Source organism: Phodopus roborovskii, unplaced genomic scaffold, assembly GCF_943737965.1.
Source record: "Phodopus roborovskii unplaced genomic scaffold, PHOROB, whole genome shotgun sequence".
NCBI lineage: Eukaryota > Metazoa > Chordata > Mammalia > Rodentia > Cricetidae > Phodopus > Phodopus roborovskii.
The window spans coordinates 3,300,552-3,444,730 of record NW_026126585.1 but is presented as its reverse complement, the minus strand read 5'-3'; positions in this window follow the sequence as shown (position 1 = coordinate 3,444,730).

The window sequence follows — 144,179 nt, the reverse complement described above, 5'->3', positions numbered from 1 at the left end:
ATCCATTGGTGAAGGCAGAGTTGTCAAACTCCCATCACTTCCCAGAGTTCCCAGGTCTGAACGTTGCTGCCTAGGGTGCTGAGCTTTTATATGTGAGCCTCTGGGGTTGCTTCATACACACAAAGGCAGAGTTAAGTCTTCTACATTTCATAAAAGCTGTAAGGGAAAGTTAAGAAAAAACTAAAAGCGATAAGATTTGAAGCCCATTTGGGTATGAGCAAGCAGGGACAGGAAAGAAGGGACAATCAGTCTGGATCGTCCTAATTTGAGACAGGCACTCATGAGTCATCTGGTGAAGTTGCATTGGCAGCTGGCGACAGGAACTAATTATGAGTGCTGTGTTTATGGGTTTCAGGGATACACACTGCAGATAGTTCCTCTCAGCTGCAGGGATCCCATTTAGCCTCATAAGCCTCATAAGCATCACTGTCTTCATGTCATGGGTCTGGTGTTAAAGGAAAGTTTGCTTATCTAATTGGAAGTTATTCTCCTGAAGTACAGTCACTATGGATACATGGCTAAGGAGAATTTTCTCCTGACAGCCTACTATGAAGTGGAAATTTCCACAGAGACCTGGGAAATAGGAAGACATTGACAGAGCACATTGACAGCTTTACCAAGTCTTCTGGCTTGAGTGAATTTATTTCCAATGAAAATATGCTCTATTCTTAGTGCCGTGACATAAAAATTGCTCTGTGGTATTTGGCTAGCAAACACAGACACCATGATTTTCAAAAAGTGGAAAACAAAACTTGACCACCTTGTGAATGGAAAGATTTTTGCTTGTTCTTTAAAATATGGTGTCAGGTAGCCCATGCTAGCATAGAACACTCCAGGTAGTTGAGGATGACCTTCTGATATTTCTACGTGTGTCCTCTGAGAGTACAGGCATGTGCCCCCTGTGCCATAATCCCTCTCTCTGAAAATCATAATTTAAAATAGCTTAAGAATATCACCTTAAATCAGAATGGGAACTACATATGGTTCATTAATTTCTTTTCAATTTTGAACAAGAGAATGTCTCATTAAAAATTTGGTCACTTGGTTATGCTAAGAAATTGTTTACTTCCTTTTCTGTAGGCACTGAGCTGTGAAAGTCCTTCTACATTGGCATGTTTGGAAAACAATGATGATTGCGGTCTTGGAAATACTTCAGAGCTTGTTTTATGGCCATGTACTTACTCAGAAGAAGGACACACAAATGCAGGTTTTTGAATATCCAATCACAAGGCAGAGTCTTCAATATGCTTTCCCTAGGCAAACAACTGTAAATTTTTGAATTATGTTGCATTTTCTCGATCACTGGTAAATTGACTATTTAGGAACACAATGTGGAACTACTGTGTAGTGGTATGTTTTGTGTTCAAAAGACTGGGCCAGTTTTCTCTGGGTGAGGGTTGAAAAATCAGAAGGGAACGGATAACACTAGTATTAATCATTGTATGTAGATATTATTTCTTGGAGTGAAGTAGGGGGAAGATGTTAGATTGAGCACAGGTAAGGGTTAATGTAGGTAGACCTATTCATATATCCCACCCATACTCAGGTGGTTGTTAGCTCCTTTGATAGTCATGATAACATCATGTTGTTGAGTGTTGTGTGATGCCTTTCCTGGGGTAACATGACAAACATCTGTGAAAGGCCAAAGTAAAGATACTGCTAAAATCTAGCTCAACAAACCAATGATTCTATTGGAGTTTCTCATAGGAATATGTATGAGGGTTTACTTGCAGAAGCAGGAATGACTCAAAAACAGCTGTACTGTCAAAGCTCACCCCAGAATGTGTGATAACTCACAAAATCTCAAATCTTGGAGCTCTCTATGTCACTTGCAAGTAGATCAAGAAGTTGGAAAGTCTCTTCTCAGTAACCTCTACTGCTTACATAAGCTTGTGGAATAGCTTGTGCATATAGTCAGCTTCAGGAACTTCCTGAGATCTATGAGTTGCTTATTTCTTGAGTCTTAAGGATCTTCCTTTAAAAACTTCATGGGCTTTTTTTTTTTTCCAATTTTTTAAAATTTTGATTTTATTTTACATTCCAACCATAGTTCTCCCTCCTACCCCCATTACCTCCTCCTACTCTCCCTCACCTACCTCCTAGTCCACCTCCAGTTGACTACTTAAGGGCTCCCATGAGGGTTCAGTATAGTCTGGCACAGTAAGTTGGTGCAGGGCCTGGCCCCTCTCTCGTGTACGAAGACTGAGCATGGCATGCCAAGTTAGCTCATGTACTGGGATTATGTCATGATCCTACTGCCACTGAGCATGGCATCTCACCCTAAGGAATGGGCTCCAACAAGCTAGCTCATGTACCAGGTTTGTATTATGGTCCTACTGACAGAGGCTCCTCTGAGAGTACAAGCTTTATAACTGTCTCCCACACACAGAGGGCTTAGTTCAGTCCTCTGGAGTCAGTCTGGAGTAGGTATCAAGTTCATCAGTTTCCAAGGGCTTAATTGTCAAGTAGACAACTTAGAATTACTTGAGAAGTAAGTTGGAATGAAGGTCTGATTGTCTATATTAGTTTGGCCCATGGGCATATCAATGGGATATTGCCTTGACTGCCTTAATCAAAATGGATGGGAAGGCCTAGCCTGAAAGTAGGTGACTGGTCCTGGACCAGAAACAGAGGACACTAAGAATGCATGCATTCATTCTTTCATTCTCTGCTATTGACTGTGTATGTCATCAGTTGCTTCAGGTCCCTGCCTTGACTTCTTTTTAGTGACCAAAATCCTGAAACTGAGGTCAATCATTACATAATCATGTGGTGAAAATCACATGATTATCTTTTTTTCCCCTAACAGATTTGATCCATTATCTACAAATTAAGAAAAGGGTTTTCTTCCTCTGTCATTTGGTTGGAAGATCCTTCCTTTGTGTGTGTGTGTGTGTGTGTGTGTGTGTGTGTGTGTGTGTGTGTGTGTGTGTGTTGTTCCTGATGTGATATTGGGAAATGTTTTCTCAATAAGCATGGTGTGTCTTCTTGTCACACTCATGTTGGGCCCCTCATGCAGTATGCTCATCTTTTATCATGCATTGTAAGGCCACAATTTGAGCCACAGTTTGAACTAGAGCAGGTCACGGCCAGATCCACATTCAGTTGGGATTCCATGGACAGGTGTTCTATATGTACCAGGGCTCAGCAGCATAATCTTAATACTTTTCCATCTATAATTCTTCATCACCACTTATGTTGTCTTTCTCTAGAAGGCTAGACACTCAGGTTATAAATCTGCCATTGACACAGACCTGGAAATGTACAAACTACGTTCATTGGTACTGGCATGTTGATGGAATGTCATAGCAAGTAGCATTGAAAGAATCAAAGCATCAGGACTACTTGCTACATGGTGTGAACTTGAGCTACATTGGTTTTTAAATAATAGCATATATATATATATATATATATATATATATATGAATTTGCCTGGTAGGCCAAATTTAATGAATATTACCTTTTCACCCGAATTTTCTTTAGAAAGCCTTCCATTACATTCTTATTGAAATCTAAAGAAAGAAAATAATTGAAGTTAACTCCCTTCATATCATACAACCAATTCTATCCCTTCTTATAGTTAATGAAAGTCAGAGAATTGTTTTGTATTTTTGCTATAATTGCTAACAGTGTCACTATAAGTGACACTGTTTATATTTTATATAAAATTTTATGCTTTTAAAATTTTTATATAGATAGGACTGGGATCAAAACTTCAAGGCTCACATTTTTCTGAGAGTTCGGGCATAAAATCAGGTCCTCATGTTTACCAGGCAACCACTTAGCTGACTGAGCCATCCCTGTAGCCCTAAATCCAGTCTGTAGCAAAATGCCATAAAATCTCTCTGGTTCTGAGGAGCTAGAAGCTGGCATAAGACTGGCAACCATACTGTTTAGGGAAAGTGCTTTTGGTCAGATTCACCATGAAGCCAGATGATCTCTGAGAGTGTCAGAGTGTGCTTTCAGTTTAATATACCAATAATATTCTATAATTTTCGTTATTATTCTATACCTGGCCATGGGCTATCCTTGGTATGTGGTCTCACTCACTGAGGTCAAAATTGAGGAGGGAGAGAGAGAGAGAGAGGACTGCATATAAAAACCAATAATACCTATGGGAGAGTACTTCAAATGAAAAACCAATCATACTTATGATGTAGAGGTATTCCTTCAATTTCAAAGTATTCTCCAGGGGAATCATGGAATATCAAGGTAATCAAACCAGGGACATCAGTGGTTTGAACAGCACATAAGCCACTCGTCCTGGACATGATGTCTCATTATTGCAATCCCGATATTTAGAAGTCAGAGGGTGGCTCATTATTGCTCTCCCAGCATTGAGAAGTTAGAGGCAGGATGACTACAGATTTGCCCACAGTCTGGGCCACCTCATAAAACTGTGTCTCAAAAGGGTCCTCTCTTAGTTATGATTTTAGCTCTAGGATTTAGAATTGCTGGTGTGGATTCCACAAAATCAAATCCTCTCCACTTCACTTCTTTATCTGTGGTTCTGGATGCATTGCTTTAAATCATTACAGGTGTATAATGTCCAGGAATTCAGAGAGAAGTGTCTAGGGTATTAACAGTGTGCATCTCTGTATGCCTCAGTTTCCAGACATACTTAGATCTCAAGAATGCTCACCTGATCACTAGAGCAATCCCTTGAGGGATCCATATCATTGATGGAAACATTCAAAAATGAAATGTAGGGCTGGCACATAAGTGAAGAAAGATGGTCACTGAAGGGGGTATTGTCTGTTCGCTTCTCTAAGAAGTTAGGAGGATAGAGAGGCTACAGGGGGTGGCCAGATCAATAATTACACAGCACCTATGATACAACAGTCACACAATTGATAAAGTAATAAATAAACACCACAGGCAATTATGTTGGGTTTCTTTGGAACCCCCCACCGTGTGTGTGTGTGAGTGTGTGTGTGTGTGTGTGTGTGTGTGAGTGTGTGTGTGTGTGTGTGTGTGTGTGTCTATATATGATTGAATTTGTGTGTACATATAGAGTCCCAAGGTTCCATACCAGCAATCATCCTCAATCACTCTTACACTTTATTCATTGAGGCAGGGGCTCTCAATCCAACCCAGATCTTTCTTATATGGTGACTCTCTCTAGGGTTCCTCTACCTCTGCCTGCTGAAGTTAGAATTATAAGCAAGCTTCCATGCCCACCTGGCATTTACACAGGTTCTGGGGACCTGAACTCATGCCTCTATGCTTATCCTTCAAATACTTCACCCAGTGCCTCCTCTCTTTGGCCTGTAGATAGTGATTTTTAACTCTGCCTTGAAAAATTTGGAGAAGTGACAGATCAGGTTTTCCATTTGCTAGATTATTTGACTTGGCACTCCTGTGCCTATTCCCATAACAGGCAAGTGTGTGGTAATTAAAAATTAAATGAGCTGCATTGTTTCAAGGGCTGTTGTAATGACATTGCAATGGAAACTGCTTACCTGCAAAGAGGGCTAATATCTGTTCTACTGGAGAGCCCTGGGAAGTTCCCATCGCTGTATGCACATCACTTGGCACGTTCTAACATTCTAAGCCATCAATGCTTATTGTCCACTTGTGGGGTTCATGCACAAGATTTCTGCATGAGTTGTCTTTATAAATGAGACACAATTTTCTTTACATTTATTCAAAAGCCTCTTCTCATTTCCACTCAGTGGGAATGGAAATATCTCCTGTGTGTTTGAATTTGTTGGGCAAATTGGAAATGATCTCCCTGTTCTAGTATTTGTAAAAACTAAGATGATTCTTTTCCCATTGGCCTAGCAAATGGTATTCTTAGAAGTGATTTCTGCTTATTTTGTATTATATGATATAAATTCACAGGAAGGGCCATGGGAGTTGCAGTTAGACATAACAGTGCGTATTCTGTCTTGTGCATAGTGGTCAAGTAATGCAGACAAATTATTTAAATCCCCAGTACCTAAACTCCCTCATATATAAAGTTAGGATGGAAATAGTATTCTGAAGTTTGGCTTTCAAAAGTACAGCATGCTTCTGGGTCACTGGAGAGGCACGAAGCAAAGGAAAGGTAGGAAATGGGAAGTGAAATGTTTTAGCTAGCTTTTCTGTTATGATACAACATTGGCAGAAGATACAATACTGGCATAAAACAGGTCAGCGAAGGGAAAGCTTCATTTTAGTTTACAATTCCAGGTCATATTCAGCCCCTGAAAGAAGTCAAGGACTCGAGCAGGAACCATGGTCCATTGCTGCCTACTGGCTAGGTGGCTGGCTAATGCTCAGCTCCTTTCTTCTATAGCCAAGGCCCACAGCGGAGGGATTGGTGCTACTCACAGTGGAGTGGGCCCACCCTCATCTATCCTGACTCAACATGATCTCGCCCAAGTGTAGCTATGAGCTAATTCTTCAAGGGTGGTTCTCTCATCCCAGATGACTTTAGGTTGTGTCAACTTGTTAATAAATGTTAGCAAGGACACAGAAGACATGAATATGAAACCTCGAAGAAGACACTCTGGAGACAAAATACTCAAGAGCCCACTTGAAGGCAAGGTAGCTGTTTCATTATACATGAAAAAAAAAACCCACAAAATTGTGATGAACGATCAGAGAATGTACAGGAATATGGTCTTTCTTTCCTGAATGTGTGTGCAGATGCATGTATGGGGTGCACATGCACTGTGGATGTGTACATACCAGTGAGACTAGAGGACTGCCTTGGCACTATTACCTTGTTCTTATACAAGATGTCTCACTGACTTGTAACTTGCTAAGTGGGCTGACTGGCTTGTGAGCCCTGGGGATCTGCCTCTCTGTACTGGATTTCAGGTGTGTGCCACCCACCTGGGCATCCATTTATGTGGGTTTGGATGATCTGGTGTTTATGCTTGAATGAAAGCATATTACTGGCTGAGCCACCCCCTTACACTAGGATATACTTTACTTTGTGCCTTTCTTTCCTTCAAACTTCCCATTGCCTGCGCTTTAACCTAACTTCTGTGTCTCCTGGAAGAGAAACACGTCCACCTGCTGTCTCAGCCATGAAAGCCTGGTACCTACTATTAAGGCAGTTAAATGAAGCCCAAGATAATTTGGTTCTGGGCCTGCAACATTCCAACGATTGAGGGCATCAAAATTAGTTAACCAGCTTTTGTAGGATTTTTAATATGGGCATGGGTCTCCCCCCTCTCCCCCCAGGAAGTTCAGCTCACAAAATTTAGTCAAGGCTATACTTTTTTGAGACCAGATGTATAGATGTTTTCTACAGTTCTCAAAAGACAACATGTGGTACCCTACACTGGGAATAGCTTCAGATACCAACTACTCTAATTCAGTGCAGACCCCATGGTGGGGGGCTTAGTCTCACAAGGCTGCTCCTTTTCAGATGCCAATTTGAAGTAGCAAGTTCCCAGTTTACAGCATTTCTAGTTTGGCTCACAGAGAAAGGAGAAGCACTTCATTGACCAACAGGGATTTATTCAGCCTCCCTCCTCCCCATCCCCACAGCTGGGTGCATGGGAATGAAGTTCCATTTATTTAATCACCCGTGTTACCCTTAAGGTCTGGGCTACTTCATCTACTGGGGATTCGTTCATATAAAACTTATTACCATAAACACTTGTGTGGTTAAAGGAAGTCATTATCATTAACAGGAGACGTTCAGTTTCATTGTATAGCATACTCAATGTCTGGTTAAGATCACCAACATGGCAGAACCCAGGGTCACCTGTGAATGTTGGTGTGAGATTAATATTACCAACACAGCAGAATCCAGGATCATCTGTAAACGGTGTGTGGTTATGATTACCAACATCATAGAATCCAGAATCACCCGTGAATGCTTCCTGGATGGCACAGGTTGAGTAGGGAAGACTCCATGAATGTGAGTGGTACTTCTCCATGGATGTGGCCACAGAGTTATTAAAAAAGGGGAAATGTAGATGAGCACTGGTGTGAGAACCTGCCTGGAGATCCTGTTACCATGTCTTCACCATAGGATGGACTATACACTCAGACTCTGAGCAACCCTCCCCCTGCTGCCAAACACTCCCTTAAATTCCCTTTGCTGGGTGTTTCATTAGGCCAAGCAGAAAATTAATTAATACATTAATTTCAAGAACTAGGGATAAACAAGAAGATTGTGCTTCATAGGATGCTCTTCTGATTCAGGATGACTCAGAGGAGTTAGAAGCCCTGTGTGGGAACTGCAGGCAGAGGAAGTAAGTTCTTTTCTTCTAATAACATTGCAATGACCCAATTGTTAAACTAGACATTTGCATTTGAAATATTGATAGGTAAATACAGCAAAAATAAATCATCTTATTTATGGGATAAAAATTATTATATATTATACTAATGGAGTCTCACCAATTTCAATGTCTTGCAGAATAAGTTGTTTTATCAGAATGTGACACACTTGGAAATCTGGGACAAAAGAGCCACTTCAAAATTACATTTTAGATAATTAAATAAGACACAGAAGAGATTTTGAAGTGTGCTGACAACATATTCTGAGCTGTTATATGAAAATACAGCTGAAAACCTTTGTGAAAGGCTCAATTTCTTCAGAAACATGAAACGCCAAAAATTGTCAGTATAATAAGGTCCAAGGTACAACTAATAAGTGTTAAAGTAATTCAAGTGGCTATTGGAGAATTAACCAGCAAATTCTTGAAAATTTCAAGGAATCTCTATTTATTCATATAGAAAAAATTCAAGGAACTTAGACAGATGAATAAAACATTTCTAGCTTTCTTTATGAAGTGGGGGTAATGTTTATTCCAAGGGATATCACTACTTAAAGACTATTGTTGAGGATATATGGTCATTATGAATTTAAATTTGTAAAAGGCTCAGAAACACAATTATAAATTTATATATGATAAAGGTGGCATACCAGTATAGTAGTAGAAGTGATAAAGAAAAATAAAACCTTGTGGGCAAAAAGTAAAGCTTCATTTCCCTCATTCATTATCAGAGTATGAAATACAGAACGCTTGAGAACTTTAATAATCATAAGGCTAAAAGATCAAGTTAGAGGCATGTATTACAGCAGGAGAACATGAAGATTTACCAGATATCCAAATAAAAATCTTCCAGGAAGAGGTATTAGTGGATTTTACTTTATTCGTGCATTTGAACATGTGTACTTTAGCCTTGGGGTGTCCTAATATGCTTCCCTGTTGTTATGATAAACTAAAAGCAACTTGGAATAGAAAGGAGCTATATGACCTTATGCTTTCCAGTACGTCATTTAGGGAAGCCAGGGCAGAGAGCAAGGAAGATGCATAAAGGCAGAAGCTGAAGCAGGGACCATAGAGGACTGATGTAAAAATTTTGCTTCTCCTAGATTGCTCAGCTGCTTTTCTTATCCAGTCCAGGACTGTCTGACCAGGGGACAGACCATGGTGACTTGAGCCTTCCTAAATAAATTAGCATAGAAAATGCATTACAGACTGCCCACAGGCCAATTTGGTAGGAAAAATTTTCAGTTCAGTCTCCCACTTTCCAAGCATGTAAAGTTAACATGTTCTTTGTGTGCGCGTGTGTGTGTGTGTGTGTGTGTGTGTGTGTGTGCGTGTGCGCTCGCGCACATGTGGAAACCAGAAGTGGACATCAGGACTTTTCCTCAATCATTCTGTACCTTGCATATTTAGACAGAGACACAGAAGTAATTTGACAAGATGAGCTGTCTTGCAGAGCTTTAGCCATTTCACCCCACCCCCTAACACAAAAAGATTTATATTAATTATAAAACTGTTGGCCAGTGGCTTGGGCTTCTTATTGGCTAGCTCTGTCTTAATTATTAACCCACAACTACTAATCTAAGTATTTCCACATGGTCCTATTTTACCAGGGAAGGCTTTGTGCATCCTATCCTCCCAGGGTATTTGGCAACCATTCTGGCAGGCCCTATTTGCCTACCTTTCCCAGAATTCTCCTCATCTTCTGGTTCTACCTATCGCACTGCCTTTATTGGCCACAGTGTTTTATTCCTCAACCAATAAGGGAAATATATATACAGAAGGACATCACCCATCAGAGCTAGCTAGAGTGATCCAGAGGTTTTCCTGTCTCTGACTCTCCAGTGCTAGGAATATAGGCATAAACCATCATGCCCAGCTTTTTCTGTGGGTACTTAGAATCCAAATTTAGACACAATGGTTGTGATACAAGTACTTTACAGAATTAGCCATTTTAACCACCCATTATTGATGGATTTTTTTTTACATAAATAATAAACATTTTATTTGAAAAGCAAAATGTAAATGATACTAGCAAACACCAGAAGGAGACACTTGTGAAAAGTAAAACCAACTAAGAATTACTATCTTGAAGATAACTTCTATACATCAACAGGACACAGCAATCCTCAGTGTCCTGCACTGTGTGAACATACATTTAAGTTCACTGATAATGAATTCAGTTATGAATTTATAAATGTTCGGATATCATTTGAGAAATCACAAGAAGGCTGAATCCCACAAATTTAATCCCACAGTTGAATCTAGAAAAAAAAAATACCAAGAACAAGGTGACCAGACTTAGAGCTGTCTTAGATATTGTGTGCTGTCTAGTTGCAGATGCTATGTGACCAACTGCTTAAGCTTCTGCCACTCACTTCCACATTAAAGACAAAATAAACCAAGTTGCTTTTGTCAGGGTATTTTATCGTAATAGAAAAAGAAACTAAGACAAGTCTTGAAGTATGTGATTATGAAGGATGCAGTTAATACCATTTTTCTTATGTCTTTTATTTTGTCAGTCTTAACATCAATATTATGAGAAAAGAACAGTTTGATCCTTGCTGTATATTTCACTTCTAACTTTGTATAAAATTCTTAAACATTTAAATAAATATATGATCTTCAGTAACCAATTGATTTGAATTTCCCCTGTGTCTTATTTTCAGTTTTATGTTCCAACTAGCAGATGCTGACATGACACTTGGTTGTCTTAAAAATATACATACATATAATGAAAACTGACCACATGTTGACAACACCTCTATCAAGAATTCCCATTTTACCATGTCTGTAATGTGCTAGTGGATAAACATTGCGTTAAATGAACTGTGGTAAAGCAGTCCAGAAGAAAAGTAGGGAGCCATTAACATGCTGGGAATGAGTTAGCAGAGGGATGACGTTAACACAAGTGGGAAGGAGCACCAAGACATCGAAATTCCACGCATGATGTTTTTAGTAAAAATATATTTAAAAGAAAATAGGAAACACTTTCAGAGTTATTTTTTATTCTGGTGGGTAGCTTGGTTTTTGGCTACAGCAGATAACATCAGAGTAACATTTTAAAATACTTTTATTTAGTCTTTGACTATTTCATTTATGTATGTAATGTATTTTGATTCTATTCAGCCTCTATTAACTATTCTCTCACAAAACCCTTCACCATATAGGGGCATCAGGGTTTCTGACTCCCGTGGGTGTCCAACTTGTACATGTCCTTTCCGAACTGTCAACTATCAGTACATGTAACTTTGTGGCTGTGGCATGTGTAGAGCCATCCAGCCAACATATGTCCTAAAAAGAGCCTTCAACGGGTACTTCTGGCAGCTTATATAAACTCCAACAGGAAAAATAATGTGTCATAAGAACTCTACGCTAAGTCATCCCCATCCTATAGTAACCCACTATGCCTGGGGAAAATGGAACATGTATGTGTGTAGATCAAAGGATTGGTTTTGCTGTAATTCCACATGTGCCATCCACGTTACTTTTTTGAGTCAGGAATTCATAATGGTCCCCAGCTTCACAAAATAGGCTAGACTTACTGGCCAGCAAGCCCAAGGGAACCACATTTTTAGCCCAGGGATTACAATCTCAATTCATCAATACTAACTTTTTATGTGGATTCGGGGGTCAAATTCAAGTCCTCTTTGTGAGAGCTTTATGAACTGAGCCATCTTTCTTGCTCTTGAATTTCTTTTTATGAGAAATGTAGAGTACTTTAATTTGTGTGTATATCATTCGTTAAAGATAGAAAGGCAGTGTCAATGTTAATTAATCTCAGGAAATTCTTTGATATATTTCAGGGGAGATGCATCTAAATAAATCTGGCAAGAGCAGTACTGCTTGCCAACCAGGGTGAGGATGCCTGCTAGAAGAGACTGTCTCCATTCACACTGAGTACGATGTTGGTCAGTATCCTTTGCTAATGGTCATATCACAGCTCCTAAATATGCATCCTAGACAACAGACTCTTAAGCCCAACATCAAATATTCCTCTTTGTGTTTTGTTGTTGTTGTTGATTATTTGTTTGTTTTTGACACAGAGTCACATATACCCCACACTGTTCTCAGATTTGCTAGGTAGCTAAGAGTGAACTTGAATTTCTAATCTTGCTGACTCTAGCACCCTGGGAAATTATCGGTATCCACTACTACATGGGGCTGGATTCCTCTTTGAAAACTAACTGCTAAGCAGTTTTCATAATAAATCTTAGCACACTAAATCACTGAAAAAGAACTACAATTCTTATACATATGCATAGACATAAAGTATGTTAAAAGTAAGATAAACATCCCAAGAATTTGTTGTGAATACAAATTTGGAAAACATTCAGAATTATTTAAAAATGATTAAATGAAAATTAATATGGTACTGGAAAATGAATTTTTGTCAGATAAATAAGGGAACTATAATGGAAACTCATTCCGTTTTCAAATGGGTACAGATATTAGCATTCATATATGCTTTGGTATATAAATGAGGAAAAATTTGTAACAAATGTAATATGCATATCTACTGGTATGTTCATTTGGGCAATATTATAATAACATAAAAAATTAAGTATATACAAAATCTGGGCTTTTAAAATATATTAGTGGGACCAACACAATCACTCAATATATATGTATGTATATACATATACATCTATTTCTAAATATATTCTGTTATATCTGTATAATGTTACTTGTGTGTATGTTTTCAGGGCTGGTCATTTGGCACTGGACAATTGGTGTGCTTTGCTGCAGAGATCAACTCTAGTTTCTAGCTTTTGGTTGAGACCTCCTGCGATTTTTCTCAAAAGAATTTTATTTGTTCTTTGGTGTTATCCTTGTTCATCTCTTATTGATGCAAGTTTATGGATGTAGCTTCTGACATTACTAGGAGACACCATCTCATATCAATCACCCTGGTCCTCTGGCTCATGCCATCTTTTCAGCCCTTCATTCCATCATATTCTTTGAGCCTTAGGTACAAGAGTAACAACATTTTATAAACATTTCTCTTTAAGCTGTCTTCTGACCTAAACACATATGCCCCCCCCATAAATAAATGTGAAGAAAAATGCATTATGTTATTCAGTGAGTGTGAATGGACTAAACAGTCTTGAGTTCTACATTTAAAATTACATTTAAAAGCTTATACCCAACAATGGAATGAATCACTTAACATCATAAAACATTTTTATTAATGGGGAAAGTACTCTTATATGGCTCCAAATTACATCTTCAATGCCTATAATATGGTTCATGACTGGGATACATTTGGTGTATATTCACTCACTGCAGTAAATGCAAAAAGGCTGCATTTTAATGCAAACCAATTTCTTCATTTCATTTTCCCAATATTATTCAAAAAGTTTTTAAGTTGAATAAGTATGACCATTGACAGGGTTGTATTTGGAACAACTTTAGGATGGTGTTCCAGAGGTTCTGACTCAGAAACAAAAACACAAGCATCTTTTCTTTAAGACTTTTCTTTTAAGATTTTATGACTCAAACCTATGTGTTTTGTTTTTATTTTAGTGTATGTGTGTGTGTGTGTTGTAAAATTATGAATGTATGTGTGTGTGTGTGTGTACGACAAGGTATCTCACCAGGACTACCGCCTGATACTTTTAAAGGCAAAGAAACCTTTTATTGCCAGCAAAGGAACTTCCTCACATCATGCAGCATTAAAATTATTAGCTAGCTTGCTTTTTCTTTCTTTCTTCCTTCCTTTCTTTCTTTCTTTCTTTCTTCCTTTCTTTCCCTTTCTTTCTTTCTCTCTCTTTCTTCCTTCCAGTTTTCCTTTCTTTCTTTTCCTTCCTTCCAATCTTTTCCATCTTTTTTTCTTGAGTTGATGTTTCTCAGTAGCTATGGAGCCAGTCCTGGAACTCGCTCTGCTCTGTAGAACAGGCTGGCCTCAAACTCACAGAGATTTGCTTGGTTCTCCCTCCCAAGTCCTGGGATTAAATGTGCCTTTTATTCACACACACACACACACACACACACACACACACACACACACACACACATACACACGCACGCTATCTGGTAGGCACATTTCACATTTTAGCAAGCAGGAAGTGGAATTACAGAACCAAAAAAAAAAAAAAAAAAAAAAAAAAATGAACGAAAGAAACAAAGCAAGGCTAGAACATATAGGGGCTTTCCATTCTGGCCCTTGCCTCTCCACATCTGGAAGCTGTTGATTTAGCCTTTCCTTCCATTTTGACAGGTAGGCTAGGTCTTTGTGACTGACTGGGCACTGGGCAGGTGTTGTTGACCTTGTACTGGGTTTCAAGGATTGAGTGGTATCTCTATCATGGTCAATTGTGCTTCCTTATGGAGATCTGGTGTGTGTGTGTGTGTGTGTGTGTGTGTGTGTGTGTGTGTGTGTGTGTGTGCATGCTCAGGCACACATGTGTGGCACAAGTACATGAAAATGAGAGGTCACTTAGCTGTCATTCCTCAGATATTTGCATTGTCCTTTATGAGAAAGGGTCTCTCCCTGGCCCTGATACTTGTCATGTAAGGTAATCTAGCTGTCCTTTGAGATCCAAGGATTTGCTTATCTCCATCTCCCAAGTGCTGGGATTAGAAGAACAAGTACATACTACCATTCCAAGCTTTTTAAGATGTGCCTTTTCTGGAATCAAACTCAGGTCTTCAATTATCCAAGGAAAGAAATCCACCAACTGACCAATCTCTCCAGCCCTTAAAGTTCATTTAGAAAAGGTGAAAAATACTTTTTTTTTTTAAAATCTATGTGTCTATTTGATTACAGCTCTGCTCCTTGGAGCCAGGGAGAAAAATATGGTCACTTATCTCTCTGGAAGCTCATACAGGAATAAAGTCATCCAAGGCTATTGAACTTGGCTGTTATCATGGTTAAAAGGATCTAGGTCCTCACATAGTAGTTTTTTGGTTGCTCATACTTTCGTTTTGTTCTGGGTTTGACCAATTCCTTACCAAGCACACAAAGACCGTGTCACTGGTTTAGGAGATTTTACTTGTATCACCATTGGTTATTTTTTTTCTCTCTCTTATTTACTCAAGTATGGATTCATGCTTATCAGGGAACTTGTCTTGATTGCTTGGTGTGCAATTAATCAAAGGACAAGGTGCTCCAGATACAAACTGTGCCACTATCTGAGCATGGAAGAATTCTGAGCGATTATTATTGTTTCATTTGAGTTTGTTTTCTTCTACAGTTATGCAGTAAATGAGAATTGGTAATAAAGTTTGAAACTTCCTTAGTTTTTATAGAAATAGTCCCTTTAGATGTTTTAACTTTATGGTGCATAGTATGAAAGGGATACTCAGTAAAACTATATTTGTTATTTGCCTTTGGATCTTTTCCTAGGTTGGTGATATTTAGTCATCTCCTGTCTAGTGGTACTTGGTGGTAATAGCAGTCACAGCTCCCTGTGAGCCCTGTGATCCTGAGAGAAACAACTGACTTTCCAGTGTGTAATGTTGCTCATAGCATTAAACATATTCAAGACCTTTTGACTATAGTTATTTTCAGCTTGTGATGAACTATGAGGACACAAGTATATCTTATAAGTTGAAGAGTAATTGGGTCAATCCCCATGCAGGCATATCTGAGCCACCTCTGTCTCAGGATAAGGTCAGTGTGACTTTAAGGACAGGGAGAACCTAGCAAGATCCATCTCTTTTTGCTTCCTGACTGATAATGCTATGTGACCAGCTACATCCTGCGCCCCTCTCCCCACATTCTGCCCTGATACAATGAACTCTATGCTTCAACTACAACCAAAATAAACCCTTCTGTCTCCATGTTGCCATTTCAGGAAATTTGTCACAGCATTAAGAAAAATATACTCTCCACTCTATAGAAGTCGGAGAAGCAGGAGGCCAGATTCATACAGAAAGTGTATTAATACAGCTTAGCAAGTGGACAGAAGAGTGACTGCCAGATGGATCACTGGTTCACCATGCAGCTGTATGTTATCACAGAACTCACATTTATCAACTTTATGGGACAGTTATTCTGTACATTATCTCATCTCATATTCTTAACCATTCTGAGTGGAAACCTCACAGATTTCCTCAATTTTTTCAGTGTTTTGGGGTCACAAAAAGTGTGTGGTAATTGAAGCTTGTGAGTTTCAGGTTCTTAGAATAAGATAAAAATTTTTCCTTACTCCCAGTTTCAAGTTCTGCCCATCAAATGGGATGCACGATGAAGCTCTTTCTTCCTTTAAACTTCTTTTTGAGGAAAGTCAGGATTCCTCATCTGAGTGGACAGAGACAGATCTGACAACCTGCCCGTGATCAATATGTAATTTCAGTGCAATGGGTCCACATCCTGGTGAATTTAAAGCCAAAATAAACACAGCAAAAAGTGGAAAAAGTCAATAGGCAAAGAGATCTCCAAATCATGTCTAAAGCAGTACTCAGCAATAGTGATAGAGATGGAGAGGCTATGCATTAGGGATGGGCCCAGGCCCAAACACTTTGAAGGTAACATGTTAACATGGGAGTCTGTCTCCAAAGGTGCCTAGGTTGCATAGTTATTAACATGGTGTTCTGCTTAGTTTTATTGTCAACATTGCATAATTCAGAGTCACCTGGGCAGAGGGAACATTAATTAAGGAATTTCCTTGGTCAGTTTGGCTTGTGGATATTTCGGGGTTCATTATTTCTAATTTATGTAGGCTGACTCAGCCCACTATAGGAAGCACTCTCCTCAGACTGGTCCTGGGCTAAATAAAAAAGTGACTACAGAAATGGATTAATGGTCAATTACACTTACTCTTGAAGAGGACCTGAGTTTGATTCCCAGTACTCTCAAGCATTCATAATTCCAGCTCATCTTCTGACCTCTGACAGCACTTGGAATACACATGGTGCACATACATATATGCAGACTAAACACTCATACAATTAATTATAAAACAAAGCTACCTAAGCATAAGTCTATGTGGACCCTGTAGGCAACATTCCTCCATGGTTTTGACTTCAGTTCCTACTAGACTTTTTGCCCCAGTTTCCATCAGTGAAGGTCTATGATCTGGAAGTGTGAGCTGAAATGAACATCATCCCTTAAGTTGCTTGTTGTCTGTGTTTTATCAGCACAATGGAAAGCAAGCTAGATTACACCTGTCTGAGGGACTCAGAAGGCCGCTGAATTGCTGAATTGAGATTCATCTTGCCCACATGCCTCTTTAGAACACCTATATATATTTTCTCACCCCTAGTAGTACTCAAATTTAGAAAATGTCTTGTAAGTGCATTTTCAGTGTATTGAGATATAAAGAGTAGAAAGGCTGGTCTGGCCTGAGCTTATTTGGGGTATATATGCAGTAATGAAAACCTTGTCCTTTAGCAGCCTTCTTGGAAGAATCTCTCTCCTATTGACTAATTTATGCTTATGCATAATTGGGCATGAATATGATTAAAATCAGATGCATTATGGGAAGGGCCATACAAATAGAGAAATGATTACACAGTCTAGCCTATCAATCTAAAGGGAGAACTGCCCACACAGTTCTAAAAGAAGCAAGAAGTTATCACACTCTGTATGAACCCTTATTTTCAGTACTTTGGATAAGAGACACAGAACACAGGGGTAGTAGCCTAGACCCCGAACACTGGTAACACTCCATGTTCCCTCCAACATGAATAAAGTTCCTGCTTGAAGAATTATGACACTCAGCACCTCTCTCCAACCCTTCCTTATTTCCCTTCCCCCAAACCAAACAGCCTCCTTATTCTTTTTCTTAGAAAAACAGGTGGTGTGTTTTTTTTCCAAATTCCTGGATGCTACACTCAAATTGTGCCCAATTCACCTATTTTTCCTTCATCCCACCTCCACATTTAAGGTCATACGATGATTAGTGTTGATTGGCAGTTTAAGCTAAGACAAGCTTCGGGCATGTCTGTGAGGACTTACCTTAAGTGTGAAAGTTGTTTTGTTTTGTTTTGTTTTTGATTTTTTGAGAGGAGGGGAGGGAAAGGCTCCAAGCTCCAAATAAATCACAGAGTGTTATTCTTTCTTATAAATGCTTGGCCTTAGATTGGACTTGTTTCTTTCCAGCATTTCTTAACTTTAAATTATCCCACCTACCTCTTGGCTTTTATGTTTCTCTAACTCTGCATATATTTTCTTTCTTTCTTATTCTATGTCTAGGTCTGTGGCTGGGTGGCTGGCTCCTGACATCCTCATTTCCTCCTTTTATTGTTCCTTGGTGTTCTTTCCCCAGATTTCTCCTCCCATTTTTCCTGTCTGCCAGCACCACCTGTCCTTTCCTGCCTTGCTATTGGCCATTCAGCTCTTTATTAGACAAATCAGGTGTTTTAGAGTATCAAAACATCACAGCTTCACAGAGTTAAACAAATGCAGCATAAAAGAATGCAACACATCTTTGCATCCTTAAAACAAATATTCCACAGCATAAACGAATGTAGCACATCTTAAAATAATATTCCATAACACCCATGGCTGGGGTTCAGAGTTCAGATTGCGTGTGATCTCTCAGGTTGAACAAATGAATTCCCCTCTCTTAACAATTCCCTCTAAAAGGTAACTCTTGCCCTGCATTTTAGGTTGTATCTTATTTCTTCATGGATGGAAATGGATGGTTGCCACTGAATGGTTGTCCTGATGCAATGGAAATGAAGGCACAGGGGTGGTGTCAGTCTTGCCTAGACCCACAGACAGTTTGTCATACTCTATTCTGTTTACTCATATATATATCTGTCCTTGCAACATCAGGGCATGGCATCTCTAATGACCCCTTCCTTTATCCCTGACTGCATATTATTGTGAGCCTGCTGGATGTGCCTGGGAGCTATAACTAAGTCCCCAGGTTAAAATAAGAAAAACAAAAGAATAAAGTACAGGCAAGGCCAATGCCTTCACATAGCTCATAGTATAATGGGATACCTAAAGAAATAAGCGCATGCCATATGACTAGGAGCCCCTGGAAAGGATACACTTTATTTGGACAAAATAGAAAAAAGAAATCTGGCTTGGAACAGATAATTCAAACAGAGCCCGGGAAGTTTAGCTGACAGTAGTGGTGAGCCGGGGGTATAAAAAGTAAAAGTAGGCATGCCTTGAAGAAGGAAGTAGAAACGGTGGTATGGAGTCTTAGCGGGGAAAGCACAGGGAGACTCAAGTCCAGAAATTTCCAGAATTCGTCGGAATTAGAAAAGAGGGTATGCATTGTGTTGTACAAGGGAGGAGACTGGGTACTACAGACAGGCTGGTCCCCGTTATCCAACCAAATTCTGAGTGACAAGATTCAACACAACTAGGTCTAAACCCTCATATCAAGGCTGGACAATGCCACCCAGTAGGAGGAAATAAGTCCCACCAGCAGGCAAAATATATATATATATATAAGAAACACCCCAACTCCACAAAAACCTTAAGCTAAAGAACCACAATATGTACTTAGATTTTCTGGTACAGTCCAATGAACGATGTGTGGTTGCCTCTTGAGTCTGTGAGTTCCTAGGAACCCTGCTTAGTTGATTCAGTGGGCCATATTCTCCTGGTGCCCTCAACTCTTCTGGCTCCCACAATCTTGCCTTCCATTTTTCTACGAAGTTTCCCCATTTCCACCCAATACTTGGCTATGTGTCTCTGAATCTAATTTCATCAGCTACCAGAGAAAGCCCCTCTGATTTTGATTGAGCTAGGCACTATCTGTGAATATAGCAGAATGTCATTAGGAGTCATTTCATTGACTTTTTCATTTTTCCTTGTCAGTTGTATTTGGTTCTACCTTAGGTATCTGAGCCATCTGGTTTCTGGATCCTGGTCATGTAGGCAGTGTTTGTCATGAGTGCTCGCTCTCTCTCTCTCTCTCTCTTTCTCTCTCTCTCTCTCTCTCTCTCTCTCTCTCTCTCTCTCTCTCTCTCTCTCTCTCTGTCTCTTAGTAGGACCTCAGGTTACACCAGTTATTAGTTGGCCATGTCTAAAAACTCCGAGCCACCATTGCTCCATGCAGACAGAGCAAGTTTTGGGTCATAGATTTTGTGGCTGGATTTGTGTCCCAGTCCCACCACTGGGAGTCTAGCCTGGTGACAGAAGATGGCTGGTTCAGGCTCCATATTCTGCATTGCTATAGGAGTCCTCATTAGGGTCAACCTCATAGGTCCTAGGAGGTTTCCACTGCACTAGGTTTCCATATTGCCACCTAAATGCACCTATTTCAATCATTTCTCCTCATACTAGAAAAACAAATCATCCTGGCTGAGGCAACCAAGGCCCAGAAAAACAAACATGATATGTACTTACTTGTAAGTAGATATTTATTAGCTGTTAGTAAAGACTAATGGTTAGATAAAGAGGAGAGATCTAATGATGAATGACTCATGAATCTCCCTGGGAAGGGAACATAAACTAGATTTTGTGGGTTGCTTAGGAATAGCTGGGGATGGGAATAGGAGATATCAGGTGGGGGAGGGAAGGATAGATGGAGAGATTATGCTCTTATTTTTTTAAATGAATGAACCAATTAAGAATCAAGCATATTATTCTTGGAAGATGCTCAGCCATTAGAATGCTTGCCACACTAGCATAAGACCCTGATTTTGAACATTAGAATCTATATAGTTCTTTTGTTCATTTGTTTTTAATCCAGGCATAGTACTGGGTACTGCAACCCAGCTCTGGGAAATAGACACAACAATATCTCTAGGCCTGGCCATCCAGCCTGGACAAATTAGCAAGCTCCTGGCCAGTGAGAGATCCTGTCTCAAAAAGCAAGGTGATAGCTTCTGAGGAACAACATCCAAGATTGAGCTGTGCCTTCCACACAAACCCACACAAGCATGTGCTCAATTATATACATATACAAACCCACAAAGCAGTAGCTTTTCTAAAAGCTACTTAGCAAGCTAAATAGGTATGAATAATGGTGGCTAACAGTACCAGGAAAAACCTGGAGGTAAGTATCTGAGATCCTGGCTGGAGCACCCTACTCTCTAGGCTCTAGCTCCTGATGGCACATCCCAAGCCTCATCCCCACCCACCAAAGCCTCATCAAAACAGTAAATGATGGAGGCATGGCCCCACCTGCATGTAGAAGAGAAATCACCTGAGCCACAGGCCCCAACTGCATCTGGAAGAAGAGGGAGCAGGCTCTACCTGTACCAATTGGAAAAAGAGGGACCCCCTGAAGCACAGGCCCATCTATACCAATTGGAGGAATAGATGGGTAAATGTTAGTGTATGAATACATTCAATAACATAAACAGCAATATGATACTTCCAGAAACTAGTGATTCTACAATAGCAAGAGCTGAACATCCCAACACAGATGAAGCAAAAGAAAATAACCTGAAAAACATCTTTATGAAGATGAAATGAATAATTACTTCAAGGAAGGGGGGAAGATAAACTAAAAAATGTAGAATTCAATAACAACACTAATTTCAGAAAGCCCACAAACTCAAGGAAATTGAACACTGCTCAAGTGAAGCACCACTGGGTCAAGGAAGAAATAAAGACATTAAGGATTTCCTAGAATTCAATGAAATGAATGCACAACATATCCAAGCTTATGGAATGCTATGAAAATGTGCTAAGAGGAAAGTGGAAAGTTCACAGAACTAAGAACCTAAATAAAGAACCTGGAGAAATCTCATACTACGGACTTTGCAGCACACCTGAAAGCTATGGAACAAAGGGATGAGTAGTCTGCAGGAAGCAATCAAATTGAAGGTTGAAATCAGTAAAATGCAAACAAAGAGAATAATACAAGAGTTAATGATATAAAGAGTGTGTTCTTCAAGAAAATCATCAAGATAGACAAACCTTTATCCAAACTCACCAAGAGTCACAGAGAGAATATGCGAATTAACATAATCAGGGCTCCTTAGTGCCTGTGGAAAGTTAAGGACTACCAAGCTGAGAGGAGCCAAATTGGAGCCTTGCAGAAGCTGTCAGAAGTCCTCATCAAACCAATGAGGGGAAACTACAATATGTGGCTGAATCAGAACACCTGGGTGCTGGGAGGGTTAGATAAATTTCAACACATTGCTAAGTGAACAAGTCTGTTCTTTCCTTTTTCATCTGACTCTTGACATCTATATTTGTTTTCACCCCTTTTCACCCCTTAGGGAGACATTAGGACCCAACAACAAGGGCCTTATTTAGTATCTTGTTGTTAAAATGATTAATGCATTAAAAACTCAAAACAGTCAAGAGGAAAGTTAAACAGCAAAGGCACCTGAACTCAACAAAGGGAGCTAACTCTTGTTAATATTTGATAGACACAGGTGAATAGGTGGATGAAGACACTGCTGTAGGTAAATTAGTAGAATGCCAGCTAGCCTCAGCGAGCAGAGGCCGAAGACTGGCATGGAGACTCTCTTCTGTTCTGAACAAACTTTATCTGCTCCATCCACATGGACATCTATATTTCACAGTAATAGGCTCTAAAGACACATGTTTCCTGTGTTGTGGTCTTGAGATTTATGCGTTTACTATTTCCCTTTCCACTTTACTGGGAAAAAATTCTTAGCCAGAGAGAAGATCTCACTGGAAGGTGATGCATGGATTGTGATACAAGGGACTAGGTTTAAAATAGGTTATTAACTTTATTCTGGGAGAAGTTATTTACATGAGAAACCAATGACTCACAAGTTCCTGCCCCAAGGATCCCCACCTAGGCTGCTCTCACTGACCTGACCAGAGAGTAATCTGTGGTCTGGGGCCCCAGACCTAACCTAACCTTCCATCATGTCTGCCCCTGTGACCACCATGGGCGTGGGCAGTGCTACAGGTATGGGCGGGGTGGATATGTCACTACAATTCCCCCTTTAGTCTAAGAAAATATCAAGTATGGTCTAGGAGAAGGAAAAGTAAGAACATGTACATTTAAGACCTATTGCCAGTGAAGCAATATGAGTAAATGGCAAGAACTACAGAGGCAAGGAACACAATGGGGTTTTTCTTCTTCATTTGCTCTTGTTTTAAATTAGGATCTTGCATCGGACACATTGGACTGGCATGCAGTTTTCATTTGCTCCCTTACCTCTCCCCATGTTGCTGCATAACCACTTGAGCATTAGGATTTTCCATCTTTGGGAAGGCCATTACGAAGAGATCAGAAAATGCAGCTGCTTATGTTGGTTAAGGAATTGCAAACTGTTTGCAGAAAGCTGTAATCTGAATCCTTGGTACCCTAGAACCAAGTGCACAGTAGCCAGGACTGCCCTTATTTGCATGGCCATGACTCACATGGCCCTTATTTATATAACACTTACTTGCATGGCTTCTATTTGCACATTTGGAAATTCTTCATGCAATCACTCTTGCTAACATCTCTGGACCTTCCTCCTTCACATGGTATAAATTACATGTAGGCAGCTGACAACAGACACACCTTAACCTTCTTTCCTACCTGGGTACCCCCCTCTTCCATAGCTCATTGGATGCTACAGACAGTACTCCAGTTACTGCCCAGATGCCTGCTTCTTGCAGTACACTCATAAATTGTTCTTACTTTCTGAGCTGAATAGTGAATTCATTTATGCTTGTCAATTGCTTCCCTGCTACTATCATCACTAGTCACATACCCAGTTAACTACATTTCGGAGTCCGTATTGTTCCCTATATCATGGGATAAGCAAGTATTCTCCTAAGTGTGAAATATGAGCTTGGGGAACATTCTTGCTTGGGTGAACTTGGACCATTGCTATGGGCATGATTGTTGTTCCTGTTGATTTTTTTTTTAAGTTCCATAGGCTGAAAGGTGATGCAGAATGAGCTTCACTGTGCACTTTTCAACTCAAAGTACTGGTGAAGACTCTGGGGCATAGATTTCATACAAACAACTGTGCCTTCGAATTTTATTCCCAAAGCTAAGGTAATGTAAAAGATCCTGGCTAAATTGATGAGTCTCAAAGAGTGTATGAAAGGAAAGTGTAGATAGAAAGAAGGGGGCTAATGGGGGTGGGGTGGGGATGAAGACCAGAGAGGGTTTGGGGTCACAGTCAACAATGCAGTGTATACACCTTGGAACTGTTGAAGAATTAAATCAATAAATGTGTAAATATTTGCTTCTTCAGATAAAACTTCTGAAGGGCTACATACACAGACATATGGTCATCTACTAACAATGATTTACATGGTGAGGAGAGAAGCATGGAAAGAACTACTAGCAATGCATTTCTCTCAAGCCATTCTATGGGTAACATATCTACAACCTTCTGAAAAATAAACAAATAACTGATCTCTCAAATGTAACTCCAAAAATACTACTTCTTGCCATAGCTTTAATTTTCACTTTTGAGTGAGCTCTATCTTATACCTGCACTAGTTATGGGGGGAAAACACCTCATTACATAGGTAATAGTATTCAGGAGGAAAAAAAAAAGCTTGAGCTCAAGAGCCTACATGAAAATGAAAGCTGCTTTGTGGTTTATCATTAAGCAGTGAAATATACTCAGAATCACGTATTTGGAAGGGAAAGAAAAATAAAGTTAGAGAAGAGGAGGAGAGTGCTCACAGCTCTTCAATGCCTGTTGCTTATCCCACATTATTTAGAGAATGTCCATGTCCTCTTTAGTCACCAGGTAGCCTCATTTTCCTGTGAATTACTCTTCATCCCTCACAGGGATGGATGCAATTGGTTTGTTCTCTTCAGCTATTCTTCAGGTCTCCATTCCTCTGCTTTAGCTGTATGTTTGATTTGGTCATGCATAGTGGACCTGAGGTACCAGACCCAAGATATTAAAACCCTTTGAGTTAAGTCATACTAGATTATTCTCATAGGAGCTCTTAAAAATAGATGTATCCAATGACTGTAATTCTCATTTTTCCTCTGGTGGGCCTTCAAAAGCTTCAGCTGTATTTACAGTCCTTGTAGGAGCCTCCTGGTTCCCATTTGAAGAACAGCATGGAGCTGGAATTTTCAGTTTATCAAAGCAAATTGCGTGCATTTTCTGAAGGCAAATTGCAGAGCAATGGCATTTGCTGATGAATAGAAAACTGCATGAACTAGAACACACTGCAGTGTTTGCCCACTTGTAACTTCAACCCAAATTACCTTTGAAACAGTATTGGGAAGCTGGAAGGATTTCCAAGGGCTCTGTTGATGGATGTGTTGAAAATAGAACCTAGCTTCCTCATGTCTAAACAGAACTTTGCTCCTCAGCAACTCAGCCTTGAACTAGTCCTGAAGTTCCCTGGTTTCCAAATGAAACTCATGAGGCTCCCAGACCTAAAAAGTACAGAAGTCAGTATCATACTTCCTTATCCATGTGAGAGTCACCACCTTTGTCAAGGGCTATCAGGGAATCCTAAGTTTATACTGAATCTTGAGCATTGCTTGTTGTGACTGTTACATACATGCAATCTCTACTAAAACATGTACGTGTAGGACTGTAGAGAAAGCTCATTTGGTTAAGGGCTGGCTATGCAGAAATGAAGATTGAAGTATGATTCCCCAGAACCAATATACTACAAGAGTGATACTGTTAAATAAAAGAAATTAAGAGTCCCATCAGTCAGTCTACAAAGGAAGCTGAGCAATTCTCTTTAGTGGGCTTTATTTGTAATTGGGCTTTGAGTCTTAGACAAAATAAAAAAAAATGTAATCAGTGGAGGTCAAAGTATGTTGATGCCTTATGGGATTCAGAGGATTTCCTTAGAAACCTAGTTAAGAGCTTCATAAGAGTTAGAATGAGACATCTATGGGAGAAAACAAGAAAACCACACAAACCATCGGAACCACAGATGCTCATAACACAGTTACTTAAACCTAACTACGTGAGTGGTCCAGAACTTACCCATTCTGAGCCTTCTCCTATCTGATACACACCCTCTCCATTTTTATTTTTAAGACAAGGCTTAGCAGTGTAGCTCAAATGCTTTTTTTCTTTCTTGATTCATTTTTCATTTGGTAGGAAGTTGTTCAGTTTCCACAAGCCTTTTGCTTTCTTTTGTTCCTGTTGTTGATATCTTACTTTAATCACTGATAGGATGTAAGGAGTCATTTCAATTTCCTTGTATTGAGACTTCCAGTATGTGGTCAATTTTGGAGAAAGTTCCATGAGGTATAGAGAAGGATGTGTATTCATTTGTGTTTGGGGAAAATGTTCCATAGATATCTATTAGTTCCATTTGTTTCATAATGTCTATTAGACCTAAACCTTCTGTAGTGCTGCATTTGTGGATAGATACTATTTAAATTTGACTTTATCATGGAATGCCTTGTTTTCTCCATCTGTGGTAACTGAAAGTTTAGCTGGGTATAGTAGTCTGTCCTTAACATCTTGGGCATATCTGTCCATGAACTTCTAGCTTTTAGAGACTCCATATAGAGATTGGGTGTATTTTTTAATAGGTCTGCTGTATTTGTAACTTTATCTTTTTCTTTTGTAGCTTTTAATATTCTTACCATGTTCTTTATGCTTAGGGTTTGATTATTTTATTCCTTAGGGACTTCCTTTTTTTTATAAGCTTCTTGTACCTTTATAGGAATCTCATTCTTCAGGTTAGGAAAACTTACTTCTCTGATTTTTTTTAAAAAAATTTTTTTTTGACCTTTGATCTGGCTGTTATTGATTGCAGTTCCATACTGGCATCCAGGCACCTGGGTTTGAGATGATTATAGGTGTAAGTGCTGACTCCCAGATCTGTCTTTACTGGATGTATGTTTTGTTCCTTGGTTTCTGTTTCCTCCCTGGGTTTTAGAAGATTGTGATGGCTGTGTTAACTGCTTTCCTGGCCTGCTCAACAGGGAATGTCTGCTGGTTGGAGGGTGGGACACTGGGCTGAGTCGGGGAAAGAAATGGGTGTTTGTGTGTGGTATAGGTATGGATGATATATGTGTACATGTATGGAGGTACAGTAATTTTCTGCATACTTAGGGACCAGAGAATACCCAGTATATTGCTCTATCAGTCTCTTATTTATTTGGGACAAAGTCTTAAAAAATAAGAAAGTAAATAAATAAATGAATAGATATCTAACCAGACAAAGAACTAACTCCCTACTTCAATAAGAAGGAATGGGAAGGAGGCAAGAAAGAAACTCTGCTATTGGTTCTAACATTCTGAAGAATTCTGCAGTAAATGGTTAGTAGCATTTAATTGTTATTATCTGGAAGAATTCCTTCATTTAAATATCTCCTTTATTTAAAATAAACACATCAATGCTCACATTCCTGCCCAGGACATTTTAGCAGTAACCGCTGGTTGTCAATGGCAACCATCATATTTAATTGTTCATCTTGACATGCTCCAGCACTCTATTAAACACAGATTACTCTATATTGAATAAATGAATAGCAAAGAAGCTGGCCAGGAGTTGTGAACTCTGTGGTGGAAAAATCATGCACGACATCACCCTGTTGGGAAAATGTGGGAAAGGCCATTGTAGGTCAAAAGCCTATTAGAGTGTCAGGTCATCTGCTCTTTCATGAACCTTCAAGAAGGTTCACAATTGTATTGTGGGTTGCAGGCAAGGGAGGAGAAAGCAGAGGACAAAGTCTTTGGTTTGATGCTATTTTGCTATTTTTCTGTGTTTTAGAGTTGCAATTTAGAATGGGAATGAAATGCATCTTGTTCTTATGTGAATTTTTTAAAGATACACTTATCTTATTCAATGTATTTTTTTTAACTCAATTGCCCTTTCACTTCAGTGTTATTAGTGTCAGAGAAGGTACTGAGTAAAATCCTTTTATCAGTTATCAGAGCATGGCTGCAATAGAAAGAGAATTGGGCCACCTTAAGAAGTACATAATGCCCTTTCCATTCATGCATAGTTTAATAAAGATCTCTTTTCTAAAACTTCTATACAGAACTAACTATGGTGATCAATGTCAGTCAGTAGGCGATAGTGGCTAGTTTTCTTATGTTGAAGATGAAAATTTTGGATCATTTGACTAGAAATGTTACTTAGCTCAGGATATCCTTTGACACAGTAGAAAGGAGTTTCTACTAATGTGGTATATATTCATATTCTGGCATTGGCCAAGCACTAAGTGGAAAATAAATCATCATATAAAATTATTACTAGAATTTTGCAACAAGTGTCAACATTGGCAATGTGTTATCAACTAAAAATCCATTGCCTTATGAGCATGTCTTAAATATGTTCAGCTTAAATAATAAATACATATTTAATACTGCCTTTATTTATTATAGAATGTCATAATCAGTAACATTCTCTTATCATTTTTTATAATAATTATTTCATGTGCTATTGCATTTTTGCAAATGCGACAGTGAGTTTTACTTGACCAAATCTAGACTCACCTGGAAAGTAAGTCTTAACTAGGGACTGTCTCCATGATATTAGCCTGTGAATACTTTTACTGATTGCCTGATTTCATATGGAATGATCCTACCTGAAAGTGAATGGTACCATTACTTTGGTGTTCTAAACTTCATAATAGTAGAGAAAACAAGTTGAATACTAGGCATGCATTCACTTCTATTTACTTTTGACTGCGAATGAGATACAACCCATTATTTCAAGCTCGTGCTTCTGGGGAACTGTGACCTGCAATTATAATCTAAAATAAACCGTTTCTCCCTTATATTGTGTTTGTCATATTTTATCACAACAACAAAGACATGGCTAAAACAATAGGTTTATTGCCTTGCAGTGGTTTGATAATCATGACTGTATCTCTAGTCATGGACAAACCAGTACATTAATATCTTAAAACTTTGAGAAAGATTTCCAATGTTCTTTAAAAATATTGTCACAGTATATGTGATCCAGTTATAGAAAGGGCATTTTCATATTGATTCTATTGGATATTTTTTTCTTTTAATGTTTGGGGGAAATGATTCCTAACCATGTAATTTTTAGGAAAAATGGGCTGCATTTATAGTCATGTACTTACTGGGCATTCCTCATTCTATTGCAATTTTCTTAGTGACAGTAACTGAACCCAGATCATCAAGACTGATAGGCAGATAGATGCCTTACTACTGAACTGCTTGTTCTGCTCTCTCTTTTTTCTTTTATTATATTTGATATGAAACAACTACAAGAAAAAAGGCAAATGTCTTTAATAAGAGCAAAAGTTTCACATGCATATATGTAAAAATCAAGATCAGTGTGTTTCTCCTGAGCAGATATATACTACAAATATGACCACAGTTTTGTGCCTGTGTTCTCAGAGGGCAATGAGCATTGCTGGAATTAGTTATTTATTCTTTTTGACTTTTTATTTCTATGGGACAGAGTCTAGTATAGTCCTAGAGGCCCTCTGTGTACCCAAAGATGATCTTGAACTTTTGACCCTCCTGCTATCACATCCTGAGTGTTGGCATTACAGGTGTGTTTAATCCAGGACTACTCACATGCTCACAAATGAGCTCTCTCCCCAGACTCAACTTTATGTTATTCATGTTTCTGATAATGTCAGAAGTTTGTTCTTGAAATTTATGTCATGTTTGATGAGCCTAATTTTTATTTTAATTGTCATATGCTGCAACAAAGAGAATTCCTCAACAGTTTAAACAACAGTTATTTTCCTTCTGCTTTTCAGCTTCAACAGTGCCTCTCCACCCAAGATACATGGTGATTCCTAACTCTGCAACAAACATGCCCACATGTCAGACCAAGTATTTGAAGCATATCTCTAGTAGAAAACCAAAGCAGCTTCATCTACTACATATGGCTACTGGGGCACATGCCCTTTTTCAGATGATGTGCAGCTTGCTATTACTGTTTCCTTTCTGTTACAAATATTCTTCATCTAACCCTGTCACCTGTTTTTTTACCTACCCACCATCTATTTCATAACCATTCATCACCCACCTTCTAATTATGTATTTATGTGTTTATCATCTATTTATCTACACATATACCCAACTATCACCTTTTTCTACCATTTATCATCTGTCTATATGTCCTCTATTTTCGTGTCTATAGATCTATTATATGTCAACCTAATATTCTATCTATGCTCCTTAGCTAGAATGTATCTATCTGATTCTCATTATCTATCTGTCTGTCTGTCTATCTGTCTATATCTGCCGAATCTAGCTAACTCTTATTATCTATTTTACTTTGTATTGTCTAATTTTTTATAATTTACTATCTATCTATGTCTGTAGAATTATCCCCCGTCAATATCTCATATCAGTCTATCATCTATCTACAACTATGTACCTAGGTTTTAATTTTTTTCTATCTGTATATCAGATATCTATCTACCTATCTATCTGTCTGATTATTATCTATCTATTTGCTATCATTTATCAACTTACCTGTCATCTGTCATCTCCCTGCTTAATATTCTAACTATGTAACTATGTATCAATCTAGGTATGTATGTATTATGTATTTATCTCTCTATGTATCAACTATTATTATATCATCTATTTGGAGATTTATACATAAGAATATAGTTTTTATCCTCAGGAAATCCACTAATAAGTGATGGTTTCAGGAAACTATTAGGACATGAAGAATAAGAATATTGTTGCATTGAAAAATCAATGGACAAATGTGTTTAATGGATAGATAATGAAGGAAAGAGTTAGTAAAAAGCTGTGGGAAAAATAAGTATAAATTAATATGGTTCTTTAAAAGTTGTTCTATGAAAATAAAGTTTATACACAGGAAACTATACTATGCCAATCAATGTTTTTTTTAAGGATGATAACTTATTTTATGTTCAAAATATATAGTATCTGACTCACACAGGGTTAAAGAGGGTGAAGCAGGGTTTAAGCAATAGCAGAAAAACCACAGATAAAGGGAGAGGATGGCAAGATCTTTCCAAACAATGCTAATTTGGAACAGGAGGAAACTAGAAAGCCTTTACTCTCTTAAGTATCACAATTTCACTTATAGTAACAACTGCGAAATAAGCTGAAACCATAAAGACATGAAAGAAGATGACATTTTTAAAGTTAATTGTGCATCTGTAATGTTAGTCTTTATTGTTAATGTAATTGGATTTAGAATTATCATGGACATATTTCTGGGTATATCTATAGACCCTTTAGTGATAGGAGACTTTCTATATACTGTTAATCGAGGTGGAAAGATCCACCCTAAATATGGGTATCTGATGCTATAGGTAAATGTTCAATAAACAAAATAGAAAACATGCTGAACACCAGCATTCTTCTCCCTTTTCTTCAAGGCTGTGGATGCAGCCTCATGTTACTGATGCTATGACATCATCTCTATGCTGTGCTGAGTCATTGAATTATTAACCCAAACAAACTCCTTCCTTCCATTTGTTGCTTTTATCGGACATTTTGTCACCCTTCAAAAATAAAGAATATATTTTTAAAATTTTAATTTTTTGAAAATAAAACTTGGCTTTACAGGAGTTTGGATAAAAATGTTGAGGTTTAGGACAATAAAGAAGGAGAGTCAATGGGAATTAATGAGTTGTTTCCCAAATCCTAATTTTCTTTTTCTAAGTAAACAAATGATGCAGGAATAGGCAAGTGCAATCTAGAAAAAAGTGCTTAGAGAAATTCAACCAGGCAACTCTTTTGCTCTCATGTTCAGCCTTACCTAAAAGGATTCTGAGCACAGTAAAAAATATGGTACTAATGAACTCTCTTTGAAGATGACAGTTAATGCCAACTTGGCAGAATTAGAACCAACTGGGAAATGCACCTCTGAGCATGCCCATGGGAGATTATCTTGATTATGCAATTAACATAGTAGAAAGATTTGGCCACTGTGATTGGCCTCACTCTTGGTCTGGGATTGAGAATGTGTAAATGAAGACAGGGAGCTGAGCACCAGTATTCATTCATCCATTCAACTGTCTCAGTTTCTTTACTGTGAATGACTTCTTCACAACTATGGACTGTCTTGGAATTGTGAGCTAAAATACACTATTGCCACCTCATACTTCTCTTGTTAGAGAAAATTTATGATAGCAACAGAAAAAGAAATTGGCTCACTCCTCAAATATGAGGAACTTGTGATATTTCTCCCACCTTTCTAAGGAATACCAATGTGATCGTTGGAGTCTCTTTAATATTGCCAATCTTTCTTAACCCTTCTTATCCTGTCACTGTTAAAGATGTTATTTTAATAAGCATTAAACATGTATATCTAAGACATCCCTTCTAGTGCTATATGTAGAACACAAGATATATTTACCTAATCCCCATTGTTGGACATTTTAAATGTATTTCTAATTTTATACATTATACCGTGTTAACATCTGAATTATCACCTAGAAGTGAAAAATATAATCACTCTTTTCCTCTATCTTTAAATCTCTATTTTGATGGTGCTAGGGCTCCTTTCAGTAATTTACACATGCCAAATAAGTGTCCTACTACTGAACTACACCCCTGATAACCTAACTATACCCACAGCTTGAATAAATAGATAAATCGAGAAGCAAGCTGTTAGAGAATATGGCATGTGTTGATCTATGTTTATTTGTGTGTACATGTCAAAAAGATCTCAGTCTTACTCCCCTTTACTCCCTGGAATCAGTGGTATACATCACATGAATTCAGATTAGACACCAAACTATTGAACTGTTGCATTCATCCTTAGTAAAGAGGATAACCAATAGCCAAAGAAACCTTTCTCTCTCAAGGAGAGAAAGGAAAATGTCCAAAAAATCTGTGTCATAAAAGACACTCTAACACAGTAATAATATACAATGGTGAGGAGAAAATTGTTTTGGAAGAGAACTCAATAGATGTGACTAGACAATGGCTGAAGAACTACAGGCTGATAGATTCTTTAAGAAGGATTTATGGAGAGTCTGCCCCTTGGTCCTGCTGGGCCCACTGCTCAGGGTAAGCTTTGGGCCAGAGTGCATGTCCAACATTCCCTACAGCTCCTTGGAACTTCCTGGGTGGGCACTGAGCATACTGGACCAGCCTATCCATGAAGGTCCATCTTGAGCCTGCACTCACCTGATCTTTGGGTCCCATCACCTGCTCTCTGCCTGAGGTGTGTCTGGGACAAACCCAGGCTGAATCCCACCCCCGACATCCTTCCTTGGGAACTCCCTGAGTTAGTGTCACATCTCGCTTCCCCCATAACATTGGCCTGAGTGGTCCAGTCTTGGTACTCTGGTCCACACACCACCCAGAGCCCACATTCCCCTCCCTGCTAGGCCCATTTTTTTCGGGTGAGCCTTTGGCCAGAGTTTACATCCAACACACCCTCCATCTCCTTGGAGCTTCCTGGGTCGGTTCTTCGAATACTGAACCTGCCTATCCTTAAAGGACCATCTGATCTTTGGGCCTCATCACCTGCCTCTCTCTGACTGCCTGAGACCATATTGAGCCTGCCTTTCCCACATCATTGGCCCTGCTGTGGCCTTTACTTGAGACACCTCTAAGAGAGAGCTCAGATCATTCAGAGTTACCAGACATTGAACTCCTGACACACTTACACCCCCCAGGAGAGCAGGGCAGAGAGAGACTCCACCTGCAACCACTGGAAGAAGCAATGAGAAGATGGCAATACGAGAAAATAGAAAGACAAGCACCTGAATCTAGGGAATCTACACCAACTAGACCTGAACACACCAAAGCAGATGAGGCATAAGGGAACAACTTAATAAATAACTTCATAAATATGATAGAGGCCCTCAAAGATGATTTGCGAAACACCCTTAAAGAAGTGGAAGAAAAAAAACAAACAAAAAATTGGATGAAATAGAAGAAAAACCAAAAAATTGGAGAAATGAGCAAATCTCTTAAAGAAAGTAAGAAAAGCAAAGAAAAAAAAATGATCAATCAGATGAAGGAAACAATTCAAGCAGTTAAAGACCTGAAAACTGAAATAGAGACAATAAGGAAAACACAAATTGAGGGAATACTGGAAATAGAAAAACTGGGTAAATGATCATAAACTATAAATGTAAGCATAACCAACAAAATAAGAGATTGAAGAGAGAATCTCAGGTGCTGAATATAAACTAGTGGAAATAGACTCATAGACTCACCAACCAAAGAAAATCTTAAATCCAAGTAATCCTTAATACAAAATGTCCTGGAAATGTGTGACACTATGGAAAGGCCAAACCTAACAATAGTAGGCATTAGAAGAAGGTGAAGAAGCCCAGCTCAAAGGTGCAGAAAGCATATTCAACAAAATCATTGTAGAAAACTTTCCCAATCTGAAGAAGGGCATACCCATGAAAGTGCAAGAAGCGTACCAAACACCAAATAGACTGGACCCCTCAAAAAGTCCCCTCACAAATAAAAATCAAAACACCTAACATACAGAATAAAGAAAGAATAGTAAGAGCAGTGAAGGAAAAAATAGACCTATCAAAATCACACTTGACTTCTGCATGGAAACTATGAAGATCAGATAATCCTGGATGCATGTTCTACAAATAATAAGGGTCCACAGATGCCAGCCCAAGCTACTATAACCAGCGAAACTCTCAATCACTACAGATGGAGAAAACAGGATATTCAATGACATATCCAGATTTTTCACAATACATATACAGAAAGTTCTGGAAGAAAAATTCCAAACTAAGGTAATAACTACAATCACAAAGACAAAGGCAATAGAAAATCCCATTTTACGAGAACCCAAAAGAAAAAGCAGAGCAAATATACTCACAATACCACTGCCATCAAAAAATATAAAACAAACAAGAATTAACAATCAATGTTACTTACTTTTCCTTAATATTAATGATCTTAACTCGCCTATAAAAAGACACAGGCTAATAGAATGGGTAGGAAGACAGAATCCATCCTTCTGCTGCTTACAAGAAACACATACAAGACAAACACTACCTCAGGGTAAAGGATTGGGAAAAGATTTTCCAATCACATGGTTCCAAAAAGCAAGCAGGTATAGCTGTCCTAATATCTAACAAGTTAGACTTCAAACAAAAATCAGTCAAAAGAGATGAAGAAGGTCATTTCATATTCATCACAGGAGAAATACATCATTACAAAGTCTTAATTCTGAACATCTATGCTACAAATATAAGGGCACCTGCATTCATAAAAGAAACATTACTAAAACTCAAAGCTCTTAAAAATCCTCACACATTCATAGTGGAAGACTTGAACACCCATTCTCACCACTAGACAGAACTACCTGACAGAAACTTAACAAAGAAACAAAAGAACTAACAGAAGTTATGTCCCAATTGGGTTTAACAGACATCTATAGAATAGAATATTCCACTGAAACACAAAAGAATATACCTTATTTTCAGCTCAACATGGAACATTCTCTAAAATCAACCACATACTAGGCAACATAACAAACCTCAACATATATATATAATATTGTCCACTGTATCTTACCAGACCACCAGGGTTTAAAGTTGGAATTCAACAACAACACAAATAGCAGGAACACTACATACAAACTCATGGAAACTGAACAATGCCCAATTTCATCATTCCTTGGTCAAGGTAAGAAATAAAGAAAGAAATTAAAGACTTCCTAGAATTCAATGAGAATGAAGACACAACATATCCAAACTTATGGGAAACTTTGAAAGCAGTGCTATGAGGAAAGTTCTTTGCACTAAATGCCCATATGAAGAAAATGGAAGATAGTCACATTAGAAAATTAACAGCACAACTGAAAGCCCTAGAACAAAAAGAAGCAAACTCACCCCAGAGGAGTAGATTCCAGGAAATAATCAATTTGAGGCCTGAAATCGATAAAATAGAAACCAGGAAAACAATACAAAGAATCAATGTAAGAAGAGTTGTTTCTTCAAGAAAATCAAAAAGATAGACAAAACTTTATCCAAACTAACCAGAAAACAGAGAGAAACCATGTAAACAGCAAAATCAGAAACGAAAAAGGAGACATAACAATGGACAGTTAAAGAAATCTAGAGAATTTCCAGGTCACATTTGAAAACCTGTACTTCACAAAATTAAAAAATTCAAAGGAAATGAGCAAATTTCTGGATAGGCATCACTTACTAAAATTAAATCAAGAATAGATAAGAAATTTAAATAGACCTATAACCCCAATGAAATAGAAGCAGGCATCAAAAGCCTTCCAACCAAAAAAAAAAAAAAAAAAAAACAAGGCCCAATAGCTTCAATGTAGAATTCTCCCAGAAATTCAAAGAAGACCAATAATCCCCAAATTGCTCCATAGAACAGAAGCAGAAGGTTAATTACCAATCTCTTTTATGAGGCTACAATTACCTTGGTACCCAAGCCACATAAAGACACAACTAAGAAAAGAGACCTACAGATCAATATCCCTCATGCACATTGATGCAAAAATACTCAATAAAATACTGGCAAACCAAATGCAAGAACACATCAGAGAAACCATCTACCATGACCAAGTAAGCTCCATCCCAGGGTTGCAGGGATGGTTCAACATAAGAAAATCTTTCAATGTGATCCACCATATAAACAAACTGAAAAAGAAAAACCATATGAACATCTCAATGGATGTTGAAAAAGCCTTTGACAAAATCTAACACCCTTTCATGATAAAGTGCTTGGAGAGATCAGGGATAACAGAAACATACCTAAACATAATAAAAGCAATATACAGTAAACCAACAGCCAATATCAAACTGAATGGAGAGAATCTTAAGGCAATTCCTCTAAAATCAAGAACAAGAAAAGGTAGCACGCACTTTTCATATCTCTTCAATATTGTACTTGAAGTTCTAGTTAGAGCAATAAGAAAACAAAAGGAGGTCAAGGGGATACAAATTGGAAAGGAAGAAGTTAAATTCTAATATTTGCAGATTATATGATAGTTTACATAAGTGACCCAAAAAAACTCTACCAGGGAACTCCTACAGCTAATAAAAAAACTTTAGCAAATTAGGAGGATACAAGATTAACTAGAAAAAAAAAGGAAAAAGAAAAAAATCAGTAGCCCTACTATATACAGACAATAAAGGGGCTAAGAAAGAAATCAGAGTAACATCACTTTTGACAATAGCCATAAACAACATAAAACTATCTTAGGGTAATGCTAACCAAACAAGTCAAAGACCTGTTTAGCAATGGAATCTTGAAATTCACAGGCAAATGGATGGAACTTGAAGAAAACATCCTGAGTGAGGTAACCCAGTCACAAAATGGTTATGTACTCACTCATGTATGGATTTTAGACATAGTGCAAAGGATCACCAGCCTATAATTCACACTGCTAGATAAACTAGGGCACAAGGAGTAATCTAAGAGATTCAAAGATGGTCCTTTGCAGAAGGAGAAAAGGACAAGATCTCCTGAGCATACTGGGGAGGGGGGGGGCTGTGAGGTGAGAGGGAGTTAAGAGAAAGAGAAGGGGAGGAGAGGAGAACGTGTGGAACAAGGAAGATCAAGTTGGGAGATGAATAGACAAGAGCCAAAAAACAAAACAAAACAAAACAAAACCAAAACAACAACAAAACCAGATACCATAATAGAGCAAGCCATTAGAGGTTTGAAAAGAAAACTGACTCTAGAGAAATGTCCGGAGTCCTATAATGATGACCCCAACTAACAATCTGTGCAATAGTGCAAAGGCTACCTTAAATGCCCTTCTCTGATAACAAGATTGATAACTAACTTATCTGCCATCATAGAGTCCTCATCCAGTAGCTGATGGAAATAGAAGCAGACACCCACAGCTAAACAATGAGCCAAACTCCTGGAATCCAGTTGCAGAGAGGGAGGAGTGATAAGAAAATGGGAACAAGACCAGGCTACAGAAACCCACAGAGATAGCTGACATGAGCAAGGGGGAGCTAATGCACCCCCAGATTGGTAGCTGTGAAACCCACATTGGACTGACTCAGACCCCCTGAACATGTGTCTCAGTTAGGAGGCCTGGGCAGTCTAAGGGACATCTGACAGCGGAACCAGGATGTATCCCTAGTGCACAAAGAACTTTGGGAGCACATTCCCCATGGAGGGATACTCCCTTAGCCTAGAGGCAGTGGGGAGGGCCTAGTCCCTACTCCAAATGACTTGACATATTTTGATGTTCCCTCCTAGTAGGCCTCAGCCTCCCTGTGGAATGGGTTGGGAATGAGATGGGAGAGGGTTTGGGGTGCATGAGTGAGAGGGAGGGAGAGGGAACTGGGATAGAAATGTAAAATAAGAAAAATAATAAATATAAAATAAGGGAAAAAAAACAGAAGGCTTTATGACATAGTCCCTCAACCGAGTAGCATTTCTTGAGGAATGTAGGAATGCTTTGATAAGTGATGAACAGGCCCATGTGGATGATCTCTACAGGAAAGAGCTATGGTATGCTCTTTCTCCTTACCATAGTATTTTTGTGAGGTACAAATCTTATAAAATTTATATAGCTATATATTTATTGTATCTTTGGTGCAATTTGGGGTGTTATTAAATTGGCCAGTGATCAAATTATTGCAGTTTATATTCTACATTTTATAAGCTGCTGATTCTGACGGGAATGGTCTAACCTCACTGACTTCCAAGATTTAATATCTAATATCTGTTTACTCATATTTAATATCTAGTATCTATTTACTTAATACTCTTCCTTTTATAGTTGAGACTGTAAAATCATTTAAGAGGTGGGGATTAGATCAGTCTGGCTATTTTCTGTTGAAATAAGATATAAAAGGGTGTAAGGCCTACATCTTGTTCATTTAGATCTCTCAAAAGATGGCCGGGGGACCCAAATATATGAAGTTAGATGACTGCAGGGCCATCTGAAGATGGACTGACTATAAATTAGTAGAGATAGAATTAATCCGAAAGTTCAAGTGTGCGAGGTCCAAATGCTTCTGGTGATGGTCTTTTGTTATATCAACAGAAAAATAAATAATGTACATAGATAATAACTTAGACTTAAATCTGTTCATCCTTCAGTCTTTAGGACAGTAAGCTTTCCAGGGCTCTGGCTTGCCACAGTGAGAACAAAGAATCTAAGGAGAAATTCCAATGTTCAGGCAATTTATCTGTCTGCCAAAGACGTAGCATTTACTTATCAGTTCATTTCATCTAGGAGAAGATTCAGTGGGAGAGATTTTAAATTGTCCCCTAGTGCTGAGTAGTTCTCTCCCATCTCCTCTTCTTCCTCCTTTCTTTTCTCCTCTTCCTTCTGCTTCTCTTCCTCCTCTTTCTTACCGTCTAGGAGTGACCCTCCTCTAGACCTCATTTATTGAAAAGTGAAGCTTGCTGTATTTACTACCTCATCAGTAGGATTCTTGGCAAATTTTGCAATTCCTTTAATATCAAGAGCAGATTGAACAATAAATTTGTTCTACAGAAGGATTTCACATTCAAAGGAGAAGTAATAAGTTACAGTATGCTTCTGCAAGACTCTTTAAGCCTCTTTCGAAAGCTGTATCTAGTGACATATCTCAACTAGTAAAACCCTTGTTCTGAACATCAATTTGATAACCAAAACAGATATAAAGGGGTAAGAAGAGAGACGGAACTCCATAAAGTTGTTCTATGGCTTATGTATGTGTGCTAAGGCATGCATAACCCCCACATTTCTCTCTTTCTCTCTTACACACACACACACACACACACACACACACACACACACACACACTAATTATTATAATTGTAACATAAATTTTTATTTACAAAAAACATTTTTAAAAAATCAGGTTTCTTGTCAATAGTTATAAGCTGTTGGTCTGTCTCCCAAGTGTCTAATTTAAGTTTTCTAAGAATAGTGTTCACATAAATATATGTCTCTCATTTTACAGTATTTGCAAAAGAGGTTAATAAAGTCAGCCTCTCAGGCTCTTAATCTCTCTTTTTTTAATTGTTAGGGAAGATCAAGAATTTATCTCCGTTTTAAGGGATACATCCAAGAAGTGAATCAATAAGAATTGAAGGAGCGTTATACATTTAAAGAGACAGAATACAAAGAGCACTTGGAGAAGTCTTCTCTTTTACTTGACCCTTAACAAAAGCAACAGTGAATAATCACAGTATCCCCTTTTTACTAAGGACTCCAATAAAAGGGTATAACATGCTTTTCCTGGACTTACAGTGACCTTATGTTATGTGAGCATTTTCTGGGAGAAATACAAACAAATGTCTGTTCCACAAGATAGGTCACCAATGATATTTAAAGTACAATTTTACAAAAGTTCAAGTGGGTGAGCCTGTGAGTTTCTAAATGGGTAATAGCTCACATTTGCAGCGATAGAGACCATCAGTTAAATAAAGTTCCTTTCTTTATATACCCTACTAGCTCCCAAGACGATAAGCTCATGTACACTTTGTGCATAAGCACACACAGCTGGCTGTGAAGGTCCAACACTTGCTGCAAATTCTATGAAAGAATGTCAATAGTTAATAATCTCAACTTTGCAGGACTTTTACAAGTAGGCACAATTATTCCAATGAAGATGGCACTGGTTGCTACGCTCCGAAAAGAGCACTCTATAACACCTTGGCTATAAAGAACCAAGTTCTGCAAGGGAGTGGTGCTTGCTAGCATGGGTCATATCCAACACATATAGCTTGGGAATCATCTAGTTTAGTGTTTCCAATTCTAGAGTTCTTGGCAAGTGCTCAGGTTTGGGATGGATTCTAGTTACTTTTCATATCTTTGACAAAATCATGGCCAGATGCAACTTGTGGGAGAAAGAATTTTTGTTTGTTTAGCTTACACTTCCAGGTCATAGTTAATCATCGAAGGAAATCAGAACAGGAACTCAAGCTGGAACTTATGCAGACACTACAGAGGAATCTCATTACTGATTTGTTCCTTCTGCTTATATCAGCTAGCTTTCAAATAGAGCCCAGACCCATATTGCCTATGGACAGTTTCTCCCACAGTGGGTTATACCCTCCACATCAATCATCAATCAGGACAATTTCCCAAGGACATGTCCTCAGTCCAATCTGATGGAGCAAATTCTTCAATTTAGATTTCTCTTCCCAGATGCCTATAGTGCATTTCAAGCTGACAATAAGATATTAAACAGCCCAACAGCCATATTTGAATTCACAGTTGCCTTGGTAGCAGGAGTAAACTTTTATTTATTTATTTATTTATTTATTTATTTTGCACATGGGCAAAGAATGATTACACTTCTCAGACATAGAGTGCATTTCCTCTCTGTAAGGATATACAGAAACCTGGAAGGACTGAGCTATTTGTCTTAGTCACAATATATTAGAAGCTAGCAGACACAGGGGAATCTCTGAAGTCACTTCAGGAAACAGTACATTATGCAGAAATAGTTTCTGCCAAATAGAGATAACAACGATTCGAGGGCTGAAATTACATTCTTGACCTTATATTGGAAGTGCAGTTACCTTATCACATAGCAGTAGGGTACCCAGAATCCTTTTCACGAGCAGAGGTAACCATTTTATATAAAGGCTCCTGAATTAGGCTAGCATGGTCGTAGAAAGAGACTAAAGTACATGTGCATTGAATGTTAGTGACCTGGGGAAAATAAAAAAGGATAGATTCCAAAGCCAGGTGTAGAAGTGCATACATTAAGGGAATTGCAAGTGTAATCATCTGGAGATTCAATGGTCACAGCCCAACATATAGTAGTCCACTTCTTGCTACAACAATGGTGGAGAAAAATCCAACCACAATCAGGAAGGAACACAAAATGGTATTAGCAAAATCTCATTCCAGACACCCATCAGCTTCCTAGTCCTTTTAAATAATTCAGATGAGACACAAAGCATAATGTTGAAAATAGGGAGATTTCGTTACAGAGTAGAGAACTCTCAAATGTTAAGGGTGGATAATGGCCAAAAGGACCATTGTGTCAGAAACTCTTAAGGGGTGAAAATGGACAATGACCAAAGGGACCATTGTGGAGGACACACTCCCAAGGGATGAGACTAGACAATGGTCAAAGACATGACTGTCATAAGACACCCTGTTAAGGGTGCAAAGTGGTATGTGGCCAAAGGAACCATTGTGTGTTGCAGAATTCTGAGGGATGAAAGCAGACAGTGAACAAAAAGCTTCATTGTCACAAAACTTTCACTCAAGGGATGAGAGTGGAGAGTGTCCAAAGGCACCATCATGCCAAGATACATTTTAAGTAGGTCTTATACTAATTTTAAATCATCTGGATGGCTTTTCTTGGGAGAGATATTTTTCTGTCTATGTGGTTGATGGGCCCACTTGGACTGACTCTCAGAGCAGAGAGTGATATGTTTTTATTCATTATGGGAATTCTTCAACCAGATAGTAACATTATAATATAGTAGTAATACTCTAGGCTTTCAGAATACCATGTCTCCATCCAGAGCATGTGATTGGATGTAGTCTCTCCTTTTTTCCCCTCATAATCAAAGTCCTGTTTCAGTGCTTAGTGCTGTAAGTTGTTTATTTTGTGGGAGGAGCGCAACTTCAGTGACCTTTAAGTCTAATAATAGTTGAGTAGACACCAAGCACAAATACTATGTTGCCCATTATATAAGCAAGTCAGATTCACATGCACAACACATCACATGCATGTTCATGTGTATGTATGCAGACACACACACACACACACACACACACACACATACATAAAACAATACACATGATAAAATTATTACAAATCATCTACCATCTACCATTTGACATTGTGACACAACATGCTTCCTGACAAAGTTCATTCTCCAGAATCCTTGATCAAGTTTTGTTTTTTAATTGCAAACATATCTCATAATATTTTAAGTCAGTGTATGCTCTGTGTTTTGCTATTTTTATAGTTATTCTTGGCCATGGGATGGACACAACAGTGAGATTATGGTAAGTATGGTATTTAATAGCACACTCTTGGAAGCTTAGTTTAGAAGTAAGTATGTGCTTAGAAGTAATTCGAAGGGTACAGATGTAGAAACTTCTTTCTTTCAAAGTATTTCCTTTGCACACTTCCATAGTATCTGATATTGATATTGGTAGTCATGGATATTCATTTGTTTTCATGTGTTGGACTCTCCAAAGAGCCTGCCTTCAAAATGCTGTGGAAGTCGTATATAGGATATTTATAAAGCTTCTATAACCACTTATGATAGAGGATGATGTGTATAACATGTCCTGGAGTGGAAATGTCCCGAAAGGTAGTAAAGCAGAGTTGGAAGTAGGATATAGCAAAAGAATACGAGGCTATAGCCAGCGACAGTGCACCTGGTAATGAAGGCAGCGGAATTTCATTGGCCACCCAGAATTTCTCTTCTTTTGGCCACAGTGTGGGGCACCAATTGTGTTTACAGATTGTGCTGTCTTCTGGCAGGACGAATAGGGATTTGCATACCATTAGACAGATCCTTTTCCTAGGAAGTCACTGTTACAGAAACAAAGCAAATGACTGATTATATTTCTCATAGAGTTACCTTGAAGCTATGGAGTACTTTCAACTCATGTGGAAAAGGAGAACAGAACAGCAGCCCCTGGTGTTCTGCATTCAAGTGCATTCTAGAACTCTGCAGTACTCAGCAATAGAGGGATTGCTCAGTGGTTCAACCCTTCTCTCAGAACTTCTTTAAATGCCACAAAGCTTCCATTCCTCAGTGCATCCGAGAAGCTTTCCCAACTCCTCCATCAGATTTAACCTTACCATTGTTTTTTCGGCCCTCAGGTAGGTCCTGAGTTCTCTGCATTAACAACTTCCACTACACCACCAGTTAACACAAGCCAGGTTTTGTAAGATCGCTTTTCGTTTTTATGTTGGGATACCTTCCTCATTAGAATGAGTGATACCCTCTATTGGATGACTGACATTTAAACTGCACATTTCTTAGTGTCCATGCCATCCTTAGCAGTCACATAGCCTTACTGGATGTACACATTGGGTATTGGCTTAGTTAGGGTTTCTATTGCTGTGAAATAGACACCATGACCATGGCAACTCTTACAAGAAAAGCATTTAATTGGGGGGGGGGAGTCTCACTTATAGTTTCCAAAGTTCAGTCCATTTTCATCATGGCAGAGAGCATGGTGGCATGCAGCCAGCTAATTCTGGAGAAGTAGCTGAGATTCTTACAACTGGAAATAGTCTCAGACACTGGGTGGCATATTGCACATAGGAAACCTCAAAGTCCATTCCTACTGTGACATACTTCCTCCAACAAAGGCATTCCTACTCTAACAAAGCCATGCCTCCTAATTCTACCACTCCCTTTGGGAGCCATTCTTTTTTCAAACCACCACAGATATTTTAATGCTTCTTTATGTGTAAAAATAACAACCCAAAGATGCCTCTTAAGATTGGCAAATAGTGCCAGGAGGACAGAGTGAAGAATCTTGTTCTCCTGGATTCATTCTTTACCTCAGAACCCTAGAAACTGTGTTTGAAGGTTTCAGGGAGAGGATGGAAAAAGTATGTAACTACATCTCAAGAGATCCAAAGGATCACTATAAAGGACACAAGACCTGTCAACACACATAGCATAGGATACTTAACTTGATTTTAATGTTCGATAGTACACACATATAACCAAATATCATATTTCCCTTCACAAAACACAAACATCATCAATTGACATTTTTTATTTCAAAAATATTCCACAAAGAGATGACTTTAAGTAATTTCAGAAAAGAAATACTTTAAGAAGTTGCAAGAAATAGCTAGATATCCCTGAGCTCCAGGTAATAACTTTATTTTATGATAAAATAAAATTATTTTTATTTTAAAAATTGATAAAACTTTAAGTTTTCATTGCTCATTTCAGTGATACCCAAAAATCTAAGTTCCAATAAACTTATCATTTGAATTCTGCTGCTCTCTCCACATCATCTGGAAGCCTTGGCCAGTCTTGAGAATGAATTATTGTCTTGATGTCTCCAATTAGCATCTTCAGCATGGATTTCTCAGCTTAATTCTAAACTTACCAGCTATTCACATATCCTGTTACATGTCTATTAGGCATCTCTCTACATCTATTAGCAAACAAACCCTGGCATGCGTTCTGCATATGGATGGCCACTCAGAGTCTCACAGATCACTATATATGTCCCCCTGAGAATTGTGTGCAGCATGAATTCCCATTTTTATAATCAATCTGTGTTTTATAGTGTACTGTTAGCTACCAAAGGTGTCCTATCTCTGATCTTTCATTTAGCATCTTGTTCAATCCATTGAATTGTGGCCACAGTGTTACTTCCAAAAAGTATTGGCCTTAACTTACTGTGCAAATCCTTGTAGGCAGATAGCTATGGGTACAATATTAACTAAGACCACTGGCTCATACCGATTTGCTGACTAGAATGATGTAGAAAATCTGAAGGAAAATGGCCTCATAATATGAATGTCTCATACTCCTTCACTTTTTTTTTTTTTTTTTTTTTTTTTTTTGCCTACTGTACTCACACAAATGTAAAACTAATAACATGTCCTCTTTCTCTTTGTAACCTTATTCTTGGATAGTAGGGTAGAAAGTGCTGGTATGTTTAAGGCCCCGCTGTAGCAAAGACATCAAAATTCAGATGGCTCAGCAGTTAAGAGCACATACTGCTCTTAAAGAGGACCAGAGTAAGGTCCTAGCACCCATAATGGATGGTTCACACAGCCTGTAAATCAAGCTTCAGAGAATCTCAATGCACTATCCTTGTCTTTGTAGCCACCCACAAGCATGGATGCATACCCACGCAAAGACATATGGATGATAATATAAATAGATCTTTTAGAAATTATAAATATGAAAAGTATAGGTCTTGAAGTTTTGAAAGTTTTGTATTTGAAATGAAAACCATAGGATAGTTATCTAATGAAAAATAGTAAATACCACACGAAGGAGTAAATTTTGCAATAAAAGAGGGAGGTACCAACAGAATATACAGTTATCACAATTTGACATGTCACTAGGTCTTAGAAAAGAACTTGCCCTAGATACAAATCCACTAACATAGCTTAACATTTAGACATTTGGCACATTCTCCTCCCTACCCCCATTCCTTGTCTAGTTTTCAGAGTCTTGGTATGCAACTCAGGCTTTCCTCAAACTTCCAACTGTCTTGTCTCAGGTTTGCAGGTCCTGGAACCACAAGCCCACAGTACCACATGGAACACTCTCTCTTTACTTGATTCAGCTGTGTTTTACAGGTTGACTTTGTTACGCTCTCATCTGGGTCTATTGTCTTCTGACTCACTGGGTTGAGATGCAGTATTTACCTGCCAATAATTCTTTCTAATCACAGGCTGGATGACACTTAGTCATCCTGCCTAACTCTTAGGAAACTCAATGAGTTGCATTAAAATGTACAAGATTATAACCATGCAATCTCCTCAGCCCAGCCCTGGTAAGGCAATGGGACTCATTTTACAGATAACCCAAAAAGCATCTTAATGCTATGTGAATTACAAGTGTACAGGAGTTGTTAGAATCAGAGTCAAGAGCAAACCAGAATTAACCACCTACACTCAGTCATTTTACTTCAAGGGGCCTATTAAACAAACAAGTAATAAGGAAAAGCAGAAAGCAAGATTTATTTAATGTGAAAACACTGTGAAGAGGAAAAATAATGATTTTCGGTGAGCTCCAACCTATCATCAGGGTCTGTTATGAAGCTCAGATTTAAATAAAAGACAAAGACTATCCTTAGCTAAGCAGTCCTGCCTGGCCAAGGTATTGCCCTGCTCATTATTGACTTGTTATTGTCTTCTTCAAGACCTGATAATGTATATGAAGTACCATCTTGGGAGATGAGCTCCTACCCCAGATGGCACTAGGCCTCGTGTTCCTTCTTTCAACATAACGTTTCTCGGGGGAGGGATTCTGTTTCTTGAATTCTGTTTTGGTTTTTTTTTTTTTTTTCATTAATCTGATACCAAATAGAAAGGCATAAAAATCTCTTTAGAGCACCTCCATTCCTGACAGGAAGGTTGTATTCCCCACTCCTCATTACTCTTCGGTCTTGAAGAAGCAGTATAGTTGTGACTGAGACAAATCTTTTAAATAGATACAAAGAGGAGTCCATGTTAGACTGGTTTCCCACATGGTTAAGTAGCTATGCATAAGAACTATTTCTCAATAGTATGCCACAACTGACTTCATTTTTTATTGTTTACTTTGAAATGGAAGACTCAACCTTACAATCCTCCTTCAGCTTCCCAAGTACAGGCATCTCAGGTGGGATACTATGCTCAGTGTGACAATGCTGCCTCTAGTTCTGGAACAATGTTCCCTGAAAACATCATTGATTTGGTCCATTTTTTAAAATTATCCCTTAATACAGGAATGAACTGTATCTCCATTGGTCTGATCTGATCCCACATTGAGGTGTGTGTGTAGCAAATGTCAAGGAGTTAGTGCCAATAACATTATTCAGAGAAAACTTAGAGCAACTAAGATGGATAGAAAGTGGCTCTTAGATCAGTCCTATCTAGAGTCCATCTCTCACTTTACTTCTGTCTGTCCTAAGATGGTATACTAAGATCCAAATCTATTTTTCAAGTTCTTTTGTTAGGGGTTACATTTTTGTCTCAGAATACTTGCAAAAGGCATTTACAGATGTGCATGGAGTACACTGTATATTATGGTAAGGGGAAAAGAACTAGAAGAAGATATTTAACATTGACCACTGACCTTACCACAGACACACACATGCACATTCAAGCTTGCAACATGAACACTTGCACATTTGCATACATACACACAAAAATGATAAATTGTGGGGATCCCACATACAATTTAGCAATTTGTTCCCATACTTGTTTACATTTTCACTCTGATGACTGATCCCTTTGCTCTGGAGAGGTTAGCTGATGATTAAGGGATTTCCACTTGTTTGTTTGTGCCCTAGACACTTGGATCTGGGGTGCTGTCATCATCATGATCATATCAGTCATGGTGATGGCATTCTCCTTCTCCATTATCTACTGGACTCTTATATTTATTCCTGTTTAGTTTCTATATATGATATGAGATGTGTTAAATATCCTTCTTTTGTATGTAGATAATTTTCCTATCACTGCTTATTTATTTATATGTTATGAACAACCTTTCTTTTTATTAGTGTGTGGAGATTAAATACAGGAACTGAAAGGCAAAGATTCATAAATAATTCATTAGACTATTCATTAAATGTCAGATTCAGTTTAAGAGTTCTCATCCAGAGAAATCTTAATTTATATGTCTAGCTTAACAATATTATTTTACAAATCAGGGATGGTGAGATAGCTCTGTGGATAAAGACACTTTCTGTCAAGCCTAGTAACCTGAGTTTCATTCCTGACCCCCATATGTTGTAGGAAGAAAGCATAGTCAAGCCAGTTCTTCTCCAACTCCACATGTGTGCCTTAGCTTGCATGCAACCCCATACATAACACAAAATAAAATAAATACTTGCAATAAAAATCCTTTGTATAAATCAGTCAGTGTGTGTGTGTGTGTGTGTGTGTGTGTGTGTGTGTGTGTGTGTGTGTGTGTGATTTGTTTACCTTAGTGGGTTAGTGGGCCTGTGTGCAGCTAAGAGGTCAAAGTTTTTGAGACAGAAAGTGTCAGTGAACCTTAAACTTGCCAGTTTAATTGAGATAAGCAAAAGCAAACACTGTGGATCTGCTTATCTTTATCTTCCCCAGCACTAGGATTACAGGAATACATTGCATGCTAAACTTTTACATGTGAATTGGTGATTCTAGACTGAGGTCTGCACTTTAAGTGCTATGGCCACTGAGCCATCTCTCTAGTTCACAGACCTTTGAGCTTTAAACCTATTTATATAATCACAAATGCATTATGGGCAAGCAAATACCAGAGTCACTTCCTGTCACTTATTCGAGGCTTTCATTAAAGTCCCATCACACACACTGAAAATTACCTGCAGCTTTTTAAAATTAATATGTCTTAATTGATATAGTATTACATAACTTCCCACACCTTTCTTCCTCTAGTCCCCCCCCCCATGTTTCTGCAATATCAAGGTGATTGCCTTATTTTTATTATTATTGCTTTCTGCAGCATTTCTAAACAAAGGAAATAAAATTGAAATGGAAATGATATATCTTAAAGAATAATATGGTAACGAAAAATATAAGACAAAGAATTTTAGTAACATAATTATAGTAACATAAAGTAACAAATATCAGTTGCTACTTTCTATTATAGCCCTTCTATTAAAACTGTTTAATTTAAAAAGTAAAGATGAAAATCTCCCAGTACTACTGAAAACTTGTTAGCACTGTGCGTGTGTGGTTTTTAATGTTTGTGCATTCACGAAGTGACCAGGTGTCTTGGTCTATCAAGTTTTCACTTGAAACAGAACTTGTCACTGAAGCTGGTGTTGTACTGGAGGCAGTTAGGCCCTAGGATCATCCTGTATTCCCCCCTCCATGTTCTGGAATTATATGATATCTGGCATTTTGAGTAGCTGTTGGGAATTTAAACTTGTGTCCTTGTGCAACAAACTATCTTGACTCACTCGTTCTTTCCGATCTTAATAGTGCTCTTAATAGTGTCACCTTTATAAAAGTTAGCCACGTGGATTCGTTTCTGTGTTGTTCACTTAGTTTGCTGTTCTAAACGACTATCATAGAGTTTGAGAGATGGAAGTTAAGAGTACTGACTAGTCTTTCAGAGGACGTGAGTTCAGTTCCCTGCACCTACTTAGCCCACAGCTATCTATAACTCTAGTTGCAGGGGGCCTGACTCTCTTTTGACTTGCATGGACACCAAGCAGGCACATGGTACACATGCATACATAGATGCACTCACACATACACATGTACATTACCAAAGTGGCATGCAGTCAGAAGAGCACCCTCAGAGTACAGACAAGGTTCAACACTGGACCCCTGTTAAGGAACATTGTCATGTCTTTTCACTTGCATGTGTCCTGATTTATTCCTCCCATCAATATTTTATTGTAACGTGTAGTCACAACTTTCAACTATTAACAACGTATTTAGAATTGATAATAAGTCAGCTTTGAGTATACTATACCTACATCATTAGTAATACTTTAGCTCATCACTTTTGCTCATATTTTATGCAGTAATTAGTTACATAGTTGTTAGTTTTCATGTTTTTCGTCTTTTAAATTACATGCCATATTTTAATTGTTGGATATGCCACCATTGTAATCGTCAGGATTCTGTTTTCTTTCTTTCTTTTTTTCTATTTACCATCATCAGAGATCTACTTTTAATTATTTTATCCTACTATCTACCACAGAGGATGCTCCCAGGAGTTTCTCATAAAGCAAGTCTAGTGACCATGAACACATTTAGATTTCCTTATGTAAACATTTTACTTTGTTTATGTAAAGGTGATTTTGCCAGTGTATTTGTTTGACAGTCTTTCCTCTATTACTTTGAGCATTCAAATATTTTATTCTAACATGTTGATATATCTACTAAAAAAAATTTACTGATGATCTTAAGTAAGTTCCCTTGCATTTATTAGTAACTTTTCTTGTGTCTTTTGATAGTTTGATTGCTGTGTCTTTGGATACATTATAGTTAGATTCTCTTGAACTTTTCATATTTATTTTTATCTATTTCTATTTCAACTTTGGAAATACATTGGTTATTATTTCATTCAAGAATCTCTCTGTAAACATGAGTTTTCTGGCTTGGCTGGTCCTGTGGCCCTTGAGCCCCAAATAAACACACAGATGCTATATTAATTATAAAACTGTTGGCCATTAGATATAACTTCTTATTGGCTAGCTCTGTCTTCTATTAATCTAAGTATTACCATGTAGTCTTATCTTACTAGTGAAGGGTTCAGACCTCTAACTCCTTTAGTGGCTTACATGGTGACTCTGTCTGCATATGTTTCCCAGAATTCTTCTCATCTCCTAGCCCTGCCTATACTTTCTGCCTGGCCAATCAGCCAATCAGTGTTTTATTCATAAACCAATATGAGAAACATAAGTAATGAAGGACAACCCCCATCATGCCTCCTCTATTATCCCTCTGCCTATCTCCTGAAGCTATCCTACAGTAAGTATGTTAATCTACTTGATGGCGATTTATGGATCCTTTAGGTTATCTTCCTTTTTTCTGCTTTTTTAAACTAATAGTTTCAAATAACTCGTCTTCACAGATTCATTGGAAAAATAAAGATAGTTACTGTAGAATTATTAGAGTAATTTTCCCTTTACAACTAATTTATAGGCTCTGCCTTTTTGTTGATGTCCTTATTCTAGTTTAGTGGCTCTCAATCTCCATAATGCTGTGACCCTTCAATATAGTTCCTCATGCTGTGGTAACCCCAACCCCAGAATTATTTCTTGATATTTCATAATTGCAATTTTGCTACAGTTATGAATCATTATATAAATACCTGATATGCAGGATATCTGATATGTGACCTATAATGGGGTTATGATCCACAGGCTGGGAACCACTGCTCTATTCTGTCTGTTTTGATACCTTTTCTGTATTGTATATTTCATTATAGTTCATTGGTCTTTCTTTAGTTGACTATTTTCAGGGTTTTTTTTAGGAGTTTTGTAAGTATCTGTCTCTTATAAGGGTCAATTTATTGAGACACATATTACTCATATGATTGGGTCACAATTTCCTAGTTGAGAAAAGCAAGCCACCTCTCCTCAGAGAAAGACTTCAATTAGCTGTCCAAGCCAAGGACTCTGTAACTTCTGATGGTCTCTGAATATTCATGTGTTGTAAGGTTGTGTGTGTGTGTGTGTGTGTGTGTGTGCATGCGTGCGTGTGTGTTTGTGTGTGTGTGTGTGTGTTTCCAGTAACATGTGTTTATGAGTGTCTTTTCCAGAGCTGAGCTGAAATCTGCTGCTCATTCTCGTGTCCTTCTGGAAAAACTGTAGATTCTCTGATAGAACGTCATGCCACACTGCTGTCCCAAGCATGCTGAGTGGGGATATATGCTGAGTCCAGTAAGACAGGAATGGGTCTCTTGGGCAGCTTTGAGATTTCTAGTCCTCAGAACATTCACTGGCTGTACATGGACTTTCACCAGCCAATTTCAGCCATATACTTCTAGTCGGTGTTTCCTCCTGGTTGCAACGATTCACAGTGGCTTAAGAAGAAGGCTGATCTGAGTAAACTCAACAGCGCTTCTTTCCCTTCTCCCCTTCCTCCTCATCTTTCTTGTTCTTCTTTTTCTCAAATAACATTTTATTTTATGTTTTATGTATATGTGTGGACATCCGCAGATGCTAGAAGAACTTCAGTAAATTCCTCAATTGATCCTCTGGAGCTAGAACTATAGGCAGTAGTTTGCTGCCTGATAGGAAAGCTGGGAACTGAACTCAGGCCCTCTATAAAATCAAGGAAGTGCTGTTAATCGCTAAGGCATCTTTCCAGTCTGTCAACAATGCCTTTAGTCACTTCAGTGTGGGCATTAGAGTCGTTGAGGTGCTCCGACCCTTTAATTCATTTCTGAAGTTCTCAGAGGACTTTTCTGGTCATAAAGAATTGTGAAATTGTTATGTAAAGGATTGAACTCTGTTTTGCTGATGTAATTTCTTTAAAACTTTAGACTTTTAACTATTTATCATTATAGAACATTACATTCCCATTTATAATGCATAAGAAATGTGTGGCAAACAACTTGTAATTACCCTTTGTTTTAGTATTTTTCCCTTCAATATTTTTCTATGAATCTTAACTGTGCTATCTTCCCATGTAAATAAGCTTTACTTAACATCACATCCAATGCATTCTCCATAAAACAATAAACTATTCATAGAATCACTTGAACTTTTGTGATACTCAGATTTATGAATATTTCATAGTTTATTTGAGCATTTTCTAATCTTGAAACATTTTAATATTTTCCTTTTCTGCTAGTGTCACTAAAAACAGTGAACATCATTGACTATGTGTTCTTCACCTAAAGTGGGACATGATCTGGATAAGTTGCTAAAGGCACAGAGTTTAAGTAAAATTGTTTTGGTGCCAGGTGCATGACTTTGGACACTTTTCTTTATATCCTATATCTGGTTCCTTACCTAACAATTATTATAATAGATTATAAAATTCATAATGCATGAACTTTGTTTTAGGTTAATAAAAGCTGTTTGCTAATACTTCTCTTGAGGTAGGATTTTGAAATGCTTTCAGGCTATGAATATAGAGGTTAGTTTACTTAATTATGACTATAGAATCATACTTAAAGTTCAGCATACATCTTACAGAGGTCCACTTTATTGCATCTCTCTCTTTCTCTCCCTCTCCCCCTCTCTCTGTATGTCTCTTTGTGTATGTGTGTGTGTGTGTAGGCATGCTCATGTGTTTAGAGGTCACACTGTGTGTGCATGTGTACCTATGCTAGGGGAAAACCTTAGGTGCTATCCCTCAGAGCCATCATATTCTGTCTATCTTATGTGGAGAAAAGGTATCTCACTGGTCAGTGAGATTCCCAATTAGGCCAGATTGGCAGGCCAGTGAGCCTCAGGGATCTACTTGTCTCAATTGCCCCTTCCTTTAGATTCTAAATACATGAATGCCACCATCTACTGTATTGTGGTTGTTGGAATTGAACTCATGTACTTGTCTGTGCAAAACAAGCCTTTAACTGTTTGTGCCACCTCTCTAGCTCTCATTTTTGAAGCATTTGTGATTCTTACAATGTTAGCCAATAAAGGTAAAAGTAATGTTGAAGTATTTCTTAAGTTTTAGTTACTCTAAGTCATCTATATTAAGAAGTCAATGTTTTAGTTGTATAGAATAGTGCATGTAGTCCATGTTCATTCTTATCAAGTACTGCCATTGAAACAGGAGCAGATCTTGCTAAGTCTCTACCTGTAGAACTGGCAAGGCTATGCAGCTCACATGTGAGGCCAATGAATGTTTTTCCCACTGGTAACCTATAAATACTTCAGCTGAGCTTTTTGCCTAAGAGTTGGTTTACTTTCTCTTGTCACTATTTTTCAGATAGAGATTCAAAACTAAAATCCCCTTTCAAGTATCTTTGATATTGTTGAAATGGAGAGGCAGAATTAGGACAAATTTCATAAGAAAGAGTCTCATTAATATTTGAGGGTAATTTAACTTAGTATGATTTAGTATAATAATGACCACTTCTCTATAAAATTGAGGCCTTATGTTATCATTCCTCTGAAGATTGGAATAGTGTTGTTAAGTGCAATGCACAAGAAAAAGGTTTGAACCAAAGTAACCCTATGGATAATGGTAAATAAATGATCCTTTCTAGAAATAAGACTTTATAGAACTACAAACTTCAAGTAGAAGATGTCTATGTATGAATAAAAAGCTAGGGTTGGGGAGGTGGGTCAGTGGGAAAGACCCCTTATTGCCCAAGTATGGGGACCAGAGTTCAAATCCCAAAGACATAAAAGCACAGCAACCTCTATCTTTAGTGCTGTTTGGTCCAATAAGTGCTGTTTGATCACTAGCTTAGTACTAAGTTCACTGAGAGACCTTGCCTTAAAATAATAAGGTTGAATGAGTGTAAGAAAACAGAAAACCTGATGACTTTTCTAGCTTCTGTAAGGCCAGAAATTAATAGATATCTGCACAAGGTATTCATACATCATAATCATGCACTCATACACTCACATTATCAAACAAATTATTAAAAATAAAATAATGAAATGAAGAATTAAAGCTACAAGTAAGTTCCATTGAGGTGTTAGCACGGGTATGTAATTCGGAGGCTAACCTTATCTCTGATGTTAAGTATATGAAGGTAAGAGAATAAGATCAAATAAGAAAGCCAGTTAAGTTCTCACTGTGTATTTATTCATCTGTAAGTACTTTGGCAAGCATCTTCTGATGGGCTTTGTAGTGCTGGGCAGCACACTTATTACTCCAGAGAAAAATGAAGTACATTGCTGGTGGAAAGGGAAGACAAGTTAGAACTGACTTGTGGCTTAACATATAGTGAAATTAACGTTTACATCCTTCTGTATCCTCTATAATCTTCCATTTTCAGTCATTCATAATCCAGAATTCCAAGAGGCAATTGTTTTTTACATTCCAAACCAGCAAAACAAAGCAGATGGGATGAAATGATCATCCACTGAGGCAGGTTATGTGTGATATAATCTAGAAAATCAATACAGATCCTTTACAACAGGAAGATGGTCTTAAAACTGGCACAAACCACAATCCAGCTGAGAAAAACAATATTTTGCCATTGTAGTGAATACATCTTTTCACATATTCTTCAAAACAAAACCTGATAGACACACATGCATTCCCTGCTATTTTATATCTTACTTGTAGATGAAATTCAAGGCAAATTCCTCCTACTTTATAGCACAGAACTCATTTGTTGTGTATAATCAGACGGGCCAGCCAGTATTATGCATCTAATACCTCTCTTTACTTCCCACCACCAGCTGGGTGCAACCCTGCACAATTTCAGAGATGAGAGAGAATGGACTCATTCTGCATAGTATGGCTGTAGACCCTCGCCTTGGCATCACTCCAGCACTTTTTCTCATCCCATGTCTGGCTTCTGATTTCTTCAAACACTTTTATCTTCTCACATCATGTATGAAAATTATCAAAAAAGAAATTAATTTAAAAGTACTCATTTGTTGGTTTTATTGAGAAATATAAGACTTCTTGAAAATATTATCGTTAATTGAGAATTAAATGCAATTAAATTTTCAAAGATTGCTGAAAAATTGTAGAAGTAACTATTTCCCTTTGAAAGTTTGATTTTCAACTAGAACATTCATGTTAACTCTTAATAATCAAAATTTAACCAAAAGAGAAAGCCAAAGCTACAGCAAACAAGTAAACAGTTAACCCATTGATGATAGATGAATAGGAGCTAAATTATGCATTTTCAGCCTTTTAAATGTACAACAGCAATGTGACCTTTTATTTTCACTTACTATTAATGAAATGAGACATTTTGTTGGACAAGGTTAATTAACTAATGCATCCATTAATAACTTATTTCACAATAAACATCTGAGGATACATAGAAAAGCAGGCAAGGAAGGGAGGGAGGCAGGCAGGGAAAGATAGAGGGAATAGAGAAGTTAGTTTGGACTTTGAATTGTTCACCATTCTAAAGTCTTACTCTGTTCTCATAAAGCTAACTGGATATCACGTGAAACCAGATAGGTGACTAGTTTGAGAACCAGATGCAAACATCGTGTACAGAGGCATCTTCACAAAGCAAGTGGTGTGTGGAAGAGGAATCCCTGAGGATGCAATTATAAATCAAAAGAACTCTAGCCCCCCAATGGAGTTTTACCAAAACATAAGAGGGAGAGAGAGAGAGAGAGAGAGAGAGAGAGAGAGAGAGAGAGAGAGAGGTATCTTACCACTACAGATAAAAAAAGTGTCTTAGGTAAAGCTGGGGAGATAACATCAGTGACAAAACACTGAGCTTCACAAGCAGGAGGGCCTGAGCTCAATCCCTACATCCCACATAATAAAGCAGCCATGGTGGCCACCTCTGGGGACATGAGACAAGCTGTTTCCTAGAACTCTCTGGCCTGAAAGTTTAATTTAATCAGTAAGTTCCAAGACAGAGAGTGACTGTTTGAAAATATGTGAATAGCAACCCCGAGGACGACACCTGGCGTTGAATTCTGATTTCCAAATGAATGCATATGCATGTGTACACACACACACACACACACACACACACACACACACACAAACACACACACGCACGCACGCACACATACATACACACATATATGAACACCCAGATAGAATACTATAATTTTTACAGTACACCTATTTCATGTGCTCTTTGATACAGTGGAAGGATCAGAAATTATACAGCAGTTAAAAACCCTGAAATGTCCAGAGACCTACAAGGATGACCCCAACTAACATTCTAAGCAATAGTGGAGAGGCTAGCTTAAATGCCCTTCCCTGATAATGACATTGATGGCTACCTTATATGTCATCCTAGAACTTCATCTAGTAGCTGATGGAAGCAGAAGCAGACACCCACAACTAAACACTAGGCCAAATTCCTGGAATCCAGTTTCAGACAGGAAGGAGTAATGAGCACAAAGGTCAAGACCAGGCTGGAGAAACCCACAGAAACTGCTGAACTGACCAAGAGGGAACTCATGAACTCTAGACTGACAGCTGGGAAACTAGTGTAGGACTGACCTAGACTCCTTGAACTTGAGTGTTAGTTAGGAGGACTGGTCAGCCTATGGGGCCTCTGATAATGGATCAGTATTTATCTGTAATACAGGAATGGACATTGGGAGCCTATTCCACATAGATGGATACTCCCTCAACTTAGACCCATGGGGGAGGGCCTAGGCCCTGCTTCAAATGATATGACAGATTTTGAAGACTTTTCATGGAAGACTGTCCACAGGAGGGTGTGGAACCTGGGATTGACATGTAAAATATGCTTGTTTAAAATTTAAATTAAAACGTTTTATATATATATATATATATATATATATATATACATATATATATGTATACACTTATTTATACACAATATATATATATATATACATACATACACATACACACAACAGTATGAAGAAATATACAGAAGCAAATGCAAGTAATATGGAAATTTAAAATGTAACTATGTACATTTATAAACTCATGAATGAATTAAACACCAGAGAGTAATAATAGATTGTAATAGAAATTTGGAGAAATTTTTCTGTGAGTTTTTTCTTCCCATAAATCTTTTGAGTGAAGTTTGTTGTGCAGTGTGATAGCTTTATCAGAACTGAGCCCAGCTGGAACAACTTTTACCAGAGCTGGAGTGGAGCAGAACTTTAGCACTTTCCCTGGGAAAACTTTCCCCTAGCAGAGCCGAGTTGTTACATTTCCCAGACCTGAGCAGAGCTGTAACACTTCTTCCCAGCACAGCAGAGGAGAGCAGAGCTGTAACACTTCTCCAGAGTGGAGCAGATCTGTAGCAACTTCCCTGGGGAAACCCTCCCCTACCTTAGTAGAGTTGTTATACTTGCATTGGGGAAACCTTTTCCTGGAACAGAACTATAAGCTGCTATACTTACAGTGACTTTGTTGTATTCCTTGACTCCCAATGCCAGGATACCATTCCATCTGAGTTGCAATGCTTACATAAACAGTTCCTAGTAACTAGCTCTACACATTTTTGTGTATGTATGACTTTTACTATTTAAGGAGTAAAACTAAATTGTTGATGGTACAGGAATATGTGGTACTGAATTTAGCTGAGTGGCATTGCATTGTAGATTTTCTCATCAGTACTCCATGCCATATAGATTTTACATAATTCTTTCTGTGTAATGTCTGTGATGTCAAAGAATAGCATCTCTGATGCATGGATAGGAGAGGTTATTTCAAGAGGTTTGAAGAAAAATTAAATTTGTTAAATTTTCACACTGTGCCAAACAAAGTCACCTTAAAAGGGATGGTAAACAGGACATTCTTAGGGAAAAAAATGTTTTTTTTTCTAAGCATAATTCAAACAGAATTCTCCTCTCTTCTGGATTATGCAGAAAGTGTGGCAAAGTCAAACATTGGACTAATTAATGCATGTCTTTGCAACGAGGAAATTCCTTGAGGGTCTGCTCAACGGTCTCTATGCCAAATTTAGTGCAGTTGTTTCCTGTTAACATGGAGGAAACTCCTACCCAAAGCAATTAAAGAACGTAGTGCCTTTTTAAAGAACTACACTGCTTTGTATGATATAAGAACTACAAAAGATAAAACAAAAATTTCAGGTGAAACCATAAATCAAAATTGATAAAGATTAGATTAGGAACTTTCCCAAAGTTAGGGTTCATGAAGGTTTTTGTTTCTGTGTTTTCAAGAAAATAAAAACAAATATCCTGAGGAATGTAAAGACATTTGAACAAATTAAGCACCCAAAGAAGAAGGGAGAACTACCTGGAAAAAAAATTACCGAGAAAAGGAAAATTATGATCTAAAGCAATTTCTGAAACCTCCAAAAAGATAATGGAAATCAACAACAACAATTCCACCAGAACTATAATACCATGAAGCTGAAAAACACCATATAGAGATTGGATTTGGACTAAAAACTTCTAAGAACAATTTCAAGGTTGATAACTGAGATAATCCATCCTCACAGACTAGTCAGGACTTGAGAGACAAGCCTTGCACTTTCCCATTATGCAGAGACTGGACAAAAATGATATAGCTACCTCTCTCAGGACTTAATATTTTACCCCAATTTTTCTTTTCAGGATCCCCTAAAGATGTCATCATCCCCTAAACAACAGGAAGTGACTTTAAGTACAGGATGCCCATATTCCCAAGAGATCAGGTGGGTGGTTTTGTTCTTTCATTAGGTTATAGATATTTGTCAATATTTTTAGGGTGTTTTCATTTTTTTGCAGGTTGATTTTGGTTATGGTCAGGAAGAAAGTTGAACAAAGATGATTAGATTTAGAGTTCTTGTTTTGAAAAAAAAGGGAATGTAGATATAATAGAATAAAATTTAGATTATTGAATCAACTCTGAAAAGATAAAATGGAGGGTATTGATATGATAAAATAAAAAGGTAAGTTATTGAATCTACTTTAAAAAACAACTACTAGTTTTAAATATTTTGTATTGACTTGGACTTTTGTATATTGTATACAAATTTTGTGTATGATACAAATTTGATATTAATTTGTTAAAAATACTATACATATGTTTTTAATCTTGTTCAAGGTATTGTACCTATATAGCTCATTTAACTATAATGAAAATTTCTAGTACTTCAAAGTTATTATTACCAACTGTATAGGATAATAAGGAAATGCAGGTTAGTAATTAATCACCTACTACAATCAAACTTGTAATCACATTAGGTGTGTTTTCAAGGTCAAACATAAATATTTTATAAAGACAGATCATCTTCAAACACTTTAGAGATCTGCAGAATAAGACATTTAAGATGTTTTAATAACATAGTTTTCTTTTTATGAAAATGAGACATGTCTATTCCTGGCAGCACCAATCTACAACAGAGAACATGATAGGCATCAAAGAACTCCCACATGGAGTTTACTTTCTCTATGTCCAAAGTAAGCCACTGGGCAAGAAAGTACCCTTGCCTTGACAGTATATTTTCCAAATTGGACAAGCAGGACACAAAAGAGAGTCAGTGCCATCCTTTGCCAAGACAACACAGTCATTCCTTCTAAAATTCTGCTTGACAGAAAGTCTGTCAGATATGGTAGGCCTGTAGGCCAAAGATGGATGTGCCATTGTTTTAGAAGAACCTCGAGTGACTGCCCAGGCAGCCAGCTGTTTCTGTAATTTTCACATTTTTTTTTTTTTTTTGAAATTGCTTGCTTTTACTTCCTACTTGGTCAGTTAATATTATTTCCGTTTTGGGTGTTTGTGGGAGTTGAAGGCTAAATAGTTATAGTGTTTTCCTTGTTTAACAGACTCAGAAAAGAAACTCACTAAAGAGGGGTAAATTTAACAAGGTTGAAAGGGATGAAAAAAAAAATAAATTGGCATTGGTAATGAAAGTTATAATAGAAAGTCAATTAGGTACAACCCTTTGGGCTCACTAAGATAGGAAAGATAATGAAGTATTTTCTCCAAATTTATCAAATGTAAATGGACAAGACATTATTAATGTACACATTGCCTGTATATATTATATATAGTTTTCTTATATTAGTTTTATTAAACAAAAATGGGAATTGTGCTTATATTTTATTTATGCTCTAATAAAGCTTACCTGAAAATCAGAATGAAAAGCTAGCCACAGCCAGAGAGGCCAGGCAGTAGAGGTTCAAAATTTTAATGCCAGAAGCCACACTACATAGCCACAGAAGCTGGGCCATGATGGTGCATGCATTTAATCCCATCACTAGAGAGGAACTAAGACAAGAACCTAGGGGGTCAGTTTATAGTCATTGTATAGTCACACTGAAGACAGGATCACCCCAGCCTTCATAGAAGTATGAACTTTCTAGTGACTGGCAGCTTTACTTTTCTGATCTTCAGCTCGAACCCCGATATCTATCTTTGGGTTTTTCTTACCCGTGCTTGAGTGGATGTTATGTTGGTCTATCTCTGTGCAGGTTTGTGAATGTATGTGTAGTGCTAGAGTTTGAGGTGGTTGGTAGCCATATGACCTGGATGCTGAGGAATGAACTCAGGTACTCCACAAGAGCTACGTGTCCTCTTAACTGTTGACAGAACAGAACAGAAAACTCATTGTTAGCTCCTTGGCAAGAATGACTCATGGAGTGTATTTAAAGCCATCAACACAGAACACTGCTACAAAGGGAACAAGAAATTAACAAAAGACATTTAGGAGAACAAATGTGAGAATTAATATTTATGAAAAACAAATGAAACTCCTTAAGTTTGTTCTATACATACAAAAAAAACTTGGAGGAAAATACAGGAAATGTGTGGAGCTAATATTTACAAGTTCTGCATAGCTATTAAGCCATTACTGGTATTTCAAGATGTTTGCAGAACTCTTTCTGGCATTCTAATTAAGCTTTCAATACATACTCTCAAGTGTACAAAGAGTCAGAATAGAGAGCACATTTTAACCTTATAATATAAACTTTCCAGACACAAAGGGAAAATAAATAGAGGGAAGTATTTTCACTGAGAAAAATGCCCTTCACAGTTGTGTCCTAGCATGCGTGGGCAAGTCAGAGAGGAAAATTCTGTAGGGGACCAAGAGTCTACAGAAAATTTTAAGTTTGCTTTTTGACCCCTCATGGAGCAGCTCAACTTTGATTCATTTGCAATATTTATCTACGGAAACTCCTATATAGCTGAGCTCTTCCTCGAGAAAAGAGAATAATGTCTGAGCAGGGATCAACCTTGAGAGTACCAGGGTGATCCTAATAGGTACAGATACTTTTGTCTCTAAGCATCACCCCTTTTATAAGAATAATCAGCAGAGTGGCTGTTAGAAATGGGTAGCACCTCTTGTGTAGACAGCAAAAGTCGCATCAGGTGTTGCAAAAATTATGTAATAGTAGTGAAGTAAGTATCTTTGCAGATGTGAGAGGGTACTTCGTACATCAAGTATGAACATACATCCATTGGAAAAAAATCATTTGGTCATACTGGGTAGACTCATCAATTATCATTTATTGATGCTGGTAGAACAACTTTTTAATTTTACTGCTCCCAATTACTTTTTTGTTTCTTGCCTGTGTATCCATGTCTTGGCTAGAATCAGCTCCTTGGGTGTCTTCAAGTCTGCTTTACAAATCTCTCATTCTTCAAAGATCCAATTTCCAGGAAAGCTCCAAAAGGCCAACCCAGACATGTACATGCATGAAAAGCTTTGGTTGTGTCAGAGCCAGTAGCATTCTGTGATGACTAATTTTGACTGTGGGCTTATTTGTGTCTAGAATCAACTAAAAAAACTCACCTGAGTGAAAGCCTATGAGGGCATTTCCAGGAAGAAATAATTAAGTAAAAATGATCTCTGCCAGCGTGGACAGTAACTTCTTACAGTGGCCATATATGGAGAGGTCCAACAAGAATAATGCTGCTTGCCTGCCTTTGTTTCCTACTGGTGTGTGAGTCTACACTGTTTTATCCATTGCTATAATCAGACTATATGGGGATCAGATTCTCAACCTCTCCAGCATGTAAACAGCCATTACTGGAGTATTCACTCCATAAGAGCCTTCATCCAGTAGTTGATAGAAGAAGCAGAGATCCATAGCAAAGCACTGCGCCCAACTCCTGGAATCCAGTTGCCGAGAGGGAGTTGTGATGAGCAAAGAGGCTCAGGACTAAGCTGGGGAAAACCACAGAAACAGCTGACCTGAACAAGCAGGAGCTCATAGACTCCAGTCTCACAGTCTGTATGTAACATATATATGTATGTGTGTATATATGTATATACACAGATATATACATATATATACACAGATATATACATATATACACATACACATATATATACATATACATATATATCATCACATGTATACTTTTTATTTAGAATTTAAAATGTCAAAATCTGTAAAATAGGACTTCCATGCAGTGAGAAAAAAAATGTTTAAGTGGAGGAAGCATTTTAAACAATACACACACTGATAATTTCAGAACTGTGCAAAGTAATAGCTCATTTGATGAGGATTAAAGAAAGCTACTCAGTTTAATATTCATATCTATAATATTTACCCCTTTTTTGAAAAAAATTCAGTTACTCTGTGAGGCTTAGAATTTGCTGTGGAGTCAAGGATGTCCTTGGCCTTCTGATCCTCCTGTTTCCAACTGCTGGTGGCTGGAAGGACAGGCCTGTCCCCATCACACCTGGTTTATGCAATGCTGAGGAGCAAGCCCGGGCCTTCATGTGTGGAAGGCAAACACTCTGTCAACCGAGCTACTCAGCCTGTATATATCAATTTCCATAGACCAATTCTAATATGTATCATGGCTGGAACTGAGCTATCCACATGGAATGTGATTTGGTTGAACTTTACTTCAGGGCACCAGAAACATTGCAAAGACATTTTCAAAGAATTGGAAAAGGGCTTTTGTCTTCAGTTTCACAGCACAATGAATTATTGTTTAAAATGAAAAGATTATATTATAGTATTTCAAGAAGGTTTGTCAGTTTTATTGCTTAATAATAGGCACTTTAACAATTCTAGCAAAGGAATTGGACTAAGAGAAGTAATAATGGAAGAGAAAACACAATTGAGGTAATAAATACATCTGTGAAACCCTTTGTACACACATGATTTTTTTAAATGAAATTATTTCAACATGGGCATTTATGTGTATATTAAAATATTAGTTTAAAACATTTAAATACATACAGTATGGTGTTACAGTTTCAAAGATGTTATGGGTCTGGGGACATTTAGAAATTCACCAGCCTGACTTAAATTTCGATTTTAGTGCAATAGTAGCTTTTTATAAAATAACTGATTGGCCAGGAGCAAACCAGACAGCATTATTTAAGAAAAACCTTAGCTACAGTTAGTCCAAGGATTATAAAGGGAAAATCCACAAAGATCTAATTAGGGAGGGTCAAATTAATTCATATCCTATCTCAGTGACAGCACAACTGATTTTGTAAGAGATGGCTAGCAGGTGCCTTAGCCATCCAGGCAAGCAAACATTTCATACAAAAGCTAAACGTAACCATTAGACTGTTTAATCTTGTAACCCATTACCTTGCAGGAATAGTTGAGGCAGTGAAATATTTTACAACCATCAGTAGTAATTAAGCATAGCCTAGCTCATCCAGGTGCCTTAATTCCAGCACTTGCGAGGCAAGGGCAGGCAGGTCTTTGTGAGTTTGAGGCCAGTATGTTCTATAGAATGAGTTCCAGGATGGTCTCCAAAGCTAAACAGAGAACCCCATCTCAAAAAAAAAAAAAAAAAAAAAAAAAAAAAAAAAAAAAAAAAAAAACTCCCAGCAACAGCCCAGCACTACAGCACTAGAGAGGCAGAGGCAGACAGAACTCTGTGAGTTCAAAGCCATCCTGATCTACAGAGAAAGTTCCAGGAGAGTCAAACCTACACAGAGAAACCTTGTCTTGAAACAAACAACAACAAGCAAACAAAAGAAATCCCTTGCATCAGGCTTAGACGATGATTGGGGGAGCTGCCAGAGTACTTTCAAGGTAAAAGCAACATCCTCATAAATTATAAGTTAAAAAGAATTTTGTTTTTACAATCCTAGCACAATAAATTATCCTTGTAAACATAATGCTCACCAAACTTCACAAGGTTTAGTTTAATATTGTCATGATGGGAAGACATGGTGCTGGAGAAATAGCTAAGATCTATATCCTGACTTTCAAGCAGTAAAAAGAGAGACATGTCCTGTCATGGGCTTTCAAAACCTCAAAGACCACCATGGCTAGTAATATACTTCCTCCAACAAAATCAGACAAGACATCCTGGCCCTAAGCCTATTGAACCATTCCACTCCTAGGTAAGTATCCAAATGTGTGAACTTATTTATTTATTTATGTTTGTTTGTTTATTTATTTATTTTTGGTGTTTCTCAAGACAGGGTGTCTCTGTGTAAAAGCCCTGGCTGTCCTGGAATTTGGTAGCCACAAACTCACTGAGAGCCACTCAGCATGGGCACCACAAGACCCACAAACCACCACAATACCCATTCCCCAACAATCACTAACTAACAGCCTGTAGTTCCTCAGGGAGGGATGGCGCATTCCTTGTCCATGATGAAATGCTGAGGACCAGTCTTCTGCAGATAACCACAGCTGCAGGGAGTTCATGAGGGCAGAAGCTGGGTCATGTCCAGAATATACCTCTTTGTTGCACATGTCTGTATCCTCTATGTCTGGCCTTCTTTCCCCCTTTCTTGGAGATGTTCCCCAAGCCTTAAAGGGGGTAAGATTGATGCCTCATTTAGTGTTGGCATTCTACCATCCCTTAGTCTCAGCACTTGGTGCAGTTACGATTTTTTTTCTCTCTGAATTTGCGCAAAAGGGGCTGCTCTGAGTTAGGCTGGGTGCAGCACTAATGTTGCTCAGGACAGCAGGGAATGGACCTCTCCCAATGAGCATCACCCACCTGCATTGCTTTCCTTGGGATTCCCCGGCTGTTTCATTTATTCATCAGGTGGTGCGTGCTGTTCTTCCTCATCTGTACGAGCTTCTTGTATATTGAATTTAAGGACTTTTCGTTTGTCAATATTTGCTGCAAATATTGATTTTTAGGTTTTCATGTGCCCTTTAATTTATTTTACTATTCCTACAAAAATCAAATCTCTCTCCAAAAGTTTATACAGTCAAATCTGTCCATCTTTTCATTTGGAATTACCTCTATTTGTAGCGTTGCTTCAAAGTGACTTTTGGATGGCCCCTTTTGTTATTTAGAAGCCAAAGATTTCTTAGCCCAATAGAGGTTGAATTTTGATATGTCTAATATTATTATCTTAATATCTCTGGTCCCCAAAGCCTCCTTGGTTTTCATTATATCACACTATGTGAAAGCTGAGCTTGCAGTTTTACACGCAGCTTGGGATTTTAACTTTTTAAATATGGTCCTTTATACCCTGCTAGAGCTAGCTAGAGAGGTTTGTCAATATCTAGAACAAATAGAACACAATGTAGAATAAACTGCAGTGTCTTTGGGTTGTGACTCCTGGGGAAAGAAGCTATTTAGTCTCAGCTAGTGTTCTCCAAAAGTCAAGAGGGCAACCAAGACAGGGAAAGGAAATTGAATCTTCAGAGACTAAATAGCATATCCAATTTCAGGTCTTTTGATCAAGATTCAAGAAAGGAATTAAACACAGCACATTATTTTACTCTGTTTGTATTAATTTTAGTTATGTGAATGTGTGTGTGTCCATGTTCAGTGTATGTACTTGAGTGCATATTGCTGCAGAGACTGGCATGTCAAATCTCCTTGAAACTAGAGTTATGGGTGGTTTATAAGACACAAGATATAGGTGCTGGGAATTTAACTTGCGTCCTCTAGAAGAGCAGCATGTTCTCTTTATCTTCTAAGCCATCTCTGCAGTTCCCAGAAAAACAATGCACAATGTCTGAATAGAAACTTCAAAATCAATAAATATGTGTGTATGTATACATATACATACTTATATGCAATGCATATTACCATGTACAATTTCTGTATGTGGCTTCATAAGGACATCAATTATACTATGAATCATTTAATTTACTTTTCTAATATTCCAAACATCAAGAACAGTTATTAAGAACATGGATAATTTCTTGGAAACAGGGGCAATCTCTTCCTGAACATTTCCCAATGTTCTGGTCAGATATACTTTATCTCATATTCTGCAATTACACTTTCTATACTGAAGCAGAATTTTGCTACAACTAGCTCTCAAACTTCTGACCCTGACAGAAAATCAGAGTCTTCTCACAAACCATACTCCTGCCCTCAGGTTTTGCATCTGCCCTCTAGGTTTTCATCTCAGAAAAGACATGGAAGAAGAAAAAAGGAAACATTATTTGCTGGCATAAGGGTTATGGAGGTAGCTAAGTAATTAAAGTGTTTGTCTTGCAAGCATGAATACCTGAGTTTAATTCTCACTCTAGGCCCCACACAGAGAACCAGGCATAATGTAGAGGATGCATAATCCCAAGGCTGGTGAAGTAGACACAAGCAACTATATGATTCTAGCTCCATCTGGTCGAACAGCCAGCCTAGCCAAAATGGTACATTCCAGGAAAGTGAGAGTCTCTGCTTTACAAAACAATGTAGATGGCTTCTGAGGAAGGATGCAAAAAATTATTTGTCTGTGTGCATGTAAACACACATTTGCATATACCTGCACCACACACACACACACACACACACACACACACACACACACACACACACGTGAAAACCATGTTACTTAGAAAGAACTAGAAGATCCCTAAGCTCTTGACAGTTTTCAGCAGCCACATCATGGTCACCATTAAACTTGGCATCTTCCTACCACAAACTGCTTTTTCCCTGCTGGGGGGTTCTTTTCTTCCTACTGGCTAGCCACACCTATCCTTGATGTGAAGGCATGTGCTTGGCCTTACTGTAGCTTAGTATGCCACTTTTGGTTAATGTCTTTTGGATTCTATGTCTTTGGCTAATGTCTTTGGGATTCTAAGGGGCGACAGAGGGAGTAGCAGATCTAGGGATAGGAGATATAGGGGGAGAGACTGAGTCACAGTGAGAGAGTGGAAACTAGTCTGGATGTAATTTATGAGAGAATAAAAATTTTTAAAAGGAAGGTAATAGTAGTCAATAAGTTTAGGTTCCCCACTCCAGTAAATAAGATAACCTGATTTAAACAGTGACTCAGGGAGTAAGGGTACTTGTAGTCAGGCCCGATAACCTAACTCTCTTTCCTGGGACCCACGCAGTAGTAGAAAATTGAGTCTCATAACTTGTCCTCTGACCTCCATAAATGTCCACCCACACTCACAAAGACTTTCATATGCATACACAGTAAATAAATGAGTAGTAAATAAATTATATAAATATTTTAAGAAAACACTTCATTGGTTTTCAGGCAAAGTTTTTTCTCCTTTACATATATGAAAATAAATATTTCATTTATTTATTTGAAACAGAGTCTCACTATGTATAACAGTCTTACTTGGAGCTCACAGGAATCTGCCTACATCTGCCTCCTTAGCTCTGGGACCACACCCAACTCTGAACAGAAATCATTAGAACCTTTCAGTACATTTTCCTTGTTTGTCAATGACAATTTGAACAATGAGAACTGGTCAGTGCTCTTCATGGAGAATCAGTATTTTTGCACTGATGTTTTCAATATTTTCTGAAGTAATTAGTGATGTCTGTTTTATTATAGCTAATAACTGTGTTACATTTTATATCTGCATTTATTTAAATACCAAATAAAATTATTGAATACTAGGTTGTAACCTTGTTCTATTATTATATATAATCTTGTCTGATTCAGTGTTTTCCCCAGAAGTTATGAATAAAAACCTATACCAGGCAGCTTACTTCTCATCAAAACAAAGAGGGAGAGCCAGGCTGGGAAATAACCACTAGGGGAGGACTTGGAGGCACTAGAACTTTGGTGAAGCTTTCATGGAACTGAAACACAGGAAAGACTGTGTGAGAGTTGTTATTTCCTGTTGTCTTTTACTGTCAAGTACAGCCAATGACACTGGCTTTCCAGATGCCGAGGGTTATGATGTGGACCACTGTCAACATGGGTGTGTGTGAGCTGCCATGGGGTGCCATGTACTAGTGGGTTAGTCTTCAGAATGAGGGGAGGGATGTGTGATGGAATGGAGATGCCCTGTGCCAGCATGCTGGGTTGTCTTAACATATCTTGTTGCCACACAAGGCTATACTTTGCATTGCTTCCATAGCCACCAGCCATCCAAACCGATGGATAAAAGGAGTGTCTGGGGACTTGGAAATGGGGGATAGCTTAATATAGGGACAGAATATAAAATAAAGGGCCTAGCATATAGTTCAGTTGGTAAAGTGCTTGCTGTACAAGCTTGACTGGGGACCTGAATGTGATCCTCAGAACCCATGTCAAAACAGTCATATGTGGTGATATGTCCTTGTTCTCCCAGTACTGGAGAGGTGAAGAAGAGTAGGCCACTGGTGCTCATGGAAAAGCCAGCCTAACCTATTCAGTGACCTTCAGGTCCGTGTCACACCCTTTATCAAAAAACAAACAAACAAACAAACAAATACCCAAAATCAAGATAGTTTATGGGGAACATCTGATACTGACTTCTGATCTCAACATGCATACACAAACACCCACATACATACATGCACACACATGAACATATAAATACACAAAATTCTTAGCTTTCTTGTTACATGTGGTCATTATGGTGGTTAATAACAATGGCTAAAAACAGGATCTAAACCTCCTAGGAGACAAGCTTCTGGGTATGCCTGTTAGAGTGTCTAGATTAGACTAAATGATATGGGAAGACCCGCCTTAAATGTGGGCAGAATCTTCTCATGAGCTGCAGGGTTAGGGGAGGGGGCCTTAAAATAAAAAGGAGAAATTGGACTGAACATTTGTGTCTCTCCACTTCTTGACAGTGACTCCTGTGTGACCATGTGACCAGATGTCGAATGCCCCTGCCATGCTGCCTTCTCCACCATTGTGGACTGTATCTTGGAACTCTGAGACTCAACTAGCTCTTCCTTCCTTAAGTTGCTTTTGTCAAAACAGTGCACCAAGTAATAAGTGCAGTTACTAAGTCAGTCCACGGTAGTGTATAATTCTAATCACATAAGAACATTAAGATGTTTTGTCACCATCCTTGACTATAACTGACCTGAAAAAGTTTGGTGAAAGGTTGGGTGAAAGGTCTAGTCCCTCTCCTGGAAGCTGGTTCCTCATTGTCAGGAATGTGAGAAACCCTAATGAGACTCTACACTAAGCAGGCCTCTCTCCCCTCTCCTGCACTGCCCATCCTGCCTACCTTCTCCTTTGTGGTGGTATCTACATACAAACACATAGTTCAGGTGTCTACACATTTCTGTAGAGATGTTCAGATTTCCTCCGCACACATTTGTCTGAAGCCCACCTTTGGAGAAACATACATCTTTTCATTGACTGCCTCCAACTAAATTGCACATGACCAACATCTCCACCTAGGATGATGCTTGGGTAGAAACATCCTTTGGTACTTTCTGGTGGGTTTGTGGTTCTGGGATGGAGGAGTCACTTTTCACATTGATGAGTGTTGTTCTCAGAACCTCCTAGACTCTGGTAAGGACACATGAGGAAGTAGGACAGTAGTCTCTGTCCTTTGCATTATTATTGGTAATAGACAGCATGCTCACTGAGATCCCTAGTTTGGCAGTGCCCTGGGGAGGCATGAGGGATAGATAACATGGAGAATTGGAGGATTCCTGTGTCTCTGACCATCAGGGGAATCATCACATAAGTCATAATTGCTCATTTCCTGCAGGTGGACCTCACCTATGGAGGATGGAGAGATAGATACCTTGCCAATCATTCCTTGGCATTGGGGTAATATTGTGGTGATGGAGGGTTCACAGAGTAAAATATAAGTAAACCTTTCTTGTGCCATTATCAGAGTTGTGAGAACCAGAGCCTGAGCATTGGCAGACCTCATATGCCAGGCTCTGTGACCAGGCCTCAACAGGTCAATTAAACAAACAATGGTGAAAGACACATAAAGGAGATTTACTCAACCTGTCCATACCAGGAAGACAAAGAGGTCTGCCAAACTCATAATCCCATCTTTTCCACCATGATAGGAGGTTTGGGATAAAGAAGAAAGCAAGCATTGTGAATAACTAAGCTGTCCAGAGCAATCTAGGTCCAGGTGTGGTGCCTCCTTGCACCATTGGCTCAGCTCATATCTCTTGCAAGGACACTTACAATTTGTCAGAACAGTGTGGAATTTCTTCTTAGAGCCCATCTTCCCTTCTTGTTGGCCATAGGCTTCATACTTAACCTTCTAGTCCTGTAAAAGTGTTGGTGAAGTTCCAGTTCTCAGAGTCTGTTATCTTAGTAGTCTGATAACCAAAGAGAGGGGCACATGTGTGTTTTTACAATAGTTTCAACTGGTAGGTTGCTCAGGGGTTAACGTATTTGCCACTGAGTTTGACTATTCAGAACACTCATAAAAGCCAAACACAGTAGCATACACATCTGTGATCCCAGTGTTCCTATGGGGAAATGAGAGGCAGAGGAACTAGAATGGCTAGAAGCTCACAGGCCAAAGAGCCTGGAGTATACAATGGAGAACAATGGAGTCTATGTCAAACAAGATAGAAGGTAACACTGACCTCCACGGCTGCCGTCTAATATTCAAGCATCTGCTATGGCATGTGCTTATCTGCGCTCACACACAGGAACATGCATCATAACACACATACATACACACACACACACACACACACACACACACACACACACTGAAAATCACATAAAACATCTTCTTTCCTCCCAGGATAATTTGAGTATTGTGCATTCATTCTTCCTAGAAGACCAAAGATTCTGAAAAATCCATCATCATTTCTTTTGCCTTTCTGCCCATCCTTTCTCAGCCATCCATTATATATCCCTGATTTACAAGTTATTTAGTGGCAAAAGACTATTCAGAAGCATTTCCATCCACTTTTGTAAGCATTTGGGGGCCTAAATACGACCCCATTGGTTGACATCTATCTTTTGATGTGGGCCTTAATTGCCAACTATAGCACAAATGGAAAAATTTCTCTCCACATCTTATTACAGTAACTGTGATTACCACCAGCAGGAAAGGTAGCTCCTTTGTTCACTTCAGACCAGTAGCCTTGTGTGCTCCTCTTTCACAGCCATCATATAATGTATACTTTCTGGATGGCCACATGTTGAGGAATAAATACTGTAACTTCCTCCTACATAGATATCCAATTGGGCCTCCTTCACAATCATTTTATACTTTTAAAAATAGCCCCATCCTTTCTTTGAGATCTTGTTTTCTGTTTCAGAAAGAGTTCTTGGTCTTCTTCATGGTGAGAAAAAATAGCATTCAAAGTACAGAATAAAGCTTGTTTCCCAGTGTTGAGAGAAGCCAAGGGAGGTGCTGAAGTGGGTTGTGTAACTTTGCTGTTAGATGTGTAACTTTTTTTGTTAGAATCAATCTCTCAGTATCTTCTGTATGCTTTCTATTGTAAATAAGCATCCTACAGAGGAATGCAAAAACAATAACATTCCGGGAATAACTTCAAAATGAATATTAATTTTTCTCTGTGTGTGCATGTACATGTGCGTATGGTAGTTGTGGAGGCCAGAAGAGAGCTATGCAGGAGACACGAGTTTGGTTCTCAGAACCCTAATCAGGCAGCTGATAGCTGCCTGTAACTCCACTCCAGGGGACCTGGTACTCTCTTCTGGCCTCTGTAGGCACTCACACATAAGCATGCTTGTGTGTGTGTGTGTGTGTGTGTGTGTGTGTGTGTGTGTGCGCGCGCGCCGATAAAAAAAAAATCTATAAAAGAGATACTTGTGCTCCCCCCTTCAGATATAGGACAGTTGAGAAAATGCACCCCAAGCAATTGGGGTTCATCCAGGAGTCTCGTGAGGGGGAAAGCAATGAAGCCTGGTGCCAGTGAGATCAGGAACTTGTCTCTGGAAACTTTTTCAGGGGAGATAGGAGCCCCCGACTATGATGGGTGGGATGACGCCTTGACCAGGGCTGCTTAGCTGTCCTTATCTCTTGCCTTCCCTTTTAACCTAACAGCATGTCATTGCCCTGAAGATGGGCTTGGGTCAGTTCGTACCTCTTCTCAATAGGCTGATGTTGAAATCCCATTCTTACGTTGCTCTTCACTACTCAGGCTCTAGTTGGCCTTTGGAGAACATGGCCAAACCGAGCTTGCTAAGGCTGCCAGACCCAGACCCTGATCGTGAACACCTCCAGCAACATTGCCATTTTTTTCAGACTCCCACAAATAAAACAACAGCAAAATAAGATGGTAGGGACCCTGGGGAGGAATGTGCGTTGCTGAAGGTCCTGAAGGTGAGGGAGAAAAGATAAGTTTGCCTCACAGGACTTGGATCTTTGAGCTTTCAACCCGACATGTCCTCTCAACATTCTAGCTGCACAGCCTCTGTGTTCAAACTGCACCCCTCATTTCAGGCCTTGTGCTTCTGGATTATATTAGTGCTGCCACAGATGAATAGTTCCTGAGTCATGCACTCCATATGAGATATAACTAGGTTATACCTCGAAGGTGCAGTGCCTCCTCATCCCTCAAGAGCCATCAATTATTTACAGTTCCTCGGCTAGTTTGGGACCACTGTAGCCTTTTTCTCATCTGCACGGGAATGTTTAACTAACTCAGTCTTGGCCTGGAACTAGAGCTGCTATGAGATGATGTGTGTAACAGCTATGCCCTGTCCAGATGACAATGTTTTATGACTCTTCCCCATCCTCTGCCTCACATTTTTTCTGACCCCTCTTCTGCAGTGTTCTCTGAGCTTTGGGAAGGCAGATGTGGGTTCTCTGAGCTTTGGGGAGGCAGATGTGGGTTGGTGTGGATGTCGCTCTATGGTTGGGCACTCACCATCACTTGTTCTTAGCACTTTGAACAGATGTGTCTTTACTTTTTGTAGTCTTCTCATCCTCTTCTTTCCACAGGTGCCTCAGGTTGTCCCCAAGAGCAATTCCACTTTACCCCAGATTACCTCCTGCATTGATTCCCACTTTACCCCAGATTACCTCCTGCATTGATTCCCAAAACTCATTTTCAAGAATAGCAAATGCTTTTGGTTTTGGGGACAAAGCCTTTTTTGTTTGTGCTCATTATAAGAAAGATGACCTGGTTGCCAGGGTTCTCCTGCTGAAGGCAGTGGACTGTTACAAATGACAAATAATCCACTCCTGTCTCCTTCTAATATTTAGTGTTAGGATCTGTGCAGAATCCCAAGTTAACTGTCATGGTTTTTCTAACTGGTTCCACCCATTTTAGCATTTGTGTGCCCTGATGGCTCAATCATGGGCCTAGATGAACAGCCCAGTACTCTTTATTTGAGCTACTCTGACCTTTTGCTCTAGCAAGCCCGTAGATTATAACATCTGTTCATATATACACGGTGCCTACAGCAGCCATAGTGAGATTGAATCACTACAGAGATTTGAGACCAACTCAGAGGCGCAATCTTTGCCTTGAGCGTTGCTGCAGTACCAAAAGGCATAACTTCTAATTTTGCTTCCTGGCATTGATTTTATGTGACTTTGGTCTTGAGGTAATCTCTTGGATTTCATCAGAGCTTGGCTGTCTCATTTGGGCTCCCAGAACTTCCTAAGTCATCAGTATGGGGCAATGCTCAGGTTCAACTGAAATCACACATTCTTGGGAACCATACATATGTCTCAGAATAGTAACTGAGCATCCTCAAGTCTCAATCTTCCATTTGGTGAAATTGGTTAGGTCTTTCACATGAGTATTTAACTAGAGAATAAATTCAATTGCTTTGCAGAGCATAAGATATGAGCAATCCTTCAGTATATATTATGTAATTATATTTTCATCAGTTTTATTGTTATATTTACAATATCTTGATAATGCCCTTCCTAGAAATCCTCAATATTTCTCCTCTCTAGAACTTCACCTAGAGATTTGCCCTCTCACGATCCCCGAGGACTCAAACTGCCTTATAAATGTATCTTTCCAATGTGCACACTGGTGTTTATGTGACATTTTCTGCCAGGATCAATGTTTATGTTTCCTTCTTATACAGCTGTATAATAGGGTGACTCTTACTCCAGTCTTAAGTTTGACATCTGCAACACCTGTGGGGTTAAGACAGCCATTTGACCTCATACAGGTATTCTCTATTCATTTCACACACATAAATTATGTTATATATAAATATACACATATCAAAAACATGTTTTTCATATACAAACTACATATCATATATATGTATATTTGTCCATAATATATAATGTATATATGCTTATCCTTGCCAACACTTTGGTTTACTAGTCTAATTTCCTTAAGAGGGATGCTTCCATCTTATTTATAATATTCCTTATTTGATGGTTGTCAATAATATAGATGGCTCATAGTACCAACCAGATCGGTTTTATGGCATATACTCAACACTCCTTACAAACTAAGAGGGAAGGTCATAGATATGGATAGGTACAAATGGCTGTAAAGAGTAAAGATTGTGGGAAAAGTGGTAGATATTGTGTGTGTGTGTGTGTGTGTGTGTGTGTGTGTGTGTGTGTGTGTGTGTGTGTGCGCGCGCTTGCTTTACCTACAGATACCAGGGTTGCTTTTGTGTCTGTGGCTGATGTCATGGGCTCCAACCCCAGACAGCATCAGGAATATATCGGGGAGGGTGACATGTTTCAAATTCCCTATGCTTTCTGCTGAACACTGAGTCCATTCTAGCACAGACTTCCTAGTTTGGATAAGACTCTGACTCTGGGCAGACTCTCACTGAAGTGTAGTGATGCCATTTGGAAACAGCCCCTGGCCGGTATATAGTTGATGTCATGCCTGGAGAAAGCTGGCTGTGACTTACCTGACAGTTATCTGTAGATTATGCTGCCCTTTGACCAAAAGAAATGGAAGTGTCAGCTTACTGTGTTTCTTCACCCTCATTCAAAATTCAGGAAATACGTTGTAGGAATTCTTAAATCTCTCTTTTCAGAGTATTTCTCCTACAGGTATTTCCTACTTGCAATGCTGTAGTCAACCTACCTGTTCAAGGGCTGTGAAGTTTCACATGTGATTCTTATCAGCCCATCAAAAGAGCCATGCAGGAAAGTGCTGTCTGTTCCAAGCTGGAAAGTAAAGGTTAGCCAAACTGAAGTACCATAGGCATATGAAAGTAGGGGAGAGAGGATGAATTCATAACTGAAGGATAGGGAGGTGGCTCAGTGGGTAAAGTGCTAGCATCACAAGTATGAGGACCTGAGCTCTCTAGAACGTACATAAAAGCCAGGCATAGTAGCATATGCTTGCTACCATATTACAGAAGAGACAGAGGCAAGAGGCTTGCTAGCCAGCTAATCTAGACAAATTGGTTAGGTCTGTGTTCAGTGAGAGACCCAGTCTCATACTGTGTGGTGTGTGTGTGTGTGTGTGTGTGTGTGAGATGTGCTGTGCTCAAGGATCCCTGACCTCTGTACTTCATCTCTTCCTTCTCTCTGTGTGTCTCTGTCTGTCTGACCCCTGTCCCCACCCCCCATAACACAAATGAATGAGCACTCTCATAGATACGTGCACATACATACAAATACATACATACACATACACTCTTATAAAGTTACTTTCAGAAGAAACTTAGCTTCATGGTACTGATTTCCTATTAAATATACTCCAATAACCTTCCATTTGTACAATTACATTTGTTCCTTTATGCAGCAAAAATACAGGCCAAATCACTGCTAGACATATAGACTTAGAAGCACAGGGGCAAGAGATGCAAGTCTTTTTTTCTTTTTAATTGAAATTTAATGTAAACAAGCTTTCTTTTACATGAGAATGGCAGTTCCCTCTCCCTCCCCTCCTCCCATGCTTCCCCCCCCCACCAATCACTGATTCCATCCTCTTTCTGCTCCCCAGAGAGGGTGTAGCCTTCCATGGGGGATCTTCAAAGTCTGTCATATCATTTGCAGCAGGGCCTAGGCCCTCCCCCATGTGAGATACAAGTCTTAATCTTCATGGCACTTGCATAGATTTAGCACAGAGCAGGGGCAAAAGAAGTAACTATTAACAATTCTCTGATTAATGTGGATAATAATTGAAGTTCATACAGCTAAGACTATAAAGAGTCTCTGGATTCTCAATGATGACTTAATGTATACTCAGCAGCAAGAAGACAACTTCTGTGTTTGGTTCCAGGACTTAGTAATGTAGGAGTAGTCACTGGAAGTAGCATGAGATCATTGGAGACTAGGAGAGATGGCTCAACAGTTATGAGTGTGTCGAGCTTTTGTGGGGGATGTAGGGATCCCAGTACACACATTGGTAGTTAACAACTGCATGTAACACCATCTTGAGAAGATGCCAAGCTATTTTCCAACCTTAGTGAGCACCTGCACACACATGCATATGTCCACACAGATATATACATTACACATAACTAAAAATAAAGTTTTGAAAGCAGATAATTTTAACTTTAGAGTTTCATGATAAGCAAGATATTGCTAAGAATACAGGCTGGATGGTGGTATACGCCTGCTCTTGAGAGGAGAGGCAGATGAATCTCTGTGTTTTAGGCTAGCCTAGTCTACACAGTGAGTTACAAGACACTCAGAGCTACACAGAGAAACCCTGTCTCAAATTAAAAATAAAAAAATCACAAAACAAAACAAACAATAACAAAAGATAAACCAAAGATCAACCAACCAAACAAACAAAAAATAATCCAGGAAACAACATCTTAGTGCAAATAAACATAGGTTAAGATTTGATGCTGTACTTTTGACTATTTTGGAACTGAGAAAAATCCTGTATATCTTGAGCAAATTGGAGATGGACAGAATAAGAGGACGCAATCAATGGGGCCACCTAATATTGATAGAGAATCTTTAGAGCCATAAGATAAAGAAAACTTTTTACTTCATCAATTGTCTTGGGTGTTTCAACATAGTGTCATGAAGCCTCATAATGCGACCAACTAGTGAAAGTAAAGTATGTGGGGAGACTAGAGAAAAATTCGGAGGCATGAAATATGTAGCTATTCTGTAGAAAAATGAGAATCAGAGCATTGAAAGATGGTGAGACAGACAGACAGACACAAACATACACATGAGTGGCTGTAAAGCCAGACAAGAAAAGAAATCTGATGAGGGAGTGTATGTTGGTGGTGTTGAATTATATAGTATGGCTATGAGGAGTAGGAGGATGAACCTTGGGTCCTCACATTCTTGGGAGCTTCTCATAAAACAACAACAATAACAAAAGGATGGGCTAGGATATTACAACTCCTTTTCCCAGCCTTCAAGTCAAGTCATCATTCCTGGATTGCTCCATATCTCCACAACCACAGGTGCAATTCTGAGCATAGATGCCCTTACACACTGAGAACACCCATATTCTAGATCAGCGTTTCTAAACCTCCCTGATGCTACTGCCCTTTAATGCAGTTCCCATGTTGTGGTGACCACCATCCATAACATTATTTCATTGCTATTTCATAATTTTAGTTTTGCTACACTTATGAACCATAATATAAATATCTTATATATGACCCCTGTGAGAACCACTGTTCTAGATTGTTGAATGGACAGCTAATTAAATGGTTCTTGTAACAGCATCATTGCGGTAATGGAAGCTGGGAGGATTTAATGCCAACTGTCACTCACATGAAGAAAACATATCTACATGAAAATAATGTGGCATGCATTTTAAATGACATACATGCCTTCTCCATTATCTTCATCTGTAAAAGCTGAAGGCTTCTTACTATCCTCTGTGCAGTGGGGCCATGAATTGTCCTTTGTCCTGGAAGATCAGGATATGAAGCTTCCCACACTTGGGTGGGCACATGGGAGTTCAGATGAATGAACCCTAGACCTTCATTTTCCAATGGATTTGATTCTTTCTAGGGCTGCCAACATTGATCAGCACAAACTTTGTTGGCTTTGAGCCAAGAGAGAGGCTACAAGTCTACATAAAGGAGTTAGCAGGGACACACTTGTATTGAATATTCCAGGGTAGACCTCAGCCTTCCTGCTGTGTCATCGTTAGGTAGCTCCTGACCTTCAGTGGTTTGTGGCAGCATGATATTAATCTCTGACTCCATTCTTACGAACTTCTTTCTTGTATTTGCCTCCATTCCTCTGTGTATAGTACAGCACTTCCTAAAAGAAGTTTGAAAAAATGCATATTAGTCTATATATGAGAAATGGTGACTTATATAAGAAGAAAGGCAAAATATCTAATAGGAAGGCTGTCTTTCTTTCCTCCAATCCAGGATGGCTTTATCTTAAGGTATTTAATGACCTAGTTTGCAATTACTAAAACACATTTTATTTAAAACAATGTCCCAATGTTGTCTAACACATAAGTTAATTTTAAAATTGAAAAAAATAAGTGAATAATTCAATATAACAAAACTAAAAGCATTTTTTTAAAGATTGCAACTGATCTCACATTAATTTTTAAATGCAATTTTAAAGTGAAAAAGAAAAAAATTGCACTCATTTATTTCCCAAAATGTCTTCATGCTAGAATCAGGACACTCTAGGTAAGAGACTCCAGGACATTAACTTTAACAGTCCTTAACCCAGGTCCTTGAGAAAAAAAAAATTATCTAACACATTAAAAACAAGAATTTCATAAATTTAAAATCACTAAATTTCAGGAGCTGGAGAAACGTCTCAGCAGTTAAGAGCTCTGGATACTCTTTCAGAGGACATACATTCAATTCCCAGCACTCACATGGCAGCTCCAGTTCAGAGGATCTGATGCCATCTTCCTGACCTCTATGGGCACTAAGCACACACATAGTGCATATACATACATACATACATACATACATACATACATGCAGGTAAAACATTCAAAAATGATAAAATAAGACTTTAAAATGGTTAAAAACTAAAGAAATTACTTACATTTTCAAATATTTTATTTGAAATAGATTGCATCCTCATGTTCTACCTTTACATTCATTCACATTCAATGTACTTATAAAATGAGATGAAAATTTTTAATCTGTAAGATCATCACAACTTAGTGACTGCCATGTACAAGTCTTGGTACTTTGTACTTGATCAGTAGATGCTTTTTGATGATATCAGTGTAATTTTCTTTCCCGTATAGTTATCTTAATAGTAATAATAATAATGACATAAAATTATCTTTATCAATAATGTGCTAAACATGTCCATTTTCTTAAACATATATAAAACTTTCATTTTCTTACAAATGTTGTTCATGTAAATGAGTTGCAGTCTGTCCACAGGCGTAACTGTTATTTTTTCTGGAAGGCCGTGTATGACAAATGACATCCAGAGGCTTAAGAATGGTGCTACAGATCTTGTGGAGGAAGGCATAGCTCGTTCTGGAAGGATTTGACTGGCTGCTCTCTAGGAGTCTGTGTGAAGGTTCCTGAGCTAGACTAACAATAAGAGGAGGGAAGACGCAGCCCTGCGATGGAACTAATTGGCTCCACAGTTCAGGCTCATTACTACCACGCTGTTCTGCCCCCCCAAATTAAAACTAGTCCTGGGAAATGAGTTTAGCCTTTGTAGGGAACACAGGCTCGATATAATGACAGCTTTCTGAGATTGGTCATGTGATAAATAGAATTCTACCTTGCTAGACTAAGTAGCTATTTCTAGGAAGCACAGCTGACAATCTGCACTCAGGCGACACGGCTTGTTTGTTGACCCACTCTTGAGAACTCAACTGTAGAAATCACATTTGAGTTTTCCTAGAGTTTTATTAAAGACATTTCATCTATTCTAAAATAATTTTTACCATAGAAATTAGAAAACAATATAATGCTCAGTATTCAATCTGAGCTAAAAATTGCTTTGATAATCTCCTTCAATCAAATACTACACATAGTCATAGTTTATGCTTTAAAATAATGTAACAAAGTGGACATAAATTATTTTAATCATTAATAATGTGGGTCTTAGGTCAGATTTCATCAAAAGTAGACTGTGAAGAAGGACTTGTAAGACTTGTTGCAAGACAAGTTCTCATGTGGCTGTGGAGATTTCTCAGTGGTTCAGAGTTCTCACATACAAGTAGGCAGGCAGACTGGTGAGCACATTCTACAGAACATGAGAGAAAGCATTGGGATCAGACTGATTGATAATCTACCTTGATAAGGCTTTAACTGGAACGTGGCTTCCTTGTTTCAGGACTTTTAAATATTACAGCACTTACAGGAACATACTTTGTAAATAATTGTCATAATAGCAATTGCTGCTATGAGCAAGGTAAGTTATGCAAGAAGCATCTCCAGGGAATTATGACTGCCTCTGTGGTTCTGCTTTGGGTTAATGGATTCATAAGCAAAACCAAGCAACCTGCTTTCAGAGAGGTAATTGTTAACCACTAAGTTGAGCTATATAATCCCATTCTAAAGTGGGAAATGAGTATGCCATAAAATTCATGTTGGTGTTACTGAGTTTAAAGTGATTTCTTTGTTCTTTTTCCATTTTATTGATTTGTTTTCTTGGTTTTTCGAGACAGCATGTGTTGTCTTGGAGGCTGTCATGGAACTAGCTCTTGTAGACCAGGCTGGTCTGGAACTCACAGAGATCCGACTGCCTCTGTCTCCTGAGTGCTGGGAATGTGCCATCAAGGTCTGGCTCCATTTTATTGATACATCTAAATATTAAATGTTTATATGATAATATAACTTTGGATATTTAGATCAAAATATATATTCTTGAATGTGAATATACATACGTGCACATGTGGGTATGTTTGAGTGTATATATGTATATGGGGTTGGTGAGATGACTCTGGTCAAGGGGCCTCACTATTCTTCCAGAGAATTGCCCATATCAGGTGACTAACAATTTCCTGTAACTCCAACTCCGGAGGATCTCATGCCTTCTCTGGACTCCAGGGGCAATTGAACACATGTGTATATCTATGTAGTTACAGGCATAAAGAGAAACAAATATTTTTAGATGAATATATATGTAATATTTACAAATTGTATATATATGAAATACAAGGAGATGCTGTGATACAGAAATATATAAGTATATATAAGAATATGATTAGTGTAAATCAAAATATTTACATTAAGTATTATTGAGTTGAAGGATAGACATGAAAATAACCCAAACCCTACAAACCGGGGCTAAGAAGATGGCTCAGTGAAGAAGGCAAATCCTCTTTTATTCCATAGCAATCACATTTTTCAAAAGCTGGGTGTGGTAACAGGACTGGAACAATGCAAACGGGCAGATTCCTGAAGCTAAACATATCTATTTAGCAAGTTGCAGGCAAGTGAGAGACCCCATCTCAAAAACAAGATAAACAGATAGTATCTTAAGAATATGAGCTGAGGCTGACTTTGGCATCCACATGCATGTGTACATACACCTGTACATGTATGTGTATCTGCACAGACATGAACATACACATGCATGCCCACTGACGTGTGAACTTGGAACTGGATCCTATGTTTAGAGTTGGGGAACTGTTCTGTTGACGAAACTTGTCAGTTGCGGGGAGAAGAGAAGAGAGACCCCTGAACTCTCTACATGCTGTGTTCTCTTCTTTGAGGGCAACTGTAGTCAGGAGAGTTTGATTGGGGTTCAGCAGTGGTTGTTAACACCCCGTCTAACATCAGAAGGCATTTCATCCTCTCTGCCTCTAGCATCCATCGACTCTGGACAACTCTAGGTGGTCTTGGTCTGCTCCAGGCCCCTGCTCAGGCTCTGAAGCCCACCAAGCCCCACTTTGTCTCCATTGGCCACACTAGGCCCAAATGAAGGAACTCCTCCAGGCAGAACGTTTTCAAAGAGCTGAAACTAGGATCAAAGTTGTGGAACAAACAAAGGCAGAAGAACCCCCAGGTACATGTTTTTCCCTTTGTATTTGCTGAGCTCATGCAGCTTTTATTTTCCCAGTTTTCTTTTTGTGAAACTCTCGGTTTCACCAATGGCTCCAAAATTAATTTTGACCTTCTGGCAAGATTTTAATTTCACATGCCCCAGTAGATTCTGTTTGTTCAACATCTTATTCTATACATTCATATTCCTTTTAGAAAATAGCATTATCTTGCTCAACATAAGTATTCACTCTAAGCCTAATTACATTGTCATTAGTCACTGAGGCAAGAGACTGGACAGAGGAAGTAGCAGCCGTTCCGGGAGGGACATGGCTTTGGAATGGCCCTGTGATAATTACTGGATTGCTGCAGATGGGAGCCCATACAGTATGCCTTCATGGTATACTTGGTATGTCATCTATGCCATCTGAGTCTCATCCCCAAGTGTGCACACAACGAGGTAAGAGCAACTTTGATGGTATTATGAAAACTGAGAGCTATTTTGCCAGGGTTAATGCAAGGTGTTGACTAGAATATAGTAGATAGTTACTATTAGTGATCATCGAAGTATTTCCTTAAATTGTGCAGAAATATGGCATTAATACATGTTAGTAAACATGCATCATCTATGTCAATAAGAAAGTTCCAGAAAGGATCCAGGTGTGGTAGCATACATTTATGATTCAAGCACTGAGGAGGCTGGCTGTGACTGGAGGATTGCTGGGATGTTGAGCCTACCTTAGGTTACAAAGCAAAACAGCCGGGGGAATGGCTTTTCCAGGGAACTAACTGGTTCCTCGAACCCATGTCAGGTGGGTCACAACAACCTATAACTCCATATCCCGATGGTCCAATGGCCTCTTCTGGCTCCACAGATACCAAAACCGCACAAGTATATTTGATACATGGACACATACAGATGCAAGCACACACACACACACACACACACACACACACACACACGGGGGGGGGCACATGAGGCACAAGCACCTACCTGGGCATCTACCTGCACCTGTATGCACAGGTAAATGAGATTTTTTAACAAAAGGGAAAGAAAAGAAAAGGAAGAAAAGATAATGAGAGTTGTTGTAAGGTTTTCCCCCTGCCGCCAGACCCACCACGGAGCCAGCCCCAAATAACACACAGAGACTCTGTATTTGATATAATGCTGTTGCCAGGTAATAGTTTCTTATTGGCTAGCTCTGTCTTAATTATTAACCCATTTCTATTAATCTAAGTATTTCCACGTGGTCTCATCTTACCACAGAGTGGGCTGGGATCTGTTTTCTCCCCAGTCTCTCCATGCTGACTCCTCCTTCCTACTTCCTCGAATCCTCCTTGTCTCCTAGTCCCACCTATCTTGCTTTCCTATTGGCCAACAGTGCTTTATTCATTAACCAGTATGAGAAACATATTTACAGAATGACATCTCCCATCAATGAGTGCCAGGTCATGTAGGCCTACATTATGAGACACTATTCTTCCCTAAGAAAAGAAAACAATATTAAAGGGAAACTGGTTTATACTCTTGAATTGGTGTTGTCTTCAGCCTTAACCATGGAAGCTTCTCTCTACAGCAAGGAGTGAATGATGATTGGCCGGTCAAGGTGCTAAGAACAGGTGATATCGAGTGCTCATTCTTAAATGTGGCACCCATATCACCCACTCCAAGGCTGAGGCAACATTGTGAAAGAGGAGGCAATGGATATAAAAAGCCAGGTAATGAAGAGGAAGGCTGTAAATAGCCGTCATGAGGGTATTATGTGGCTGTGGCATTTAGGGACTCAGCAGCTGTGATTGGGATTGCCCGTATAGCAAATTCAGAAGACTGAGCCCCTAAATATTGGTCTATAGCTTGGGAAAGTACTCATGGGGCCCTTCCTATCCAGAAGAGTTAATGGGAGTGAAGGGCTACTGGAGAAGTCACTGTCCCCAGTACACAGCCACTGGTAAGCAACTCATGTTCCAGCTGATAGTTCCACAAACATGTCCACTCAAGTGGTCCTGGTCACACCTGCTGGGTCACAAAGAAAAGAAACAAAACTCCCTGAATATAGCATGTGGATGGAGAGACACAGTAAAGGGGAATGAAGATAGATAGTTGAGCATTACCAGAATGGATTCTACAAATGTATGGAATTATCAAAGGATAAAATTCCCTATACAATTCAAAAAAGAAGAAGGGGAGAACGAACAAGAGGAAGAGAAGGGAGAGAGGAAAAGGAAGAAAGAGATTAGTTCTTGAGTGGAAGAAGACTTGATGTTTCTCACCTGCAGGGGAAACAACAGACCCTACTTTGATTGGCTTCACTGTGAAATGGAGGAACAAGGCAACTCTGTCATCATTAACTACCACCATATTAGAGTATGTTCCTGGGTGTTAAACTTCAGTCTTAGTCTCCTTCAAGCTGCTCTAATCACATGCCAAACTCTTTCTCACACAGCCAATTGTACATTTTCTTTGCACAGCTAGGACATCTCTTAATACCTGGCTTCCCCTCTCTGAAAATCTAATGCCTTCTACTTTTCCTTCCTACTTTCTCACTCCCACTATCACAGGCTCCTAGAGGTTGCTTCTTACTTTATCACCAGAATCCCTGCGCATTCAGTTACGCAGAGTTTCGATTACATTACTCCCTCGCTTTCATTTGCATCTGAAACTTTTCACCATTTATCTCTTGATTGTCTTTTCTTTATTCCATCTGGTATTCTGCAATAGTCACGTTGCTGTTTTTGTTTTTTTGTTTGTTTGTTTGTTTGTTTTGTTTTGTTTTCTGCTGTATTGAAATTTCTAGTAGATAGTCATGGACTAGTAGTGGTCACTTTAGTATTGAATGCATGGGGATTGTGTTGAATGAATAGATGAAACCACTCTCATTTAAATAAAGAAACAATTTTCTCCTATAGAAGTTAAAGAAAGGGTGGCTTCCATATCTAATGATTTTGGTTTGACCTGGAATTAGGGAAAAAAATGATTAGATAAGAAAAGGGAGAAAATGAGAGCATTGTAATCAGGAATAAGTGTACAAGTCAAGACATGGAAGAGGTGGCTCTAAGGATCAGGGTCATCACACATGGCTTCATAAGAGAAGTACACTCCAAATGAGTCCTTGCCTTCCCTTGGAAATCTTTCATCAGCTGTGCATCCTAATACTTGGGCCAAGAGTCATCCTTGACTTTTTCCCTTCACTGTAATATGCTTGGTACCTCAAGAAACCTGCTACCATGCCTTAACATGATTTGAAACCGAACATTATCACATCCCCTGAGGAGTTGTACTGACTCTGAGACACTGACTGGTGTTTTGCTTGGGGTCTTCAGCTCTTGCTGTAATAATCTACACTCAACTTACAGCAGGACTGAACCTCCCTTTTTTTCATTCACTATACTCATTTCCTTTTCCACATGGATTCAGAGTGTGGACAGGCCCACAAACACGGTTCATCTTGCTTTGCCTGGCTGCCACTTTCTTCCCATCCTCTCTCTGTCTCACTTTGCTCCTCCACACTGATAGGACCCTACTCCAAACATGTAGGAGACACACAACGTATCTCTTTCCTCAACCTGGGACTTAATTTGTTCCCTTGGAAACCTGGGTAAGGATCTTTATCTCTGATGTCTGATTTAATTACAACTTGTCAAGGACACAAGATTGAATTCTATTGCTTATCTCACTTTGGTTCTAATGTCCCTTCATCTGTTGAACATCTTTCCTTCCCTAAGCTTACAAAGAGTTTTTAGCTTGCTATGTATTGAACATACGTACGAACTTTACTGTTGATTGATAGCTTTCTGTGCCTAGAATGTCACCTCCATGAGACAGAGACCACTTCTTTCTCTACTACATGAGGTAGGACAATTGTCCATAATATTCCCTGATTAAAAAAAATGTTTGTTTAATAGATAAATGAATGAGAGGTAGAATTACTTATCTTCAACCCATAAATTGGAGGAACAGATACAGAAAGTAAGAGACTCATCCAGAAAGGAACCATAAGAAACTCGAGAGAAACTTGATTGGTAAAGTGCTTGATGTACAAGTCTGAGGACCAGAGTTTGATTCCCAGAACCTGTTTAAAAAAGTTGGTACCAAGGAAGTAGAGATCAGCAGAACCATGACGCTTGATGGCCAGCCAGTGTAGTTGAATCAGTAAACTCTAAGTAAACAAGAAAGGCCCCATCTCAGTAAAAGAAAGTGAACCTTCTGAAAGGAAGGACATCTTAGCTTGACTGAGGCCTCCAAGCTCTTTCTGTCCAACCTCACCTTTTCCTATATCATTTATAGGGATGATGATGCCCCTTGTCCACCCATCACCAGGTTACAAACAGATTCAGATTGGTTCTGGTGGTCTCTTGGTTCGTGTTTTCTTTTAGTAAAGAATTCAATAAAAACATGTAGACAGCTCAAGCAGATTATTGGGAAAAGTGTACTGCCGATTGGGATTTCTTAAAAAAGTAATTGTAGGTTTTAAAGATTTATGAGTATTTATGAGACAGGTATCATATTCACTTGATAGGTGACCCTTTTTCTCCTTCACAATTAATGGTGAGCCAGTCTGTCTTTACTTTCCGTGATGCTATAGGGAAACCCATAACCAGTTTGGGTTGCTAAACCATAATGCTGGTGATATAATGACACCAGGTCTTTTGATCATCTGAACCTTTGGCTCATGTATGTGTGTAGGAGAATATTCTGGTGAGTTCCCTTAATATTAGACAGAGCAATAGTAACCTACTTGCATCTTTAAGGACATCTAGCCACAAAGGATCATTCCAACCATCAGGAGACACCGTTGCCTAGAACCGGCTATAGTGTTCTTGGTCACCTCTCATCTAATTTCTTTTCTACATAATATTACCTTCATTCTTAGTCTTGTCTCAATGATTGAGTCCCTGACATATTCATATGTGTTAACCAATAATCAGAAAATGCTTGGTGTCTAGATTATCACTAGCTATGGGTATGTCCTTCTCCAATGTTCATACTTCCTTATTTAACTCCTGCATTCATCTACAAGCAAGCTCTCTGAAAGGCCTTGTAGAGAGCAGACTGGTATGGGGTGAAGTACCCCTGTCTCTTGACTCTCCCAGTTCCCTTGCCTGCTTGAACTTTACCATCTCATGTGTATTTCTTATTAGAGAAATATTCCTTTTTTGCTTATCTGGGACATGTGGGTCTCTCATTATAGTAGCTCATGCCTACCTGTTACTGCTATTAACTTTTCCAACTATGTTCTCCTTGTCTAAATTAGGATTTATTTTAATTTGATAGCTTCAGTTGTTAGAGATTTTTTTCCTAAACAAACACAACATATACATATCTACCCAGCCAAGATAGGAGATACACAGGATATCAAAATAATGCATATACCAATGTCACTTTAGTGAACCAATGAGTCATGGGGGGTTACTTACAGGAGTGTGTGCCAGGACTTACTTTCAGGATCTAGGATAACCCAAAGGCATTTACTGGTTTTCTGAGTATCTGGACAACAAAGAGTTATAGCACAGAATGAAAGCTGAAGTGCTGATGTTCAATTTCCTTTCCTTTAATTCTTGGGAAACATGAGACTGAGCCCATAAGAAAGCCTCACAAGTATGAGTCCTTTATCATAAGCACCCATACATTAGTCAGGCTGGGTGTCATGTGCCTATAATCTGTACAGGAGAGGGAGAAATAGGAAAATCTTGGGACTTGCTGGCCAGTGAGTAGACAGCATAGCTTTAATGGTAAATTCCAGAGTCACTGAGAGATCCTGTGTTTAAGAAATGGTTATTGGTTAAGAACACTTGTTACTCTTGCAGAGGACTTGGGTTTTGTTCTCAGCACCCACATGGTGGATCCATTATGGCTCCCTTGGGCACAAGGCATGACCTTAGTGCACATACATACATGCAGGCAAAAAACTCATGCACATTAAAAAACACTTCAAAAGAGTGTGAAGAGTAATAATTAAAAGCACCAGTATCAACTTCTGGACTCCATAAATACAAACACAGGCACACACACACACACAGAGACAGATAGACAGAAAGACAGACAGACAGAGAACAATTAGAGAAACAGACACATGAGGAAGAAGGAAAGCAAGGACATGTGCATTTAAGAGAGTCACTTCACTAACCCTGGTTAGTTAGCTAGGATTCCAGTAGGATGATTTCTTACATGCTATGTAGGTCTTAAGTTCATTTAGAGAACTACTGGTTACCCCCAAGGTAGGCATGCTGCTACTGCATCCTTAGTGTTATAGTGGCATGGTCATTCCAGTTCACAGAGTAGGATTGTTGGTTTCTTCCCTCTTCGAAAAGCTTGCATGAAGTCTTATGGTACCATGAAAGCAAGTTTTCAGAAAGGAGTTTTTGGGTCAGTTTCAGCACAGGGGCTTCTGGGTTGTGTGTCTGATGTGCATGATGTCATCAGCAATAGGGACATACTCACTTTTCACATCTGGTTGGCAACCAACAGCAATGATAATAGTGTGTAATATTTTGGGAATCATTATGACCAACAACTCAAAGCAGAGTTTCTATTGTCTGGTGTTGATGATTTTATTATATGATCTTGGCTCCTGGAAGGGCTCATTGTCAGCCCAGATGCAATGCTTTCATTTAAACTGTATATGTATACATTGACTCATGTGCATTGTAGTTTGTTTTTGTTTGTTTCAGGTAGGTTGTTTACATTATGCTTCCTTATTAATTTTTGAAGCATCCTTACCTTTTGCTCTTCTTCTTGTGTATTTATCTCCCTGCAACCTTCCTGATTAGGTCCCCCACCCTGTGTTTTCCTCTTATTTCTTATAAGGTCACTTGTACCTTAATATTCCCCTTTCTGTTGCATTCCTACCCCAGCAATGGTCCACTTTTAGTTTCTTGGTCACGAAAGTAACTCCAAGATATGTTCTTACATCTGAAGATTTGGAGCTGGGAGTCTCAGACAAGAGAAAATATATAACCATTGTCTTTCTAGGTCTAGGTTACCTCCCACAATATGATATTTTCTAGTTCTGTCTATTTTCCTTTAAATTGCATGCTTTTATTTTTCTTTAGTATTCCAAGTATATGAAGTATATTTTCATTACCCACTTCTTAGCATTTTGATTATTTCATTTACTACTGTGACAGCAAAAGAGATAGTGTAGAGATAGTACTGAGGCCTTTTTACATTTGACTAGGATTTGACCTCCTTGGTGGAGAATTTCATGGAAAATTATCCAACTTTCTTCTAGGAACCAGATGTTAGTTGTCCCTGCTTACTTATTTGGCTTCTATTAAAACTACTTGCCTGCATAAAACCTCACCCTGTAGCTGCTGAAAAAGATACCAAGATGTGGTTTTGCTCTTAAAATGTTCCTTTGCTCCAAACACTTGGGGCTACACTTAGGCCCCAAATATGCAAGTGGCAAGTGTAGCCCCAGCCAGATGGGATGAAGATTTTCAATTGGCTATAGACTATGTCTGGATGGTCTTCTCTGGTGAGATTCTCATAACACTAGGTATTGAAAATCAAGCAGCAACTAACATGTCTAGATCACTGCAGTGCCAGCCTCAAATAACACACAGAGGTGCCATATTAGATACAAAGCTATTGGTCAGTTATTAGTTTCTTATCGGCTAGCTCTGTCTTAAATATTAACCTAAGTATTTCCACGTGGTCTCATCTTACTGGAGAGAGGTGCTGGCGTTCTGCTCTCTCTGTCCTCCCTCTTGAATCTCCTCCTCCCTCTCCCTAAATTCTCCTTGTCTCCTCATCCTGCCTATCTTGCTTTCCTATTGGCCAACAGTTCTTTATTCATTAACCAATAAGAGAAACATATTTACAGAATGACATCTCCCATCAACAGGATGCCAAGTACTCTGGAATATGCCAAGAAGTCATATAGCAAAGTTATATAGTAGAATTGTGTTTACCTTATTAAGAATTCACCACACTGATTTCCAGAATGGCTATGGCTACACAAGTTTGTAATCCTATCAATAAAGAATGAGGATTCCCTTTACCCCGTACTCACTCCAGTATCTATTGCACATTGTTTTGCTGATCTATGTCATTCTGACAGGGATGAGATGAAATCTCAGAGTTTTTAATTTGCATTGCTCTCATTTCTGGAGACCATCAACATTTTTTTGATATATTTTTTAGCCAGTTTTTCTTCTTTTGAGAATTATCTGTTCAGATCCCAGACCAATGTTTTGAATGGGTCATTTAGTTTCTTGCCTTTTTGTCTTTTGAGTTCTTTATATATTCTGAATACTAATCCTCTGTCAGACAGATAGCTGGCAAAGATTCTCTCCTATTCTTTGGATTTTCTATTCACTTGATTGCTTCTTTAACCATACAGAAACTTTTTAGTTTTATGAAATCCTACTTTTCAGGTAATAGACTTAATTTTGAACATATAGATCCATTCAGAAAGTCATTTTCTTCACCTATACCATTGAGGGTATGCCTAGGTTTTTTCAAGTAGTTTCTTTGTTTCATATTTCATATTTAGAACTTTGATTCATTGAAATTTACTTTTTGTACAAGATATCAGTCTAATTTCATGCTTCTGCATGTGGACATCCAGTTTCTCCAACAGCCATTGTTGAAGATATTTTTTCTTCTCCAGAATGTGTTTTTGGTATTTTTTCAAATATTAAGTGGTTGAGGTCATGTGTAACTCTTGCTAGGTCTTCAATTTTGTTTCATTTGTCTACATGGCTGCTTTTATGCCCATGTCATATTGTTATTATTACTATGGTTCTGTAATATATCCCAAGATTTGGAATGCCATTCCCACCAGCATTGTTATTTTTGCTCAGGGTTGTTTATGTTAGGTCCAAGGAACTCCATTATTTCATAAACAAACTCAAGCTGGACTATAGAAGGATTTCCAGAGGATAAAAGGCAGCATTCCTTGGGAATTTGAAAAACTTGTTTTGTCCAGCAAAAAAACAAAAAAACAAAAACAAAACAAAAAAAAAAAAAACACACATTTCCTTTGCCTCTGGCAAGAAGCTGGTGGCTCTCCATTTGACATATAATGTGGCAGCTGTCAGCATACTAAAATTCAAGCTAGCCTCCAATATTCCCCAGTTATTACTCATAAGTACTTGTTATATATTTAAAACTTCACTGTGAAAGACCCCCAAGAGACCCCAAGAGTTTGGAGCCTGTCAGGGGGAAGGCCCTTGCCCCCAAGAGATGAGACCAGACCACTGGATGCAAGTGCAAGAGGTTGTTTATTGTTTACACAGGTACCTGTGGACGCTTCAGTCTTTCGGGGGACTGAGCATGCTGAGGTTAAAACTCAGGCAGTTTATATAGGGTTGGGGTGGCAAGAAGCAGGCTTACAGAAGCAGAAGCATGGTTACAGGGATTTCATTGTTTCATCTAAATGTAGCAGTTGTAGTTAACCAAGGACAGTTGGTTATTCGGGTTGGGCACAAAGAATACAAAGAATTCAGTTATGACTATTTCAGCATACTGGACACTGTCCTGCTGACCTTGCTTTGGTCCAAGCTGCAGACCACAGATATCTGGTTGGCGTTGGATGAGAGCAGCACCTGGTTCCCTCCTGTACTTTTCTCATAACTTGACCTTGGCAAATTAGCAAGAGCAATTTAAAAACAGGCAATAAGCATAGTGGGGGTCTTTCAACTGTAGGGACTAGCCTTTCCATCCCATTATCCACTCACCCTCCTTACAACCCACTTGACTTTTCTGCTCTGTTCCCTCCTCTCTCTCTCTCTCACACACACAGATAGCCCTGGCTGAACCGGAAAGAAAAAATGAGAAGATGTGAGTGTTGCGATGAAGTGAGAGGTGGACCTTGCATGGGGGACCTTGGCAGATTATATGGCAGGTGAGGGTGACCGAAGTGGGGAACAAACACGACAGCAGACAGAGCTTAGTGAGAAGTTTTATTAGAAAGGGAAAGGTGGGGAAGAGAAAAGGAAAAGAGGTAAAGAGACACAGAGACCGAGAGAGAACAGAAGAGAAGAGAGAGACAGGAAAAGTGAAGCCTGCCCCAGGGCAACAGCAGGAAGAGAGAGTGGAAGAGAGAGCATAAGTGGGCGGGGTCTGTCTTTTAAAGGGGTCCTTTGCCACTGCACGCAAACTTTGCCCTCGTGGAAACCTGGGTTGACCAGTGTTCTGCCTGACTGCATTCTGCCAGGTGACAGGGCCAGGCCAGCATAATGCTTGAGTCCTTGGTCCTTCCAGAGTGCAACAAAGTATGGTTAAAAAGAAGGTTCACTGTAGAGATGAGGCATCTGGAAGAGTCCAGACAGAAACAGTCTAGCACACTGAACAGAATCATGAGAGGAGAGAAAGGATGGCAGAGTGAGAGATGAAGACAGAGAGAACGAGAGGAGGAAGAGGGGCTAAGAGGACAGTACCTAGTCAAAAGATCAACAAATCAAGAGATCCAAGAGTCAAGAGGACATGTAGCTAATGGCTGCTTTATATAGGGATCAGAGAAGCTAGGAAAGGGAAAGGAAGCTCAGGGGCTGGAGAGGTTTAAGGTAGGGAATGGATGTGACAACCAAGACGACTCTGTAACAGGTACTTATTAGTAGGGACTGAGGGAGCCTAGAGGCTACCATAGACCTTGATATGCTAATAGGCACCACAGGCATAAGTTAATGGAAAATCATATGTCCCTCTTGCCAGAGATTAGTAGAATGATTCTTTTTAAAAAGTAGGAACTGTCTCTGTCAGTCCCTGAGGGAATGCTGGCTTTTGTCTAAATGCCAGACTGGCAAAATGAATTTCTTGAGACCTAACATTCGCAATATCCAATCTACTTCTCTTTCTGCTCTGGACTCTTCGAGGCGCCGCTGGAGTAGTCTCCTGTCTTATTCTCAATAAAATTCTTTGTCGTAATGGAGTGACCACTTCAGTTTTTTTACTGAGTTCCCTTGAATACAGTTTGGCTATCCAGGGTCTTTCGTGGTTACTTGTGAATATTACAATAGTCTTTTCTTTGTCTAAAGTGATATATTATTTATGATTTAATAAAGTAAAGTCAGCCTCAAGCTATAGGGATCAGGCAGCAGTGATACATGCCTTTAATCCCAGTAGCTAGACACTAGGAGGTGGTGATACACCTTTAATCCTAGGATTCAGGATGAAGAGGTAGATGATCTCTGTGAGTTCAAGGCCATGATTGAATCAGTCTAAAAGAGAATTATAGCTCATACCTTTAATACCAGAACTAGAGGGGTATCAAACACAGGAGCAAGTATTCAGTATGAAGTATTCATTCTCTAGCTGCGCTGAAAAGAGGCAACAGTTTCAGGCTTGGTGAGAACTCATGGAGGCAGGATCAGCACATTTAGCCTGAGGTGGAGGTAAGAAGCTAGTGGCCAGCTGCTTTGTTTTTCTGATATTCAGCTTGATGTTTGAACCCTCTGAGTCTATTTTTTCCTGTTACTTTTTTTTTCTGTAAAGAATGAAAAATGAAGGATCTTGGAGGTAAACCCATAACTGGAAGTTTACTATATCAGCACAATCCTTAGTAACATTCTAAGTATTTTTTCCATAAACTCTCATATAAGATTAGCTGTCACCCATCCTGAAGGGAACTTCTCTTCACAATACAAGGAAACCATTATAGAAAATCACAACCAATAAAAATGTAGTCCCAAAAGATAAATTAATAATACAACTCCTAAACCTAAGGCTAGGGATCTTTGTGGAACAGGAAGTGAAAAGATTGTAAGAACTAGAGTAGAGGGGAGTTTGCTATGAGATTGTGTATTCTAGGAATGTCAGATGTCAGAAGCTACACCCATAAATTCTAACCAATGTGACTACCAAAACAAACAAACAAACAAAGCCAACAAACAGGCTGATGTGCCCAGGAAAAGCTCAGGGAACTTCAACCCTACATAAAGAACCACAAGCACCTAATAAATGCTGAGAGGAAAAGAATAGTCCTCCCTAGAGAAGAGCATATACCAAACGGTCCATGAAAGGGTACATACAAGTAACATCATATGAACACACACACACACACACACACACACACACACACACACACACACACACTAAACAAAAGTTAGTGAGTGAAAAGAGGGGTCACAAATTGGAAAGCAAGAAAGGAGAAGGGTTTTGAGGGAGGAAAGGGAAGGAAAATGATATAATTATAATCTATCTCAAAAATAGTTTTTAAAGAAAGATCTGCTTCTTGTTCCCAGAGGATTCTGAAACTTCAAATGCATAAGAAAAAGCTCATCCAGGCGATGTCAGCATAGGACCAGTAGGGATAAGGGGAATATAGTCAGAAAAGATGAGGGCCTGGGACTTCTATAAGATGTCCAGTCTAGAACTCTTAGAGCAGAATCCTAGCTCTGGGGTCCCTCATATCCTGTAGGAATCTGTTTGTGTTTTAGTGAAGTCCATCAATTTTACTGTCTGTTGTCCCTTCTCGCATTAATCTGTATTCCCTGGTTGCACAATGCTGTGTCTGTCTCATGGAACAAACTTAGAGGTTAGTAAGATAACCCTGTACTCCAAGACCCCTCCAACATACACACATACACACAACACTTACATACTCACAAATATGATCACACTATATTGTTATTATTAAGTGTGCCAGCCATGGGGATATGTTAGAAAGCATGAAAGGAAGACTGTAAAATATCTCTAGTTGAAGAGATTTTGCCCACAAACAATTGAGCAAGAGGCTAGGAGTTACTACTAACTTTTTACCAGATTGCCATATAATATTTCTTATTAACCCTGCTAATTTCCCTTAAAAGTATTGAAGCTATTTAGACCTGAGTAATTTCCTGTAAACCAGTAGTTTGTTTTATATACAACTTTATCATTTATTCTTTTGTTATGACTGTGTCTCATGTAGCCCAGACTAACCTCATACTCATTATTTAGCAGACAATGACCTTGAACTCTGGATCCTCCTGTCTCTACCTCTTCAGTTCTGGGATTATAGGAATGCACTAACCCCTCAGTTTATTAGTGTTGGGGATGGATTCTGGGGGCTTCTCTCATAATAGAAAGCACTCCACCAACTCAGCTACACTGTTAGTCCATACTTTGTAGGTTCAAATTTAATTCTATAATTATTCAGCCCCATGTCATTTTCAATATGGTTTGAATTATGCTCTTTACCTCATATAATTAAAAAATCCTGTATCTAGGGCTCCTATGTTTTCCTCTGTAGCTTCATGCCAATATATCGGCTCCCAGATCTCAAAATCAATGCCTGTGGTATTGTTATAATCATCTACGTAAACAGCTTGAACATAGCTGTGACTATTAGATGACGTTCTGGTATAATTCATTTCTCTTTTTGTGATTTAAAAATAGAAAGGAAAGATTGAAAAAGAGAAAAGCTGACAAAGAGAAACTGAGAGGAAAGGGGCTTTATTTTATCTGGCTTACAATTCCAGGTCACCGTCGAGCATAAAAGAGAAATTAAGGCAGAACTTGAAGTAGTGGTCATATCACATCCCCACATCCCCACAAATGTAATGCTTAGTGTTCAGCTAGCACTAGACACTCTTACAGTCCAGGGCCCAAAACTAAGAGCCAAGCCATTCACTTTAGGCTGAATCTGCCCTCATTAAATAAATGATGGGAATTCCCCCACAGACATGTGTACAGACTAAACTGAACTCAATAATACCTCACTGAGACTTTCTCCCCAGGTTGTGTTAGATGGACAATTAAAGCTAAACAGTACAAGTGACTAGTTAAAGCTAAACAGTACAAATAACTAGTTAAGGGGGGACCAGAGAACAAGCAGCAACCTTCTCTGCCTTTTGCAATCCCTGTTTTTGTTGCTTAAAATGTAGAAGCGTGTGAGTATTTGCCACTGTATATGGAGAGAATGTTTCTTTTTCCAAGTCTTGCCTTCCTCATTAAACCATTTTTTGGCTTCCCACGAATATGTCCTTCAGGGGTGGCCTTAGGCAAAGCTGTGTAGTTGCTTTCTGTTCCAGAAATTCTCCTTGCTTGTCCTCTCTCTCAGTCTGCAGATAAAGTTCCATCCACTTCTGTTTCTTATGAAATCTCCTTCCTAAAGTTCCCTATGGTAATGTGCATGAAAACTGTTCCTTGTTTGCAATTCAAAGGCATCCTTGCTGTAGTTAGGACCTCCTTTGCCCTATGGGTACAGGAGGATTTTATTATAAGGGTCCACATTGAAGCAGGGATATGTCCCAACATCAACAGAGAATGGCTTTGGGTACACAATATGTCTCTCTTTGCTATTGTTTGCTTTAATATTATTTAACTACTTCTTCATTTCAAGCCACCCTGCCCCCCTTTTAACATTAATAAAGATTCTTTATGGGTTGCAGAGGCAGTTCAGTGAGTAAGAGGATTTGCTGCAGGAGCATGAAGATCTGAGTTGGAATTCGAGGCACACCTTTGGGTGTGACCTTGAACATGTCTATAACCTCTGCTCTTTGAGGCGCAAACAAGGATTCTCTGGGTTGTGCTGGCTCCCATTGTAGCTCCAGATTCAGTGAGAGCCACTTTCACAAGGAATAATGTTGAGCACAATAGAACCCAACTGCAGACATCTTCCTCAGGCTTGCTCACACACACACACACACACACACACACACACACACACACACACACACACACACACACACACACACACACACACACACACACACACACACACACACACACACACACACACACACACACACACACACACGGGGGGGGGGAGCAAAGATACCTGTAGACACATACAAAATAAAATTAAATTAAAAAACACCCTTTAGAATATTTGATTGAGTGCTGTTTTCTGTATGCAATTAAGGAAACACTAAGTAGCTTCTAGTCTAGTAAAAATTCCCCAAGGAAGATCAAATAAAATAGGAACTTAGGCCTGATGGTCAAGATGATTTTTAATAGTTAAAGAGTAGACTTTCAATGTCTAAGTAACAAGAACCTGCCAATAAAAGATACAGTAAGTAAAAGATAATTGATATGGAAAAAAATACTGATTGGTCCTGATATATGCTATGCAATGATGAGGGTTTTTCAGGTCCAGGTGAACAGATCAAAGCAGCTTAAGGCAAGCTACAAGAGCCAAGGTTTGATTCTATAGAATCCCCATGAAAAACAGATCCAGTACGCCTCTGCATCCCACCTCTCCTACCATGAGATGATGGGGAACAGATGTTAATCCCATTAAGAAGATTACCACCACAGTTTAAAGCCCAATTGGAAGTAAGCCTTAATTAAATACTGACCACGTGGATGGGCTCTGGTCAGGTCCATACCCAGGTTCCCAGGAAATGGCCAAGAATCAAGCATGGAAAGGACTTAAGAAGGAAAACCCATTATTCATTGCATTTGCCATCTGGTCCAATTGGGGCAAGCATATATCCTGACATAATCCCTGCTTATGTACCTCCTGACCACATGTGGTCAAGGACATCTGGTGCAGAGGGGTCAAAAAAAACTTATTTTGGGGAGTGAGGAAACATGTGGCTTGCTATCTCCCATATAAAATAGCCTCTAGCATTTCGGGAACTATCTGTCCTTGGGCAAAGTGAGATCAGACTCATTTTTATTTCCTGGATCTCTAAGGAATATTAATTAAAACTTACAACATAACCTTGGCTCTCAGAGGCAGGAGAGTCACCTGCAAGAGTGGGCTATCTCATACCTGCTGCAACAAGGTAGAAGAGAGAGTTGACTCCTGAAAGTTGTCCTCTGACCTGCACATATGTGATGTGTGGCACTTTGTGTGGCATATCCCTGCAGGCTCTGCCTATTCCTTTCCATATCCACACATATTCCTACTATTTCTGGAACTAAGAAATCTGCTTAGTGATGGTAATAAAATGAAGGCAGTTCTGAGAAAAGTAAACACATAGAAGTTACTAGGAAATCTAGGTCTGCACCACAGTAGTGATCTCTCTCTCTCTCTCTCTCTCTCTCTCTCTCTCTCTCTCTCTCTCTCTCTCTCAAAAGTAACGAATTTAGTTCATAGGCAATGGCAAAATAAACAGTCAGAGCTTAATTTCGTTGGCAAGGGAATGAGAGTACACCCTTGAGTAAAAAAGCAAACCAAGTCCAGTAGGAGTAGGGGCTTACATTCTGCTACCCTGCTATGTGCCCTCCTCTGTGCCTCCCTGGGTCAGGCATCTCAGGAAAGGACCACACCATTATCCACAGTCCATTTCGCTTTGGATTTAGTCTGTTATAGGTAGGTGCATTAGATAAGAATACATGTAGGGGTTTATTACTTCTCAAGTTTGCAAGTATATCAATGCTGTGTACATGAATCTCTGTTCAAGAAGGCTATGAAACTGGTTTAAGGATACCTAGTGAGTGTCACCCACCACCACCACCAATTATTTTCTATGACATGGTAGGGAAGGCATCTGCACTAAGTCAGCAGAGACAGAGTAGGAAAAGGGGCAGAATTATAACATCTCCAGCAACTCACTTCCTTCAGCCAGGATTCCACCTTCTAAAGGTGTCACAGCCTTCCGAAACAGTGCCACAATCTGGGTACCAAGTATTCAAACACAGGAATCTAAAGAGACATTTTATATTCAAGACACAACAGCCTGTCAGCTATGAGACTAAGGGTGTTTATCATAGGTCAAGGAGAGTAAGAAAGCAATGTTTGCCCCTCTTGAACCTCCAGAAGGGAGGCTACGTGTCTCTGCAACTCCTCAGCTCTGACAATGTGAGAGTATCCAATGTCCATGTGTCAAAAGAATGGATTAGTACACATGGAGTGACTATGTCTGTGGTCACCTGTCATGGGATAAAGAAATTAATTCAGAGACTGATGGCGATTGTCCGAGGAGCAGTTCATCTACGATACAGTGAGGCAGCGCTCAGTGACAGCAACTGTAAGGGATTATTGTGAGATTGTGCTGGATAATTCAGGAGATGAGCTGGAGATGCTCCTGGGGTGCACTATCTGTCCCAAAGTCTTCAGGAACAGAAATGGAAGCGATTGAAAGTCATTCCTTAGAGTAAATACCAGGTTCTATTGAGGGCCTGGAGGTAAAATTGCACATTGTTGCATGTCAGTATTGCTTGTCTTTCTTTCTCCTTGAACATTTGTCCCATGGGACATAAAACTGGGAAACTTGAAACTAAGTAGGAACTTAACCAGCCTGCAGCCTGGCAGCAAGCAGTAATTTCTCTCAATTGTCAATTCTCATCTGTAGCAAAAGGAACTTTAATCTGGGACACAGGATGTCCTGGTGTAAGAGAATGTCCATTTTTCTAAAGAGCCTAACATTTTCTATTGCTATGAATAAAACTTTGCCAGGCATATGATGAGTAAAAATGTAATTTATCCTCTAAAATTTTTGCAACCCTTGCTTACAAAGTAAAATGTAAGTCTCAGATTGGCTTGGGCCCTCAAACATAACGTTATTACCTCCCAGATGCCGAATCTGAGGGAGACTCTAAGATTCCTCTTCCCACAGGAGGTGGAGAACTTTTGAAACTATAATGGATATCTCCAAGTTTTGTTATGTTTTATTCTCATACACATATACATGCATAATTCAACATATATGCATCCATGCATATGTATGTATATATACATACGTATTGGTTTTTCATGACAGGGTTTTTCTGCGTAGCTCTGGTTGTCATGGAACTCACTCTGTAGATCAGGCTGGGCTCCGACTCAAGAGATCTGGCTCCTGAGTATTGCCCAGCTAATTAGTTATACACTAACTTTGCTAATACTAGACTTTATTGTGATGTTTACCTGCAGGTGTAGCTAATGTGTTTTGATCACAATGACCTCTCCCTGTCCTCATTTATGCCCCTCTCATTCTCGTATATCCCTCTCCTCTTCCACACTAGTCATCAACTTTCATGTCTTTCACCTTTTCTTTATGAACCCCAGGGGTTCCATTGGGGTTGCTCACTAGGGTGTGGATGAAGGGTTATTTACGGCTATGCCTAATTGATAGCTACATAGTGAAATCAAATGTCTCTTCTCTCATCAAACAATAATTATGCATAAATCCCCAGGAAGGGCCAAGCCTTGTGAGCTGTTCCCTGTTCCAGGATGGAATGTGGATGAGCCACTTTGGTGAAGTCTTCTGCAGGTAATGATTGCTATGTGTTCAAAACCAAGAGGAGGTGCTGGCTAAATTCTGTTAACTTGATGCAAGCTAATGTCATTGAAGAAGAGAGGAACTCAATTAACAGAAAATATGCCTCCATAAGACTGGGCTGTAGGAAAGCCTGTGGAACATTTTTTAAAATTAGTGATCGATGGAGGAGGGCTCAGTCCATTTTGCTTTCTGACACCCCTAGGTTGGGTGTCCTAGATTCTATAAGAAAGCAGGCTAAACAAATCATGAGGTGTAATGGGGGATGTCTTTCTGAATATATATTTCTCTTATTGGTTGATGAATAAAACATTGCTGGCCAATAAGGCAGGAAGACTGGGAGGGCTAGGAGAAGAGGAGAATTCCAGGAAAGGTAGGAAGAGGGAGCCTGCCAGAACAGTGGCCATGTAGGCTGTCGAAGGAGTAACCGGTCCAGACCCTTCTCCAGTAAGCCAAAACCAGAACTAGCCAATAAGAAGTCCTAACCATCAGCCAACACTTTATAACTAATATAGTGTCTCTGTGTGTTCATTTGGGGCTGAAGTTGGGTCAGTAGGACCTGGCAGGACAAGGAAATCTAGCAACAGAGGAGCAAGCCAGTAAGAATCAATCCTCCATGGCTCTGAATCAGCTCTTACCTCAAGGTTCCAGCCCTGCCTGAGCCCCTATCATGAAAGTCCTTCGGTGATGAACTACGAAGTATAAGTGTAAGACAAATAAGCTCTTTCCTCTCCAATGTGTTTTTCGTCATGGTGTTTAATTATAGTGGTAGTAACCCTGACTAGGACAGCCACATAACATCTATTAGTGTTTCAAAATGCTGGCTCCTCCACCTCTTTCTGCCCCTGTATCCCAGATTTTAATTCAACAATACCTTAAGATGTCCTACCTTCTAGAGTGCAGAGTTTTACAGCAGACAAAAATGGTGTTCTGTGATGCTTCTGTTTCAAAGACACAATAATCAAATGGTTTGGGGAGACTAATACATCACATCTTTCAGAACAGTGGATGAAGATGTAGATTCAGCTACAGATAATATGTGTTACAGTGAGCTAGGTTTGAAGGTCAAACCCTTTGTATCATTCTTGAATTATTCCAAACACACACATGCACACACACACACAAAGAGAGAGAGAGAGAGACAGAGACAGACAGAGAGACAGAGACAGAGAGATAGAGAGAGAGGTTCTACATCATCCTCTGCCCGTTTTGGGTTGTAGGAAGGGAGGCCAACAAACTCCCAGGACATACTGCATTATGTACTGTTCCCCTTACTTGTTCTGCCATTGTCCCAAGTCCAGTTTGATTTCCTGTGGGTATACTGCTGCTTCATATTTTAAAAAAAAGTGACAGCAGGGGCTGATAAGGCCTCAATTGGTAACTTGTCTGATGCTCAAGCATGAGGACTAAGTTCAATTCCCAAAAGCACATGAAATTCGGACATTGTACTGAATACTAATAATCCCAGTACTGGAGATATAGAAACAATATGGTCTCTAGGGCTTTCATGCCACTCAGCCTAGTGAAATGTGCAAGCTCCAGACTCAGACAGAGAGAGAGAGAAAATCTGTCCCAAAAAAATAAGTTGGAAATTTATGAGGAAACCTGACTTCAACCTCTGGCCTCCACATGTGTACATATTCAAATGTGCTTGCATACATGTACACATGTGCACATAAATATCAGCACGCAAACAAACAAAAGATGTAGGTCTTGTACAATGAGCAATATTTTTCACAGATAGAAACATCTGATTTCATAGGGTCCTTAATGAGTTCAGAAATTGCTGGTCTTTTATTGTGGATGTCTACTGATTTGCATGTGTTCCGGGTTCTTCAAATGCAGGGTCACTGAGGAGGGAGACAAGGACTCGAGTAATCTGAACCCTGAGAAGAAATTAGGGTGATCACCATCACCTGTGGGAAACTTGCCTCACTTCCTCTCTTGCCCTGCTCTATAATTATTACACTAACAAGCCTCACTTGAATGTACTATAATCTTGGAGATACTTATCATGGTAGAGGAATATTGTGTAGAGTTCAGAATAATTAAAAAAAATCAAAAACTATTTTCTACCTACCCATCTTCTGTTGAATGACTTCTGTCCCATATTCTCTGCAGTTACTAGAAGAACAGTTGGTTAGAAATTAAGACAAAATCCCAGATGTGTCAACAGCTGTGTTAAGATAACCATAGACTTGTGGAGACAAGCTTTTACAAAACCCCTGTTAAGCTTCTACAAAATGAAATGTTTCTGTACTCTGATATTAAACCTCTCCACCAATGCAGCCAATCAAACTAAGCTAAATAAGAATGAAAGGTCCAATTTTAATGAGGAGAACACTCCTGGATGGTCTTCCAGGTCCCAGAGAGGAGAAAGAAATAAAAAATCACTTGAAAGATTGGGGAAACACATCTTAAGTAGCCTGTAGGCATGGTCTTGATCCTCTCTGAGGAAGGACCTGCCATTTTGAAGGCTTTCCAAGACTAGACAGGGTTTGGAGTAAGTGGGGACCTTGAGGTGGATTTTCCCCCAATATTCCCAGACTCCCTGGGTTCATGGGTGCCAGGTTCACAATCTGCCAAGTCAGGGTGGGACATTCCCCCAAATTTCCTGTGCCACAGGAAAGTCTGTCAGATCTTCTGGACTTAGCAGCTAAAGACAGGTGCTGCCTCTGGCCATAAAGAAACTTGGGCTGCCTAAGAAGCTGGAAAGCTATCTATCTCACTTTTGCTCATTTATTTATCCCTCTCAGATATGGTGGTTTTTGATGTCTTGGCTACTGACAATCTTACCACTTTAACAGCTCCTCCCACTGACACCAAGGTTAAAACTACCTTGTTAGCTCATTAGTTCATTAGTTAACTCTCCTGTTAGAATTACAGACAGGTGTGTTTCATCAGACCATAGGAAAAATGTGCTTGCCTTTTAATCCAAAGTCATAGTTCTAGCTGTCTTACAGATACCTGCAGATCCAAGGGAAATAATCTGCTACTGTTTCAAGAAATCTGGTTTGATGGAAACTAACAGTCTCCTGAGCCACTCTTTTACCCCACCCATTTCTGATGGTATTTTGGAGGTTCAGTCCTCCAGCCTGGGCCAAGGCCAACCTGTAGAGGACCCTCCAGATATGCCAACTGGGTGAATACTGGCAGGTTAACTTCACCCACATGCCCTTTCACAAAAAACTCCATTATCTCCTAACTTGTTCACACTTGGAAGATAGATAGAAGCATTTCCCATCTCCTCAGAAACAGAAGATCTGGTGGCTCAGGTACTCCTGAAGAACACATCATCCCTCAATTTGGTGTGCTATCACCCCAAGTTCCAGGGTCAACAATGTTGATACCATCTCTCCTTGGTCAGCTGGGCACCTATCCATAATGAATGGTCCAACAGCTGGCAACTCTACTCTCCGATTCTCCAAAATTTCCCAATATATGTTATCTTTTATGTCTTGCCAATTCACCTTTGTCTCATCTCTGGGAACATCTCTGTCTCATTTTTTTTTTCTGGCAGTCGTCACTTTTCCCATGGCCAGCCCTGTTCATGGGAACATAATAACAATCTATTTTTTTTCTCCTAACAACCTGCAACCTTTCTTCCTCAGGGAACAGGAGTCTGATATCTCCAGGATAGCAGCAACTGAATGCTTCTTCACCTACTCCATGACTGACTTTCTGACTCTCCTTTTTCATGTTGTCCTATGCCTGTAGGAAGTAGCCAGACATGAACCCAGTGGCCATGTACCCAAGGAGTCTGGGATGTTTTGATGGAGATCCACCTGGGGTGGGGGCTCACTCCAAACTCTGCCCAGTCTTAGAAAGCTAAAGAATCAGTGGGTCCTTCCCTAGAGATGCTCAAGACCACACCCACAGGCTATTTAAGATGTGGTCCCATGACCTGTCATGTGGTTTTATGATTCTTTCTCCAAGTTTCCTCTCTAGGACCTGGAAGACAATCTGGGAGCTTTTTCCTCATTAAACCTGAACTTTTAATTTTTTAATTTGGCTTGATTTGATTGGCTGTCTTGGTGGAGAAGCTTAATACTGGGGTACAACGTCCTTACACAAATGCCTTGTTATCACAAATTGAGCCATCACTAGTTGTAAAATGTTATCATGAGTTGTAAATTCCCAGAATGTACCCTCACAGTTAACTCCATATTATAAAATTTCTTTTTTATATCACTCCTGACCTGTCTCCTTGTGGCTTTTGCTTTCAAAAGGACTCCCTCAATTCAGAGTCATGGTGTCAGAACCTGACCTGCCCATGGCCCTAACTACTGAGAAGTTCTGTCTGGTAGAATAAAGTTGCCTCTGTTCATCTAATTCAATATTTGTACAACTCCCCGATCCAATAGTCATCCCTTTGAGGTGCTCTTATTTTATCATTTTATTTTTCAGTTGAGGGAATGGGGGTGGGGAGCAGGTCATAGAGAGGATGAACTATTAACCTAGGACTTTCAGAGAAATGAGGACAAAAACTTGCTCTGAAAGAATGAATAGTATATATGAATAGAATACAGTGGATTAGGCTATCCTAGACATCTACATGAAAAACTGTAGTCCCAACAGTTTATGCCTTCCTCTATAGGAAAATTTTTACGTGCTCTTTACAAGAGCTTTTGTTTGGGGCTAGAAAGCTGGCTCAGCAGTGAAGAGCATTTGTTTTTCACAGCAGAACAAGGTTTGATTCCTACCCACTTCCCTTCACAACCATCAGTAACTCTATTGCCTGGGGTCAAACACCCTCTTCTAACCTTCAGGAATACATGCATGCATACATACATACATACATACATACATACATACATACATACATACAGGCAGGCAAAATACTCATAGACTTAAAGTAATAAGATAAATCTTAAAATGTTTAAAAATCATTGTTTTGAGTGAAAAGGAAAACACTTTACATGTGCCTTGGAATTTTCATGGTGCTGGTGATCAGATTTAGAGTCTTGTGATGGCCCCTTTGTGATCGGATTTAGAGTCCTGTGATGGCCCCTTGGTGATCGGATTTAGAGTTCTGTGGTGGCCCCTTGGTGATTGGATTTAGCGTCCTGTGGTGGCCCCTTGGTGATTGGATTTAGTGTCCTGTGGTGGCCCATTGGTGATTGGATTTAGAGTCCTGTGATAGCCCCTTGGTGATTGGATTTAGTGTCCTGTAATGGCTCTTTGGTGATTGGATTTAGAGTCCTGAGGTGGCCCCTTGGTGATTGGCTTTAGCGTCCTGTGGTGGCCCCTTGGTGATTGGATTTAGCGTCCTGTGGTGGCCCTTTGCTTCTGTTACTGTGCTGTCACTCTAGCTCCCTCGGTAACACACTTTGTTCTGACTGTAGCTGATGCAATATATTTCTTATTTCAAATCACAAGTGGAATATAATTCCTTTTAAAAGAGGGTAGTGGAAATAACACGGGAATGGAAATAAAGCAACCAGTCTTAACTTCTAAGCTATTACTAAAATCACAGGAACAAAGGAGATGGTTGCTGTACAATATTACGATTCTGTGATCCTGGTTGAGTGTTTCTCAAACTGGGTATAAATAATGAAGATCACTAGAGGCTTCTCTGTCCTGCTGCCATTCCTGTTAGCTCCCAAGTAATATCAGGGCCTCTGGAACAGTGACTTGCATTGAGAGACACATTTTAAAGGCAGTCTCTTAGAGATTATACTCTATGCCCTCACTACCTGGAACAGACCACCGGAGAGACCCTTGCGATCTAGGTGCAGGGGCCTGTGGACATTTAATATAGGTTATGACGAAGAAATAGTCAGGAAAATCTCTGCCAAGCCAACTTTCATCAAATTTGCCATCACTGTAGCTGTGCATAGGCAAAAATCAATCCATACTTACATCTCTGCTCCTCTCTGACTGCTCATCGGGCCTTGGCTCCTGAAGAAATTTCTCAGAACTAAAAGGCTGTATCTGTCAAGTAGGAAGTAAAAGGGGGAGTTCTGAAATCCATAAAAGACACCTTGTTGGAAACAGATGGCCTTAAAGCCAGCTTATGTTTAGACAATATGGTGCTCAAATGGATATCCAGAATGAGTCAGTTAAAAATATGTCTGACAGTGGGCATCCAGTGGTGGTTATGAGTCAGAACAAAATAGGCTGATGTGGAGTACCAAAGCAAACAGTGACATAATCTGCTATATAGCTGTAGTTGGCAGAGTGCCACTCTTGTGCAATTCTGTATAAAGATATTTCTGAGGGTGGAGAGCTGAGTCTCAGCATTTGAGTCTTTGTCTGGACCTCCTCCTTTGTCAGTCCACTTGTGTGCATTTGTGTGTAAGCACATGTTCCTGCCTCTGTGTGGCCTGCCTGTGGGAGATCTGTATGTGGCAGCCTGTGCCTGGGCACCAGCCCCTGATACCTGCCGAACATCGCATTTTATGCACCTGAATCCCCTCCAAGCCTTGTCACACTCCAGGTCTCCAATGACTCAACATCTTTCCTGTCTTGCACCTCACATGCATGAACAACTTTTCTTCTTTTTGCCCAAAGCAAAGGTCCTTTAGAAATAGCATTTAACTGTTTTTCTTTTGGAAAACAAAAAAACAAAACACTTGTGAGGACTATATTAGTTCCCCAGTGTGGTACCTGGTCTTAATTGTCAACTTCACAGAATCTAGACTTCCCTGGAAGATGGGCCTCTAGCCATGCCTTTAGTGATTAGGTTGTCACTTCCTGACTGCGATCCTGGGGTGTGCAAAGGGAGAGTGAACTGAGTAGAGGCAGGCATTTCTCCCAGATTACTGAGTGAATGGAGTGAAACCAGCCGCTTCAGGCTCTGTCCATTGTGACTTCCTTGAACTGTAAGATTTCTCCCTCACCTTGCTTTTTGTTGGATTATTTTATCATTGCAATTGAAAGGTAACTAAGACATTAGAATTTAATTGTCTTTTATCTTGGGACCTACGGAAAATGAATTCTGACTCTAGAGAGATAGACTCTTAACTCAATGCATTCTTAAATTGAGACTTTTAATTTGAAGTCAAAATTCACACACACACACCCACAAACCCCAACACAATATGTATATTTAGAACTCTAAATGTATAAAGAATACACATTAAAAAATTCAATACATATTTTTATTCAAAATACATGACATAGCTTATAATAGTGAAAATAGGGATTTGGGGATGTGCTGATTCAACTGGCAGAATGTTTGCTAACATACATGAAGCCCTGTGTTAGATCCCCAGCCCAGCAGAAAACCACAAGCCTTTAATCCCAGGGTTGGGATGTAAAGGGGAGATGATCAGAAGTTCAATATTATCCTTGCTTGTATAGCAAGTTTGAAGCCAGCCTGGAGCAAAGTCCCAAAAACTAAAAACAAAATTGAACATATATAAGACATTACAGGGAACATAAGCAATTTCTGGTAAATACACGATGTGGGATTTTAAGCCATCATAAAAACTGTGTCTGTATAAAATATGAAATAATACAAGTTAGTAGAAAGGAATAAAAGCAAGTGATAAAATTTTACCATATCAACAAAATTGTTTTGAAAATGCATCTTAAAAGACATCACTAAATTATGATTAATTATCAGTTTGTTAACTATAAACCATATACATGAGACTGCCTTAAACATGTGACCTCATCAGAATCTGAACACACATGTGACAATATGACAGCACACTTGTTTTAAAATACTCAGGTATTGACTTTGATATTGCTGCGATTATATGACAACCTGATTGAATCAAATTACTCAGAGATTTGGATAGATGCTACTTCTTCAAAAGTCCTTATCCTTTAAAAGTTAACATTCTTTTTTACAAGTTTTGTTTTTATATGTGATACTGTGTTACGTGAGGCAATTTTCATGACAGTACATAAATGTATTTGGACATGTTTATCTTCTTCCAATAACATTTATACCAATAAGCATGTGCTCAGTGAAGCAAGACATGCTCCATGTTTACTGGTGGAGCTCGTATATTGGGATTGTAATGAGCAACTTGTCAGAAGGAAGGAGACATTTTAGCAACACTAACCTACAACCTAAAATTACAACATAGTCTTGAATGCAAATGTACAACCTCCTCTACTACCCTTCATAATCAGATGAACTAATTCCTTAAAAGAAAGCCACTCTTCTGTCCCTCCTTTCTTCTCTCCCTTCCCTTCCCTCCTGTCCCCTGTGATAGGTAATATTGATTGTCAAGTTGACACCATCTAAAACCACCTAGCAAACAAACATGCCTGTGAGGCTGTTTCTGGTTTGGGTTAGTTAAGATGGGAAGACCACCCTGAGTGTGTGAAGCCCAATCCCACAGGCTGGGGGCTTGAACTGACTAAAAAGGAGGAAATGAGCTGAACACTGCTTTGATCATTGTCTGCCTCCTGACTGGATGCAATGTCACTTGGTGTCTCAAGTTCCAGCTGCCTTGCCTTCCCCACAATGACGGACTTGACCCTCAAACTGTGAACCTAATCAAACTCTTCCTTTATTTGCTTTTCGCACCACAATGAGAAAAGAAACTTATATGGTCTCCCTCTACCTCTTGATCTTTCTCTCTGTCTTCCCTTCCAGCATATTTGCAAAAGAGTTTGTCAACTTTTGAGAGATTGGTTTCTGGAACAGACCTCAAAAGAAAAGCCAAGGGGATTCCTTGTAATAGGGAGAACTTCATGTAGTGCCTGAAGATGCTTCTTTTAATTGGGCTGTGAATCACCAGGCATGTAGCTCCCCTGGCAGGAATGCAAATATTCTAGAGGGACACTTGTGCTCCTCTTTTGTCTGTTAGACTATTGACTTGAGGTACCCTGAGAAATAGAATTGCTCCTAGAATCTCATGCTGAGAGAAAGAAATGGCCAAAGCTGGGTGCTGACCACAGCAAGAGTTTGTCTCCTAGGCAGAGATTTCATATAGTTTTAACAAGTTGTTAGACCACCTTCAAGAGAGACGGGAGCCCAGTGGTGAGTCAATGATGAGCAGGACCATACACTGACCAGGACTCCTAAATTGTGCATTGCTTTCCTCTCTATTTAAGTCTAAACCTCATGTTAGGGTCCTAAAGATGGACTTGGAGCATAAATATATTTGTTTATTTCTATTACCAATGTGGCCACATTGAATACTTTTCATTCTTTCTTGTCTATCATTGAGGATGGATGGTTCAGTGTATCATGGTAGAACTGTCAGATCTTAGACTCTGGTCATCGTTATAAGGAACCCACCAGAGTTGACCACACAGACATAGTTTGTACCCAATTGAGTCTTTATTCCAGACAGCTGGGAACTATACTCAGATGATGGGACTTAACTATATAGTCTGAGTAGCCTGGTGGTGGTGGTGCACACCTTTAGTCTCAGGACTTGGAAGGCTGAAGTAGGTGGATCTTTGTGAGTTTGAGGCCAGCCTGGTCTACAGAGCTAGTTCCAAGACAGGCTACAAAGCAATACAGAGACACCCTGACTCAAAAAGCCAAAGGAAGTAGAAGAAGAAGAAGAAGAAGAAGAAGAAGAAGAAGAAGAAGAAGAAGAAGAAGAAGAAGAAGGAAGAAGAAGGAAGAAGAAGGAAGAAGAAGGAAGAAGAAGGAAGAAGAAGGAAGAAGAAGAGAAGAAGAAGAGAAGAAGAAGGAAGAAGAAGGAAGAAGAAGGAAGAAGAAGGAAGAAGAAGAAGGAAGAAGAAGGAAGAAGAAGGAAGAAGAAGGAAGAAGAAGGAGGAAGAAGGAGGAAGAAGGAGGAAGAAGGAGGAAGAAGGAGGAAGAAGGAGGAAGAAGAAGGAAGAAGAAGAAGAAGAAGAAGAAGAAGAAGAGAAGAGTACAGGTACAGTCTTAGCATTTAGAACACAGGACTTTTAAATGCAAAAGCCACATCCTGGTATCTCACTCTGTTGCTGCAGAAGAAGGTTTGTATAAGCAGGCCACTTAACAGAAGCTCAAATAACTTAGCTGGGGCATCTTTGGCCACCATATCCTCCATCAAGGAAGTAAAATTTTAGTTAAACCTGAAATGGCCTGAGCAAGAATATAAGATGGAAGAGCCTCTACACTGTCTTGTCCTGCAACAGGAAGTTGTTCTGTATCAATTCATACATAGACTATAGGCAACATTTGGTCTGGAAATTGGAAGGATCATAACTGTAAATTGAATGCTAGTAGAGGAGCTAGGTGGGTGAGGCACTTTGAATAAAGGAAACACTAACAACTATGTGTATTGTATAAATATTCACCAAAGGGTGATCTTGGAAGAGAAGCAATTTAATAAAAAGTGCATATATGAGATCATGATAATGAGTCCTCCTACCTTATAAGCCAGCTGTCAGAGCTGACCCTTTTGTTTTTAGTGTCCACCAGGTCTTAAAAGGGGTAGCCCCTCCTACCCAGGAGTCAACCTGATCAAGGATATGTAGTAGAGGCTACTTATTAATTGCTCCTGCTGATTTGTGGTGTGGGTGTCCTCTGTTTAGAATCCGTCAAGACCTTAGTTTTGTCTGATGGGGTGAAAGGCTGGCTCCTCAACCCTGCTGTTGAGAGCGCAGAGTTAATGCTTCTTAGAGCATTCTTGCTGAAGGACATTCATCTCAGCACCTTCATCATACCTCCTATCCTGAGTCCGAAGAGTTAACCCACAAGTGTACCTGTGCAATGGGAATCGTCAGCCCCTTTCCCTGCCATTGTTGTTGTCACCTAGTAGGTTCATAAGCATGTAGGCACAGATGGAGGCTGGGTAGCACACACTTTCACTCGGTGTATTGCTTATCTATTTTCGTGCTGTAACAAAATACACGATAATAGCATCTTAGTGAAAGACTTATTGGGGTTCACAGCTCGAATGAGAGAATAGGAATTAGACCAATCTCCTGATTAGAGAGAGATCATACCAGGGAGTAAAGATGGTGAATTGCCAAGATGGCTGGTTTCTCGCTAACCATCCTATCTGATTTGTTCCTTTTACCCTGGACTGGGGTGAAGGCCTGGAAGCTTAACACAAAGACTGGGAGGTCTTTTCCTCCTTTTCAGTTGGGCTGATAGACGATTCAGGCATAGTCAAGACCAGATCAAGGCATATCTACAAAGAAGTTGTGGGACAATCAGCCACTTGACCCTATCTGTGTTCAAATATAGTGACCCTGCATTAGGAGCAGATGACTCTTGGAATAACTTTAAAAGCTCCAGCCCTTGAGAGGAGACTGGATTTCAGGCACATAAGTCCCTGTTATGATCAGTTGATACTCTGTCACTCTTCTCTCTTTCTGTCTCTTTCTGTGTGTCTGTCTCCGTCTCTCTCCATCTCTCTGAATGTGTGTGCGTGTCTCTTCTCCCCTTTCAACAGCCCTTCTTCACTGGATGATTCTGTCTGCTATGTCTGAGGTTTTATCTGTGGCAACCTGTTGTCCTCAAAATCTTTTCCTACCTTTTAATTCTTACACTAGATGGGCACACAAGGATTAAGTCCATCATGGTAGGGCAGGTATGGTGGTGGGTGCATGAGGCTCATGATTTCTGCAACCACTCAACTTGCTTTCGCTTTTTTATTCAGTCTGGGAATCACAGCCTCTCAAGGTATGTCTTTCCACCTTAAGTTACCTAATCTAGATGCTTCATCACAGATGTGCACAGAAGCTTGTCTTCTAGATGATTGTAGAGCTTGCCAGTTGAAGAGCAATATTAAACATCCCACTCACTTAGGCTGATTGGCTATAGATACTGCTGCGTGTACAAATCTATCAAGAGCAAAGAAGATAGTCTGTACCAGGCTTCAGAGTCATCAACCAGCTACTCAAGAGCTGACCAATGGCCTTGGAACTTTTCTGTAATGGAAGGGTAGCATTTTGGATTTGATGAGTTAATTCATCTACCTATGCATTTCCTCTCTCCGCTTGTGATGCACCTTTATACTTACCTGGTGACTGCCATTATTAACTTCATTTATAAACCAGGTTCAGAGAAACGAAATGAGATTTCTTTCTAACTTGGACACCAGCAGAAGTGGTAGTCTTTCTTTTCAGCATTCTAGTATCTGTTGCTAATGTGAGTTTGTACATAAGATGATATTCTTATTCTTTCTCTATTCATGAAGGCTTAAATTATGTTTAGAAGAATTTGTGGTTTATCTCTCATCTCTTTTATTTTTTAATTTTAAACTATTGCTAAAGAGATTTTATAAGCATGCTATAAAGATTTTGGAAATAAACTACTTCAAAAGCAATTGGAAATTTTATAGCAGAAGCATGAAATCTGTACACAAACAGAGATAATCAAAAATGTTGTTTGCTTTTATAATGCTGTAAGTCTGGGCCTGGGGATGTTCTACACTTGGGAGAATGCTTACTTAGTATGCACAAAGCCTTGTGTTAGATTCCCAGCAACATATAAACTGGGCATAGTTGTACACACCTGTAATCCCATCAGTTGAGCGGTAGGAGCAGAATGATCAGAAGTTTAAGGTCATCCCCAGCTATGTAAGTGGTATCCAGGCCAACCTGAGATACATGAGACATCATCTTACCCCTTGAACATGGGTCTCAGTTAGAAGGCCTGGGTAATCTAAAACACCTCTGACAGTGGAACCAGGATGTATCCCTGGTGCATGAAAGACTTTGGGAGTACATTCCCCATGGAGGGATACTCCCTTAGCCTAGATGCAGGAGGGAGGGCCTGCAATGACTTGACAGATTTTGATGATCCCTCCTGGAAGGCTTCAACCCTCTCTGTGGAGTGGGGATGGGTGGGCTGGGATGTGGGTCATGGGGTATGGGAGGGAGAGGGAACTGGGATCGATATGTAAAATAAGAAAAAAAGTACACACACACACACACACACATATATATATGAATAAGACTATGCTGTAATGATTTATACTTTTTGAAGTTGTGGTTAGTGTGTTTATGAACTTCAGTCCAATTTTCAATAAAGATGTTGTCACAGGAGGCAACTCATCTCTGTAGAACTTGTACACAGTTTCTATCATATCGTCCTTCCTCTGAGTCATTCAGTAATGACTTTGGTACTTTTGATTGTGGGATTGGCACTCAGGAAAGAAATCTCAATGAATGATGGTTTCCATTTACTTGGCGTTTGAAAATGTGTGTGAGGATGTTGTTTGTTGGCTTATTTGATGTGGGAAGACCCATACTGAATGTGGACCCCAGCATTTCATGAGCTTGGCCGTGGGATGAATGGAATTGTGAAAGCAGGCTAATCACAAGTGTGCAGCCTCAACTCATTGCTCTTTACTCTTGACTGTGCTGGCGGGTGAGCAATTGCCATTAGGTTTCTACCTTGAATTCCCCACAGTGATGGACACTAACCTCAGACACACACACACACACACACACACACACACACAATCTCCATTATGCTACTTTTTGTCAGAGTTTTTCATCCCTAAGTGGGTAAAGACAAATACAAAGCTCATCATTTCTAGACACTAAATAGATAACAAAAGTCTGAGACCTTTTTTTTATCATTTCCATACACTAAAAACATAACTAAGGTCTGGATTGTTTGTGTTGTGTCCAAGCTAAACACATAACAAAGGTCTGAGGCATTTTTATTTTGGCACAAAAATTAGGTTATTCATTGATTTTTTTTTTTTTTTTTGTTATTTAAGATATGAGTCATGTCTGCATTATCTCCTATTGCCTATCCAATTTTCATATTTCTCACCTGTGTGGACTATTTACCTGTAACTGCACCACCAGGGCAAATAACAGTGGTGATAACGGAAGCTCATGGCTGCTTCCCATTTTGTAGTGGGAAGATTTGAATGCCTTTTCATTAAAGCTCAAGGAAGTCTTTTAAGTTTGGCATATTATGTATATTTATAAAATTCCTGTATGTGTGGGTAAGAAGGGGACAACAATGCCACCTCATGGGGTGCTGTGAGGATTAAAAGACATAATATATGGAAAGCACTCAGAACAGTGCCTAGCTCCTAGTAAATTCTTTGTAATGATGGATTTATAGCTTCCAGTACAGGAGGTATCCAGCTGTTCATTCCTCTTCAAAATTGCAGCCATAAATGGTTGAGTTATAGACATAAAGCACTTGGAATGAAGCTTGGCACATAATGAGCTCAATATATGTAGGCTGTTAATACACAGCAATATTGCAAAATTTCTTTCATGAATAGATGCTAATATTTATACAAAGCTTTTGCTGAGCTTTCAAAATTGGCATGTAAACACTGTATGTATTTATAAAGTAATATTTTATTTCAATGCATGTATATAGTGTGTTTTCTTTGAATGCATATTGTTTCAATGTATTTGCATGTTTGTGTCTTATGGTCAGTCTCTCTCTCGTGTGTGTGTGTGTGTGTGTGTGTGTGTGTGTGTGTGTGTTTGTGTGCTACTTGTATTTAGGTACATGTGACGGTTAGAGGACGTGCCCCCCAGAGTGGCTGTTGTAAGCTATCCAATGTGGTAGTGGGAACTGAACATGAGCTATCTGAAAAATTTACAAATGCTGTTAACCACTGAGCTATCTCTCCAGCCTCCATTGTGTATTCTTTAAATTAGATCATATAAACTCGTGTCCTCAAGCCTTAGTCATTTCTAAATGATGAAAGCTTTTAAAATTCCTTTTCTAGAATTTTGGAAATATACAGATCATCATCACTATCCACCACTACCCTACTGTGCAATAGAACGTTGGAACCTACCACATTTGTCTAACTCTTCTGACTATCATTGATGTTAACTTGTCTGCTATGCATCAGCTGCTAGACTCAGGTTATTTCCAATTCTTGTTATTGTAAATGGTACTTTAAAAAAAAGTTTTGCTTAGCTTTAGAAGATAGTTTTCATGTCTGATCTACCACCACACAATGATATAGCATATTTCCAGATATTAATTCATTATCTTTCATGGAATCAATCTTTCACTGAAATTAAGAGAAATACCAGTTTTCACCAGTTTTCTTTTAGACATTTTAAAAGTCAGTATTGCAATAAAAATTACATTAACCTTTCTTTTGATGACTTAGCTGAATTGGGGTAAACTATTTTGCCAACTTCACTAAACTTAATGGAAGCTCTTCCTAAAGAAGAGCATCATGAAAGAAAACAACACATTGATGAGTTCTTAAGAATTTAATCAATCTAAATATTCATGAGCATTGCTGAAAATACCCCTTCAAATGCTTTTGTGTTTTGTTTTGCTGTATGGTGTTTGACTTGTTTTTCTGCCTTCAGATAGCCTTCTGTACATCTTCATTGTTTCTAACCACTTTATTGTAACTGAAACATTTTGGCTCTCTGTCTTTAAACCCTGACTCTTTTCAAATCCCCTTTAGCCCCAGCACACTCCATATGGTTTACAGTTCTTCCAGGGGGCCAGCGTTCAGTTCCTAGCTCCAGTGTTTGGTGGCTCACATCTATCTATCTGTAGCTCTCATCAAGGGGGATCTGATATTCTGAAGGCAACTGCATGCATGTGGGACACACATATACATGTGCCACACACACACACACACACATAAACAACAAATAAAGTAAATTAACTTAAAAATCTACATGCTTTTGCATTGTCTGTATCATACTCATTACTCATATTTCTTCTTCTTCTCTTCCTCTCCCTCCCTTTCACCCTCTGCCTCCTCCCCCTGTTTTCTGCAGAGATGTTGAGCAGTCATCATGTGTCAGGCAAAGGAGTTGCAGGACTGGCAATCCTCAATAAGATAAGACCAGGTAGAAATATAATGATTAATAAAAAGTTTGATTATTAAGACACAGCTAGCCAATAAGAAACCTTAGTCAATGACCAACAGTATTATAATTAATATAGGACTCTGAGTGTTCATTTGTGGCTAACATGGCTGTGGTACCAGGATGGCAGGAAAGAGTTATTGCAACAGGACTGCCAACATCTTTTGGCCTCTACAGGCCCTGGATGGATACAGTGTAATATATGCAGTCAAATCACCCATACACATAATTTTAAAAAATTAAAAATGTTTAAAAATATCATAGCAAATTGGTTAGCATGATTAAATAGAAGAGGCTGAATATATGGAAATAAATTCAAATAGCAATTCGTAACAGAAAAAAATATCTGAAATTTAATGTATGTCATAAATGGTTAGATGCTGCAACCAAATTATGAGAAAGAAAACCTGATGGTTCTTATTTAAAATAATATTTTAAGCTAATTTAAGTATAACTATAGATGAATAGGGGCTGGGTGGTTCCTTAGAGCCTGGCTGCCTTCTTAGTTATTTGCCTCCACCCAAACATCTAACAGTTTAACTACCACCCCATCCATAACCAACCCAAATATTCTAAGTAGAAGATCACTCACTGAGAAGTCTTCCTAGCAACTGAAGAGTGACAAAGTCATGCACCTAACAAGCTTCAGAATACACAGAATATAAAATGAACCCAATACACAGTTTGTGTTAAAGAAGAATGTAATGGACCAAAGGTAAGACCTGGATAATGTACAGAATCTCACTTCCTGACTACTCAGCATAACCATAGGAGGAAGGGCTGTGCCATCCATTATAGGGATCACTTGCTGGCTCAGGTGACAAGCCCTCCATCACACCACCGCTGTGATGATTCTGGACTTCATTAAGTTATAGAATAAACGACTTCACTTTTGCGTCTTTGAGTCTCATGGGCAATTATTTTGAAATGAAAGACTTCATTTCTCACGTCAGTCAGCCACAGCTTTTAAAGTCTTGAATGCATTATAGATAACATTTACAGATACATATTCATATACAGTATGTACTTATATATACTATATACATATGTACATATTAGTACTATATACACATATACATATTAGTAACTGAATATAAATACATATGTACATAAGATATATATGTGTGTGTGTGTGTGTTCATTTTTTACCCCCCCCCACACACACACAGGCCCATGACATAATTTATACTTCTAGATCTATTCATAGTTTTGCACTGAAGTCATTGTTATGCCTGTTTTAGTCCATGCTCAGGACAAACTATTCACACTCATTTCACAATTAGTAGTTTGGTTGCTTTAGGAATAGATCTGTCAATATAATTATCCTTCAGGAATGAAGTTTATTGGTAGAAAGAAACTCAGTCCTGATAAAGCCTTGAGGTAGAAGACCATGGAAAAAGAAAGATACAATATATCAGAAAAAGCACAGCAGGGCCAGAAGGGGAGTATGAAGGAAACAATTATTAGGTAGGACTATTAGTTAGATGCTTCATAAACCATAGCACAGAAAAGCTACCTAATTCTCCATCTCAACAAGTGAGCTTCAGGATTGTCTGACCAGGCAATCTAGCCTCCTTGAGTGTCAGAGAAGGCCATGTTCTAATTTTGCCTTTACAAGGCACCATCAGAAGTGAAGTACCTATTATTGGATAGTCTAAAATGTATTTGCCAACTTCATTCTTAAGCACTGTTCTCCCTGGTATACAATTCTTGGAACACTTTGGTTTATTCAGAAGTTCAGACATTGCTATCCTTTCCAGCATGGTCCAAATGCTGGCTTAGGAGATGATGAGTTGGATGTTTGGTAACTTCATTAGGATGTGTTTCAGGGTGAGCAGCAATCACATGTCGGTTCTTTCCTAGGATTCACTGTGTTCTTCAATATCTAAAATCCAGTTTGCTTTTCTACGTGGGAAAATAACAGATTGCATTTTGATTTCTGTGCTTCTTTCCTGTTTTTTAGAAGCAATGGGTTTTTCCTTCAGAAACAACAACTGCAAGTATTTGTCTTCTGCAGCTTCTATTAGTACTGAGCTTCCATATAATAATCTCATTTTAGTCCTTTATAATCTGTTTTTTATACTTTTGCCTAATCCAGTGTCACAAATAGCATTCTCTGTAATATTTATTTGAGTTTACACTGTTTAAAAGACTATCAGCAATTTTGTATTGGTTTTATTATCATTTTTTTTAAAGTTGCAGGGTGATTTTTGGACACTTTTATTTTACAGATTTTAGTATAATTGCATCATTTTTCGATTCTGTTTTTCTTCCTTGGAACCCTCCCACATAACCAACTTGCTTTCTTTCAAATTAATTGCCTCTTTTTCAATTAATTATTGTTGCATGTGTATATTGTGTGTATATTAATATTTATGGCTATAATATGCTCAATTTAGTTATCTCTTTTAAAATTATTTTGGTTTTTGCTACTCATATTTAAACTCTCCTTTCTAAGGATTTATATGTGTGTGAGAGACTCTGTGTGTGTATGTGTGTGTGTGTGCATGCACTTCTGTGTGTGAACCTGTAAGGGCAAGTGCTTGCGTAGGTCACAAATGTGTCGTTGTGAGCCAATTGACAAAGATGCTAAGAACTGAACTCAGGTCCTCTGCAAGCTTGGTAAACTCTCTTAATGGTTGAGTGATCTCTGTAACTCCACTCTCTTCTTTATTTTAGTTAACTGGTATTTGTCAGATTTGAGTCATTGTTCTTAAGATTTTTCCTTTATTTCTGTTTCTTTCTCTCCCTCCTTTTGTCTGATGACAATTATTAAGTGGCAGCACTTTTGTTCTTTCTTCCCATAGTCCTCCTTTGGAATCACATAAATGATCTGACCAGTTGTGGTTGTATACATCGAAATACCATCTCTTGAAAGATAGGGGCAAGAGGATAAGGCGTGAGTCCCTGTATCTAAAATAGAGCAAACGTAAACACAGACTGACAAGGCAATGTAGCTCGGTTTGTAAAGGGCTTAGCATTCAAGAGACCCTGTGTCCCATCGATAGCCCCAGAAGAATGGGGCATGGTGGCACAGGATTATAATCTCAGAATTTGTGAGGTGATAAAAGAGGAGTATCAAAAAGTTCAGGGTTATCTTTGAGTTGAATGAAGCCTAGATACAGGAGATACTACCTCACAAAACAAAACAAATGAACAAAAAGTAGTAAAATACTAAGATATCAATTTAAAATAACAAATATCTAAAATATACAACAAACCCAAACAATATTGCATTTACTGATGTACATTTAAAAGAAAGGCCTGTGACTCAGTTGGGTCTTACTGTTTCCTGGATAATGGCTTATCATGGATGTTCTTGGTGCAAAATGGGTTCTTCTATCCTTGAGCCCCCATCCTTATTTTCTGAAAGTGAAATTTTATTCATCTTCTTCTGCCTGGCTCTCTGACATTGTGTCCTTTGACACTGGGGTGTGGGCTTGGGCTCTCTGACAATGTGGCATGCATTTCTACCTCCTGAGCATTAGGTTGCCCTCTTCCTTGGTCTTACTTTGCATTACTAGCCAGATGATGCCCAGTCATGTGAAAAACGACTTTCCTCCACTCTTTTCTTCCTCTGCACTGATTCTGAAGCCTGTCTCTGAAGAGGTGTGGAGAGTAGTCTTTGTCTTTCCTTTCAGTATAGCTGCACTACAAACAACTAGGATCCCTATGGAAAGTTCTTCCGAGTTTACAGAAATCTGGTGCTCATGAGAAAACACTTAATTGCTTTTGGGAGGAAATTGCATTATTTACTGTAATTTATAATATGTTTATTTTTATAAAAGTGAAAAGAGAAGTAGACACTAAGGGAGGGAGGCAACAAGAGATAACTATGAATTCATTACCATTATGGAGAGAAAGGGTTAGTGTGTATGAGTCTGAAGCCAGCCCGGGAATCCATGTATCGTACTCCAGGCCAGCCAAAAGCTGCACAGTGATATATTTTCCTCAAAAAAGTATATATTTAAGAATAGCATGGAACAAAAGAAGAACACTTCATTTTTGTGAATATCTGGGAAGAGCATGACAGAAACAGGACACAGAAAGTACAAGCTTTCTATACTTGAAAGTGAGATGGTAGGATGGTGAAGGGGTAGACAAACTCCAGGCTTAGGAAAACATTGTATTTCTAAAATAAATCATACAATGTATTCTGACCACACTTCCCCTCCTGTTGTGGTATATTCTCTTATACTATGGGAAGATGTGTTACTGTAATTGGTTTAATAAAGAGCTGAAAGGCCAATATCTAGGCAAGATTTCCAGGCACAGATGATACTGGGAAGACAAAGAGCAGAGAAGTCAGCCAGATGCAGAATGAGTGAGAGACACAAAATGGAATACAAATAAAAGCCACATAGTAGAACACAGATTAATAAAATATGGGTTAATTTAAGTTTTAACAGCTAGGTAAAAACAAGCGTAAGCTTTCATAAGCAATAAGAAATTCTCCATATGGTTATTTGAGAGCTGGCAGGCAGAACAGAAAAATCTGCCTACATCTTTTCCCAACTCCTTCTAGATCCTATCTACCCCTGCACTCACACAAACCCAAGAATTCCTTTCCTTATGTATGTACTTATTTTGTAGAAAAGTCTCATGTAGACCAGGCTAATCTCAAACTGGCTAAGTAACTGAAGGTGATCTTGAATTTCTAATATTCCTGCCTTTACGTGCATGCTGAAGTTATAGGTCTGGGTTTATGCTGACCATTGAAACCTGGGCTTTGAGTATTCAAGAAAAAGAACTGTACCAACTGAGTGAGCTACCTCACTAGCTTCCTGGAGTCCAGTCTTAAAGGTCAGGGTTAAGATTTTAGGTTTCAAGTGTATTACGTGGGATGTTTAAATAGAAGCAACATTTCTATAATGAGTACTCTTGACTCATGTCCATCATTTAAATGTGATTCATGTTTGCATGTGTACGCAAGTGTTTGCACATGCATATGCACACATGTGCAAGTGCACTGGTGTGTCAGAAGATACCATTGTCTTGCTCAGCATCAACTTCATTGTTTGAGACAGCTCTTTTGTCGATCCTGAACCTCAGCAGTTAGAGTAGAGTAGACCACAAGCTCCAAGCATCTTCCTTTCTCTTCTCCTGCCACTGGGACTGAGATCCATGTTGCAAGACCAACTCTTTATGAGTCCTCATGCTTTCACAGCTAACATTGTCTCTGAGCAACAGGGCTGCTTTTTAAAGACATTGCTGCATGTAGCCATTGACAACTCTCTTGATTCACCAGGTAAAGAAGAAAATGCTTCCCCTGTGTATAGTTTTGTGAGTTTTAGTTACATCTGAAAACATGCTCCACACAGAGGATTTGAGTAGGGAGAGGGGGGAGTTCTAATAGCAGCACTGGTGAAGATCTAAGGGTGCCATCCCTTAAGAAAGTCTAGGTGTGTTATCCAAATTTCATTCTTTAGTCCAAAGGAGTGCTTCTCAGTGGCAGGCTCTTCCAAACCCCTCTGATTTGAATTTTAGAACTCATCTGAAACAGCTATAAATTGCATCTATTATACAGCCGAAGAAATACACATTCAAAAAATTATGGAACTTGGGGGTTGGGCAAATGGTTCAGTAGGTAAAGTTCTTGATACACAAGCTTGAGGAACTGCACTCAATCTCTAGTATCCATGTTGTTGTCATTATTGCTTTTTAAATGGGTGCAGCAAAGTATGTCTGTAATCTCAGTGCTTTAGAAGGAGAGACTCGAGGAGCCCTGGAGCTCACCGACCAGTTAGTATTTTGAAATGATCAGACCCTGTCTTAGAGAAAGATCCTGTTGCAAAAATTCATGAGCTTGAAGAAGGCACCTGACATCTTCCTCTAGCCTCCAAAAATTGCATGGTAGTCTCACACACACTCTTTCACACCCGTAACCTCACACACAGTTATGTATACACACTCGCTCAGACAAAAACCTTCACATACACAGACACATACACTCTCAGTCACTCACACACACTCACACACACTCACATAACACTCACACACACTCAACATATACACACTCTCACACATACCTTCACATACACAGACACACAACTCACACACACACTTACACATACTTACACTTACACACAGCCATACGCACAATCACTCAAACTCTTTCACACATGCTCTCCCTCTCTCTCCCTCTCTCTCTCTCTCTCTCTCTCTCTCTCTCTCTCTCTCACACACACACACACACACACACACACACTTATGGAATGTGTAGACATTTTGGGAATAATCAATATCAGATATACCAAATAAGCACAGGCATGTTCATTGACCCACCTATGTCATTCAGCTATGACCGGTGTGAACCAGCATGTCTTACAGAAGGGGAGACTCAGGGCCAGATGCATCCTTTTGGCCTTTGCAAATCACTTCTCATTTATAGTTCTCTCCCCACCTTTGCAAGAGACATTTTGGGTAAAACCATGTATTTACCTGAATCGTGTAGCTGGCTCTTTCTGCACAGTACTGCAACTTAGACCCTTGATACTGACAACTGCTGGACACCTGAGTGGCTTTGCGCTTGCTAGGAAACAACAGAGAGCAAAAGGCTTGTAGCAGCCTTAGGACCCTGATACATTCAAGGCCCCAACAAGAGACTGCAAAGGTGAGATTCCTGGGTGGCTCAAGGGTAAAAATATAGGCAACCCTATTCTACTCTTTGATAACCATGCTTTGAGAAGTGAATTGAAAAATCTGAAAGAAAGGCCGTTTCCTGTAGCAGGTTGCCAAGAATTTTTATCTTCTTTTCCCATAAGTGTTTGGGAATTGTACTCCAACCCAGCTCATTTTTTTTTTAAATGGAATTGCTTCTTTCCTTTTATTGAGGAGATTAATGTAAAATAAAACTTAATACTTCCTTCATAAAGATGTAAGCCAGGGAAGCGAGTGTTGATTCTCTTAGTAAGGATTTCTATTGCTGTAGAAAGACTCCATGACCATGGCAAGTCTGATACAGGAAAACATTTAAGTGGTGTGGCTTACAGTTCTGAGGTTTAGTCCAGTATCATCATTGTAGGACTTGCAGTGTGTAGACAAACATGGTGCTCTATCTGAAAGTCCTAGGAAGTGAATTGATACACTGGGCAGTATCCAGAGTATAGGAAATCTCAAATACCACCTGCACAGTGACATAATTTCTCCAGCAAGGCCCCAGCTACTTGACAAGACCATACCTCCATATAGTGCCAGTCACTCTGAGCTTATGGGGGCTAGTTACATTCAAACCACCTGGCTGGCCATCTGTGTATTACTAACTTTGTTCATGTTTGCTTTTTTTTTTTTTTTTTTTTTTTTTTTTTGGTAAATTGGAGCTGGTAATAAAGGGGATTCCGATCCCGCAATACAATGTTTTCCTTCTTGCCAGTTAATGAATACATTCAGTAGTCTTTGAGAAGAAAGAACAAATATAATTCATTTCATCATACAGTGTCTGCCATTGCCTATAAGGAGCCTTGGAGGGTTGAAGATAGTCTAGCATCATTTATGTCTTACTTGGGTGATTGGGTTTATTTAAAAAAATGGCCCAAGAATGTAGAATTCTCTACCAAAGGAGCCTTTTCCTTATCAGTGTCAGAGAGACCAATGCTTGTCTGTGGTACCTGTTAGCACATAAAAATACATGCTGGTCTCTGGGCTCACCAAGTATCATAGTTTTCTCGCACTTCTCATCACTTCTCTCACACACAGAGTGCTGCGACCCTTTAATACAGTTTCTTGTGACCCGCAGTGTAATATCTGATATGTGACCCCAAAGGTGTTTTGACCCACACTTTGAGACCACTATCCTAGAAGTTCTCCCACACCCCTCAGCTTCACATTCTTCTTATGCTTTAGCTCTCTCTCTCTCTCTGTCTCTCTCTCTCTCTCTTTCTCTCTCTCTCTCTCTCTCCCCCTCCCTCTCATCTTCCTTTTGTTTTTCTTTTGTCCTTCTCTCTTGGTAGTCTCTTGCTTGCTTGCTCTCCTCATTTCCCTCCTCTCATGGCCAATTCCAGTCTGCTAGCCATGTTCAGACTACTAATCTCTCTCCCTGCTGTAGGCTCTTCCAAATGCCTCTGGCTGTTCTCTCTTTCATCTCTATGATAAAAACCTTCCCCTTAACCATACCTTGGAGGCCATATGGTAGGTTTATACAAGAAGGGCGACTTGTGTATTGGAAAGTGATTTCATGAAGTTCTAAGCCTGGAGGCAGGAGGGAGGGCCTAGTCCCTACTCCAAGTAACTTGAGAGATGTTGATGATCCCTCCAGGAAGGTGTCATCCTCCCTGTGGAGTGGGAGGATGGAATGCAAGGGGGGGGCAGGGGACATGGGAGGGAGGGAAGGAGGGAAGGAGGGAGAAAGGGAGGGAGAGGGAACTGGGATGGATATGTAAAAACACAAATTTTAAAAAGTCAGGAAGATAAAACATGAAAAACAAAAACTTGTCAACTTACAGGAGTGGACTTTAGTCCAATAACGACATGTCATCAGTGGGTGGGATGGAACATTGACCAGCACTGCTTAGATATGTATACTCTTGGACTTCTATTTAAACTTAAACATTAGTCTCACTTCAGGACCTCAATTCTTATGGGTATGACTGGATCCTTTTCCTCTCATAATAAGTCCATGTTGAATAAATCCCCTTTTTTCTGCTTTCCTTTTTTTTTTTTTTTTCATGGTCTTGTGGAGGATGGGTAGCTGGGCCTGGCTATCTGGGGCACAGACTATGACCTGACCGTCCAGTAACAGTGGCAGGTACTAGGATTCATGGGATAAGCAGAATGCTGCTGCTTTTGCCACTTCATCATTCAGACATAAATGTACAGACCAAAAAAAAAAAATGTTAGGGAAAAAAAAAAAAAAGAAAAAGAAAAACACAATCAACAACAACCAAAAAAAAAAAAAAAAAAAAAAAAAAAAAAAAACAAAAAACAAAAAACAAAAAACAAAAAACAAAAAACAAAAAACAAAAAACAAAAAACAAAACACTCTACGAGGCACTGGGCAGAGCCCCAAATATGTTGACCTTTTAGGAGTGAACAAATATTGCTTGTCCAATTCCTTAGGAAAGGGCTTTAAATAAGTATCATAATCATTTAGCACAGAGGAACTTGGAAACAGAGGCACGGGGAATCAGAAGGTGTTACCAAGGCCTCTACAGGCTTCTGAGACATCCCGGGATTGATGCTTCTACTATAACTTGTCCATTCTATGTAGCTCAGATCTGATTCCTTAGGATGCCAAGGGGCAGGGACATAGCCTCAGGCCTGGATTCGTTGCTGAAACCCCTGGTATTCTCAGTTACATGCTGCTTGGACCTGGCTTTTTGTCTTGGGCTCTCTAGTTTCTCAGTGACCTAGTCACAGGCACTGTGGTTTCTTTTGCCAGTGTGCCATGAAATGACTTCATTTCCCAGTTCTAGCTTCATTTTCTGAGATGGCTCTATTGTTCTCCCTCACCCCAGGTGGCCCTCACAGAGAATGGGCTCTGGGCCACCTACCCCGCCCTCTCTGTGAGGTTTCTGCTCTTCCCTGCCACCAGCAATGATGCATTCAGGCTCTGATTTAGCCCCATCACTTTCTGCCATGTCGCCTGTAGCCAATATCTGTACTGCTTAGGTTTTGCCAGTGATAGAACACTGGATAATAAAATAGATGACACCCGAGTTGTAGAAGGACTCACTCAAAACAAATGTAAGTTTACAATATCAAATAAATAAGCAAAACAAGACACAAATTATCTGAAAAAATAAACAGAAACAAAGGAAGAAATGTACACACACCATGGGAAAGATCTGTGAAGTTCTCATGCTGAGACTCAGTCTGCCTTGGTGCATGGATCTTATGCCTGCTGTAGCAACAGCTGTGAGTTTATATGTGTAGCTACCCGGCTGTGTCAATGTGACAATGTTTCTACTACCTTTGTCTCTTTCTGCCTTCTCTTCTATAACCATCCCGAATGTTTGGGAGGAGAGGGGCAGCAAAATGACTCAGCAAGTGAAGACTTCTGATGTCACACCTGACAGTCTGAGTTCAGTCTCCAGGATGCACATGGTGTAGAAAAACTGCCTCCCCAGTTTTTCTTCTGACTTTCACATGTGCATTTTAACATGTGCACATCCATACAATGATGGGAGATGTCATTCTGTATATATGTTTCTCATACTGGTTAATGAATAAAGCACTGTTGGCCAATAGGAAAGAGGAGGTAGGAAGGAGGAGTTAAGATGGAGAGTCTGGAGAGAGCTGGAAGCCAGCCGGCTCTCCGGTAAGATCACATGGAGGTACATAGATGAATAGGAATGGGTTAATAATTAAGACAGAGCTAGCCAATAAGAAACTAGTATCTGGCCAACAGCATTATATCAAATACAGAGTCTCAGTGTGTTAATTGGGGCTGGCGTGGCAGTGGGACAAGACCAGCGGCAGGCAGAAAAACCCTACTCCTTACAACACAATCAGTAAATTAATGTAAAGCAAGAAAAGTGATACCATAATATAGGGAGCCATCATACATTTTAAGAGAAACCTAGCACTACGGAAATGTCCAGAGATCTACAACGATAACCCCAACTAACAATCGAAGCAATAGTGGAGAGGCTACCTTAAATGCCCTACCCTGATAATGAGATTGATGACTTACCTTATATGCTATCCTAGAGCCTTCATCCAGAAGCAGACACCCACAGCTAAACACTCTTGGAATCAAGTTACAGAGAGGGAGGAGTGATGAGCAAAGGTGTCAAGACCAGGCTGTAGAAACCCTCAGAAATTGCTGACCCAGTCTGACAGCTGGGCAAACAGACTTCTTCAAAATGGGTGTTAATTAGGGGGACTGGGCAGTCTATGGGACCTCTGGTAATGGATCAGTATTTGTCCCTATTTACTAATGGACTTTGGGAGCCCATTCCACATACTCTCTCAGCCGAAACACATGGGGGAGTGCCTTGGCTCTGTCCCAAATGGTATGACAGACTTTGAAGACTCCCCATGGAAGTCTGCTCCCTGGGGAGCAGAAAGGGTATGAGATGGGGGTTGGGGGGGCAGGGGAGGATGGGAGAGTGCAGGACCTGTGATTGACATGTAAAACAAGCTTGTTTCAAATTTAAATAAAAAATTATCACAAAAAAGAAAGTTCGTAAAAAAGTATCATATTATTCATGGCAGAAAGTGTCTTAATTTGGAGAGATAGCTTAAGGGAAAGATTTGGCAAAGTTCCTAGACTGTAATTTCTTCCTAATCAATGATTATCATGGTCTCACCTTAAGTGAGTACATTACACAATATCTCATTAGTGAAAGAACACAAATATTTTATATGCAAATCTGGACAGATTCACTAGGGTTTTCCAAATGTATACTCAACTCCTTAATAAAAAAAATTCTCTAAAGAAGATAAATGCGTGGAAGAGAAAGTAGTTGCTGCTAAATTGTTAAAGGAAGGGGAGGTAGAAGCAAATGTGAATGATATGTGTATGGAGAGACAAGCCCTTAGAGTGTTTCTCTGCCTTCTACAAGATGCTAAGATGTGCTTTTCTGTGGTTACAACTAATTAAGTTTTAAGATTTGGTTTTATTTATTTATTATTATTATTATTATTATTATTATTAATATTTGGTGTTTTGAGACAGTAGTTCTCTATGTAACAGCCTTGACCGTCCTGGAATTCACTTTATAGACCAGGCTGGCCTCAAACTCACAGAGATCCCCCTGCCTCCCAAATGCTGGGATTAAAGGTGTTTGCCCCCATACCAGACTTGGTTTATTTTTAATTATACATATGCATGTATGTCTGTGTGTGGGCTATGTACGCTTGAATGCTATGCTAGCAGAGACCAAAAAAGTGTATCTGATTCCCTAGAGTTAGACCTACATGAAGTTGTGAGCAGCCAAACATGGGTGCTGGGACCCTCTGCAAGAGCAGTGAGTAACTGATGAGCTATCCCTAAGCCCTGTAACTTATTTATATTGTATCACTGTCATATAGCAATTCCTTAGTTAAACTAGTCAATGTTTTATTCTCCAACTTAGGTGAGTATGTGAAATGAGTGAGTATGGTGAGAGAAGCATGGATGGGTGGATGGATGGAACATCCAGGGCTGGAAACCCTCTACTCTGATCACTGCTGCGAAAGAATGGCCTCTGAGAACATCCATCATCATTATCACCTTGCATGATTTCAGGAGATGATTGTGTGACATTCTTATGGAAAAAGAATGTGGGGCCGAAGAGATTGCTCAGATGTTAAGAGAACTTGAGCTCATATGAGAACCAGAATTCAGTTCCAAGCCAGTACCTCCAGCTCCAGGAGATCTGATATTTTCTACCTTCCACTAACATGAACTTGTGTGACATTTACTCACCCATACACATAAGCATGTGCATATGTAAGCACAGACACATACAAATGCATGTACATATGCACGCACACACACACTCACACACACACTCATATGCAAGCACAAGTGTGTGCACATGAGCGCACACACACACCACACAAAGGAGAAGGCAAGGAGGATAATTTGACCCTCATATGAAATTGAGATTGAGATTCATTTCCCAGCCAAGTGTATACACCTCTGCACACAGTCTTGGGAGTTTGGGGAAGCAATATGCTATATAGGCTGTGGGAGGTTAGCTAAAGTGGGCAGGGCTCCATCTATGCAGTTATGGAAGACTAGATATTTTCCAATGTGGCTGCTTTGGTGTTCACCCCTGATCTTGCTGGTGAATAACCTCCTGTTAGACCCATGAACTCACTGGTGCCCCAGAGTGAGTTTATCTTGGGATCTTGTAAGGAAGGGTGGATATTGATTATGTCTCCCTGAGAATAATTCTGACATCAATTACTTTGAAATTTTTCTTTGCTTTTCACTTGTCATAAAGTTTTTAAATACCTCATTTTATACAAATGTCTATAATATTGTTTTATTTCTAGATTTTCCCATTCAGTTAGTCTGCTTTTCACTCCTTTTCCGAGTATCACATCATGCAATTATCCAGTCTTTGTAGTAGAGCTTTAACAACTCATAAGACTTCATCCCTCATTGCCTCTTCAATTTCTGTGTTATTATAGCTGCATTCCTCATTTTTATGTGGGCTTTAGAATGGCAGCTTATCTGATTTAGAAGTAAATCTTTGGGTTGTCATTGCATAAGGATGCTTAATAAGTAACATAGCAACTGCTGCATCATCATGAGACCATGTCATTCTAATTCGACATCTCCCGTTTCCAGTCTTGTCAAGTATAGCCCTAAGTTCATAACGATTTCGGCTTCAAATTTTCTTCATACAGTTATTTTTGAGCAAATGCATTGTCATGTTTGTTCCTAACCTTGCTTTCCCCCTTTTTGTATAATTGAAATAGTTTCCCTTATTCATGCTTTTAACTAATGTGTATTTTCAGTCATGTGAATATGTGTGTGGGTTGGTGTACATGAGTAACAGTGCTGGGGTAAGCCGCGAGGGCATGTCCATCCCTGGAACTGCAGATGTTGGCAGCTGTGAGTCACCCGATGTGGGTGCTGGGAACTGAACTGGGTCCTCTGCTCGTGAAGTATGCACTTTCAACCACAGAGCTATCTCGGGCATCTTATCTTAGGTCATTTTTTTTTTTTTTCATTTTGGGTTCCCATTTTATTCATGATAACTATGTTTTTATTAAATTTATCTTTTCGATCTTTTAAAATTTAATCCACTGTAGTCAAATCTATTTAAGAGTGAATAGAAGTGTCTTCATGCCTATTCTAGTACTCCAGATTATTCCTTTCTCCATACTGCATTCCATTCTAGTTAGCTAATTTCATTCCTCCAAAGCTCTCATCCTTTGTCAAACCTTGGCTCAGGTGATGTTTCTGTGGAGCAAGGTGAAGTCATGGTGGAGTGTTTTTCTTGAAGGGTCACTAGGTTGAGCTCCATACACTTCTGTGGGTTAATCATTGAGCCTAGAGTGTGCCCAGAGAGAAGTAATAATGATGATCAAATGCCTTCACACAGAATTTCATTATGACTGTGGGTTGTCCGATGGACTGAAAGCTGATTTTATGGATTTGGCTTTGGGGAAAGGGTACTTTTAAATCTATATTTTAATATACAATTACTTTGAAATACGTGTTCTTTCTTGTTTTTATCGGTTATTTATTTTGCTTCCAAGTCTCCTTATGGCATTTTTGTATAAAACTTAATTTTGGTCAGCCCTCACTCAACTCCTCCTCTCCTCCATCTCTCTGCCCACTTTCTACACCATCCAGACCCCCAGTGTCCCCCCCTTTACTTTTTATATCCAATTTATTTATTTTCTTTTGTTTGTCTTTGGGGGTGTGTGTGTATGCGCACGTGTGTGTGTGTGTGTGTGTGTGTGTGTGTGTGTGTGTGTGCATGTTAACTTGAGTTCGGGTACATGTGTGTCTTGGGATCTTAGTACAATCTTTGATGTACTTACTGGCTCATGGACTTTTGGGAATTCTCTTAATTCTACCTCTCACCTCACCATAAAATATCTGAGATTGCATATTATCACTGCTAAGTCTGGCTTTATGTGGGCTTGGGGGATTTGAACTGAAGCTCTCATCCTTTCACAGCAAGCTTTTTACCTACTGAGTCATCTCCCCAGCCCCAAATTTATTTTTAACGTACACAAAAGCATGAATGATATACATGGTGTCTGATACATGTATTTATTGATTAGCATTTAGAGAATATTAAGATGTATATATTTCTTAAAACATCCTTCATTCCTTTATGTTAAAAATGTTCACAATACTTCCATCCTTTTGAAAAGTACAGCATGTTTTTATTATATACCATCACTCTATTGGATGATAGCACACCAGAACTTTCTCCTTTTATTTGGAAATTGGAGCTCATTCGTCAAAATCTTCTTCCACCCTCCACTCCATATCTTTCCCACCTTTCGTAACTACTATTCCTGATTCTACTTAGGACATTAATGTTTTCAGGTTTCACTGGTATGTAAGACTATGTGGTATTTGTCTTTCTGAGTCTGAGTTATTTCCCTTATCATAATGGTCTCAGGAGTCATCCATACCATCATGAATGGCAGGGCTAAACTCAATTTATGATGAAGAGCATTTCATTTTGAATGTGGACTGCATTTTATCTTCATTGGTTGATTGGATAAATATAATAGTTCACCTTTGAGCTATTGTGAATAATGCTGCATCAGACAAGGGAGAATTGATATCTTTTTAATATACTGGCTTCATTTCTCTGAATTTTGGATATTTTTTTATTTGGTGTGTGTGTGTGTGTGTGTGTGTGTGTGTGTGTGTGTGTGTGTAAATTAAAGGACAGTTTTCAGGAGTTGGTTCTTCTCTTCTTCCATATGAGTCCCAGGGACTTAACTCGGGCTTGGTGGCAAATGCCTTTGCTTGTTGAATTATCACATCAGTCTTGATTTATTTCTTTAATGTTTTAATTGGTATTTATTACTTATACATAGTAGTAAGTTTCCTTATGACATTTGTAAAGGATATATACTATTTTGAATGTATTCAACCCATGGTGCCTGTTTTGTTTATATGTGTGATATAAGTTGGAATTTAGAAACATAAGAAAGCCCTCTGTGAATAGCATGATAAGAACATGGGCTTGGAGCCTTCCCTTTACATCTGTATAATTCTAAGGTAAGTTCCAGGTTGACTGAAGATAAGAGGTCACACCGTGATGAGAACAAAAGGCCATTTGGGCATGAAATACATAAAGATAACATGACCAAGCTCTATGGCATTAACCAAGCATTCTTCATGAGACATGAGACTACTAACAAGGAGCGAGAATGAGGCAGTAGGGTTTCTCTTGTCTTTTCTCACACAAAGAGAAAGACAGGAGTGGGTTACAATGAAAAGATACTTGAGATGGCTGGATAAGTTAAGAATGCTAGGTGCTGGAGATGCATCTCGGTTATCAGTGTGCTTGCCACAGCATGTACTAAGCCCCGTGTTTGATAGCTAGTACTGCATAGACTGTGTGGTAGTGAACACAAGCTCTTTCTGCCTCCACCTCCTAAGTGCTGGGGTTGCAGGCATGTACCACCACACTTGTAGAGTGCTAGCAAGCACTCCACCCTGAGCTCAGCTCTGTACCAGGCCCATGGTCCCTTTACCATACATGGCTTTACCTTACCCAGCAACACCCACAACCTTTTTCATCCTCTCTGCTGTGCTTTAACACCCAGTCACATGGTCACTCCAGCAGATATTTAACCAAGTTATCACCAAGCGGGCGATAGCCCTTGGGTAAGTAAAACCAGTCATAGTAGTTGTAGGTACAGCCTTCCACCATTAAGATTTATGACATCAGAAAGGGGGGAATGGAAAACAGAGTAATAGCTCGTTGTGTGTAACAGATGTGGCATCTGTCTAAAGAGAAAACAGTGTGTGGTGAATGAAAATTGCCACGAAGGCTTGGCAAATTGCCACTAGTAGCTTTAAAAGAAAATTCAAAATATGCTAACTTGATGCCCGTGTTTGAATACTGCAGTTCTAGAAGTGTCTATAGAAGAGAAGTAGGAGCATGAATAGAGAAGCTGAAGTATCAAACTGGGTATTTTGTGAAACAACCCTTGTAGAACACTATCGTAATTTGTATGTGTTGTTGTGTTCTGTTTGATCTAGAAAAATATACTACATGGCGTTTCATAGGAAAAGCATGTCTGGGGTCAGACCTTTTTATCTGCCACCAGCCCCAAATAATGACATGGAGATTATGAAACCTCTGCCTATAGCTTAGGCTTATTCCTAAGTAGCTCTTATAACTTAAATTAATCCATTTATATTAGCTTACACTTTGCCTAGTGGCTGTTGACCCTTCTTTCATTCTGTATGTCTGACCCCTTCCATGTCTCCTTGGCATCTCCCCGCACCTTGATCATCTCCACCTACTTTCTCTGTCTATGCCCAGAAGTCCCGCCTATACCTCCTGCAGAGCTATTGGCTTTTCAGCTCATTGTTACACCAATCACAGCGATACACTTTCACACATGTACAAAAATCCCACGATATATGCTTTTGTTTGTTTCAAATTATATGGCAAAAAGCCATCTAGCCAAAAGAGGATGCAAACTCCACCTATACATGTTAGAGTCCACCATACATGTCTGGCATGATAGTTCAGTCTTTCAAGTGTTTGTTTAGTACACAGAAGGACCTCAGCTCGATCCCCCGAACCTGTGGGGAAAAGCAGAGCAAGGGGATGCTTGGGCCAGACTAGGCACATTAGTGACTTCCAGATAAAAGGTGACCTGTCTCAAAACACAAGATATACAGCATCCTTGGCAACAACTCACTTACAAACACATACAACAACATACAAACACACGTGCATGAACATACATAAACACACAAGAAAAAAATCTACTGCAAATATGTAACCTAGGGTCTCTACCTCAGAATGGAGTGTCCTATGTTGCTGTTGGCAAAAAAAACAACCAATATACTATAGGAACACCTTCCTGTTTAGCAAAATTGCCTAAAAATTTCTTCCTTTCTATTTGTTGTTGGCCCTTGGAAATAATGTTTATGACTCATGGTTTCTATTACTATGGACAGACTAGTATATTTTGCCTAATAAGAGTGTTAATATTTTAGGGTTATTTTTTCTCTTTTCTGTTTTTATGTGGTGCATGTGTTATGTGTATTTGTTCGTGTGTTTGGTTGCCCATGCAAGTACATGGGTACTTGTCTCTCACAGCACACAAAGACCACTGCTTTATCGAGGCTAGCTGGCCAGCAAGCCCCAGGACAGCTATGGTTTCCTCACCAGAACTGGGTTACAGCTACATAGCTTCTTGCTAGCTTTTCTGTGGGGTCCAGGGAAGGAACTCAAGTCTTCATGATTACACAGCAAGGGTTTTCCCCCACTGAGCCTTCTCCTCAGGCTTGTGTGGGATTTGTCTTGCGTTTCCTCCATGTACTGTTATGCTTATTGTACCTGAAAACGTATTTACCTCTGATTCTGCTGAGTGAGGGAAACCGAGTCATTTCCTGCATCACAAGAGCCCAGCTGTTTGTTTATTGTTGTTGTTGTTTTGGATGAGCAACTCTTGCTTCCATCCTCTGTTTTGCCTTCCCTCTGCCTCCTTCATCTTTTGCTCTACACAAATGCTTTCCAGGGTCCTAGCCCCCTCCACATCAGCAGCTCCTGATGCCTGTTGAGGTTGGCTTTGGTCTTTCCTTCCATATCACATGGAGCTGCCATCACTGAAGTACAATTCAGATTGGTATCTATTCATTTGCTCTCATAGGGAAATCAATCTGAAATTTCAGTTGCTAATATTAAGCTATTTTCAAATTTCCCAAGGATTACTTAGAGTAAACGTTTTTCTTATGGAGAATTAATTAAAACAGTCAGAACATGTTTACTATAATGAAACACACACACACTACATGGTTAATTACAGAGGCAGGGCGGCAACAGAATGACTTTGTTGAAAGTGCCCTATGGATGTTTTGTTCCTTAAGAACCTGTGGCAGATTTCCTGTGGGCACTTGCAAGGAAACTCCTGCTGGGACCTATTGCATCACAGACTCAGTTCCGCTAGATGTTCATTGCATCTCCCCTGGGTCAGAGATGCCTCATGGTCCCTCCCAAGTCTTTCCCTACCACATAATCAAAAACAATTGCAGTGTTTGTTGGGAAAAAAAAATTGTTGGGACCTAAAGTATTATCCTGGTTCAAGCTAGGTTTATAAATTCTAATTTGCATTATAGACAATATAAATATATTTTTGCTCATAAATTCTCTAAAAAGATTTCAGACTAGAGTCAAAAAACATGGTTGACTTATAGCATGAAGACCCGTTTGATTCCCAGAATCCTCATGGAAAAACACCTGGCATAATGGTATATGCTTCTAATTCCAGCACTGAGTAGGAAATCCCGTCTAGTTTGGCTGAATCAACCAGTTCCAGGTTTAAATAGACCCTGTCTTAGAAACAAAACAACCTAGAACAGTGAGTAAGGTAGAAATTCCATGTTGCCCAAACTCATTCATTTGTATATGGACACACTTGCACATGTGCTCACACACTCCTGTTCCCTCAAACATGAGTCATGCAAAATGTGTTCAGAGCGAGAGAGGGTGTATAAGGAAGGAGTAGTATGGTGGAGATCAAGTGAAGGTGACAGCTGATGTAAACCTCTGGGTTCCACATACATGTGCACATGCATACGTCGCACAACACAGCACACACTATACCCTGAAGGCAGACACACAGTCTGGTAAGAGAGAGACTACTCATACACAGGAGTCATGGGGGCAGAAGTCAAGAAGTGGACCTGGCTGTGCTGCAGGGCTACAAGTAAAGAGGGAAGCAAGCTGGGCAATGTTGGCGCACGCCTTTAATCCCAGCACTTGGGACGCAAAGGTAGGAGGATCTTTGTGAGTTCGAGGCCAGCCTGGTCTATGGAGAAAGTTCCAGGACAGCCAGGGCTATTCCACAGATAAAAACACTCTCAAAACAACAAAAAGAATGAAGCAGTAAGGAAAATAAATACAAGTAGCAGATAAACTTAATAGATTCAAGGGCAGCCTGAATAAAAGCATGCTTGTATGCTTGGTTGTGTCTCTTTAAAAATGCCCAGTTATACATTCTAACCTTGAATAGGCATATTTTTCAGGTGTCCACCATGTTAGCAAGATGTATGTATAGCCTATGATGATGTGAGAGAGGAAGTGACCATAGTCAGGTAGTGAAATGGGTAGAAATAATATAGATTCAGAGGCAACAGAGCAGCCATAGCTTCCTCTTCAATTCTGTTGTTCAGCTCCTGCCAGTGAGTCTGCCTCATGAAGGCTCACACCTATGTTGACCATCCTCTCCTTTCTCTAGTGCCCTCCACATCCATACAGAAACCTGGATGCTTCTTCCATTGAAACACTGTGATGGGCCCAAGTGCCTAGCCCCTAACTATGACACACAACAGTGTTCTGACTCAGCTAGCTCAAGGGTTACCAGATAGATAGTTGTGATATCCAGTATTTGATTTTGTGATGATAAGCCTTGCTAACTTGACATAACCTACAATTTCTCACCTGAAAAGAAGCTGTCAATCATGGATTGTCTACATTGGCTTGCCCTCTGGGCATGTCTATATTGATTATCACACTTAATTGGTATGGGAAGACCAAATATATTCTTGGTGTTACCATTCAGTATGTTGAGTCTGACACTGTATGGAAAAGGAATGGAGCTGAGCAAAGGCAAGCAAGCAAGCATGCATCCCCTCTCAGCTCTGGACTGTAGATGTGGTTTGCAGGTTTTGTTTTGCTTTCATTACAATGATGGATTTTAAGCTGACATTAACCCTCTTTCAAAGTAAGTTGCTTCTTGACAGAGCATTGTCTGAGAATGGGTTACATCTCATGCAGTGGACCTCAAATACAATAAAAAGATGTCCCATAACATTTGTGTGACTATTACACCAGTATGTCTCTGCAGGTGGGTCACAGTTATAGGTCACAGGGGTTTATTTACCTGGGTGACATGGATGATTACTTTCCTTCTCCAGTAGCATGCGAAGTACCTTGTGATTCCATGGACACCAGTCAGTAGGAGTGAAGTTTCTACTTAGGCACAAGCTAAATGTTTCCCTGCTTGATGACACAGTAAGTGTTTTATTCAGCAATATAGCTTGTCACACACTTGTGGAGAGCTTATTAATAGCTTGTGATGTTTACAGATCTCCATGGGATCTCTTTGGTCAATGACTCAAAAAGGCATAACCCATTCTTGAAACTGGAGATTTTACTTGATGGTGTGAGCTGTCTAGTTGGGCCATTGTCTCTCCTATTATTTTACAACAGTATTTAGGTTCCTTCCCTATATGTAAATGTATTCAGGAAGCTGAATTTCCATAAGGTTTTCTCAAATAGCTTTTCATTTAATTGTCCTTCCCCATATTTCCACCTTTACCCTTCTCTCCCTATTTAGTCCTCCCATTCTAGGACCTTGTCTTTCCATAACAGTAGATTCTCTTTCCTCTTCCTTTGGAGAGCCTCTCCTTCCTCTTGGTCACTGCTAGACACTTAATCCCTGTGGTTATTTGGATTGTGGCCTATGCCTCTGAAGCTTAAATATCCTCCGTAGCAGAAAAACACATTTGTATTCTTGGTTCCGGGTTATGTCACACAGGATGATCTTTTCTAGTTCCATCCACTTACCTATGAATTTCATTTTTCATAATAGCTGAAAATATTCCATTTGTAAATGTTCCACATTTATTTATCTACTCATCTGTTGCTGTTAATTTAAGTAGTTCCCAGTTTCTGGCTTTTATGAATAGAGCGGCAGTGAACATACATGAACAAATATCTCTGTAGTAGGATGTAGAGTTCTTTGGATAGAAAAGCAAGAGTGGTATAGCTATATATTGAGGTGGATCTTTTCCCAGCTTCCTGAGGCAACTACACTGATTTCTACAGTGGCCATAAAAGTGTACTTCTACACTGGCTATAGACCACGGTTCCTCTTTCTATATGTTGAAGAATGTCATCCTTTCTGAACATTGGTGGCACATTCCTTTAGTCCCAGCACTCAGGAGGGAGAGTCAGGCAGACCCCTGTGAGTTCAAGGCCAGCCTGGACTACAGAGCAAGTTCCAGGACAGGCTCCAAAGCTACGGAGAAACCCTGTCTCAAAACAAAACCAAAACCAAAAGGATGTCATCTTTTAACTGTTCTAGTGAAAACTTGTAGACTAAATAATTTGACTGATTTTTGGTGTGTGTGTGTGTGTGTGTGTGTGTGTGTGTGTGTGTGTTGTGAGTGTGTGTCTATGTACAGTCAAGGTCCAAGCAAGGCTTTAAAGTTCTTCACCTTCCTCAAAGTTGTTTTTCAGGATCCTTTACTGTGTCATGGTGTTTGCTCTTTAGCTGGCTTTCTCAAAGCCTATGGTGGGTTCCCTGCAAGGAACTAACATTTAAGGTCTTACTACTATGCTTACAGATAAAAACTTAAAATAGAGTATTAAGGAATGCTGGCCTTGCCCTTGTGTTATGATTGCTATTTAATTTATTAGCAATGTACAGATTTTGGCAAATAATCACAACCTTTACCTGAAATTTGTGTTCCTGATTGGTCCTTGAAATACTGTCTATAATTCAACGATATCAGACCCTTTATATCTTGTTTTAATTGATGCAAGCATGGCTCACTCAGAATATTTATGATTTTTTTCCCCATGGATGTGACTTGTTGACTCAGATACTTAAAATGTATCTTTATTTATTCTTCAACAATTCTGTACATACATAAAATGAATCTTGATCACGTATGTGCATCCCCCTCTTAACCCCTCCCCAATCTCATTGAATCCTTCCTCTTCCCAGATAGTATTCCTCTTACTTTCTGCTTCTTTGTGACCTACCTAGGCTAATTAAGCTTGCTTACCTCAGTTTGGCTTAGTAGTTATTTCCTGGGGTGTGAGAATATATGCAACGTCTATATAATATTAGAAGAAAATGATTCTCCTTCCCTTAGCAACAAAAGTCTACCAATCCCAGGATGGCTTCGGATTCACAATCCTCCTGTTTCAGACTCTTGAACACTGGAGTTACAGGTATGCAATACTGTTCCCAGCTTTCAAAGGAATTTTCTTAAAGCTCATTAAAGTTGTGACCTCTGCTTCGGGAGCCTGTTAGTTGAGCTGGCATATAGTGATTTCTGTCCTTGAAGCTCTCAAGGTAGACCAATAATAAAATGTAACTGGGATTTGAAAACCAGCTTTAAGAAAAGTAAACATGAGAGCAATGTTAGCCTAAGAAATGCATTTGTTCTCTTCATGACAGCAGCTGCTGTCAAAATCTAGCTCCTGGTTGAAGGAATAATTAGAAAGCATCCGGACAAACGAGCAACAGGTGGAAGATCAAGGGTTTCACGTGTAGACTTCTGGAAGGAAAGGATGAGCTCTGTGCACTAATGTATTCTAATCAGATGCATTAAAATGGTGCATGATACTTCTGAATGGGACTACGTAACCCTGGCTCAATATATAATACTATTTAGTAGGACTATATAATCCTATTCAACAAAACACTCATGTCAGGCCAAGTGATGCACTGTCCTCAAAGTTCTTGCCATGCAAGCTTGAAGTCCTAAGTTCAGCTCTCAAATTTACATTAAAAAAAAAAAGCATTGCATGGCCTGAGGGTTGTATTTATATATTTAAGACTTTGAACTACACATATACAAACATGTACCTACAGCAACAACAGCAAAAGAAGGTAGGGATTTGAATGAATGCAAGGTGGGATTGTGTGAGAAGGGCTGGAGAGAAGAAAAGGAAGGGAGTAATTGACACAAATATAATTTCAAAGACAAAAAAGGTTAAACTATTACAAAGAAACCAGGCATTACTGAGACTTCTGCAGCTTCTTATTTAACACAGTAACAAAAAAAACTGCTCCAAGTTTTTTGGGTTTCTTTGTTTGTTTGGTTGGCTTTGGTTTTTAAAGCCAGGGAGTGGTGAACACGCATGTGTACTCCCAGTACAGACTGGTAATGTCAGCCTTGGGGAGGCAGAGACAGGTAGATCACTGAGGCTCACCCAGCTAGATTAGTTTAATTTGTGAGCTCCAAGTCAGTGAGAGAACTTTTTTTAGAAAAAGAAAAGGGATGAAGGAAAAACAAGGAAGAAAGGGAGGGTTGCAATGCCTTAAAAAATGATTAAAAATGATTCCTGGGGATGGACGTCCTTGTGCCTCCACATGCACATGAATGCATGTGTACACACACACACTCACACACACACACTCACACTCACACACTCACCCACACACCCACATACTTTCACACTCTCACACTCACACATATACACACAGACACACTCATCACACACACGCTCTCACACACACACACAGAAACACACAGTCACATACACACACTCACACTCACACTCACACACACTCACACACACACCCACATGCTCTCTCTCTCTCTCACACACACACACAGACACTCACAGACAGACACAATCACTCACACACTCTTACACTCACACATATACACACACAGACACAGACACAAACACTCATCACACACACACACACACACACACACACACACACACACACACACGAGGCAGAGGGCACAGAACTCTAATGTCTCAAAATCTTTTAAACAGTGTAATGCTGACCAGAAGGACAATCAGGCCCCTCCCCTCAGGGCTGAGCTGCTTACATTCCTGTACTAAACTATAGGTCTTTCCATCTCCAATGCATTTATTTTTATTCTGTACTAGGAATTCAAATGAGGCTTCCTTCAGCAAGCGTGCTACTAAAAGCTGTATTTTCGTTGCTTTATGGTTTTGGTTTTTTTCATTTAGTAGGAAGAGTCAGTGAATGAACTTTTTTTTCTATCTGATATTGGAAAATTATAAGCACTTAGAAGATTCAAATTCCGGTCATATTTACTTTTCTTTTATTTCCCTCCAGGGGAAATTCATGCATATGCAAATGTTTGCCTTCTTCCAGTTCTGCTCTGTGACTCAGTGGAAAGAGTTGTCTGTGAGCTGCTCCATGTAAAGAGTGACAAACACAGGGACTGGAAGGTGTAAGCAGACTGTCTTCAAATGCGTTTCCTAATTGAGCTAGGATGTCGGAAGTGTCATTATCTGCCTGGGTTCAGGTCTTGAGACTGGGAAGAGATGTCAGCATGAAGAAATGAATTGTCCAATCACCAGATGAGTTTCACAAAAGTGGCTGCCCTGACTAGCTCCAGCTGTCTTTATTTATATGTATGTATACTTTATATTTGTATTTATTTATATATCAAGAACAAAGATGGTTTTCCATACTAACAAACAAGTTTTTCCCATCCTCCAATGTTAACTCTGGCAAAAACAAATATGTCAAAAGTATTTTCTTCCAATATTTACATCAGAACATCTTTAAACCAAAAACAACATTTATCATTTTGCTAGCTTGGCCAAATATCGAGCCAGGTACATCCAGCCTTTAATAGGTAATTGATATAGGCACACATTTTCAAGACTAACAATCTATTCAAAACATAGTTACAGAAATAGTGATAATCTGCCTCGGATCCTGTGAGCACTGAATCAGAACAGCTCTGGGAGTCTGGAGCAACAGCAGGCATCCCCAGCAAAGAAACCTGAGAAGCATCAGCTCCCAAAGAATTTTAGGGGAAAATATTGGAGGGAAAAAAATGGGGTTTCCAGGAATGATCGTATCTGTCCCATGTGTGATTGAGAATATAACATGAAAAGTGCCAAGAAAATCATCAATATTACAAGAGAGAAGAGAGTGTGCATGCTTCATGGTCACAGCAGTATTCTGTGCTGTCCCCAAAACACTGGTCCTGTCCCCGTGAGCTTTTGCCACATCTGGACAAGCACTCATATACTGGTCCAAAACTAGTCTTCATGGTGGCTCCCAACAATCTTTCCAAAAGAGAAAGTCAGATACAGAACTGGAACAGGAGCCATTCTGTGAAAAATACAGGTGTCCTGAATACAACCCATCAATGCTTGCTACCTTGTGTAACAGTTATTTTCTCAGCTCTATGATAGATTATCCTGACAAAAGTAGCTTGATGGAGTGCATTAGTTAGCTTGTATTATCAACTTGACACAAAGTAACCACCTGGGAATAGGGAACTTCAATGGTAAACATTGCTTCTGGCTACTGTCTTGACTGAAGATGGATGTGGGAGGGCCCAGCACACTGTGCACAACACCACTCCTAGGCAGGTAGGCCTAGGTTACAAAAGAGAGCTAGCTGAGGGTAAGTCTGGGAGCAAGCCAGTGAAAAGCATTCCTCCATGGTGTTTGCAACAGTTCCTGCCCAAGCTCCTGCCCTGACTTCCCTCAGTAATTGACTGTCCTGGAAGTGACAGCCAAACAAACCTCTTCCTTCCCAAGTTGTATTTGGTCATAATGTGTATCTCAGCAACAAAATGCAACCAGAACAAGGAGAAAGAGGCTATTTTGGCTCATAGTTCTGAAGTAGAGTCCATCAAGGTGAGGAACTTACAGCTGCAGGAATGTGAGGCAGCTGTACACACTACGTCCATAGGAAGCAGAAAGCAAGGAATGCAGTTGCTCTACTTATTTGCTCCACCGTATTTAGTGTGCAATCCTTGCATATGGGATGATGTCATCTACAGAGGGAAGGTCTCCCTGCGTTAATTCACCTAGTCTTGTTAATCCCTCACAGGCATATCCAGAGGCCAACCTCATCTAGATATCAAGATGGAAACATTCCTCTGGTGCATTTACAAGGGATTTTCTATATTATGTTAATTGAAATAGAAAGAGCATCACCATGTCATAGATTGTGGTCCTAAATGAACAAAAAGGAGAAGGAGAGCTGAGCATCCAGGTTCATCTCGCTCTGATTCCTGATCTAGATACAATATGACCAGCTCGATCACATTCCTGCTACGATGCCTTCCCCAACCTAATAAGTCCTTCAAACCGTGCTCTGGAATTAATGCTGCCACCCTGGAGTTGCCGTTTGTTTGTGCAGAGAAACTAGAAAAGTAACTAATATACCTTCCCATGGGCGCTTCCTGTGTTCTGTTGTTTACTTGTTAGCTCAGGAAGACCTCTCACACTAGTGTGTATGTTCTTCACATCAAGGAAGTCCCTAGTTCTTCACAGAAACAGAGGGTGTGTCCTGCGACCTTCCCAAACTCCTGCAGCTACTTCCTACAGTTGAAGCAGTTAGGGCTGTAACACTGCCACCTTACCCTGGATGCCAGTCCTGAGCCCTGTATGACAAGGCACTTCAGAGGAAGTGGGGTCCCTAATTTGATCACTTGGGTTTGGGGGGGGGAGGGGTTGAGACAGGATCGAACTCACGGAGATGCACCTTCCTCTGCCTCCCTAGTGCTGGGATTAAAGGTGTGCACTACCACTGCCTGGCCCAGAGCACTTGTTTTAAAGGCTTGTGAAACCCAGAGATTCGGTTCCTCATAATGGACATAGCAAGAACCAACTGGAAAAGGAGTGTGAGCTGAGCATGAGGTTGAGGCAGCTGCCCTGCACTCCCTCTTGATGAGCCATCAGTCTCTTTCCATGTTCATCAACCAAGAAGTTTGACTACATTGCCATGGATGCCTTTTGGCAGATCAGTAAATGATTGATCAAGTCATTGGCCTATAGTGAATGAGTCAATTTCCATCTCTCCACAGGTAATAAGAGTGTTGAGTTGAAAGTTTTAACTCTATGAAGCTTAAGTCTCTCTTAGCAACCATTCTTCATCATTTGAAGGTCAATTTGGTAGCATTAATTCAAGTACAACTGAAAAAAGCTAAATAGCAAAATATGGTACCCTCATCCTTATTAGTCAGGAACTTCTAATGAATTTTAGATGCCTATATTATGAGCTATGGAGCAAAGACCAAGTATGTATCTCTTATACACCTGCCAACACTCAGTCACATGCAGACATGAGACTCACTCGTGTATAGAAAGAAAACCTAGATAAGGCACTTACTCCAGGACAATGAAAAGTAGTAACAGAGCTCTTAGATGAGAAGAACAATTACAATTTTGCTAGAGAAAACATAATTGCAATTATTGATTGAACCTCTTTCCTCAACTGTAAGATGTGGCAAAGCCCATCTTGGTGTAGGTATACAGGAAGATTACCAAATACTTATGTCAGTAGGTGATCATGTATTGATAGGTTAGGCAAACACAAGGAATTGTTTAGCAATGTGGAATTCTACCTTGGCTAGTACTATGCACACATACTTCTAAACAATGCATCTAAGAACCTAGGATACCCCCAACCACACACGTACACATGGCTGCATGTATCCCTGCTTGAAACAACAGAAAAAGCTACTCTTCCTAGAAACTTCTAGGTAATGCCTAGTTTCTATTCAGATGCCTCCTGTGACATAATCCAGGAACTGCAGGCAATGGGATGATCTGGCCTAGAATGTTTTGGGGCAAATGTGGAGTAAGTCAAACTATATGATCAAAGTAAACTTTTGGAAAGACTCTTATGCCTGTGTATAACTGGAATTGCATATGATTAAAATCAGACATTAAGGGAGGGGACATGCAAAATTAGCAGAAGATGGCCTAGTCCAAGACTTCCAATCAAAATACAGAC